This window comes from Schistocerca cancellata, chromosome 5 (assembly GCF_023864275.1).
Source record: "Schistocerca cancellata isolate TAMUIC-IGC-003103 chromosome 5, iqSchCanc2.1, whole genome shotgun sequence".
Classification (NCBI taxonomy): domain Eukaryota; kingdom Metazoa; phylum Arthropoda; class Insecta; order Orthoptera; family Acrididae; genus Schistocerca; species Schistocerca cancellata.
In genome coordinates, this window is record NC_064630.1 from 548,239,512 (window position 1) to 548,383,690 (window position 144,179).

At 40.5% G+C, this 144,179-nt stretch overlaps 1 protein-coding gene and 1 pseudogene across 2 annotated transcripts; one reads left to right on the plus strand and one right to left on the minus strand.

Moving 5' to 3' along the window:
* Window positions 1-37,660: 37,660 nt before the first annotated feature.
* LOC126188290 (ATP-dependent Clp protease proteolytic subunit, mitochondrial) lies at window positions 37,661-79,502 on the minus strand. 2 transcript variants are annotated; one of them, XM_049929874.1, is made up of 6 exons: window positions 79,354-79,502; window positions 78,978-79,151; window positions 68,148-68,239; window positions 48,994-49,186; window positions 45,341-45,446; window positions 37,661-37,876 (listed from the first exon to the last, which is right to left on the minus strand). In XM_049929874.1, the coding sequence occupies exons 1-6, from the start codon at window positions 79,387-79,389 to the stop codon at window positions 37,749-37,751; spliced, it is 729 nt and encodes a 242-aa protein (XP_049785831.1). In that variant the 5' UTR covers window positions 79,390-79,502; the 3' UTR covers window positions 37,661-37,748. The 2 variants fall into 2 exon arrangements, with proteins under 2 accessions (XP_049785831.1, XP_049785833.1); XM_049929876.1 differs by having other exon boundaries at window positions 79,319-79,453.
* A 43,753-nt stretch (window positions 79,503-123,255) lies between these two features.
* On the plus strand, window positions 123,256-123,372 carry LOC126189372 (5S ribosomal RNA; annotated as a pseudogene).
* Window positions 123,373-144,179: the final 20,807 nt, after the last annotated feature.

Genomic DNA, 144,179 nt, shown 5'->3' on the forward strand with positions numbered 1-144,179 from the left:
TTCATATTAAACTGAACAAGCCTGCAGTGGTGTGGGTGTGCAGGGTTTGATTCAAAGGAACAAACGGTTAGTTCTTGTCGGTCTACCGTTTGCAGTTTCAGATCATCAATCAGCGATATTGCTATGAAGCTGGACTGACTACCTGCGTCCAGTAGACATCGCGGTGTGGATGGATATGTGTGTGTGTGTGTGCAAGTGTATACCTGTCCCTTTTTCCCTCTAAGGTAAGTCTTTCCACTCCCGGGATTGGAATGACTCCTTACCCTCTCCCTTAAAACCCACATCCTTTCGTCTTTCCCTCTCCTTTCCTCTTTCCTGATGAAGCAACCTTTGGTTGTGAAAACTTGAATTTTGTGTGTGTGTTTGTGTTTGTTTGTGTGTCTATCAACATACCAATGCTTTCATTTGGTAAGTTACATCATCTTTGTTTTTAGATATAATTTAATAATGAAATTTTTATACACGGCAAATAACACAGGACATTCTTAAATTACTTAATCATAGTTGGAATTATTTAACACCTGAATTACTTAGTGGGCACTTTCCTTAAGCCTGAAGTACTTAAGCATTGAGATAATTAAGGAATGAGATTTTAAATGGGCAAAATTCTTAGGCCTTCATAACATTAATTGTGAAATACGTAAGTAACTAATCCTAGAAAATATAAAATTTTTAAATGGTCAATCATGTTGGACCCATAGGCTAAAATTCTTGACAAATACCAATGCATATTTTAGCAAAGTATCTATACTGTAATAGGGATTTCAATGACAAAGTCCAACCATCAATGCACCCCACAGTAAAAAGAGGATTGCACTGATAACCGTCCAGGGGGTGGATGTAATGCCACTTCCTTTGGATGCAAAGATGAAAATATAAAAACAGTACCCAAAACCTGCTAATTTTTTTTAGCCCACTTATTATTCACTTTTCATACAATAACCTATGTAAGATACATTTAACATGTACATGCATATTTTAAGTCAGTAATTAGAATTTTGCTTAAATTCACTGCTTCAATGGTTATTTTGAATATGCTGTTATTATTAATGTACATGGTGTTTAATAGAACATAGTTTCAGTATTTTTGAAGAAGTATTAATATTATTGTGTCTAAAATAATTAATGTTGATACAATGAAGGTTCACATTGTTAAAGTAAAAATTAGTAACTGACTTAGGTTGAAATATTTCATTTAATGCAATTCTTGTGATATAAATAAATAGGACTAACATACCACCAAGAAATGTTAAAAATAGAATGTATGAGAATCAATAACTTTCCATTATTGGTCCTGTTATTGATCCAACAAGGGAAGTTTGAAGAAGTGTTATTGATATTGGATGTCTTAATTTAATAAAATTAATATTTATAACATTTGATAGTGATATAATTATTATTTTAATCATTTCAGGGGTTAGTTTACTATAATATCAGTTTTGGGGACTGTGATGGAAAGCTTTTCCACCCTTGAAGTTTTAAAAATGGGGGCTAGACTTATTTCCAGTTTACAAGACTGGAATTTTTTAAAACTATTAAAACTAAAGTTCATATTGTCTGTTTTTACTTCTATTTGATTTATTTTGCTGGTGTTTATGTTTTTTCATCTAAACATAAACATTTATTGATGGTTTTGTTGAGATTAGAATATATTTTTTTTTCTTTATATATGTTGATTCTTATTTTTCTTATTGAGTTTGATTGCAATTATTTTTCCCTGTTTTTTAGTTTTTCTGTTTGTGGGGGTGCTTTGGGTCTTTCTGTTTTGGTTGCAATGATTCGATCTCATGGTAACGATTTTTTTAATTCTTTTGTTTTGTCTTTATGTTACAATATTTATTCATGACTGATTTTTTGATCCCTCTTTGTTTATTAAATAATTGTTGGTTGGTTCATTCTTTGATGTTTCTGTCAAGTTTTGGTTTTATGATTTGCGTATATTAATATCCTGATATAATTAGATATTATTTTGGTGTTGCTTATTTTTCTTTCAGTTTAATTTTGTTGATTTTTTGGATTTGTTCATGAATAATTACTGCTATTGGTTCAGTTTATTTAACTTCTTATAATTCTAATTTTTTCATTTAAATATTTTTGATTTTAATAATTATGCTTTACTGTTCATTTGCTAGATTAAGCCTTCTTTCTTTTTATATATTTTTTTCTTTAGGATAGATTGGTTCCTATTTTACTTTTAATTTTGGCTTGGGGATATCAACCTGAGCATCTACAGGCTGAGGTTTATTTGATTTTTTATGCTTTAGTTGCTAGATTGCCTTTGTTGTTAGTTTTGTTTAAGTTTTATGGTTTTGCTAATACTTTATGTTTTCCTTTGTTGTTTGATTTTAGTTCTTATTATTTTATGTTTTACGATTTTGGCCTTTTTGGGTAAGATGCCTATGTTTGTAGTTCATCTATGACATCTCAAGGCTCATGTAGAAGCCCCTATTTCTGGTAGAATGATTCTTGTGATAGTTTTATTAAAGTTGGGTGGTTATGGTATTTTCCGTGTGATAAAGGTTATTTCTTATTTGGATTAAAAGTTTAATTATTTCTGATTATCTTTAGGGTTGTCTGGTGGTGTTACTGTTCGATTTATTTGTTTCTGTCAGGCCAATTTAAAGTCTTTGATTGCTTATTCTTCTGTTGCTCATATGGGGATGGTTATTGGTGGTTTAATAACTATGAATTGATGAAGTTGTATAGGTTCACTTTCTTTAAAGGTTGATCATGTTTTATGTTCTTCTGGTTTATTTTGTTTATCTATTGTTATTTAGAAGCATTTAGGTGGATGAAGATTATTAATTAACAAGGTTATAAATAATTTAATACCTAGAATGGCTTTGTGGTGATACCTTTTGAGATGCTGCTCCTCTTTCATTAAATTTGGTAGGTGAGTTGAGATCATTAAATAGAATTATATCTTGACCTTCTTTTAGATTTTTGGTGCTGATTTTTTTTCTTTTTTAGAGTTGTTTGTACTTTATATTCTCAGCATGGTAATTATTATTCTGGGGTTTAGATTGTTCTCTTGGTTATTTTTGGGAGTATCATCTTTTACTTTTACACTGATTGACTTTAAATAGCCTTTGCGTAAAGGGTGAGTATATCTTTGTTTAAATTGCTTAAGCATTTTAATTAAAAATTTTGGTTTGGGGGATCAATGATATGAAGTTTTTCGTCTTAGGATGTGTATTTATTTTCTATTTGTTTGATGAGTTTAATTTATTTATTTTTCACAAACTATAATTTTTATTGTTGGTATTTATTATTTAATAATTGATTATAGAGTTTTTGTTGAATGATAGGTTTTTAATGTAAGTGGTTCTACGGTTGTGATGACTTTGATTTTTGGATTGACTTGTCTCTTATTTTTATATCTTTTGTAATAGATAGTACTTCTTTGGTAATTTATAATAGAGAGGATTATACATAAGATGAAAAGAATATGAATCATTTTATTATTATTGTTTTGATGTTTATTGTTTCAATAGGGTTTTTAATTATTAGTCCTAATTTGATTAGTGTTTTACTAGGTTGAGATGGTTTGGGATTGGTTACTTATTGTTTAGTTATTTATTATCAAAATGTAAAGTCTTATAGTGCAGCTACTTGTATATTAACTGCTTTATCTAATTGCATTGGTGATGATGGCATTCTAATTTCTATTGCTTGAATATTACATTTTGGTGGTTGGAATTATATTTATAATTATGATTTTATTTCAGGTTCTTTTGAAATGAAGCTTATGACCATATTAATTATTCTGGCTGCTTTAACTAAGAGAGCTATCACATCCTCGCATTTCATGTCCCCCATCTCTGTTCTCTCATTTTCTGTTCCCTATACTGCCCTTCCCTCCTCCACAGCCACTTGACACTGTGCTTGGCAGCCATGTCCTGTCAACATCTAGTCCCTGCATGCTGTGCCAGACAGCACTCTTCTCTCCCTCCATCCATACCCTTCCCCACCCCACTCTGGATAGCTGCATTTGTTCAACATGACAGTTGCATTTGGACAGAGTGGTCAGAGATAGTGGTCATGTGCACTTGCTTATGTGTATATGTGTATGCATATTCCTTTGTGAAGAGGGCCTTGGCCGAAAGCTCATGTGTAACAGTCTTTTCATTGTGCCTGTCTGCAACTCAAGCTGTCATCTTTATGGTGAGTACCAATTACCCTTTCCATAACTGTCGATATTCCAACTTAGACTTTCCATCTTTTGATTTTGCTAGCAAATTTTCTAACATCTCACAACCTTGTGATGTTTTTCTTTTCTCTATTCTCTAAACCATTACTCTTCTAAATGCCTGTTCTGTCTCATCTTTCCTGTGTTTGTCTATTGCCTTCCAAAACACATACACCCTGACTTCCTAGTCACAGTGTATCAGCCACCTTGGCCCCACACAATGTATGGTTATGTGACTACATGGATTGTTGGTGCAGCTTCTCATGTAGTAAATTCTTCCCATTGATAATTTTATTTATTCCTGTTGATCACATTTCCTCCCTCATCTTCATATATTTTTGGATCATTTTCCATACCTACCTGTGCCCCATGAAATTGTGAATCTTGAGCTAAGCAATCCACCCTGCCTCTATTCTCTTATCCCAAGTCCACATTCTGAAATCTCATCCATCATCCATTCCATCCTATTATTCACATTTTTGAACATTTTTGACGTATTTGTTTGTATGTATTTTTGTGTATTTGTACATATCTGTACATATTTTTGTGTGTCTGTACATACTTTTCCATCTTTTACTGTTAACTGGCTCCCCTCACATCCATGTAATACCTTCATTTGCTGATTTCTCATGTCATTTCCCATTACCACAATGCAGTCCTTGTCACAATGGACCCCTGCTTCATCATTCTGCACCTATTCAAAAAAGCATCCCTGTCCCCAGTCAAGATCCAGCCCCACAATCTGTTTATTAAATGCTGCCTAAACTACTGAATCCCCCCCACAATGGCCTAGTCATAAAAACTCCTTTCACAATGACTTTCACCTTCTCAGTTCCTGTCCCTCTCAAACCTGTTACTGCAAAAACACATTTCCATGGCACATACATCCCATAACTACCACTGCTCTCTCCACAAGATACTATTTATGTCACAGTCCCTACTACCCCTACTACATGTATCACATCTCTGAAACTGAATCCCTTACACTCCACCACCTTAAAGCGCAGTCAAGACACCACCTCCATAAGTTATCCAGCCTGCTGACATCCTACTGCTGACTTGGGGCACTACTGCCCAATCAATATCCTACCCACTGTGTTCCTCCTCATCAAAATCTCATAGCACCCTGCCTTGTTGACCTTTTCAACTTGCCACATCTCCCAAAGTTCCTTTCCAGCACTCCACTAAATCCACAGCTGAATCAGTCTCAGAACATGGTTGCTACCCTTTCCACCAAAATTATCAGCTACACAGAGCTTTCAGTCCCATCCAAAGGCCGCACTTTCAGCCCTACATCCCGATTTAATGATGTTGGACTACTCAAAGACCTTCTGTCCTCCTCCCTATTACTGCAGTGGTAACAGTTCTTTGCCACCAATCCCTCCAACCAAAGCCAACCTAATCCCAACAGTGAACCCTGCCTCTCACAGTTCATACCACAATCCAGCCTTGGACCCCCCCCCCCCCCCCCTTCCACCTAACCAACACTTGGTCACCTTTCAGGAATTTCTTACCTCCAACTTGGTCTCACCATCCTTCCCCAGGTCCCTTCCTAAGAACACCATTCACTCAGCAGGCCATACACAGCTCAAGACAGATTCCGATCTAATGATCCCACATACAGAGAAATGTTGCACCACTCTTATCACTAATCACGGTGACTACTTGGAAGAAGATCTCCACCAATTGTCTTGATCCTTCCACCTATAAGCTCTGCCAGAGTGATCCCATCCCAGAAGTCCAAAACAACATGCAATCCCTGCTTAAAGCCTTAGGCCCTTCCCAGAACCTCTTCCCTGAATGCATTTCCCTTCTCATCCCTATCACAACCCACACACCCACCTTCTACATGCTCCCAAAAATCAACCAACTCTACAATCCCAGATGCCCCATTGTAGCTGGTTATTGTGCTCCTATGCAAAGAATCTTGACACTCATTGACCAACTCCAACTTATTGTTAAAATCTGGCCACATCAAAGATACCACCAACTAACTTCTTCACCTCTCCACCATGCCCAGCTCTTTACCTCCTGGATCCCTATTCATCACTGTTCATGCCATTTCCCTATACAACAACATCCCTCATGCTCATGGTCTTGATGTTTTTGAACACCTTCCTCTCCCAACTTCCTTCATAATCCAAACCCACTGCCTCATTCCTCATACACTTTACTAACAATATCCCATCATACAACTACTTCTCCTTTGGATGGAAGGTACAAAAACAAATCCACAGCACAGCCATGGGCACCCGCATTACATCCTGCTATGCCAACTTGTTTATTGGCCATCTAAAGGAAAGCTTCCTAGCTTCCTGAAATGCCATATCGCTGATTTAGTTCAGGTTCATTGACGATACCTTCAAGATCTAAACTTCACAACCTCAAAACCTCTCCCACCCACTTCACTTGGTCCTTCCCAATCCAGTGTGCCACCTTCCTGTACGTTGACATCCTCTGTGAGGGGTCCATCCACACTTCTGTCCACATTAAACCCACCAACCACCAACAGTACCTGAATTTTGACATCTGCCATTCCTTTCGCACCATAATATCTCTCCCACCTGGGGATGGCATTTCTGCAGTGACAAGAACTCCATCGCTCAGTAAGCTGAATTTCTCACAAAGGCCTTCATGGACAGGCACTATCCACCAAACCCAACCCACAAATAGATTTTTCATGCCATATCCCCACACATTACAAATCTTCCCACCACCTTCAGAACCAGCTTAATTACCCAATACCACCTCATTATTTCAGCTAATCATATTACTACCCATATAGTGAAAAATTCCAGATTGTCCATGTGTAAACAGCATGCCTCCAGGATCAAAAGAGAGCTAATAAATCCAAAAGCTATGTCTCCAGATGCTTAAAATTCTCTTCCCCATTAACCCTAACTGAAATAGATGTAGCTTTAACAGAGGTTAAAAGCGGTAAGATTTCAGAGTCTGATAATATATATCCAGAATTTTTATCTTTTTACCTTGGGGGAAAGGTCAAAGAACAGCTGACTCATTTCTTCTCTCTTACTTTGAAGACAGGAACACTTCCCAAGAAACTGAAACATACAAAAATTATGGCAGTCTTGAAACCTAACAAATCAATGGATTCCACCCCCCCCCCTCCCCCCACCCCATTCCCCCCCCCCTCTTCCCCCCCCCCCCTCCCAGGACTTTTCGCCAACTTCCCTGCTTAGCTGCATACATAAGCTCCTGGAGAGACTTATTAACAATAGAATTAGTGGATGTATTTTAGAACACATTTAGCAACATATCTGTGGAACAAGAACTGCCAACACATCGGAAATTACCAAGAACAGGAATTGTTCAAGAAATGAACCTGTGATACAACTGGATGTGGTTGATTCTCTCACTCACAATATAAATGTGGTATTATGGAGTCTCTGAGTTTTGACTGTGGTGTACTGAAATAATCAATCAGACATATAAGAGAAGAGCATCCTACAATGCTGTAATGGCATGCAGAATGACTTTATGAATGCCAGTGCCATGGTTATAGAATGGATTAGAAATCTTTATATTAATATTTAATCAATTTACTTTTGTTTTATTCAGTGACATTCATTACATATTATACATGTACAGCATGTGTGTGCCACACAAATGATGAAGATCACTGCAGACTGGAACTGCTGAACCACATCCTCTGTAAGGGCTTTGATTATCTATCATCATGCACTGATATGAAGGGCATCCTACCCAAGATCCTTCCCATCACTTCTAAAGTAGTGTTCCTTCACCCAACCGACCTCCACAACATCCCAGTCCACCCTTATACCACTCCCAAACCCAGCACCTTGCCACAGGGCTCATATCTGTGTGGAAGACCCATATGCAAGACCATCCCCAATCCACCCACCCACTACTTCCTATTCCAGTCCTGTCACAGGTCTATCCTGCCCCATCAGAAGCTGGGCCATCTGTGAAAGCAGCCGTGTTGTGTGCCAGATCTGCTGCTATTATTGCTCACAAGGGAACCTCCCCATCGCACCCCCCCCCCCCCCCCCCCCTCAGATTTAGTTATAAGTTGGCACAGTGGATAGGCCTTGAAAAACTGAACACACATCAATCGAGAAAATTGGAAGAAGTTGTGTGGAACTATGAAAAAAAACAAGCAAAATATACAAACTGAGTAGTCCATGCGCAAGATAGGCAACATCAAGGACATCGTCAGCTTAGGAGTGCCGTGGTCCCGCGGTTAGCTTGAGAAGCTGAGGTCCTTGGTTCAAGTCTTCCAACGAGTGAAAAGTTTACTTTCTTTATTTTCGCAAAGTCATGATCTCTCCGTTCGTTCATTGACATCTCTGTTCACTGTAATAAGTTTAGTGTCTGTGTTTTGCGACCGCACCGCAAAACCGTGCGATTAGTAGACGAAAGGACGTGCCTCTCCCATGGGAACGGAAAACATTTGATCGCAAGGTCATAGGTCAACTGATTCCTCCACAGAAAAACATGTCTGATATATTCTATACAACAGTGGTGATGGCATGTGCGTCACATGACAGGAATATGTTGTCGACCCACCTAACTTGTACACTTGGCGAATGGGTAAAAAGATTCTTCTACCTTGCCCAATTAAGGTTTTCTTGTGGATGTGATAATCACTCTCAAAAAAGTGATGAAAACATAAGAGTTTGTCACATAAACTGCAACAAATGAATGCAACAGTTTCACAGTAGCACAGTTTTCCCTGTGCTCTGTCAAAACATATGTTTTTAACGTTTTCAAATTTTTCCGTGTGTAGACAGTCAAATCCTACACATGTCCAAGCAAATCTGGACATGTCCCGGAATTCTGGAGAGCAAAGTTGATTATGTGTGAGTGCCTGAACTTTGATAATTGTCTGAAAATAAAAAACTAAAATTTTCGCTCCAGGGCAGACTTGAACCAATGACCTCTTGTTCCGCAGCTGCTCATGCTAACCATGGGACCACAGCGTTCCTGCGCTCACTCTATCCTCGAAGTTGCTTATCATGTGCATGGACTACTCAGTTTGTATATTTTGTTTATTTTTTTCTTATTTCCACATAACTTCTTCCTGTTTTCTCGATTGATCTGTGTACAGTTTTTCAAGGCCTATCCACTGTGCCAAATTATAACTAAATCTGAGGGTGGTGCGTGGGGAGGTTCCCTTGTCAGCTTTTTATATTGGTATGACTACCAACCAGTTATCCAACAGGATGAAAGGGTATTGCCAAAGTGTGGCCAAGAGGAAAATGGCACCCCCTGTTGCACAACATGCAACTGAACATAACATGCTCCAATTCAATGACTGCTTCACAACCCAAGCCATCTGCATCCTCCCTACACTACCAGCTTTCCTGAACTGTGCAGATAGGAGTTACCCTTATAACATATTCTCCACTCCCAGAATCATCCTGGTCTCAACTTACAGTAACCTACTGTTCCCATTCCATCCACCCATCAGTTCCCACCATCCCTACTGTGTCCTATCACCTCCTCCCATTTAATGTCCCATCACTGTCATTGTTCACTGCTCTCTACCAGTGTACCCACCAATCTTTTCCTCTTCTCTGCTCCTTCCTTTCTGCTCCCCTTTTTCCTCCTTCCCACAGCCTCCTGTCATTGCACGAGGTTGCTTTGTTTGCCACCTGTTGTCCCTTCAAGATCTCCAGGCATAACTGTTTTCTCTTCCCCCACTGCTGCTCTGCTGTCTCTCCCCTCACCCCATTCCACTATGGACTGTTGGTCCTGACTGACATGCTTCAGTTTCAGTCTGGCCTGAGCAACCAGAGATAGCAGTCATGTTTGTGTGAGGTATGCATGCTTGTGTGGATGTGTGTGTGTTTTTCTTTTCTGGTGAAAGCTTTGGATGAAAGCTTACTCTGTAATAATCTTTCCATTATGCTTGTCTGTGAATCAAAGTTTCATCTTTATAGTGAGTAGCATTCTATCCTTTCCATGATTTTTGACAGCTTTTTGTACTATTTAACTATCTTAGAAAAAACAAAATTTTAGTTGTAGACAAGCTTGGTATTGATGATGGGCTACAGAAAATTTTAGATCTCTAATGCTTATGGGAAAATTCCTGAATTTAATTCATCCAAATTCTATACTCACACACATGCTGGCCCATATAAATAAGTAAGTGTGCTTCAGTTTGCTAAGTAATCCTATTCAGATTTTAAATGTTACAAGAAGAATCATTCTTTTCAGTTATATAACAAATACTTGAAAATTACAACAATATTATGAAAAGGACAGACTGGTACTCACCATATAGAGTAAATGTTGTGCTGTACACAGACACAAAGAAAGACTGTTATATATGTGAGTTCTCAGCTAAATGGCCTTCTTCTGATATATAAAAGACACACATATTCATGCTAGCACATTTCACACACATATGATCACTGTCTATGGCCACTGAGGCCAGACCACAAGTAAATGCGCCTCTGTGCCTGATGGGAGAAGCAGTCTGGGTGGCTGGGGTAAGGAGGCTTCCAGAGCAGGGACGGAGAGGAATAGCAGAGTGTGGCTGGGGCATGATGCAGTAGTGATGCTTGTGAGAGCATGTAGGGAGAAGGGGGATAGCATAGGGCTGCTGGGTGCCATAAGGTGATTTGAGGGATGTGGGGAAGGCTGCAGAAAAGGAGAGAGGTAGAGGGGAGTGGGAGAGGGAGAGGGAGAGGGAGGGAGAGAGAGGAAGAGGGAGAGACAGTGTGTGTGAGAGAGAGAGAGAGAGAGAGAGAGAGAGAGAGAGAGAGAGAGAGAGAGAGAGAGAGAGAGAGAGGGAGGGAGAGAGAGAGAGGTCCATTGGGGGAATAGAAGTCTGGTTAGAGCTGGAGTGGAAGCAGGGAATGGGATGTGTAGGTGGAGGACACAGACTAGTGAAGGCTGAGGGGCTTATGAGAGTGTATGATATATTGCAGGGAGAGTTCCCTCCTGCACAATTCAGAAAAGCTGGTGTTGGTAGGAAGGATCCAGATGACACAGGCAGTGAAGCAGTCATTGAAGTGAAGCATCTTGTGTTGGGCAGCATGTTCAGCATCTGGGATGACCAGTTGTCACTTGGCCAGAGTTTGTCAGTGGCCATTCATGTGAACAGACAGCTTGTTGATTGACATGCCAACACAAAACGCAGCATGGTGATTGCACCTTAGGTTGTGGATCACATGACTGCTGTCACAGGATAGGTGATACTTGTGATTGGACTGGAGTAGGTGGCAGTGGGAGGATGTAAGTGACAGGTCTTGCATGTAGGTCTGTTGAGGGATGAGTCATGAGGCACAGGGTTGGGAGCAGGAGTGGAGGTGGATTAGGATATTGTGTAGGTTTGGTGGAAGACCAAACACCACTGTGGGAGGGGTGGGAAGGATAGTGGGTAGGATATTCTTAATTTTAGGGCATGAAGAGAGGTAGTCAAACCCCTGGTGGAGAATGTGATTCAATTGCTCCAGTTATGGTGGTACTGAGTTATGAGGGGAGTGCTCCTTTGTGGCCAGATGGTAGCAGTGTGCAAGTTGGTGGTGCCTGGAGAGACAAAGCGTGAGAGATCTGTTTCTGTGCAATATTTTGAGGGTAATTGTGATCTGTGAAGGCCTCAGTAAGAGTCTAGGTTTATTTGGAGAGGGACCGTTCATCACTAGAGGTGTGAGGGCCATGGTTGACTAGGCTGCATGGAAGAGACTTCTTGGTGCGGAATGCCTCGCAGCTGTTGAATTGTAGGCTTTCTGGTGGTTGGTAGGTATGATATGAACAGAGGTACTTATGTAGTCATCTTTATAGTTGAGGTCAACTATGAGGAAGGTAGTTTTATGTGTTGAGGAGAACTTGGTGAAGCAAACGTGGTGGAAAGTGTTGAGGAAGTGTTGAGGTTCTGCAGGAATGTGGATAGGATGTCCTCACCCTCAGTCCAAATCATGAAGATATCGTCAATAAATCTGAACCAGAAGAGGGGTTTGGGATTCTGCGTGGTTAGGAAAGATTTGTCTAGATCGCCCATGAGCACATGATGGTGCCATGTGGGTGCCCATTGCTGTGAATTTTTGGATGGCCTCAAAGATGAAGTAATTATGGGTGATGATATAGTTGGTCATGGTGACAAGGAAGGATGTTGTAGATCTGGAATACTTAAGCATTGGGAAAGATAGTGTTCAATAGTGGCAAGGCCTTGGGTATTACGGATGTTAGTGTAGAGGGAGGTGCCATTAGTAGAAATGAGCAGGGTGCTGCATGGTAAAGGAACAGAAACTGTGGAGAGTCAGTGGAGGAAATGGTTGACATCTTTGATATAGGAGGGTAGGTTATGGGTAACAGGCTGAAGGTGCTGGTCAACGAGAACAGAGATTGTCTCAGTGGGAACACAATAACTGGCCACAATAGGGCATCCTGGGTGTTCAGTTTATCAGCTTGAGAAAGCATGTAGAAGGAAGAGTGTGGGGCATAGTAGGTGTGAGGAGATAGATAGACTGTGGAGACGTTCTGGAATGGGCCTAGGATTTGAAGAAAGACTGGAGATCCTGTTGTATTTCTGGAATGAGGTCACTGTGGCATGGTTTGCAGTTGGATGAATCTGACAGCTGGCAGAGTCCTTCTGCCAGATAATCCCTGCAGTTCAAAATCACAATGGTTGAGCCTTTGTCAGAAAGTAGGATTATAAGTTTGAGATCAGTTCTCTGGTGATGAACAGTAATTCTCTCTGTAGATGTAAGGTTAGCTTTCATGTTGAGGGATTTGCGGGATGATTCTGAGACAAGGTTTGAGGTTAAGAAATTGCAAAATGTTAAATAGGGTGTTCCGAGGGCAGTGGCAGCGGGTCACAGTTGGTTGGAGGAGTGAACTGAATCAGGTAGGGTTCAACACTGGCTTTGGGTTGACTTCATTTGTAGGGTTGGTGGCAAAAAAGGTTTCCTGTGGAAAGACAGGGAAAAGGAGAGAAGGTTTTTATTAAGTCCAGCATTACTGAATTCGGGATTGGGGCAAAAGGGAAGACACATGTAGGAACTTTCCCTGTAATGTATCTTACATTCCTGCAACACCCCTGCTCCCACTTCAGCACCCTTCTATTCCTTCAATGCACCCACTATTCTCTCTCTCTCTCTCTCTCTCTCTCTCTCTCTCTCTCTCTTCCCCACCCCCCATTCTCTAACTCATCTGCTTCTCCCCTTCCCCACCCCCTCAAATCTCCCAACCGTACTTATCAGCCGTATCCTTTCCCCACTATTTCCCTGCATTATTCCACAAGCAGCACTGCACCATCCCCCGTCCCTACTCTGCCACCCCTTCCCCTCCCCAACCTAGCCTCTTCCTTACAACCACTACCCAGATTCCTTCTTCCATCAGGTGCAGTTGCTCGCAATCCAGCCTCAGTGGCCAGGGGCAGTGGTCATGTGTGTGTGCGAGTTATGCTTTTGTGAATGTGTGTGTGTTTTCTATGTTCCAAGGAGGTGAGTCAGCATCCCTTCTACATAGTGAATAGCAATCTATCCTTTCCATAATATTGTTGTTATTCCATCATTTGATATTGAAAATTAATTATGTTTCTTTTTTCTTTTCATTCATTAAGCTACCAAAAATAGTTGTACAATTTCTGTGTTGCTTTTGAAAGTTGCTAGTTTATGAATTATATCAGGTAAGTATATCACTATTCTTGATTATTATTATTATTTCAAAGTTAAAGGACCACACAAACTTTAGTGGTTTCAGTTCTGTTAATGTCTTAATATTTTTTTATATTCATTCATCATCATCTTTTGTTTACAAATAAAACTTAACATATACTATGTGCAACCAGGTTCTACTTTAAGGGACCTGTAACATCTGATATAACACAATCTTCCACTTATTACAACAAAAATTTCTGTTGAGCTTCCAATTACAATACCACAGGGTATTTAAATAATCCATTTTGTTTATATTACTACTTCAAATATTAAGTTCACATGTGCCATCTAGAAAAAAGTTAAATTCCTTTTGGTACAAAACCATATATTAGCTTTTTTATGTGAAACTATAAAAATATATCTCAATCAAAAGCTATTTGTACATTGTTTCAAATTATCCACACTTGTAGCATATTTTAAATTAATTAGGTATGGCAAAAAAGTGCAAGCTTGACTATCCATACTACTGTTAAGCTAACCACCCTTAGAAAATTACACAAAGCCAACCATATTATAGTTCAGAAAATTACACAAAGCCTACCATATTATAGTTCAGAAAATTACAGACAGTACTAATTCCCTTTGTACAAAACCTTTTATATATATCCCTAAGGAAGTACCAATTTTTCTGGTTGGAATTTTCCTCAAATAGGGGAATCCCCCCCCCCCCCACACACACACACGGAGAGAGAGAGAGGGGGGGGGGGGCATCCATAACTAAATTTCCAGTTGCAAAATGCTATAGGAACAAAACCACTGCTCAGAATGACATCAAATTTGGTTCAAATGGCTCTGAGCACTGTGGGACTTAACATCTATGGTCATCAGTCCCCTAGAACTTAGAACTACTTAAACCTAGCTAACCTAAGGACATCACACAACACCCAGTCATCACGAGGCAGAGAAAATCCCTGACCCCGCCGACATCAAATTTGAACAACAACTGATGAAGATGGTAACATCAAAAGTAAATAACAACAACAATAATAATAATAATAATAATTCAATGAACTCCACCAAAGTTGGTCCCAAGGCCAGTTGAGAAAGGAGGAGTAACACCTCGTAACAAGCCTTGGTCCAGCTGGCCCGGCTGGTAGTACGTTGTAGGGGCCACTTACCAGGCTACAGTTGAAAAGGATCAATGGATTTGGTGATGAATGACAATGAAGATCTCACTAGTAGAGAAGGCAGAAAAATTCTCTTCATAAAACCCAAGTGGCATCTGTTGTGGAAACCACCGGCAACTTGGCCAGCGACTGTTCATCCAGTGGGTGCAGCTGTAGCAACTGCTCCAGGATCTAACAAACCCCGGTTCTATACAACCAGCCTAGCTGGACAAAATTTAATAACAAGCACTATGGTTTGTGAGAGCAACAACAACATTACCCCAGGTGGTAACCAGTCCACCCATCTGCAGGTGGCAACCGGGCATTCGAATTCTGGGGGACCCAGGCAACCACAAATTCAGAGAAAGTTGGAGTCCTCTGTCAAACTACCCACTAAAACACCAACATTCATTGGCACACTAAATATCAATACACTAATACAACCTGGAAAGCTACTCTGTCTTACTACAGAACTCGACAGACAGGAAATCCTATTACTAGCACTTCAGGAAACACAATACACTGATGATAATACCACAGTTTATGATAACTACCACATATTCAAGAGCAAACCTGACAGAAAAATTGGCAAAGGTGCCCCCTTGCTGGGAATGGTGATACTTTCACACAAGATCATAAACTATGTCAAGGAAGTCACTCCCATCAACAACAGACTCATGACGGCATGTATACAGTGCACCAACTGAAATTATACACTTGTTAGCGCTTATGCCCCATCCGACATAGACAACAAGAAAAACCCTGTCGAAGTGGAGAATTTCTGGAACCAAATGGAGGAGACTATGGCAAAGATCCCCAAGAAGGACACCACCTTACTCCTTGGTGACGTTAATGCACAACTGGGCAGAGAAAAAGAACACAGGAAGACTATAGGCAGATATCCTGTGCACAAATTAACCAACAGAAAGAGAAGGTGACTAGTTGATCTCTGCCAGCAATTCAACCTGAAGACAATGTCAACATCTTTATGAAAGCACAGCAGAAGGCAAAAAACTTGGCGCTCTCCTGTTTAACATTGACCATATAGCAATGAGAAATTCATGCTGTACAATCTGAAGAGGTGCCAATATTGACTCAGACCACTACCTTACACAATCTCAAAGTAAAATTCACTCCATGAAAATACAATCCCAAGAAATCACACCTGTAGAGATTTGATGTTAACAGTCTCCACAAAACAAACATAAAGGACGATTGGGAGAAAGAAGAAGCAAACACATGGGAAGAGTTCAAAAACAAGATTATACGTAAAGCACAGGAACTACTACCACAGAGAAAAAAGAAAAAACTTGTGTGGTGGAATAACAATTATGAAAACGCCCTTAAAGCAAGCAAGTAGGCCTTCTGTAAATACAGCAGAAAGAAAATGCCATAAACACAACATAAATTCTTCAATGTATGGAAGGAAACAGCCAGAACCATCAGACAAACTAAGAGAAGAAACCTAAACAAACAACTGGAAAAAATGGAGAATGACTTTGGGAATTACAATATAAGAGATTTCTACAGGACATCTGCAAATAGGATACGAGGATACACATCACAAAATCTCTGCTTTAAAAAAAAAAACTGGAAAATTAGCACTTACTAATGAAGAAAACTGCAAAGAACTCACAGTTTACTTTGCCAATTTACTAAATTGTCCAGAACCTGCACACACCTACCAAGACTCAATACCACCCTCAAAACAAGAAATCCTCAAGCACATCCCCTATCTCAAAAACAACAAAGCGGCTGGTGATGACAACATAGTAGCATAACTACTGAAAAATTTAGGCCCTAAGTCACTTGAGGAGCTCACAGAAATTATCAAAGAAATTTGGACAACATAAGAATTACCTGATGATTGGAAGTGTGCAATTATCCACCCCCTGCACGAAAAAGGTGACAGAACAGATGTCAACAACTACCAAGGCATTTCACTACTACCAGTCACCTACAAGATCTTCTCTTCATGCCTATTGCAGAGATCACAGGAACAAATTGAATGCGAGATTGGGGAGTATCAAGCGAGTTTCTGACCCAGATGTTCCTGCCCTCAACAAATTTTTAATCTAAAAATAACATTGAAACACAGAGCTATTAGACATAAGCCCACTATATGTACATTCGTCGACTTCACGAAGGTGTATGACTCAGTCGACCGTAAATCCCTTGCCAACACTCTAATAGAGCTCGGACTTGACCAGAAAACAAGTAAGCTCATTGAACAGACACTCTCCAACACAACCTCTAAAGTAAAATTCATGGGGGAAATCTCAGAAGGTTTTGAGATCAGAACTGGAGTAAGACAAAGAGATGGGCTATCTCCAATTCTGTTCAGTATCATTTTGAACAAGGTCATAAGGGAATGGGAAAGAGAGTTAGAAAATGTGGCCTATGGAAACCAGTGAAGATTGGAAGGAAAACTGAAGTCACCTGCCTAGCCTTTGCCGATGACCTTGCAATTTTGACAGACAATGAACAAAATGCAATACATCAAATACTCAAGGAATGTGCCGAGAAGGTTGGCTTGCAAATTTTTTTTGAGAAAACGGAATTTATGTGTACACTCTTAAACATACAGAATCTCATCAAAAAATATGGACGGCTAAACAGAGTTCCCCATTTTGGAACCCAATGGACTAGAAAAAAATTCTCAAGAAACTCGAGCACAGAAATTAAAGAGAGCTTACGGCCGAACAAACAAACTTTACAACAAAAAGGCACTCCATAACAAGATGCTACTGCAAAATCTACAAAAAGAAGAATGAAAGATCATTAGGAAAATCCTTGGACGATGAAAAACTGAAGCTGGATATAGACGGCAAACCAATAAAACTACAGAGGAACTTTCAAATGTTGCTGCTGACATTAGAAAAAGACGCATTAAATTCAATGGACATATACAAAGACTCCCTGTGTATAGAGTCACACACTAGATACTCACAGCCACTGAAAACAGAAAAGGTATGACATGGGCCAAACAAGTATGAAGAGACCTTACTGATGCTCAACTCACCATTCAGGACACCACAGACCATAACATCTACAGAATAAAAATAGACAAGTGGAAAGTCCAGTCAGAGACAAGAGCCAAGGAGACCGGTAAAAAGTGGATGGATGAAAGAAAGAAAGTAATGAGCGAGAAAATGACGGTCTCATGGAAAAACCACAGGAAGAACTGTAGAAGCTTCATGTGATCCACAAAGGGTCTACTACATGTACATCTGAGATGCCCAATGTGACTGTCTCCATGATGACTGTGCACCACTAGCCCGTTAGAAGTTCCGATTATTCAAGGGTATGAAAAAAAGGTAACGGTCTGATGTCTGCTAAGGGCCTGGAGAAAAGAGTACAAAATTCAAAAAGACAGGTTGTTTTGAAACGCAATATGGCAGAGAGAGGAAAGTAGTTGATCTGAGGTCTGTCAAAGATGTAACCATTGCAGTGCAAGGGGGGTTGAGTGGTGATGGGCAAACATGCAGTGCACGGGGAATTGCCCAAACACTGGACATGCCTGTGAGCATGGTGCACAAAACCCACAATAATTCCTGCACTGCTATCCATAAAACATCACCCATATTCAGAAGTTGCTTCTTGCTGACCTGCCTGCGAGACAAATGTCCACTCCAGAGTTTCTTGCTGACATGGAAGTGGACAATGAGTGGCCACGGAATATTCTGTGGACAGATGAAGCCCATTTACATCTCCAACGATGTGTCAATACACAGAATTGCAGTACATGGGCAACAGAAAATCTGCACGCACATCAGCCGGTACCTCTTCATTCTGCAAAGGCGACTGTGTGGTGTGGGTTGATGGCATCGTTTACTGTAGGACCGAGCTTTTTGAGGAAGTGAGTCCTGGAGATGCTGCTATCTGTACCAACACTGATAAATGCTAAGAGAGTCTTTTGTGCATCTATGTCATTCCAGCCCTTTAACAGCATGGATGTGTGGATAGAACCATTATTATGCACGACAATACTCCTTTACACATTGCATAGCCAGTAAGTGGCTGCTGCAGACGTAATTTGGAAATGCTAAAATTATCGGCCGTCGGTTCCCTACAGTCTGGTCACCCAGATCACCTTATGTTAATTAATGTGACTTCAGGCTGTGTGGTTATCTGAAAGATCTTGTGTTCAGTGCTCCAATTATGAACATTGCTGAACTGAAGGCGTGCACTGCACTACACATTGTGCTTCCTCTTGATTTCAACTTGAGGCAGAAAATGGCAGACCGCATTTTGAACACATCTTGTACCAGCCTCACAATAATTCAAAGCCAGCATTATTTGGCTTTTTATGCAGCTCTTGACCCCAAGACAACTAAAAACTGATTTTTTCCATCCAATATGGCAGAATATTGTCATGCTCCTTCTACAGAAAACAAAGAGTACTAACACCACGGTAATCATTGTCACACTCCCCAAGAGCCTCCACCCCTTCAGACTACTTCAGTATACACCACTATAAGTCCATACCCTTTAAAGGGTAAATGAAAATGTTTCTATAGCAGCAAGCTAGACAGCTGAGAACTGCAATCAGGCTGCAGCCGCAGCCTGCCGGGGTCGGCATCCTTGCCTACATACCAAACTCAGTGGACATCACTGCTTCTGTGCTGTCAATTTACGTGAGCTATCAGTCAAGTCTAGCAGAGTCACTAACTGCCACATGACTAGAGTTGAACCCGTCATCAGTCTCTGTTCCAGATGTTTCCAAGCAACATAGAAACATGGTCTTTTCTATGGAATCAGCCCTTGACAGCAGTATTTAGATCCCCCATGTCCAGGCCATCATCATTATCACAACAAGGGCATACTGTGGCACACAGCCCACATCAGTCATTGCCATACTTATGATGTAGCCACAACTGCCATCTCCAAGCCACAAACCAATGACCACCATCTGATTGCTAGCTGCCACCTCATTTCTGAGCCACACAGTGATTTCCAGCCACCTACACACTATGGGAGACTTCCACTATGCAGCTTTTCTGCTCTTTGCACTATATTTACATACTCAGTTTTCATTCACTAACAATGTTTCACAGTTAATACTGAAAACAAACATGGTTATCTGTGAGAATATCCCCTCAAATCATTACATTGCCAAACCTTTATTCCTCCAAAGTGGCCAGCTATGGTTTGAAGATCATTATGATACTTCAATGCCAATTTTGAAACTGAGTGCACAGTTTCCCTTGTAAACACTTATTAATACATGTGTCACATTCTATAATATTTTTTGTCTGTTTTTCTACATCAAGACATACTTGTGTCACATTCTAAAATATTTTCTGTCTATTTTTCTATCTCGAGATAGTGGACCAATGTAGTCCACAGCCACAAAATTGCAAATATAAAATGTTAGATACATATGAAGTAACTATATTGTCTTCCTGGTATTTGCTACTGGTTCTAAGTATTTTATTTACTATATTAAATATATTCTTAAACTAACTGTTTTCTGATGCACAGCTCACAGTTTTTGTGCCCAAAGTATAAATCATGTAAGTGCATGCTTATCTCATGTCTGTCGCATTCAAATTGAAAGTAATTACTGTTATGTGAATTCTATGTAGTGTATCTTGTATCCTCTTCATTATATATTGAGATTTTAACCTCAGCATCTACAGTTGTAAAGGAAAACAGTAACTTACCAGCAGTAACAGAAGACAGTATCAGCAGCAACACTATAGTAACTTCTCATCTATTAAATCACTTATACATGAATGTGTGGAGTCTGTTATTTTGGACATGTTCAAAAGAACAGATTCCACACACAATCCAGAGCTGTGATACATATTATGTAAGTTGAAAGTGGAAGGGCCAGAAAGGGAAGCAACTACTGGAATTAGCTGCTTACTAGGCACTTGCACTAACCACTGCACCATCCAGACACAGTGTTTATTGCGATTGCACAGATATCTCAGCACACCCCTCAGTTGACCTACATTCCCCCTTAGCGCCGTCTTATAAGTCCTGTCCATGTCCTCCATCCGCACTATTATGAGATTTCCGCAGAAGTCGAATTTAATTGTGCATCCATACTGAATGTGGTGGATTCATTGCCCATTGAGGTAAATCAATTATATAAATGTGTGGTGTTTGTTCTTTTGGACATGCAGATGCACAATTTCGTTTCAAACTCCTACAGGAATCTCAAAGTAGCGGGCATGGAGGACGTGGAGGGAGACTGTGGATCAGTGGCATTAGGTGGGAGTGTGGGTGGGCTGGGAGGCAAGCCGAGATAGTCCGTGCAGTTGTGATGAACACTGTTTTTGTATGGAGCAGCGCTTAATGCAATTGTCGAGTAAGCAGGAGATCCCTGTTTTGAATCCCAGTCCAGCACACATTTTCACTTGTCGCTACTGATTCTGCATAAAGTCCAACACACTAGCATCAATAATTCCTTTCCTTTCCTTCTCCCCATCTGCCTTCAGTTTACATAATATTAAATCTCTATTATGACAACTCCCCCACTGTCAGAGATTTCTATACTAGCTTCTAATTTTCCTGAATGTTGTTCCATTTTATGTGTAATTACTGTAAGCATTTTGACCTTCTTAATTTTAACATGTTCTAAATTACTTCTTCTTCTAATATCTGTTCTTTATTCACAATATTACCCTGTGCTGACTATTGTTATCTAAATATTCAACTTTGTTTTCCAACATTCCTTTGACCAAATCTAAATCATAATTTAAATCTTGCACATGTTTATCATCTATATTTGAATCTCCTGCTTCCCACTAACAAAAGATTTTATGTACTCCATTAAAGTTTTCTAAAGTAAGTTTTCGCTCCTTGAGAGTGATTTTCATCACTCTCATCACAAACAATAATTTTTAAAAAGTCACAAAAGTGGCATTGAGAATAATTAGGTACTAACAGTCATTGCTGTGTGTTTCTTTCATGTAAGTTGTTCATAAACCAATGAAATTCAAAGAATAAGTTCAAAAATGAAATTGAAAATCATCTAACAAGGAAATCACTTATAAAGATACTGTATTAACTGAAATTTAATATCCATGGTACAATACATGGTATTTTAATTAAATACAACCCACTGCATTTTGATAAAATGAGTCCCACTTAAGATTTGTACTGGCCACATCCACTGCTCATGTGTAAAGGCTGTGTACTGCTTGACCTTAGAGGTAGCGTGATGCAGTCGCTTGATAGTCAATGGTAGTCCACAGTGCCAGTTGCTAGCTGCCTCTATTGTGTGGAACTGCTCACTGCTTGCACTGGGTGTTAATTGCCAGTAGACTGGTTAAGCATGCCTACTGAGATCCCTGTTGTTGCTGTCATGAACTGTTCTTCCCAGAGACTGAACCACAAGTGTGTCGCACAACCAATGCTCACACCTTCATGTGTAGCTTGACTTTCTTCATTGTTCAGTACAATTCAGACTCAAATTCAGTCTTCGGAAAATCTCCTCATAATTTAAAATTGAATGCTAAATATCACAAAACAATAGTCATAAATGTTTGTTCTTGTCACTGAATTTCTTGACAATGTCTTGTTTGTTACTGTCACCAAGAAAAATTTACTCTTAGATGTTCTTTGAATGTAATATTAATGAGTGTAAGATTGTTTGAAGTTCAAAATATGAAGCATTTGATAACTTCTTGATGCATTAAAAAGACGTTTGTCTGACTTCTGACTACTGTTGATTCTTCCTCACTGTAAGTGCCACATACACATAATCCACACAACACAATCACAGTACTTCAATATCATTTTGAAATAATGTGTTAATTAATTTTAGAAAGGAAACTTATAGTTCAGTTATTGGTTTTATAACAAACTTGAAGTGATCATGAAGTTTTAATGTTGTACAGTGTTTAGCTTCAATCATTGTACTACCACTCATTACAATGTCTGAATTCAGTAAATTCTTGCTGATTCAACCACCTTCCCAATGGGGCATATGAAATGGCAAAATGTCCTTGAATAGTGTGAAGTGGACTCTAAAATTGATCATTTTATTTTTATGTCAAGTCAACGCATTGCTTATCACTTGGCTACTTCATCATAATAGCATTTTGTACTTGTAAGCTTGTGCATACTCCTGTTTGCTGACAATGTAAGTGACCACTTTGGATGGAGTTCACATTGCTTTTAACTGCAATCGAAAACAGAACTCCCATTATACTGCACGTGTCTTTTTTTCTTTTTGCAAGGTATTTGCTGATTTTAATTTCTCAATATATTGCTTCAAATTTACCAGCAACTTAAACGGAAAACAATATCTTTCAGGCTCATTTGGTACTTTGGTGCATCAGAACACCCTGTTTCTGTTTCAGTGAAGTCAAAGTTTGTCACTGCATATACAGTATCTGTGTTGCAGTCCATAGCTCTGTATCTTCACAAAATTATGTAATGTTAATAAAGTTGATGATTTTCTTCGCCATTTCTTGAGCAATGATTATGGGCCGGTTAGATGTCACCACAGTACACATTTTGTTTATTAAGCTCATTTTTCCAATAGTTCAATACAACAGAACACTGCACTGGTTCTCTTCTCCCTTGCTTCTGGGCACACACTTTCATGCACTTTTAGATCATCATTTATCTATCTTCCAATTGTTTTGCTCTGGAAAACTGATTGTGATGTTCCTGCTACAGACTCACTTTCATCATCATCATCATCATCATCATCATCATCATCATCATTCTCCTGCAGTACTCCACTGGACATCTATTTACCTTAAAAAATTCTAATAGGACACAGACACTTCCATAGTTATATGGAGTGACAAAAGCAACCTAGGATGGTTAGGTTTAATCCTCACCATCTTTAGAACAACTGGACTACAAGCCACATAGTGGGCTGATGACGTGTCTTAGAACTCTTCACCATCGTTTTCTCAGTAACTATTTAGTGTTGACACCACCTATGGTGGATTCTCCTTATGTGATGAATGCTGTTCAGGACTCAAGAAATACTTCATCCACCTGACTGCCCTGATCCATGGCTTTCATGGTATGTGAGGAAATCACAAGCTGGGTTTCACATGTTCAATGTTTTCTGAATCCATGCACAGACGATGTCATTCAGTTCAAAATATCTCGTTATGTTTGAGCTAAGAATAAGTTGTAGGATTCTACAACACATGGACATCAACGAGACTGGGCGGCAGTTTTGTGGATCACTTCTGCTACCCTGCTTGTAGATAGTTTGGCTAGAGCAGAGTCTTTAATTCATTGAATCTAATGTGCATTATGGCTAAAATGGAAGTTAACTCAGATGTAAATGAGTCTGGCTTGGAGCCCATCAGGTCTTGTAGTCTTCTTTAATTTCAGTGGTTTTAACTGTTTCTTGACAGCACTAGTACTATCATACTCAACCTTGCAGAGGTGCAAGAGCTGAAGTGGGCAGTATTTAGGTATGTTCCTTAGTAACAGACTATTTGAAAATGGCATTCAGCATTTCTGCTTTTGCCTTATTATCTTCACTATTAGTTCCTATGTCACCCATGAATGCATGGTTGCTAATTTTTGTGCCACTGACACGTTTGACCAGAATTTCTTCAGTTTCTGTGAAAAATCTTTTGATGAGATGGCAGTCAAACACGTTTCATTCAGAATCTATGACTAAATCTGTATTTTGTTTTATGTCCATTATGTAGGAGTAGTTGTTTCTTTAAAAGTTTCTTTAAGGTGACTGTATGCCGTGGTTGGTTTATTCCGTCATGAACTGTTCTGCTAAATATTTATCTATTCAGTTCATTGTCAACTACTCAAAAGAATAGTTGAGCCACTGCTTTCTACAAGCTCCTGCCCAGATGTAAATATTTTGAGTTCCTTTTTGAGATGTGATGTGACTGCCTCTTTATCTAGCTTACTGAAAATGTAAATCTTCCTACTTGGTTTAGCTACCCTTGGCACTTTAGTAGTAACAGTTGTTACAACTGGCTAATTGTCACTGATACATTTCAGTGTGGACATATTCAAATGGATCAGGTTCATTATTTCCCATCATGAGTGGGGCTCCAGGACTATACGTTATAGGTAGTTTACAGAGAAAGCATTTAGTATGTTTGGCAATATGTCTTATCATATCCATCACTAACAAAACTGTTGTTTTTCCAGTCAAATGTTGTATCATTAGTCTCCTTCAATGATGACAGTATAACTGGAGGCCATACATTTGTTTTTGTTTTCTCTAAAGTTTTTGGTCACGTCTGGGAGTGAGATTGGTGGTCAATAGAAAGAGCCACATATAAGTTTATGCCCACCCTTGATACTGAGTCTTGTCCAAACAATCTTACATGCAGCTTCAATTTCAATCTTAGAGAAGTTGAATTTCTTGCCTAATGAGACAAATACACCATCCTCATTCCTCAATAGATTATCCTTTTGATACACATTTAGATTTACCCAAAAAAATTTCACTAGCATCAATTTAAGGTTTTGGCTAACTTTCTTTCCTAAGTGCTATTTGAGGTCCACTGCTTTTTAAAATTGCTTCAAATTCTGGGACTTTCTTGTGAATACTTCAGCAAGTGATCACTAGGATTTTGTTTTGTCTATGCCTATTATTTCTTAGAGTCTTACATTAATATTTCAGGTTTCCTACAAGTACCATTATTTACATATGATGACAGAGTCATGCTAGTTAAAAGAGCCTCGTGTGCATGCCATACAAAGTAGTCACCTAAGCAACAACTTCTGACATGTAGCGCACCTACTCCATTTTGAGAGACCCTACAAATTTCAACCCTGTGGTCTATGTCCAGGAAGTCACATCCTTGCTTGTCACAGAATCGTCTAAGTATTTGGAGCATGCCTTGTACTTGACTTGATACCGGAGGGCCCTTATTGTTACAGATTGTGAGCTTCGCTAAAACTCCACTAACGAGATTGGTCTTTTCAACACTCCCTGCCACTCACTGTAATGATCCAAATAATATTTCAAACCCCACATGACAGGACCATTTGTTCCAACACATGTAACAATTTCCAGATGATTGTTCCCTGGTTGACAGAACAGTTGGCTAACAGAGCAGCCTCTTCCAACATGTTGAATGAGACCTACAGGCAAGCACACTGAGTGCACAGGGTGACTGTTCCCATCCCTTATTCCTGTTTCCCTAAGGGTACTGTTCTTTACCCTACGTTTTAACAGATGAACACTATTTTGCTCTTGCTTCATTGACACAGGACATTGCAGGTTTCCAATGAGTGAAGTGAGCCTCACTGATACAGTTTCAGCTGCGTGAAGGACTTCAAACTACTTGTTGTTGTTGTTGTTGTTGTTGTTGTTGTTGTACTCCCGAGTTCTCCCCAGTCCCTTTCATTGATAGACCAATCATTAACATGCCACAATCACAGTCAAGTGATGTGCACTGATACATCCTTTACTTCATGCAAAGGAAACAGTGTCCATTGGAGAGAATAGTGCTTGAGGTGCTTTCCGTATCTCCATATCTCTGGTAAAAGGCTCTCAGAATTTTACCCATCACACCCATTCGAAGTAGCTTTGAATCAATTATAATCATCAGAGCAATTTTTAACTGTTTTGAAACAGCAATTAACTACTCCTGTTCCAAAGATTGGCATTCACAATGGTGCTGCATCTCTGAATACTAAACAACTGACTTTAAATTAGCCTCACTGATGTCATATTAATTTCAGTGTCCGTTACACAACAAGGAATGCATGTTTCCCCTAAGGTACGAAACTACAAACCCAAGAAAGTGATTTGCCTAAGTGATGGGAGAATAACCTGGGACAAAATTTACAAATTTCTTCAAAATAACTCTGTGTCTTGAACTTTTGTAGAGGTTACACTTGTTAACAGACTCTTGCAATAACATAAAAAATGGTGTTAATGGTGTCAACAATATGCTCTAATGTTGAAGGAGGAAACTAAGAGGAACACAAATTGACAGTTATAATATGCACAAAAAACAATGTTACAAGGCAAAAGCTGAATTGGTAAGAACTAAGTTTAAAATTTCAAACTCTGTCATAAAAGAAACAGGTCAATGAGCAAACTGGAAATTTTGGACTAATCACAGAAATGCCCACACTGCATTAAGTGAAAACTATTTTCTGAAAAAATATTGCTGCAAAGTTTTCATAATATACAACTGTAGCTAACAATTAACTATGAAATACATTAATCCCAACTACTGTAAGTGTCTGACAGTTCTCAAAAACATACCTTTTTCATGTAAGTACACAATGAAATTAGGGAATGGTTGTTTTTTTAATTAAAATCTGTTTCAAAAATTTTTTTAAGAAACATACATTTATTTTAACTGATGATATGGTACAAACTTTACTCTGCACTCACAAACATTCAAAAATATACAATATATGACAATCACTGAAAGATTACAGGAATATGCCACTAGAAAGTAAAATATTAGAATCTCTAATTTCAAATTAGAACTGGCTCACTTGGCTTCATATAAATGAAAAATCCTGAAGTCAGGTAGTATAAGCATGCAAAATGAATGGATTTATTTACTTAGCTTTTTTGTGCACTTTATATACTAGCATGCCAAATAAGTACACCATAGGCTCAGATTAACACACGCTGTATTTCGGTTTTGATGCCATCTTGATACTCTAGGTTCTGCCAGACTTGTGGCAAAAGGTTTTTTTACAATTGTTGGTTGGTGCCATCTTTAATATATGCCCACTGAATTCTTCCAGTTTTCTTTCTTACACCTTGCACTTGTTTCATTGAAATGTGCTGCTTCAGTGACCTTAATAATTGGGAGAGCATGATTTTAGAGCTCGTCTACATTCTGGTTTCCAGCAAATGTAAGCAGTTACTCTTCAGCTATTTTGACATCTCCCAAAACAATATGAGAATTTGTTTTCATTCTTTATGCTTGGGAAGATTATCTCTTAATAATTATGTCAGTGAGTGTACTCATTATAAAAGGGATTTATTTCTCTTCAAAGCCACAAATGTACGGTTATGAAATCATGTTTCGTACCATATTTCACAATAGTCTGTGACTGTTTTTTGTTAAGGTCTATGTCCACATTGGTGGCAAACATTTCTCTTAAGGTTTTTGAGCTGTCTGCAAAGCCATATCTTGTACAGTAGTCACATCATCTGTTACATTATATCTAGTGATGAGGACAATATATTGACATGTAGTGATTCACTATTAGTAGTTGAAGGTTCAAGCAGATGAAATGGAAGGCATCATCATCATCACCATCATCATCATCATCATCATCATCATCATCGTCAGAGGATGAAAACATTCTGTAGTACAACAGACAGGAATAACTTGCTGTGGGAGCTGAAGATGGAAGACTGAACTTGTTTCTAAACCCTCATTAGGCTGTCACCCATTGATTCTAAAATTCTGGTAACTATTGTAGCAACCTCTCTCTCTCTCTTTTAAGAGACAGTTTTCAGAAAAGCAATACCAGCCAAGGCAATGTTGCCATTACTCACCATTTTCTGGCAACAGGCTGTGCATACTTACTCCTCTTTTCCAAGCAAGCTATATTTGAAATAGTACCCGAGTTCTATGATCACTGGTGTAAGTTCTGAATGATTTTGTAAAGATAACTAAATGAAAAAGAAAAACATCATCAAATATGTATTTTATTGATTTTTTATTCAGTTCCACATAAGAACTGAACGAGCATTGTCAAACAGCACGATTTCCTCCATGGTGTCATCAAACAGAGGAATCAGCACTACTAGGTGATGCCTCTGGCAGCGCGCGCGCACGCCCACACACACACACACACACACACACACACACACACACACACACACACACACACACACACATTTACCTTCTGTGTACTCACCGAGTCGTGTATTCAAGCAGTTTCCTTAGTTTGCATGCATACTTGCCGTAGGCACTGCACTCGTTACAATACCTGCTTTATCCCTTCTGCAAAACTTTCATCAACAATTGGAAATGATACAGTAGCTGCCTTAATTTCCACCCATGCTTTTGCTTTTTGCTATGGAGGTGATGGTGTAGTAAATGGGCCAATGACTTTTTTATCGCCACCGCCGCCACCGCCACCACCACCTCTACCTGTCAAATCTTCCAAAACCCAAAATAAAATTTATTTCTTATATGTGCCAGTGACTGGAAACAACTGGTATGAAACAACATGTGTTTTTGCTCTTTTGCTAGTAGGTGCAACTTTTACAGTTACAACAGGTAATTTAGTACTCTGTTGCTTGATGTTCTCAATGCCTGTTACAACTTTTTGTATGCAGATTTCATGAGGAGATTATTTAATCATAGGGGTGAAGACTTCATTATCATTTATTTATTGTTATCCAAAAGAGCAGTGAAAGAGCTAGGAAGATTTGTTGGACATATTGTTCTAAGAAACACACTACTGGGTACAAATGATCCTAGAATTTCAAGTTATCCTTAATGAATTACTATGCTTGTCAACTGGACTTTCCTCACTACAAGAGTTGAATAAAAGGTTCATAGGAGAACCACTGTTAAAACTTTTTTTCCTTGGCCTCAAATAGAATAGGTACCAACTAGTGAATTACAAGAAAAGTTAGAAAGGAATTTAAACAGACATGCATAATGTCAAGTGCAACAAAATAATTAAAAGTAAGTGTCTGTAATACTACTGTCAACAGCCTTGCTGCACTGGTAACACCAATTCCCATCAGATCACTTAAGCGCTGTCGGACTTGGCTAGCACTTCAGTGTGTCATCGACCGGGTCTGCTGAGTGGTGTTGGCAAGCAGGATACACTCAGTCCTTGAGAGGCCACATAAGGAGCTACTTGATAGAAAAGTAGCAGCACCGGTCACGAAAACTGACAATGGTCGGAAGAGCGGTCTGCTGATCACCTGTCCCTCTGTATCCACATCTGGTGATGCCTAAAGGGCTGAGGATGACACGACAGCCAGTCAGTGCTGCACAGCCTTCAAGGCCCATCCGAATGGTGTTTACTTGTTTGTGTCCCTAATATTAAATGTAACAATGTGGTGCTAATGAAAGAATTTCATCACAGTTCCAATCAAAGAAAAAAAAAGAGCAAGTTTTTCCATTGTTATCAAAGTCCACACACAATTATTGGGATTCCACATTCAAAGGCTGTTTCTTAGTTAGTTCACCCTTCAAGTGCAAAAGAAAAAGGTCTCTATAATACAAATATGACAAAAAGCTTTGTCTTAAGAAACATCCCTTACATCTAACACAGTTTCCACTAGCACATAGCAAAGAATAGAAATTAACGAACTTTAACCATCAAATAAACTGCAGAACCTAGATGAGTTATTTCTTTTTTTGAGTGGAGCTGGATGTTAGTTCTGTCACTTTTGATGGGAGGAATCAAGGAGAGTACACCCTTATATCTAAAAACAAAGATGATGAGACTTACCAAACAAAAGCGCTGGCAAGTCGATAGACACACAAACAAACACAAACATACACACAAAATTCTAGCTTTCGCAACAAACGGTTGCTTCGTCAGGAAAGGGGGAAGGAGAGGGAAAGACGAAAGGAAGTGGGTTTTAAGGGAGAGGGTAAGGAGTCATTCCAATCCCAGGAGCAGAAAGACTTACCTTAGGGGGGAAAAAAGGACAGGTATACACTCGCGCGCACACACACACACACACACACACACACACACACACACACACACACATATCCATCCGCATATACACAGACACAAGCATGCATACATTTGTAAAGGCAAAGAGTTTGGGCAGAGATGTCAGTCGAGGCGGAAGTACAGAGGCAAAGATGTTGTTGAAAGACAGGTGAGGTATGAGCGGCGGCAAATTGAAATTAGCGGAGATTGAGGCCTCGCGGATAGCGAGAAGACAATCAACACAATCTGGAACCACAACACCCCAATTCAGTAGTTAACCTTTCCTCCAAACCTCTCTCCCAATCCGAAACCTCTGTCCTATCCAAAGGCCTCACCTTCAGCCCCACTCCCAGATTCAACCAAACAACCCTCGTCAAAGATTTACTGTCCTACACCTGTACTCTCTGCTGGAAATATCACTTTGCCACGAAGAAAAATGATCCTAATCCTACTCCTAATGATCCAACTCCCCAAGACACTATCCAAATTGAACCTTGCCTGGAACACTTCCGGCCTCCGTCACAGCAGGACCCATCTCCTCTTCCTCAAAATCACCCTCTCCAAACCTTCCAGGAATTTCTGACTTCCAGCCTTGCCTCTCAATCCTTCTTTAAAAATCTTAATCCTACTCCCAACATCACCACTGCTGAAGCCCAGGCTACCCGTGATCTGAAGGCTGACCGATCCATCGTCATTCTTCCGGCGGACAAGGGTTCCACGACTGTGGTACTTGATCGTCGGGAGTATGTGGCTGAGGGACTGCGTCAGCTTTCAGACAACACTACTTACAAAGTTTGCCAAGGTAATCCCATTCCTGATGTCCAGGCGGAGCTTCAAGGAATCCTCAGAACCTTAGGCCCCCTACAAAACCTTTCACCTGACTCCATCAACCTCCTGACCCCACCAACACCTCGCACCCCTACCTTCTACCTTCTTCCTAAAATTCACAAACCCAATCATCCCGGCCATCCCATTGTAGCTGGTTACCAAGCCCCCACAGAACGCATCTCTGCCTACGTAGATCAACACCTTCAACACATTACATGCAGTCTCCCATCCTTCATCAAAGACACCAACCACTTTCTCAAACGCCTGGAATCCTTACCCAGTCTGTTACCCCCGGAAACCATCCTTGTAACCATTGATGCCACTTCCTTATACACAAATATTCCGCACGTCCAGGGCCTCGCTGCGATGGAGCACTTCCTTTCACGCCGATCACCTGCCACCCTACCTAAAACCTCTTTCCTCATTACCTTAGCCAGCTTCATCCTAACACACAACTTCTTCACTTTCGAAGGCCAGACATACCAACAATTAAAGGGAACAGCCATGGGTACCAGGATGGCTCCCTCGTACGCCAACCTATTCATGGGTCACTTATAGGAAGCCTTCTTGGTTACCCAGGCCTGCCAACCCAAAGTTTGGTACAGATTTATTGATGACATTTTCATGATCTGGACTCACAGTGAAGAAGAACTCCAGAATTTCCTCTCCAACCTCAACTCCTTTGGTTCCATCAGATTCACCTGGTCCTATTCTAAATCCCATGCCACTTTCCTTGACGTTGACCTCCACCTGTCCAATGGCCAGCTTCACACGTCCGTCCACATCAAACCCACCAACAAGCAACAGTACCTCCATTATGACAGCTGCCACCCATTCCACATCAAACGGTCCCTTCCCTACAGCCTAGGTCTTCATGGCAAACGAATCTGCTCCAGTCCGGAATCCCTGAACCATTACACCAACAACCTGAAAACAGCTCTCTCATCCCGCAACTACCCTCCCGACCTGGAACAGAAGCAAATAACCAGAGCCACTTCCTCATCTCCTCAAACCCGGAACCTCCCACAGAAGAACCCGAAAAGTGCCCCACTTGTGACAGGATACTTTCCCGGACTGGATCAGACTCTGAATGTGGCTCTCCAGCACGGATACGACTTCCTCAAATCCTGCCCTGAAATGAGATCCATCCTTCATGAAATCCTCCCCACTCCACCAAGAGTGTCTTTCCGCCGTCTACCTAACCTTCGTAACCTCTTAGTTCATCCCTATGAAATCCCCAAACCACCTTCCCTACCATCTGGCTCCTACCCTTGTAACCGTCCTCGGTGTAAAACCTGTCCCATGCACCCTCCCACCACCACTTACTCCAGTACTGTAACCTGGAAGGCGTACACGATCAAAGGCAGAGCCACATATGAAAGCACCCACGTGATTTACCAACTGACCTGCCTACACTGTGAAGCCTTCTATGTGGGAATGACCAGCAACAAACTGTCCATTCGCATGAATGGACACAGGCAGACAGTGTTTGTTCGTAATGAGGATCACACTGTGGCTAAACATGCCTTGGTGCACGGCCAGCACATCTTTGGCACAGTGTTACACCATCCTGGTTATCTGGATACTTCCCACTAACACCAACCTGTCAGAACTCCGGAGATGGGAACTTGCCCTTCAGCATATCCTCTCTTCTCGCTATCCGCCAGGCCTCAATCTTGCCTTTACAAATGTCTGCTTGTGTCTGTGTATATGCGGATGGGTGTGTGTGTGTGTGTGTGTGTGTGTGTGTGTGTGTGTGTGTGTGTGTGTACCTGTCCTTTTTCCCCCTAAGGTAAGTCTTTCCGCTCCCGGGATTGGAATGACTCCTTACCCTCTTCCTTAAAACCCAATTCCTTTCGTCTTTCCCTCTCCTTCCCTCTTTCCTGACGAAGCAACCATTTGTTGCGAAAGCTAGAATTTTGTGTGTATGTTTGTGTTTGTTTGTGTGTCTATCGACCTGCCAGCGCTTTTGTTTGGTAAGTCTCATCTTTGTTTTTAGATATATTTTTCCCACGTGGAATGTTTCCCTCTATTATATTCATATCAGAGTATACCCTAGATATATTCGTTTATAAAAACCAAGTAGGAAGAGACATAAAGTGAACACACAATAGTTATGACTTTAAATCACAAGCTTCAGTAAAATATCTATAGCTAGTGACAAGAGTAATAGTGCTACACAATGATTAATTGGAGGGGGGGGGGGGGGAGGGGGGCAACATGAAAACTGTGAAGAAAAAAGTCTGCACCATGAAAATGTGCTTGATTAATTGGATGGGAGGGGGGGGGGAGGGGGGCAACATGAAAACTGTGAAGAAAAAAGTCTGCACCATGAAAATGTGCTTATGTTTTGTAAGTGAATTTACGAGTGACCTTCAGCATGTGACCAGATGAGAGGAAATGCAATGCTAGACAAAACCTGGAATAACTGTATGTAGTCACTTATTTACATAAAAAATAAGATGTGAAATGTTTTATTATCTACAAAGATTGCAAATCAAAACAAAAATGTATCATTCCAGATCCACTGAAAGTGCCTTAAGGGGACTGGTCTGTGAATACCAGGGGAAACCTTGAAACAATTGTCAGTTTTCTAAACAGTGTAACTCAAAGAATAAGATTTATAAGTCCATATAATGCTTACCATCTTTTGGGAAAATTTTTTTGTACGAACCACAGCTTTAGCTCTCTCACTTTTTTAATTGTATTTTTTGTTACAAGTCAAATAAACCATGCTAATTATTTATGTACATCATAGGTACACATTACTCAAAATACAAACAACACATAAGGTTTATTTTTTCCCCCTGTAAGTTCTTTACACTACAGGGTGTCCAAAATAGAATTATTTATTAGGAAGAAGGGCTTAACACCAACAAATTGCATACTAAATTACTCAGGAAAGATAGAAGTTTATAAAAATCCATCATAAATGTTCAATATGTCCTCCACTGGCTGCACGGACAACATCTAGCTGATAGCCGAATTCATCCCAAACTGAGTGAAGGTGTATTCTGTCACTGAAGCTACAGCAGCTGATATTCTGGTTTGTAGTTCATCAGTGTGTTCTTTGGTGATGGTGGTTTAGCACAAAATCGAATATGAAACGCCCACTGAACTGCGATCACTGATTGAGTGTGACTAAATTCAAAAATGGTTCAAATGGCTCTGAGCACTATAGGACTTAACATCTGAGGTCATCAGCCCCCTAGAACTTAGAACTACTTAAACCTAACTAACCTAAGGACATCACACATATCCATTCTCGAGGCAGGATTCTAACCTGAGACCGTAGCAGACACACGGTTCCGGACTGAAGCACCTAGAGCCACTTGGCAACCACGGCCGGCGACTAAATCAATAACACAATACGCCTTCTGTTGCGCAGATGTCATATGGTGCGAGACTGTCTGCACGCTCCAGCTCATTGCTCGTAGCAACATCTAGAGGATTTTTTCTGAATCTCTAGACCATGCCAATTACATCTAGTGCTGTTTCAGTTACCTAGTGACATTTGTCTCAATATTATTGCAAGTTAAAATCGGGTCTTTTTTTTGGGGCACCCTGTATTATCTTTGAAGCAGACTACTGAAAAGATGCTGATGTCATAAATTGTGGTACAAAAAAAAGTATGATTATCAAAAATTTTGGAAATGAATTCAGGGTTTTTCTTCAAAAAAGCATTTTATTTTCAAAGTTAAGTCACAAGAGTAGTCTACTTTTTTGTTAAGCATCTTTTAAGACAGTTTACAAAATTTCTTCTCTATATCTTTAATATTTTTTAGCCAAAGCATACCAGAACATGAGATAATTTAACTTTCAGGAAATTCAAGTTAAAGTTGAAACTTACTTTTTCTATTAAACTTGCATGGAACCAATGCAACCCAGGTCCATAGTTATCATGTTTCCTGTGTTGTTTTTCCTCCTACTACTACTTATTCTTGCTTCTTTGGTGGCTTCCAACATTGATTTCTCTGTTCAAAGAGTCTTCTGCGGTCAATGGCTATTATACCTCTATGCATATTTAGTCCACCAGGCATTCCCATCAGTTCCGTAACATTAAGCCTTGACACTGCACCATCATTGAAACATAGAACAGCATCTAGCACATCTATTTTCAAAGTATTTAGTCCTACTAGAACCGTTTTTGGCATCCATATACAACTGTTGAAACTTTCATTTGGATTTTGAGTTCTACCATGTAAACATTTCTCTAATAATCTTGTATCACTAAGACCCCTAAATAAAAGTTTTATAACTTTCATTACAGCAAATGGCAAAGAATTTTTATGGTTGTAGGTCTCACCTTGAGCAACAGCCCTCTGGTAGCCACACCATGAATCACTGCCAGGTGGGCAAAGCGCATTACATGGGTTGTCATCTGTGGAGGATTTATGAAAGAAGGTAGGCCATACTGCCTTTTTCATTCCCTCAAGGTCATTTTTATTTTGTCTTTTGGCTTGTCCATAATAATACAGTAACATGTCTATTTCTTCGTCTGTAAGCCAACCACGTCCACTAAAGCACTTACCATCAGATAATTTCTTTCCCTTCAAATTCATCTATTTTGGACATATCCAACACATCCTTTTTTTTCAGTTTTTGTGTCACCATAAGGTTCGGACTCACAAACTTTTTAGTACCCTTTTGAGCCTCTATCTCCTAGGTAAGATGTGTACATCACACCATATTTATCCATTTCTGCAAAATATCTTCACAACACCTTTAGATTGCATCCCTCCACAACACCCACTAAAATTAATCAAAAATTTATGTTTTTCAGTTCCACTAGCAGAAATGACAGTGCTCGGTAACACATTTCACATCAACTACTTTACCATTGTCCAAGGAGGTTGCTGTCACTACACCATTTAGGGAACTATGGCCTTTTCGTTGCCACAATGCATCCAGGGCTGCAGACACACATGTATTGCTTTCATTCATATCTAGACTTTCCTCAACAGAATTTCTCATACTATCATTTGCTGCTTCTAAAGTCTGTAGAATAATTTTATTGTACCTGTCAAACCTTGTAGGGGCCAGTAAGTCCATAAGAGCACAGAAAATTTGTGCACTTCTGTACCCTCTGCCTATACAGCTCATAGCATAAGTGAGTTTAATATTTTCTTATACACTCTCGGTTTATTTATGCCACAAGTATAACAACATTCGCTTAAATCACAAAAATTACAAACAATTCTTAATTTTTATGCACAACCTCTTCTAGCACGTATCTCCTCAACTACCTTTACACCACTATTGCCACATTCCTTACACTGCAAAGCTTTATTTATTACTTCAGATAGAGCACAGAATTCAACAATAACCCAAACTGAATCAATAGCTGGTGTGTGTATATTATCAGCGTTAATACTGTCAAGCCCATTGTCCAAATATTTCAATTTCATCTTCGAATCACTTTGAGTAGTTGAAGCTGATTCAAATGTTGTATCACATTGCAATTCTGTATTAGCAGAGTTAATACATTTGGCGAAACGATTTCCATAAAATTTACATTGTTTAACACTGAACTACTTAATTCTTCCCACTGTTTTCAAGTGGAATATGGAACACACACACATGATAAGAAACTCACGCATACAGTTACTTTGCTGTAAGCAAAATATTTGTGCCAAAACAACAGCAAACAATGACTAGGCTCCCCTTTTTGAAAAAGATAAGCAACTGTACAGTTTTCGTAGGTTAGCCAACTTATAGGACTAAAATGTCATAAAAATGAAACAAATGAGAGCAAAACTTTATTTGTAACAGAGATGACTGTGTGCCATGGGGACATCGTGGTGCGTGCAGCCACTTTTAACTCTAATTTGGGTACTTTCTGTGGCCCATTTTCCTGGAAGTAAACTTTTTCTCATTCAGAAAACCACAGCAAATTTTTTAAAACAAAAATTAAAAAATCAAATTTTTGATAGTTATTCACAATCAAGTCCCCTTAAAATAGAAGGCACACCACACCTGGCACAAATAAAATTCATTGCAGCAAGAAAAAGGTGTTTTTATTTACGTAACAAATATTTCTGTGCCTGCTGCGGATGAAGGCCACATGAACAAATCTGCTGGCACCTCAAAGACTTTGAAGAACTTTTAGATTATGTATGATTCACTGTTCTATGTGATTTCCTTTGTGTCTTGTCATTTTCTCACATTGTACCCATACAAATATGTAGTCATTAATTGTATAGTTAATTAGACTATCAAAAGACAAAGTCAGTTACCAGCCATTAAAAAAATTGTCAATAATTAGAAAGTGGGATATAGAGGTGAGATGGAAGCACTAGAATAATCAATGAAAACAACAAATGTTCATTATATTTACAAAAGAACATGAGAAAATCATTGTATAAATATATAACAACATTAAATTTGTGTGTGCTGTCAGTCTTCTGATTTTTCATTTGTGCTTTGATCCCCTGGTTTTGGTGGATGATCTAAAATTTTGTCAATTATGCCAAATTCTTTGGCATCAGTTGGTGACATAAATTTGTCTCTCTCCATGTTCAACTCTGGAAAAAACCGAATATGTACATTAGTGATTATTATAAAAAGAGTAAATATAACTAAAGTGAACACATAAATGTTAATTCCCTTGTGTAATGCACACAGTATAAAAACCTGAGAACACATTTTATTGGACAATTCTACAATTCTCAGAATGAAAAGGGTGGAAATAAATACCTGGCAAAGCTATAAATAAGGCAAAAATGATTATTTACAGGAAAAGTAGCTATCCACATGTAATGCAGCAACACCATGCCGTGAAAAAGATTAAACACTGGATTGCTGTCTACTTGGTCTCAATTGTAAGACACCAAGTGTAAAACTGACACATATTAAAAGTATACACATTAATTCATTACAACTGAAAGAAATCCAGTTAATAGCCATCACATAAGCCAACAAATGTTTAAAGGAGGTCAGATGTGCTTTTGCCATATAAGAAGTTCTTTACACCCTTTTCAGTAATATTTTTTGGCCTCAGGTCATTCAAATGGCATGTTACTTGATCTGACTTATTATCTACACCCAGATACATACTCTTCATGCCACAATGCAGTGCACAGTGGAGGGTACCTTGTACCACTGCTAGACATTCCCTTTCTTATACCAGTCACAAATGGAGTGGGGAAAGAATGATTGTCTACCGTATTTACTTGAATCTAAGCCGCACCTGAAAAATGAGACTCGAAATCAAGGAAAAAAACTTTTTCCGAATCAAAGCCGCACCTGAAATTTGAGACTCGAAATTCAAGGGGAGAGAAAAGTTTTAGGCCCCACCTCCAAATCGAAACAAAGTTGGTCCATTGTAATATGAGAAACAATTTAGGTAGAATGAATGACGATACAGCTACAGTAGTTTGGCTTGAGTCGTAAGCTTAGCAGTTAAGCTTTACCAGGTAGCCACTGCTATGCGTCAGGCGCTCCGCCCGTATTTATATGGGTACCTTTCCTTTTTCACGTGCTTCGTCTAGTTTGAATTGATTGCTTATTTTTCTTTGATCTGATAAGTGCCTTTCTCTTTGTTATAGGTGTTTACGTCACTATAAGCTGAAAATGCATTAATGTACTGTGTCATGCATTGTTCGTCGCATTCTGATAACGAGTGTTAACAACATGTCGCCGCTCGCGGCACGGCTTGCTTTTGTGCACGCTACCACCACTTACAATTAACAAAAAAAAAAAGAGGAATAGTCTGATTAGCGAAACAATGGCAAGAGACTGCTATTTGTTGTTACTTACACTGCTGCTTTCTTTGATAATGATCAACAAGAACCAAATAATAGACTGCGTATGATGGAAGATGTTCTGAACGAGAGTTTAGTGAAAATTTTTCTCCGTTTGAAAATCTTTGCAGACGCCTCTTTAGTACATCACATTCCGCACAGAAATTAGATTTAAAAATCTAGTCAACTGCCATGCTTCATTTCTGACTGTATCACTATTAGGCATAAGAATAATACGAATATAAACATGACATGATATGTATATTCTTCCATGTTTGCTGTTGTCTCACTCTAGTTTCGTAGTTTATTAGGCAGACAGGATTTAAATGAGATAGCAGTAAACGTGAAAGAATACATGGCAAAATGTTTATATTTGTATTATTCTTACAGTGAAGAGAATACTGCATGTGATTCACAATTCATAAAAGTTCCTGTTAGCAACCATCTCTTCTCACAGGTAGCAAAACATTCAGAGCGTAGAGTTGGCCATATTGACAAACATCCCAAACAGTCTTGCCAGTCGCATTTTCATAGTTCATTGAAATGCTGCTACATTCGAAGATGAACAATACGGAATTTGTATTTACTTAGTTGGATAATGTATGAAAATGCAGTGGTCGAAACTCGGGGTGGAAGTTCGTCTTCCACCTTTTTTTAAAATTTATTTACTGACAGAGGTTTTTGTGCCAGTATTTATCTTCGTGCTGGCAAAGCATGCACGTGTAGCACTACATACATTCGACCGCAGAAGTTAGTTGTGGCAGCACCTACCAACATTTTTCAGAACTTCCTCTTACTTTGCACTCGATTCTAAGCTGCAGGCAGTTTTTTGGATTACAAAAAGCGGAAAAAAAGTGCGGCTTAGATTCAAGTAAATATGGTATATGCTTCTGTATGAGCCCTGTCTTATTTTGTCTTCATGGGCCTCACATGAGACTTATGTGGATGGGAGGAGGATTGTGCTGCAGCCTGTCACAGACGCTAGTTCTCTCAGCTTTCTCAATAGTGTTCCATAAAAAGAATGACTTCTTCCATCCAGGGATTTCAATTTGAGTTCATGGAACATTTTCTTAACAGGGACATGTCGATCAAACCTTTCTGAAAGATTCATGCAGATTTGGCCATTGAAGCATCCATCAAACATCGTTACAAAAATTCTATGGGTGCAGTATATGGCCACAGCAGTAAAACAGTCACTATTTAAAGAAATAAAGTGTTTTTATACTGTTTTCACTACGAAAATATATTCTTGAGTCTGTTGCATAGGAAATATATTCTTGAGTCCTTTACACCAGTTTGCAGATGAATTATTAACTAACAAGCACTACTTGTGTCACCAAAACTGAATTAACTTCTAACAACATTTAATGGCTGCTAGCAACAATACCCTTATCATACAAATTGAGGTTAACTCTGATACCCATATTCTATCATCAAATCTCAAGACAAAAGGGAGTCTCTTCATTACAGAAAAATGGCAAGGAAATTTACTTTCCATGGAGTAGCGCTAGAGTTCTAAAGAGCATCGAGCTGTCAGGCGAGTTCTGTTTATTGGGCTACAATTAGTAACAACTGACTGGCAATAAAAAATTCCAATGAATCTTTATATATGTAGTGGAAATTGCAATTTAAATTTTCAAATAAACAAATGACATGGACACAATAGATTATGTATTACAATGCATACATATTTCATCAACATGACTGCCAAGTTTCAATCAAAATGACCTTAAAGAAAGAGAAACTGGGGTCATAAAATACTAAAAAAGTAAATTACAAATCAGATTAACTTCTATATACTACTATATGCACTTCAACTGTTAAATAATAACTTGTAGTGCTTGTGCAGTTGATGAGTAACTATGCACTATATTCAAGTATAGAAGTTAGTTTGATATGTAGTTTGCAATTAGTATACTATTACTATTCCCTGCAACTTTCTTTTTAAACAGATCATTTGATATGACTTGATAATAAGTCAAAACTTGTAATGATTCCATCTGAGTGCTCTGAAGCTGAAATACATAATAAAAAACTTTTCAAGATGGTCACTGTGTTTCCGTAAGACACCATGCCTTGTCTATGTCAACTTATACAGTTACAGTTTTTATTTCTATCAATGTGCTGCATCAATGTTTCTTCAGAAATTTGCAAGAGGCTATACCAAGCTCGTGTTTCATCATTTTGAGTCTGAATATGTCAGTCTTTGTTCTGCATGAGATGCTGGGGGATACGGGGGGGGGAGGGGGCAGGTAGATAGAAGTGGTTTTAGGCAGGTGCGCAAGCAAACTTTAACAACACAGCCTCTTGAATGAATATAAAACCCTTGCAATGATGCAATGATTAACACTGTTTAGGTATATCATACGACCTACAATTTTTATTGTACAAATATTAAGTGAAACAGGCAGTTTCTCAAAGTTTCACGAAGGATTATTGGCACTGGCAGTTTAATTGGACAGTATAACCTCAATCACATCTCTGATGACTATTACACAGTACCAGGAAGATTATGGTTTAACATCCTTTTGTCAATTATGTCATCATAGTCTCAGACTGGGGAAGGAAATCTGCCATGTCAAAGGCATTATGCTGGCGTTTGTGTTAATTGGTTTATGGACACCATGGAGATCCTAAATCTGAATAGCTGGATGGGGATTTGAACAGAAAGCAGATTTAGTCTAAGGCAGTACTTTATTACAAGAGGAATATGCCTCTAACATTACTGTGTGCCAACATCAAACTTGGATCATTTAATGTTTATTAATAAGCTCTCCAATGCACTTCTTTTACAACAAAAGACTCACAGTGTTGGTAACGTTACTTAACCGAAGAATAACCTACATACTACCAGAAACAACTTCAACTAAGTCTAAAACTTACATGTGGGACAGACTGATACAGAATGAGGAGTAACACTGAATATCAACTGAATAGCAAGTATCCAGATGTGTGTGTTCCAGTCCAGCAGACAGTATGCACTTCTCATGTATTAACATAGCATGTAACCGAAAAATTCCATCTAAAAAAAATTACATGCAACCAGTAACCTACAGATCTGCACAGTACAGAAAAGCTGTTGGTGGAAGGGAGGATCCAGATGCCCCGGGTTGTGAAGCAGCCATTGAAATCCATCATGTAATATTTAGCTGCATGTTGTGACATAGGGTGGTCCAGTTCACTCCACTGAATGGCAGTGGCCATTCATCCTGGCAGACAGCTGGTTGGTTGTCATGCCAATACAAAAAGCCATGCAATGACTGCAGCAGACCTGGTGGATGACATGGCTGTTTTAACAGGAGTCCCAGCCTCTGATTGGGGTAGGATAAGCTTGACAGGACTGGAATAGGACGTACTGGTTAGGTGGACTGAGCAGGTGTGTTACACCTCTGTAAGGGATTGGGATTGGGAGGGGCATAAGGACAGACTAGGATGTTGTCGAGGTTGCGTGTGTGACGGAACACCACTTTACAAGGTATGGGAATGATCTTGGATAGGATGTCCCTTATTTCAGGGCATGAAGACAGACTATTAAGGACCTGATGAAGAATGTCGTTCAGTTGGGGTGATATTGGGTGCCAAAGGGAATGTTCCTTTATAGCTCATTCTTGGAGTGGTGGAAGGATTGAAGGTGTGTGGAGATATGGCACAGGAAATCCATTTGTGGACTGGTTCTGGGGACGTTGCTTGTCTGTGAAGACCATTGAGAGACCTTCAACATACTGGGCAAGGCAGCTCTTCATCCAGGAAGGTAGCACATGTTGGGCTGAGGAGGGCCAGGTGAAGTGGATGGGACAGAAGGTATTGGGGTTGTGAAGGGATCAGGATAGGGTCTCCTGGCCCTAAGTCCAGATCATGAAGACGTCATCAGCGAACCTAATCCAGACCAAGAGTTTGGGTTTTGGAAGGCTACAAAGGTTTCCTCTAGACGGTACCATGGTGCCGATGGGTGTTACACAGATTTGTTGGTATACCTTCCCTTCAAAGGAGAAGTAATTGTGTGTCTGGAAATAGATAGTAAAGTATCCCTCCGATCCCCTGCCCTATTCTGGATTGCTCCATTGGCCTAAGTGGCCAGAGAGAGTGGTCAAGTGTGTACAAGGTGTGCTGGTGTGTGTGTGTGTGTGTGTGTGTGTGTGTGTGTGTGTGTGTGGATTCCGGAAACAGCGATCGTGTGAGACCCAACTCGCTTTATTTGTTCATGAGACCCAGAAAATATTAGATACAGGCTCCCAGGTAGATGCTATTTTTCTTGACTTCCGGAAGGCGTTCGATACAGTTCCGCACTGTCGCCTGATAAACAAAGTAAGAGCCTACGGAATATCAGACCAGCTGTGTGGCTGGATTGAAGAGTTTTTAGCAAACAGAACACAGAATGTTGTTATCAATGGAGAGACGTCTACAGACGTTATAGTAACCTCTGGCGTGCCACAGGGGAGTGTTATGGGACCATTGCTTTTCACAATATATATAAATGACCTAGTAGATAGTGTCGGAAGTTCCATGCGGCTTTTTGCGGATGATGCTGTAGTATACAGAGAAGTTGCAGCATTAGAAAATTGTAGCGAAATGCAGGAAGATCTGCAGCGGATAGGCACTTGTTGCAGGGAGTGGCAACTGACCCTTAACATAGACAAATGTAATGTACTGCGAATACATAGAAAGAAGGATCCTTTTTTGTATGATTAGATGATAGCGGAACAAACACTGGTAGCAGTTACTTCTGTAAAATATCTGGGAGTATGCGTGCGGAACGATTTGAAGTGGAATGATCATATAAAATTAATTGTTGGTAAGGCGGGTACCAGGTTGAGATTCATTGGGAGAGTCCTTAGAAAATGTAGTCCATCAACAAAGGAGGTGGCTTACAAAACACTCGTTCGACCTATACTTGAGTATTGCTCATCAGTCTGGGATCCGTACCAGATCGGGTTGACGGAGGAGATAGAGAAGATCCAAAGAAGAGCGGCGCGTTTCGTCACAGGGTTATTTGGTAACCATGATAGCGTTACGGAGATGTTTCACAAACTCAAGTGGCAGACTCTGCAAGAGAGGCGCTCTACATCGCGGTGTAGCTTACTCGCCAGGTTTCGAGAGGGTGCGTTTCTGGATGAGGTATCGAATATATTGCTTCCCCCTACTTATACCTCCCGAGGAGATCACGAATGTAAAATTAGAGAGATTAGAGCGCGCACGGAGGCTTTCAGAGAGTCGTTCTTACCGCGAACCATACGCGACTGGAACAGGAAAGGGAGGTAATGACAGTGGCACATAAAGTGCCCTCCGCCACACACCGTTGGGTGGCTTGCGGAGTATAAATGTAGATGTAGATGTCTGTGAGTGCCTGCGATTCTCATCATCCATTGCCTCTACGGATCTGGATTCTGATGAGATGCAACAGCCCCCCCCCCCCCCCCCCCCGTATGCACCAGGTATGATGTAACACCCACAGCCTTCTTCAGAACCAGTAGCTAACTTCAAGCCCAAACTACTGTCCCACACCATACCACAGTATGGCTTATTAGGATGGTTCTGCCCTTATGAGCCAATTCCAGGGGGTTGAGTTCTTGCTATCCCACTGGGTGTATCTACAGTTCACTCAATATGATTATGCATATGTCTGGTGAGGTCACTAAAGGCATGGTGAACAAGGGGACAAGGGGACAATTGTACGAGTCAGGTCACGTGGCAAAACACCTGTGGCAGATTCACCTGCAAACTGCCACATCTCACTTGTCATCCACCGATGTTTACAGCAAGTGCTGTGTATTTGCTGATGATGATTCTTTGCTATGTAGTTTCCTCCTGGACTGTGATACAAACTTCCTTTTTATCTACTGATGACGTTTGGCTTGTGCAAGGATATGCCTTTCTGCCTAATGTGGGACTGTATGTTATCATCATCCAACTGACCACAGTATTTTTAGTGACTGAACTGATGGCATATGGGGGCACCAAAGAGTGTGGTTCATAACTAAGTGTTTACCAATAGAACTTACAAACAGTATTCTCCAGCACACAAGTGAGTGTTATTGCAATAACACTTAAAAATTATTACTTTCTGTGAATTAATTATAAAAAAAAAACTTATACTTAATAAAATGTGTTATTGGAGTAGAATTACAACATGGACAAAATCCTGTGTGAATAGCATGAAGTTCAATGCAATGGCAGTTGGCTTATGCTTAGAAGTAGAATGAACTACAATATTAGTCACAGAGAACTGAACGACACTACAATTCTTACCTATTTTCTCAATAGGAAGACCCGTATGCTTCACATAGAGTTTATTGATTTGTTTCTTTATTTTTAAAATTTCTTCTACATGAATAAGCATATCAGTTGCTTGACCCTGCAGGAAAATAATTTTTATATTTGGACACACTTTCTACACAATAAACACAATCAGTTTAAAAATTTGGTATTTTGAAATGTCCAATATTTGTTTAGTAAAAATAATAAATTAAATAAAGTTAATAACACAAACAACTAAAAGTAAATTGAAAAGGGATGTACACTGATGAGCTGAAACATTATGACCAGCTGTTTAATAGCATGTTGTTCCACTTTTCAATAGAGATGCTCCTTGACATGGATTCTACAAGTCCTTGACATGTTTAAAGAAGTATGTGGCACCAGATGTCTACACACAGATCAAACAATTCCCACGAATTATGGGATGGTGGTTTACAGGTGCGCAGCTGGCGTCTGATGTGTGTTCCAATCGGTACAGATCAGGCACACTTGCTGGCCACGATATCAATGCGAGTTCACTGTAATACTCTAACCACTATAGCATAATTCTGACCTTGCAACATGGACAGTTATCCTGCAGGAAGATGTCATCCTCATATGGGGAGACTTCAAGCCTTAAGCGATGCAGATGGTCCACAATAATGTTCAAGTAGTTAACTGCTGTCATGATGCCTTTGATTACCACCAGATTCCACAGTAGCCTAACTCAATGTACCCCATAGCATAATTCTGCCCTCACTGGCCTGCATCTCTGGTGCGGTGCACGTTTTGAGCAGCCATATGCCTGGATGACAGTGTGTAAGGACCCATCCATCAACCTAGTGTAACAATAGATCTGATTCTTTTGACAGGTGACAAGTTTCTATAGATCCACAGTGAAAACTAAGTGATGCTGTGCCCACTGTAACCATAGCTGACACTGTCACTGGGTCAACACAGGGACACTTAGGGTCACGTGATGTGGAGCTCCATGCGCAACAATGGCCTTCGGAAGTGTGTCCAAAACACATGCGCCTGCACCAGCACTGTACTCTGTCGTCAGTCTGCCACATATCGCTGCCTATCCTGGATTACACAGTGGGGGATCATCTGACTTCTATGTTCTGTGATGAAACATGATTTTCTAATACCACACAGCCTACTCATTATTTCACCATCCTTCAACCACTTTCCATAGGTGCTCACAGCAGAAGTATGCCAACAGGTGACCAGCTTCGCCATTTCACAGATTTTCATTTCCAGACGCAGCACCACAACAATGTGACCTTTGTCAAAACCACTTACATCAGTGGATTTCACCATTTGCAGCCCATATCTTCACTATAATGACTGCCCATTCATCTCTGTTTCACTTACATTATTACCTTACTGCGTCATGTGCCCGCAACACCACCAGGAGGCATTCAGCTTTGCAGTAGGCAAAGGTCATAATGTTTTGGCTCATCAGTGTATATAACACACTATTCCAAAACAGTCTAATAACAATGAAAGGTATCTACAAAGTTATTATTAAATTATATTCTAACATACAGTGCACTTCTAAATATGTCTCAATTCCAAAGACTTTTTTGTTTTGTTTTGTATTCTCAGTAGTAAATGATATATTTCAGGTATTCGTAACATATGAAATGATTATGTAGCACCACAACAATGAATGTAAAGATCATAACTAGCAGATTGTGATAAACTCACACTGAACCTCAAACTTTCAGAAAAATTGTGCTGGTTCTTTAAAAATTATTACAAAAAAAATGCACAGATAAGAACAAGTGACTATATGGCTTCTTATAGTATCTCTCTCACTCTAAAATCTTGAAAAATTTGCTTTTCCCTTTGTGACACCCAACCTTCATTATCTCTAACTCCACAGGGAATTGTTTCCTAAAGATAAAAACTGTCATTTTTAATACTATTGTTGATCACGAGACAATATTTAAAGCACACAATAAAAAAAGCTTTAACTGATTTGGTGTCCTGCCCAACTTTCAGTAAACCTATGGTCTAATTTCAGTAATCTTTCAGGTATTTAAAAAAACAACGCACAAGGGTGTAATGGTAAGTTTTTCAAGTTCTCAGTATTTCTTGTTGAGAAATTAAGTGTATTTTACAATCCACAAGCTTTTGCTATGCCACTTTCAAAAAAGAGCTGCATGGAATGTAGACAGGAACATGCTCATTTAGAGGGCTTTGGGGAGCGGGGCAATCTAACATACGCATAAGCTGCAAGTAATGCTGTCAGCAAGGGAAGTGGAACTTGCCATAATAAAGCACTTGGATTCAATGTTCTTCCAATGCTTTTTATAATTATCCATCTGTTTTGTTTTTGGTGATATTGCTGATAAAATACAAATAAAGGAGTTAGCTGATATACTGGAGATGATGAGTCACTGATAGGTACAACAAAAAGACACTCAATTTTTATGTTGTTGTGCCCATCTGCAACTCAGCATCTCGCCTGTATCATGAGTAACAACTTTCCTTTTCATAATATAGTTACATTTCATACTGGATTTTCCACTGTTTGAGTTAAGCTGACACGTGAGGAGTAATTTAGAGTTTATGAACTTTCAGCTATAAGGTAGATTGGTAAGCCTAAGTGCTGATAAATATGTCTATTATTTATTTCCATGTATGCTGTGAGAAGCAAATGTATACATGAAGTTTAACAAAAATTGAAAACGTTATCTGCGCTACCCCATGGTTACAAAATGCAGTACAAAGGACCCAAAACAATACAGAAGAATTTAGTGAAAACATTTAAGATGTTCTAGCAGCATGTATTGAATCACATAGGACATTCAGAAGACAGAAATACTCCGCCATTTCAAGATGTACACATTCACTGTTTAGTATCTGTATTATAACAAAGTATAGGAGGTCCCTGACTGGGACACCAAAAAAAATGTAGTTGTTTTAATGTGTAGTTTTTAAATATGCATGTCACTGCACTTTCCTCCTCCTCTGCTTGTTATTTTAGCGGCATGCAGAGCCACTGATTACATTATAGGTGTCCAGATACTATTCAAGATTTTATATAATTCTTTCATGAAACTACAACAGTTGATACAATTTTCAATATGAAATCTGTTTGTACAGTATGTCAAATGAGATAAGGTTTTTCTCTTAATGAAAATGAAGTTTGAATTTAACTGTTTGTAGCAGAATATAAATGCTGAATGTTAGCAAATATAGATACAACTTTTGAACATTTTCCTGCAGACTTAGAAATTTACTTTTATCCAATAAACAAACATTTTTTATGCATGGTTTTTATTTCATATTGTACATGTGCTTGTGTTTGGCATAAATTTTGAAAGAATTTCTTTAAATAAGAAATATGTTTGATGACGAACAGAACACTGTCAGTAACAATATTTGTTGCTCTTAATACTTGTGAACTGCAAGCTACTAATATTTGTTAATCATGCTTGGCATTTAATAAAATCTATGTATTTTCTTTTAAGTACATTTGTAACTTCACTTCTCAACTACAACAGCAGGGTAAATTTAACTAAATAATTTTCAGCCACAGGAAATAATGCTGTAGGAAAGTGCCTCTCACTTAATGTGTTGAACAACACAATTTAGAAAAACATCAACTCAAAATTTATTAAGTTAACACAAAAAGCATTATTTATTCATACCCGAACTCCACCAGATGGTTGATGAATCATGATTCGTGCATTGGGAAGAGAATGCCTCATTCCACAAGTACCTGCAGCAAGTAGTAGGCTGGCCATACTGCATGCCTGTCCGACACACCATGTTGCAATGGGTGGCAATATGTACTGCATTGTATCATAAATAGCCAAACCAGCTGTCACACTTCCACCAGGACTGTAAAACACACAGAGCTAGATTTTACATAAGCTAACATCATTAGAAAACTAAGAGAGTCAGAAATGAAAATCACCTTTCATTTATTTATTACTTTCAATAGCCAAATCATACTTGCTTCCTTAGCACGTCTCTCACATGTCACTACCTTTCATGCTGCCTCTATTTATTATTAAAATATCAAGTCCACTCATAAGAATGTATCTATTTCCTAATCATACTGGAAACAGACCCGAGGGCATGTCCACGAGGTATGGGGCAACTGCTTATAATTTTCACTTAAGCAACAATATTGAATCAAAATCGAAATAAATCATTGGGTCAGGTTTTTACCATAAGAAACTGTGTAATGATTCATACTATCTGACACCTGTGAGTGACACTTAATGATTAAAGTATATCTTTGTGGAGAAATAACATAGGAATTTGCTGTCTGATCAATTCTTGATAATATCTGGGCAATCTGGAAGCACAATTTTATAGCTGTTGGTTGTAATATACGAAAAATCTGCAGTAATGTGTGCAATATTTTAGTTTCTTTTGCTGTGGCAGCTTCCTGTGGAATTGCAGGTACGGATGGAAAAACTGGGATGTTGTTGAGACACTGTAAGAGGGCAGGATAGAGAGACAAGTTCATTTGAAATGCCTGAAAATACAACCATTTTCCTTTAAAGAAAATTGCTAATAATTAGGAAGTAGTTGTAATGAGTTTCTTACAACAGTTTCCAATGTTCAGATGTAACATGTGGCAATGATGAAGAGATTGGATTCCTGAACTTATTGCTGTGCAAGGTGGCCAATTGAAATCCCCCACAGATTTCTACTTTGGATAACCATAAACTTTAACAGGATACCCAGGACTGCAATCAGCTTATTCAGTTTGCAAGATGACAATAATCTGCACATCCCAGAGGAGCAGGCAGTTTATGATTATCAAAATTACAACTACGCCAAGGATAAGACAGCCAGACACAGGAGAGAGAAAGGAACCATCCCAGCATTTGTCTGCAGCGATTTAGGGAAATCACAGACAACCTAAATCAGGATGGCCAGATGCGGGATTGAACCGTCGTCCACCCGAATCCGAGTCCAGTGTCTAACCACTGTGCCACCTTGCTTGGTGAGAGAGAAGGAATTATGAAAAATTAAAGGGAATATATATCAAAGAAAGGGCCATACTTCCTCCCTGTATATTGTTTCTTCATTTTTATGCACAGAGACAACCCACCCACCAAGAGGCAGATGACAAAAACACATAGAAAGAAGCAAAACTGACGTCTTTTGGGACAAGTTCCCCATCTTCTAGCAAAGGAGAAGAGAGAGTTAGGGGAAAAATACTATTAAGGATTAGTGTTCAGAAGAAGGCACAGAAAGAGATACCCAGTATCTTTTATACTAAAAGACAGACATGAAAGAAAAAGAGAGATTACTGGTAGATTAGACAGCATTTTACAACACTAAAGTGGCAGAAGGGGCGGTAGGCAAGTCAGAACTGTGTGGAAATACACATAATAAAGAACACAAAAAGACCGTGAAACTACTAAGTGCAAGGAATATTGTAGAGAGAGGGTGTAAAATAATCAGATGGCTACTTAAGTGCCTTCAGAGGGTTCATCGAACCACTTTCGTACTATTTCTCTGCCATTCCGCAGTATTTAGAAAAAACAAACACTAGATGATTTCTCTCATTGTAGGTGGGCCAGGGTGTCCACAGGTCATGAAAGTCACGAAAAAATAATGAAAATGAACACGTGGTCATGAAAGTAATGAAAATGTAATGAAACTGAGTGGGTGGTTATGAGTTTTATTTTCTGTGTCAGACAGGTGCAGTTCTAGAAGGAAGTGGCAAGTTAGCGCACCCCCAAAGATGTATTCAGCAGTTCATTAAATAAAACAATTGTGTGTGTTACGAAGATGCACTAGAACTCTTAAAAGTCTTATCTGTAGGGGACTTGTGTGACCATCTGTGCAGGCCATGCCAGCAAACCCTCTGCTACTGCTGTTTGCAACCTTGAGGAGAAGGTACAGATGGAGAAATTTGGAGCTATATGTGGTGTATACACCTAGTGGAAATGAAGTATAAATTGAAGTATAAATTGAAGTATAAATTGAAGTATAAATTATAAACTTACCTTAGGGGAAAAAAGGACAGGTATACACTCGCGCGCACACACACTCATATCCACCCGCCATTACACAGACACAAGCAGACATTTGTAAAGGCAAAGAGTTTCGGCAGAGATGTCAGTCGAGGCGGAAGTACAGAGGCAAAGATGTTGTTGAAAGACAGGTGAGGTATGAGCGGCGGAAAACTGAAATTAGGAATTGAAATTGAAATTAGAAATTATCTACCAGGCCTCAATCTCCGCTAATTTCTAATTCTAATTTCAATTTGCCGCCACTCATACCTCACCTGTCTTTCAACAACATCTTTGCCTCTGTACTTCCGCCTCAACTGTCATCTCTGCCCAAACTCTTTGCCTTTACAAATGTCTGCTTGTGTCTGTGTATGTGCGGGTGGATATGGGTGTGTGTGCGAGTGTATACCTGTCCTTTTTTTCCCCTAAGGTAAGTCTTTCCGCTCCCGGGATTGGAATGACTCCTTACCCTCTCCCTTAAAACCCACATCCTTCCCCTCCTTCCTGACGAAGGAACCGGGGGTTGCAAAAGCTCGAATTTTGTGTGTATGTTTGTGTTTGTTTGTGTGTCTATCGACCTGCCAGCACTTTTGTTTGGTAAGTTACATCATCTTTGTTTTTAGATATATTTTTCCCACGTGGAATGTTTCCCTCTATTTTCTGAATGTCTATATTTACAAAGGCAACAAGTCTCATGTAATGACTCTCACAGCAGAGGATAAAAACTATTCACTCCCCACCCAAGCATGCATCCAACTTCTTACACCAATCAGGAACTTTCCCAAGTGATGGAAAAAATGGGTTGACACTAGTTGCTACATTGAGGAAAATGCCAACAGAATTTCAACACAACAGAAGACTTACAAGTACACTCCAGACAATATGGGTTCACAAAAAACATGACACTACTTTCACATGTTCGAAGGAAAAACAGAGTTATTCCGCTGCTCTCCAGTGTGCACCATGCGTCAGACACAAATGAGGAAAAACATAAGGCAGAAATTATTCAGTTTTAGAATGAAACTAAAGGCATTGTAGACAGCCTTGATGAAAAGTGTTCCATCTACAGTTCAAGAAGGTGAACTCATCAATGGCCCATGGCAATATTTTACAGAAGCATAGACATTAATTGTGTCAATGCATATGTATTGTACAACAGCTACTAAGATAATGAACTTGTAAACAAGCTGAACTTTATGAAGAAACTTGCAGAGCAGCTTATTACTCCTCACATGGAAAGAAGAATTGAAAACATACACCTTTCCTGTGAACTGAGGGCTTGTATTGGGAGAGTTCTGGGAGTTAGTACAGAAACTGTATGAGTGGATGCAGCAGAAGACCATTTTGACAAGAAGAAGAAGACTTATAAGCTTTATGATTTAAAAAAAAAAAAAAAAAAGAAAAAAAAAGAAAAAAAAAAAAACCTCTGTGTTCCTGTGCAAAATGATGTGCGAGATTCCTATTTGTCTCGAGTGCTCCAAAAAAGTGTGTGTAAAATGTGTTTCAGAACTTCAGCTGCGGAACAATTTCTTCAGTAGTAGTAGTTGTTGTCTTCAGTTTGATGCAGCTCTCCATGCTACTCTATCCTGTGCAAGCTTCTTCATCTCCCAGTGCCTACTGCAACCTACATCCTTCTGAATCTGCTTAGTGTATTCATCTCTACGATTTTTACCCTCCACACTGCCCTCCAATACTAAATTGGTGATCCCTTGATGCCTCGGAACATGTCCTACCAACCGATCCCTTCTTCTAGTCAAGTTGCGCCACAAATTTCTCTTCTCCCCAATTCTAGTCAATACCTCCTCATTAGTTACGTGATCTACCCATCTAATCTTCAGCATTCTTCTGTAGCACCACATTTCGAAAGCTTCTATTCTCTTCTTGTTCAAACTATTTATCGTCCATGTTTCACTTCCATACATGACTACATTCCATACAAACACTTTCAGAAATGACTTCCTGACACTTAAATCTATACTCGATGTTAACAAATTTCTCTTCTTCAGAAACGCTTTCCTTGCCATTGCCAGTCTACATTTTATATCCTCTCTATTTCGACCATCATCAGCTATTTTGCTCCCCAAATAGCAAAACTCCTTTACTACTTTAAGTGTCTCATTTCCTAATCTAATACCCTCAGCATCACCTGAATTAATTCGAATACATTCCATTATCCTCGTTTTGCTTTTGTTGATGTTCATCTTATATCCTCCTTTCAAGACACTGTCCATTCAGTTCAGCTGATTTTCCAGGTCCTTCTCCATGTATTTTAATACCTACTCCAAATTTTTCTTTTGTTTCCTTTACTGCTTGCTCAATATATAGATTGAATAACATCGGGGATAGGCTATAACCCTGTCTCACTCCCTTCCCAATCACTGCATCCCTTTCATGCCCCTCGACTCTTATAACTGCCATCTGGTTTCTGTACAAATTGTAAATAGCCTTTCGCTCCCTGTATTTTACCCCTGCAACCTTCAGAATTTGAAAGAGAGTATTCCAGTCAACATTGTCAAAAGCTTTCTCTAAGCTTTCTCTAAGTCTACAAATGCTAAAAACGTAGGTTTGCCTTTCCTCAATCTATTTTCTAAGATAAGTCGTAGGGTCAGTATTGCCTCACGTGTTCCAATATTTTTACGTAATCCAAACTGATCTTCACCAAGGTCAGCTTCTACCAGTTTTTCCATTCGTCTGTAAAGAATTCGCATTAGTATTGTACAGCCGTGACTTATTAGACTGATAGTCTGGTAATTTTCACACCTGTCAACACCTGCTTTCTTTGGGATTTGAATTATTATACCCTTCTTGAAGTCTGAGGGTATTTCGCCTGTCTCATACATATTGCTCACCAGATGGTAGAGTTTTGTCAGGACTGGCTCTCCCAAGGCTGTCAGTAGTTCTATTGGAATGTTGTCTACTCCAGGGGCCTTGTTTTGACTTAGGTCTTTCAGTGCTCTGTTAAACTCTTCACGCAGTATCATATCTTCCATTTCACCTTCATCTACATCCTCTTCCATTTCCATAATATTGTCCTCAAGTACATCGCCCTTGTATAGACCCTCTACATACTCCTTCCACCTTTTGCTTTCCCCTCTTTGCTTAGAACTGGGTTTCCATCTGTGCTCTTGATATTCATACAAGTGGTTCTCTTTTCTCCAAAGGTCTCTCTAATTTTCCTGTAGGCAATATCTACCTTACCCCTAGTGAGATAAGCCTCTACATCCTTACATTTGTCCTCTAGCCATCCCTGCTTAGCCATTTTGCACTTCCTGTCGATCTCAAAAATGAGACGTTTGTATTCCTTTTTGACTGCTTCACTTGCTGCATTTTTGTATTTTCTCGTTTCATCAATTAAATTCACTATCTCTTGTGCTACCCAAGGATTTCTACCAGCCCTCGTCTTTTTACCTACTTGATCCTCTGCTGCCTTCACTATTTCATCCCTCGAAGCTACCTTTTCTTCTTCTACTGTATTTCTTTCCCCCATTCCTGTCAATCGTTCCCTTATGCTCTCCCTGAAACACTGTACAACCTCTGGTTTAGTCAGTTTATCCAGGCCCCATCTCCTTAAATTCCCACCTTTTTGCAGTTTCTTCAGTTTTAATCTACAGTTCATAACCAGTAGATAGTGGTCAGAGTCCATATCTGCCCCTGGAAATGTCTTACAATTTAAAAACTGGTTCCTAAATCTGTCTTAGCATTATATAATCTGATACCTTCTAGTATCTCCAGGGTTCTTCCATGTATACAACCTTCATTTATGATTCTTGAACCAAGTGTTAGCTATGATTAAGTTATGCTCTGTGCAAAATTCTACCAGGCGGCTTCCTCTTTCATTCCTTACTCCCAATCCATATTCACCTACTACGTTTCCTTCTCTTCCTTTTCCTACTGTCAAATTCCAGTCACCAATGACTATCAAATTTTCATCTCCCTTCACTATCTGAATAATTTCTTTTATGTCATCATACATTTCATCAATCTCTTTGTCATTTGCAGAGCTAGTTGGCATTTAAACTTGTACTACAGTAGTAGGTGTAGGCTTGGTGTCTATCTTAGCCACAATAATGCGTTCACTGTGCTGTTTGCAGTAGCTTACCTGCACTCCTATTTTTTTTATTTATTATTAAACCTATTCCAGCATTTTCTCTATTTGATTTTGTATTTATAACCCTGTATTCACCTGACCAAAAGACTTGTTCCTCCCGCCACCAAACTTCACTAATTCCCACTATATCTAACTTTAACCTATCCATTTCCCTTTTTAAATTTTCTAACCTACCTGCCTGATTAATGGATCTGACATGCCACGCTCCGATCCATAGAACACCAGTTTTCTTTCTCCAGATAACGACGTCCTCTTGAGTAGTCCCCACCCGGAGATCCAAATGGGGGACTATTTTACCTCCAGAATTTCTTCAATATACAGCAAAATTTTCAAAATACACATTTCTTCAGTGTTTCAATAACATACTTAAAGTGTTATTTAAGATCAAAAGTATTCCGATTGGTAATGAAGAAAAATGTGTATTCCAGTATTTATATGTCTAATCTGCAGACTTTCTTTTTGTACCTATCGATTGAAATTCTTATGTGCATGTTTAACTCTGATAGTCTTATGTGAAAATTCCCTTGTTATCCAAAGGCCTCACCTTCAGCCCCACTCCCAGATTCAACCAAACAGCCCTTATCAAAGATTTACTGTCCTACACCCGTACTCTCTGCTGGAAATAGCACTTTGCCACGAAGAAAAATGATCCTAATCCTACTCCTAATGATCCAACTTCCCAAGACACTATCCAAATTGAACCCTGCCTGGAACAGTTCCAGCCTCCATCACAGTGGGACCCACCTCCTCTTCCTCAAAGTCACCCTCTCCAAACCTTCCAGGAATTTCTGACTTCCAGCCTTGCCTCTCAATCCTCCTTAAAAAACCTTAATCCTACTCCCAACATCACCACTGCTGAAGCCCAGGCTACCCGTGATCTGAAGGCTGACCGATCCATCGTCATTCTTCCGGCGGACAAGGGTTCCACGACTGTGGTACTTGATCGTCGGGAGTATGTGGCTGAGGGACTGCGTCAGCTTTCAGACAACACTACTTACAAAGTTTGCCAAGGTAATCCCATTCCTGATGTCCAGGCGGAGCTTCAAGGAATCCTCAGAACCTTAGGCCCCCTACAAAACCTTTCACCTGACTCCATCAACCTCCTGACCCCACCAACACCCCGCACCCCCACCTTCTACCTTCTTCCCAAAACTCACAAACCCAATCATCCCGGCCGTCCCATTGTAGCTGGTTACCAAGCCCCCACAGAACGTACCTCTGCCTATGTAGATCAACACCTTCAACCCATTACATGAGGTCTCCCATCCTTCATCAAAGACACCAACCACTTTCTCGAACGCCTGGAATCCTTACCCAGTCTGTTACTCCCGGAAACCATCCTTGTAACCATTGATGCCACTTCTTTACACACAAATATTCCGCACGTCCAGGGCCTCGCTGCGATGGAGCACTTCCTTTCACGCCCATCACCTGCCACCCTATCTAAAACCTCTTTCCTCATTACCTTAGCCAGCTTCATCCTGACCCACAACTTCTTCACTTTCGAAGGCCAGACATACCAACAATTAAAGGGAACAGCCATGGGTACCAGGATAGCCCCCTCGTACGCCAACCTATTCATCGGTCGCTTAGAGGAAGCCTTCTTGGTTATCCAGGCCTGCCAACCCAAAGTTTGGTACAGATTTATTGATGACATTTTCATGATCTGGACTCACAGTGAAGAAGAACTCCAGAATTTCCTCTCCAACCTCAACTCCTTTGGTTCCATCAGATTCACCTGGTCCTACTCCAAATCCCATACCACTTTCCTTGACGTTGACCTCCACCTGTCCAATGGCCAGCTTCACACGTCCGTCCACATCAAACCCACCAACAAGCAACAGTACCTCCATTATGACAGCTGCCACCCATTCCACATTACACGGTCCCTTCCCTACAGCCTAGGTCTTCGTGGCAAACGAATCTGCTCCAGTCCGGAATCCCTGAACCATTACACCAACAACCTGAAAACAGCTTTCTCATCCCGCAACTACCCTCCCGACCTGGTACAGAAGCAAATAACCAGAGCCACTTCCTCATCTCCTCAAACCCGGAACCTCCCACAGAAGAACCCGAAACGTGCCCCACTTATGACAGGATACTTTCCCGGACTGGATCAGACTCTGAATGTGGCTCTCCAGCACGGATACGACTTCCTCAAATCTTGCCCTGAAATGAGATCCATCCTTCATGAAATCCTCCCCACTCCACCAAGAGTGTCTTTCCGCCGTCCACCTAACCTTCGTAACCTCTTAGTTCATCCCTATGAAATCCCCAAACTACCTTCCCTACCCTCTGGCTCCTACCCTTGTAACCGCCCTCGGTGTAAAACCTGTCCCATGCACCCTCCCACCACCACTTACTGCAGTCCTGTAACCCGGAAGGTGTACACGATCAAAGGCAGAACCACGTGTGAAAGCACCCACGTGATTTACCAACTGACCTGCCTACACTGTGACGCATTCTATGTGGTAATGACCAGCAACAAACTGTCCATTCCCATGAATGGACACAGGCAGGCAGTGTTTGTTGGTAATGAGGATCACCCTGTGGCTAAACATGCCTTGGTGCACGGCCAGCACATCTTGGCACAGTGTTACGCCGTCCGGGTTATCTGGATACTTCCCACTAACACCAACCTATCCGAACTCCGGAGATGGGAACTTGCCCTTCAATATATCCTCTCTTCCCGTTATCCACCAGGCCTCAATCTCCGCTAATTTCAAGTTGCCGCCACTCATACCTCACCTGTCATTCAACAACATCTTTGCCTCTGCACTTCCGCCTCGACTGACATCTCTGCCCAAACTCTTTGCCTTTTAATATGTCTGCTTGTGTCTGTATATGTGTGGATGTGTGTGTGTGTGTGTGTGTGTGTGTGTGTGTGTGTGTGTGTGTGTGTGAGAGAGAGAGCGCGCGCGCGAGCGAGCGAGAGTGTATACCTGTCCTTTTTTCCCCCTAAGGTGAGTCTTTCCACTCCCGGGATTGAAATGACTCCTTATCCTCTCCCTTAAAACCCACATCCTTTCGTCTTTCCCTCTCCTTCCCTCTTTCCTGATGAAGCAGCCATTGGTTGTGAAAGCTAGAATTTTGTGTGTATGTTTGTGTGTCTATCGACCTGCCAGCGCTTTTGTTTGGTAAGTCTCATATATATATATATATAGAGGCGCTGGCCGGTCGATAGACACACAAACAAACACACAAAAATCTAGCTTTCGCAACCAACGGTTGCCTCGTCAGGAAAGAGGGAAGGAGAAGGAAAGACAAAAGGATATGGGTTTTAAGGGAGAGGGTAAGGAGTCATTCCAATCCCGGGAGCGGAAAGACTTACCTTAGGGGGAAAAAAGGACAGGTATACACTCGCACACACACACATATCCATCCGCATATACACAGACACAAGCAGACATTTGTAAAGGCAAAGAGTTTGGGCAGCCCAAACTCTTTGCCTTTACAAATGTCTGCTTGTGTCTGTGTATATGCGGATGGATATGTGTGTGTGTGTGTGCGAGTGTATACCTGTCCTTTTTTCCCCCTAAGGTAAGTCTTTCCGCTCCCGGGATTGGAATGACTCCTTACCCTCTCCCTTAAAACCCATATCCTTTTGTCTTTCCTTCTCCTTCCCTCTTTCCTGACGAGGCAACCGTTGGTTGCGAAAGCTAGATTTTTGTGTGTATGTTTGTGTTTGTTTGTGTGTCTATCGACCGGCCAGCGCTTTTGTTTGGTAAGTCTCATCATCTTTCTTTTTAAATATATTTTTCCCACGTGGAATGTTTCCCTCTATTATATATATATGCATTTTAACTCAAATATAACCTGCATGTTGTATCTGATAATAACAAATGGTTTAAACATATGTTGACAGACAGAAATTTTCTCGAGTTTGTCACTTGCCCTAGTAATTATATTCAGCATGATTCAGACTCCTCCATCTTTCAATTCTCCTTGCAAATCTGCGATCTCATGGGGTACTTAGATATAAAAACATTCTTAGAGAAGTTCAGAATGTCAAGTACATATAACCACAGCTGGATTTCTCCCCATTTCTAGCGCATCAAGAATTGTCTAATGTGATGATACTGAATGTTTTCATAAAAAAAAAAAATAAAAAAAAAAAATAAAAAACCATTAAGAAGATTCTTCAGTGAATCCCGAGCATCTGCTTTATACATGTTGGCTAGTTACAAATTATTAAATAGGAATTGCCACCTAAGCTATCTCATTTCCATTTCAATATTTGAGGTTCAATGCAGTTATAAGTTAAATAATTGTAAACAACAATTCTATGTTTGTTGTGCTGGTAATTCAGTTACTGAATTATTATTTTAATCAAGGATGTCTTCCACTTTCAAGCAATGTTTGTGTCATTTTGAAACTTCCTGAAACATTAGAACTGTATGCAGAAGCAACAACTGAAGCTAGAACCTTGTCTTTTGTGGGCAATGCCATTAACAACTGAGCTACTCGAGCATGATTCAAAACCCAGCCTTACAGCTTCACTTCCACCAGCACCTCTATCCTACTTTCCATGCTTCACAGAAACTCTCTTGGATATGTTGCTGAACAAGTACCCGTGTAAGAAAAGAAATTGTAGAGAAATGGCCATGGGATTATTTCCTGAATGAATCTTTCACTCTGCAAAAGATAATGCACAATTATGACACTTACTGCAACATTAAGAGCACTGCCGATGAAAGGCAAGTTAACAGTTTCAAGCCCTGACCAAACACACACAGTTTTAATCTGCTAAGAAGTTTCATCTCACTTTAACAAGTTTATTCATTTGTTAAATTTTATCTTAGTTTATGAATCTGTCCTGTTAATTTAACCACCATCAATAATGCTAAAGAAGATAAATATGTATATTTGCAAATGGTGTTATTTGTTTTGTTTTTTAAGCTGATGCCATTTCTTGTTTGTCAACCTCCACAGTTTATGGTCTTCTCAGTCCCACTCTTGCAGCTTTCTGAAATGCACAGCTTCTTTGACATACAACACCAGTCTTCTACAAAATAGACATCACTTCCTATCCCCCCCCCCCCCACCACCACCCACCACCACGAACAACATCCATACCTTCTTCTAACAATTACAACCATCCATTCATTCTAAATGGCCATATCATAATAAATTCTTCCTTTTAATAGCTTCCATTATGTTCCCTTTCACTTTCTTTTTTTTTTGTGATTTCTTTGTATATGATGTGGTCTAATCTTGAAACTACAACACTTTGTCCCATCAACCCATATCCTTGGCAAGCAGTGGACCTTTTCCCACCTTTCTTATCTCCCAAAATTCTGACCCATTTATACAAATGCTTTCCATTGTTTTCTATAAAATCTTTTTAGTTTTATTTGTGGTCTTATTAATCCAAATCATTGAGTTTAATTATCAAATAACATATTTCCCTTGCTCAATCTTGTTTTTAATATACTCTACATTCTTTCCATTCACATGTATAGTTACACCTTCATATTTAAAAGTACAACATCTAATAGTAAAATTCCCAGCACTCCAAATCAAGCTGTTCTTGACTACCCATTATCATATAATCAGTTTATTTTTAAACACCACGTCATATTCTTCATACAGCTTCCTCAGCATCTTTGGCAATTATTTCCTGGTCATCAACAAATGGGAGAGTACAGTCAATCACTACCAACCAACATCATCACTGGGCTATATTTACTTCCCCTTGTCTTTAATACTTCTTAAAGAAAACTTTTAAAGGGAGGAATCATTGGACAACCCTCTCTAAGCTGTTTGCCAATTTGGAATTCCTCTGCTAACACACTGCCCACTTTCACTGAGCTGGTGAACCTAAAATATAAGGCTCAAACTACATTGCTGCGAGCTCTGGTGGAAGCAGTGTGGTGCAATGGTTAGTGCCGCTGGCTGGCATCCTGTGTGGCACCTGTAAGTCAGATCACCAGCAATTATTTTTATTTTGTATGTATCACTGCTGTAAGGTCCTTGACATATCTTATGTTTTTATATGTAGAATGTTTGATATTTGTATAAATGACTGCGCTCTCCACCCGGGTGTTCAGTTCTTTTCTAGCTGTTCACTGGTGTCAGTAATGAACATGCTTTTCAGTACTAAGCATTGTATTTCACTGATGACCCTTCAGATTTGGACTTGGTTGTGGTTTTGACGTAACATTGTTTGGTGGTGGTGCGAGGTAATTCAAAACACACACATCACCATAGCTCCAACTAGGCAACAGAAAGAAGAATACAAGCAGTACATCATTCCTAAGATCCATATATTGAGGAGACAGACAGATACCTCAATAGCTGTACATCAGCTGCTCATCAGACATCCAATAATGTTTTCCAGAGACTCTGGTCAGGATCCAAAAATTGGCTCAATGGATTTGGCTGAGTCACTAACTACAAGTGGCAGGATGCTAAGATGTATTTGGCACGTGAGTACTTTTATTTGGACAGCACAGCCCAGCAGTGGTTTGAGAACAATGAAGAGGAGCTCAACAGCTGGAACAAATTCCAGGACAAACTGAAGAGAATGCTTTGTGACAACACCAACTTAGAGGAAGGAAAACCATAGAACAGAGCCCAACGTCATGGTGAAAAAATACAGTCATACACACAGAAGGTTTTGGCTCTTGCCACATTGTGAACCCAAATATGACACAAGCTGCCAAAATCTCTCACTTTATGAAAGGAGTAACAGAAGATTTATACCAAGCTCTTCTCGTACAAGATGTCACAATGACAGAAGAATTCATCAAGTGGTACCAGTGAATCAAGGAAATGCAACAGAAAAGAATGAGTTGAAGGCTGTATCACCTGACTGTCGAATGTGGTCCCTACAGCAGTAGTGGATGACCACCATCAGCTCATCTCTCTCATATGCCCATCAGTAACTGGAGAGATATAACAGTGTATGGCAGCCTGAAATCTCGGACCAAGTACACAAGAGATACCAGCCATGAATGTTGATCCCACACATCAGGAATTAATAGAGAAAGTTGAAGAAGAGATGTATGGATTCTTGGCACTAATATCCACCACTAGCCAAATGCACAATGATGAATGAACACTGCCAAATTGGACTCATACAACCATGAAACGGCACCCTAGCACTTGACAAATGCAGGTACAACCAATTCCTCCACTAAGCGATATGAAATGGAACACGTACATAAGGAGAGTAGGAGGAAAAGTAAATGATCGACATTGGCTTATTGGAAGAATTTTAGAAAAGTTTGGTTCATATTCTGTAAAGGAGGCCACATACAGAATACTAGGGTGACCCATTCTTGAGTACTCCTTGAGTGTTTGGGATATCCACCAGGTCAGACTAAAGTAAAACATTGAAGCAATTCAGAGGTGAGCTGCTACATTTGTTACCAGTAAGTTCGATAAAAATGCAATAGGGTTGATCAACATGCAAGTATTACAGAGACCATTTGTGAACTCAAATGGGAATCCCTTGGAGGGAAGATAATATTCTTTTTGTGACTATCAAGACAATTTAGAGAACCAGCACCTGCAGTTGACTCAAGAAGGATTCTCCTGCTGCCAATGAAAATTTCACATACGGATCACAAAGTCAAGAGAAATCATGGGATTGTTTGGAGGTATACACATAGCATTTTTCTCTCTCTATTTGTGAATGGAACAGGAAAGGAAATGCCTAGTAATGACACAAGATATCCTCCGTCTAGTATGATATGATGGCCTGCAGAGTACGTATTTTGAAGTAGATATAAGTGCAATGCTCTGGAGAACAGAGGACAACACATTGGTATGTTTTCACTATGGACACCCTGGACACATTGTACGCTTCTATAGAGAGGCAGAAGGCGAGTGTTCTACGAATATTATGCCACAAGACATCAACTACCATAACAGTCCTATTCATGCCAGGCATCTGAAGATGATTATAGTTGACTTGTACGACGGAATCCATTGCCTCACCCTGCATGAGGTCAGTCCTTAACTTATGCCATAGCCATTACCCATCACTGTACTGAGGTAACAACCACTCACCTACCTGCCAAATTTTTCAGGAAAACTAAATGAGATAATCACTATGGAAGTGAGGCTGCCACAGATTAAACTCCTCCATGGAAGACAGTCATCAAGATGTCAGGAAATCTCACTGATATCAAAGCCCAAATTGTCCGGCCACTAGTCTATTCAGGAGCTTTCTTTTCTGTAATGTTGGATGCTTATCATTTTGAGTTAAGAAGACTATGTTATGATGTGAAAGCAGTTGTGTTGACAGTCAAAAGTTGGAAATACATCTAGACATCCAGATGACAGGGACATCTATTACAACAATAAACATCCATGACTGAACACTGCCCTTTGAATCTGTTGTTTTTAACAGTATGTAGCCATAACGTTATTCTCAGAAGACACTTCTCACTGGCATCACAAGCATGATCTCCAGACCCCAGACCTACCACTAAAATGAGAATGCTGAGACACAACTTCACATTGACACTAGCAGTTATCGAATAAGTGCGGTTCTAGTGCAAATTCAGGAAGGTGCTAAAATGGTGGGGATTTCGCCTTTATAGTTCTCACCAAGCCCAAGATGAACAACTCCACAAGCAAATAGGAATACGTTACAAGTGTATTTACTTCGAAAATCATTCATTGTTGTGACGTATCACCATTCTCTATGCTGGCTGATTAGCCTGAAGGATCCATTGGGCCAACTGGGGAGATAGGCACTGAGGCTTCAGGAGTACAATGTCACGGTGGTATTTAAAAACGGATGCAAACACAATGATGCTGACTGCCTTTTAAGTAATCCTTCTGTGGAAGACAGCAGCATAGACAAAATCTCAGTCATCGTTGATTACATCACATTGCTGATGAGCAGAGGGAAATTGTTGATGACCAGAGGGAAGACCTGGCACTGCTGAAAACCTAAGAAGCCTTGAAGGATAAGTAAACGACCAAAGGAGAATTCCTATTAATAAATGGAGCATTGTATAAGAGGAATTATGATTCAGTGGGGCAGAAATGGTTTTTCGTCATCCTAGCCCATCTACGGCCAGCTATACTGAAATATTTCGATGATGCTCCAACATCTGTTCACCTGGGATTCGTGATGACTCTAGACAGAATGAGACACCAGGTATCACTGGCAAGGTCTCTGCCAATCCATTACATACTATGTGAGCCACTCTAAGGAATGGAAACAATGGAAGTCCATAACCACAATTACTTCCAGTGCATCTGACATCAATCCTGCCCCAGCACCGCCATTTCACTATATTGGAATTGAACTTGGAGGGAAGCTCGGAAGGTTAGCAAATGGAACTGATGAATAATAGTCAGCGTTAACTACCTCAACTGCTAAGCTACAACCAAAGCTGTTCAGATTGCTGAAGCTCTGAAAATTGCAAAATTCCTTAAAGAAGACATCATTCTGAAGCACGGAGCACCCTTTATGATGACGTCAGGAAAATCTTTCCAGTCAAGACTAGTATCAGTAATTTAATTCATAGAATTTAATAATACATTGGCAGACATGTTGTTAATGAATGTTGATTCTCAACAAAGAGATTGAAATACAATGCTGCCCATTGTGACATTTGCATACAACACTGCGAAGCAAGACACTGCAGGCTTCAGACAGTTCTTTCTGCTCCATGGTCATTAGGCCAAAATGACAATGGCTACACTGTTCTGTTTAAGCCATAATATTCAGGATGAATATGTGAAACAAATCATCACAAGGACTGGAGAAGAAAGGCAACTAGCCTGCTACTGGACCCTGGAGGTCCAAGGGACAGAAAGAGAACCTACAATGCCGAGCACCCATCGATGAGATACAGCCCAGGAGCCTCAGTACGGATTTTTACACCTCTGTGGAAAGTGAGAAGTTACTAAAGCACTACTTTATCCTTCAGCACTTATCCAACTTAACATCTGAAGTCAAGGATTCATTAAGACAATAAAAGTGCAGAAACACTGTCCACATCATACGTATGATACCCTACAACTATCAGAGGCACAGATAAATAAATGATGGGAGGTTAAAGAAAACTGAAGACCCAACTGATAACCACAAAACTTCAACAGGAGGGGGCTACCTCTGATGCTCATCATAGTGTTTTTGTCCTGTAATTCTGCTCTATTCTCAGTCAAAAGATTAAGACTTTTTTCTGTTTCTGGACATTAATTAGATTTAGTCCTGCAGTATCCTTATTCCGAGCATTAAGCCTTTTGATAATTTTCCAAGCTTTATTCATTCTTGTATTCTCAATACAACTATTTACTTCCATATGAATATCTTCCTAGCATTTATTATTTGCCTTTTTCACCTCATTGTTGACTTTTCTTCTTCTTTCTTCATATTTTTCTCTGTCTTGAGTTTAGTCTCTCTTCGTTTGTTAGCTGCTTCTATTCAACCTAGCCCTTCAGCCATTTGTTCCACTCGGAACTTTCTTTTCTAGTATGATTGTTTATTTTTCCTACTAAAACCTCTGTAGCTGATTCAGGAATACAGGTTTTCATCTTGTGGTATGCATCTTCCACTGAGCCACTCAGTTCATTTGCCAATTTGGATGCCATGTGAATGATACAAAGAAATTTGGTGGAATTACTCTGAAGATTTTTTAAGTAGTATTTAACCATCTGAGTTTCCTGAATAGGTTCTATTATGGTCAGAGCCAGTTACTTCATTAACTGCATGTTTCATAGGTCACAATTTTGGAATGAGTATGTTCCATAACTATAATATCCTATGTCAGCAAAACACATGACAACATTACGCCCATTTACGCGATTTCTTACAGTACCCCCCTCCACCCCCAAATGCCCTATACCTGCAGTGATTTACACTTCATTATTATATTAACCCCCCCCCCCCACTCTCCCCCCCCTCTCTCTCTCTCTCTCTGTATGAATGTGTGTTTTTGTGTGTGTGTGTGTGTGTGTGTGTGTGTGTGTGTGTGTGTGTGTGTGTGTGTGTGTCATAACCAGACTACTTCACATTAAGAAATTCAGCTATGGAGTAATAGTAGTTGTCAAGCAGATACACAAAACCCCTTTTAATTCTAACATCCAAGATTCTTAGCCATTTGATGTTGGACTATTATACAGTCTTAAACTGACTATGCCACAACTAGATTGGACATGGACCCACATATAAAGTTAAACTATTATTACAACTAATCAAAAGCAGCTTTTCTACAGTTAATTGAATTATAAGTATTTGTTGACTGTATTTTAGGGAAGATTATACATACTATTTAGCAGAAATAATGCACATTAATGCTGCAATATATCATGCTACTAATGTAAAAATCATGGTAATATATTTTGAGTGAAATAATTAACACCAAGCAATTTTTATAATATAAATAAAAACAGTAGTGTTTGTGGGTCCAATGGACACAGCATTCAAATTGCAGGCTCACGGTGTCATTTGCATAATGTGCTAACTCATGTAGAGATGAGCTGATGCTCATAAAATGTGGTGTGATTTCTGGAAAGCAGTTCATCTGCACACTAGTTGCATCTTTTTACACATAGAGATTACATCTTTTAAGATGACACATACAAAAATTGTGGTTTTTGTTCAAAGAACATGCTATGAACTTTCATCATCTTTGTAGTTGGATTATTATGTAGATCAGAATAGTATAAAAGTTACTATAAATGATCATTCATTTTCAGAATTATGTATTTCCCAAAGTGTTACATGTACAAATGTGACTAATGTAAGAATAAAACCATAAACTCAGAAAGTTTGCATTTTGCACTCTATAAATATTCTATGAGTGCCCATTTGGTCACACGGCATTCTCCAAGCCAAACAGTAGTCAAGTTTGTTCTGTACCTTATATAGCAACATAATATCAATGGTCATCTCAGCAGCACTGATGCATTCTCTGAGCAGTTCCAGCACTCTTCACAGTGGGGGTACATAACTAAGGTCCTTAACGTATTCCCAAAGGAAAATTACAATTTGTTAGGTCATGTGACCTGGGAGGCCAAGGGTATGGAGCTACATCATCATCATCATCATCATCATCATCATGATCATCACTATGCCCAATTCAGCAATGCAGAAGTTTGTCATTTAGGTAGCAGTGAACATCAATGCTAAAATGAGAGGTGCCCCATCTTGTTGGAAAATGAAATTCTCAGAATCAACTGTAACTGCAACAAACTGGCGTAAGAGGTACCCACCACAGTCTTCTCACAGAAGAAAAATGGCCTGTGCAACTTTGTCTGTGACACTGCACATAAAACGTTAAGCTCTTGCAAATCTCATTCATGCATCACAATTTCATAAGGATTTGCAGTGCCCCTTTTGTTTTCAAGATTAATGATATCTTTAATTTTTCTCCATTAGATGTGTATTTTTTAAAAAAGAGGGGGGGGGGGGGGGAGGAAGAAAGAAAAAAAAAATTGGTGAACACTGAACTCTGACTAATACACTATTATGGTTAGATTCCTTAACACATCTATTATGATTTTGTTTCATGTTGGGTGGCAACCCTCTTCGCCATGATTATAATTTTAATGAAATTCTCAAATGTAATTAATTAAAAATGTTCACATTCACATGGAACAAACATGACTTTTCAAAATGCAATGGATTATAAGCTATCAGAAACTAAATAATGAGGTGCATATAGCCACAGATAAATCACAGCATTTGAATTTAACTATTTGTACAAATAAAATGTGTCAATCAGAAATATTTTCAAATGCTCACCTATTGATATACATGTGAATTGGCTTTTTACTGCTTTCAGATTGTAAGAAAAGCAACTGTGCAACAACGAGTGAAGAAAGGTCATCCGTTACCTGCGGAAAAAAGATATTTAGTTACTTAGTCCCACGTTGCATAAATTGTCTGCATGATACAAAAAATGGAATATAGATATATTTAAATATAACAATGACAATAAACAACTGTGGCTTTAACTACGTATTTATTTGTTTTCAGTAAAAATTGTGCTACAGACTAGGAGATGACTAAAAGAAAAAATGTGACTTTAGAATTAAAATTTGCTATGGTACCTACATAAAAAATGTTATTGCACAAATAAATAAATATTTTAATAGACACACGTCGCCACCTTCAAAACACCTCAATGACTTAGAGATAAGTAATGAGACTATTCTGATACTGTTGTGGCTGTGAATATCATTCTTTCAAACTGTGATGGATTATTAATGAATTATTCTTGCTGATGGGCCTGCATCATTTTAGTTCATTACGCTGTTCATTATGTGTGTTAGAATGCTAGTGCTTGAAACATGTGACATGCTTTCAAATTACAATGGGAATGTACACCATGCACCACCATCAAAATTAATCAAAATTAAAATTTTCAATGAAGAGAGAGCTGCTACAGGAAAATGACTATATTTACGGATTTTATCATGGCTATAGATCTGTACTTTATGCTTCACTTTAAATGACAATATTGCTAACCTTGATTTTTCCAAACCCTTAATTCTGTTACAAATCTTCCATTTTTAGTGATGTGTGTGCTGTTGGTGAAACTTCCTATCAGATTATAATGATTACAGCTCTGTGCCACACTGAAGTTCTAATGTGAACCTATTCCTTTCACGATATGAGCTGAAAACTTAAAATGTTAAGGGTGGTACAATCAGAATTGTAGCTGTGAGATGTGACTTGATAGTCCATGCCAGTAACACCATTGTCCAAGAAAGGCAAGGATCTGTGTTAAATTCAGAGATCAGCACAACAGTTTTAATCCGTTACGAAATTTCACAATAGTGCACACTCTGGAGGAGAGTGAATGTTTCATAATTGAAACAACTTATAGGCTCTGGCTACATCACTTCATGACAATGAGGGTATGCCTTTTTGGTTTAGTGGGTAAATGCCATACTGCAAATCCAAAGGCTTGAGATTCAGTTCACTAGTGACTTCTTTCAACTCTGGCAACAATGTGTTACTGTGAAAAATACAAAGTTAAACCAGTGTTTGAAGGCCACTTTGAACTGTAGACACCTTTACAACTAATTGGGTAATTTATCTGAAAGGTTGGAGAGTGGTAAATGCATACTGACCCCAATAGGATCATGCCTAGCAAAGTACTGTGGGGTCCAAACCAACAGCTTCACTTTTTACTGTTTCTTCCACAGAGCAACAGTCCAGCTCCAATTGCAGAAGAACTAATGTCAACTACAGAAATTAAGAAATCTACTGCCAGAATTGAAGTTGTAAAGGCAAGCTGTGAGTCAAACCACAGCATAGCAGCCTGTGAGAACAATTGCTGTAGAAGACTATGGCTCAATGGCCATTATCTGTTGTGAAAGTCCCTTACTGTTCTTATGACAAAACCTAACAATACTTTTATTGTTACTTGTAGTCTGTTCTGTTCCAGTTTCTTCCAAGACTTTTCCTCTAACTACAGTAAACACAGCTACTTTGCTTGTGTGATGGTGCAGTCCACCGGCCTACTAAACTACTTCCTGTGAGAATCTGAACTGGTCTGCACATCACCCTCCTCTTAAAGTTAGCATTCAAACACCCCCCCCCCCCCCACCCCCACCCAAACAGCAGAAGCAAGCATAGCCCATATGTAGATCTCAGCCATAACTAATGGCAAGGGACAGTTGTTGAGAAACAGAGTTGTTTCATGTAAAATGTAGTGCAAGTGATGTGCTTTATTCATATTAATTGATAGTTCCTTGATAAACTGAGAAATGGCTGCTCTAGCCGTAATTTCAGATTTTCACTAATGACTAGTTTGTCAGGATGTGTTCATGTATATAGTGGTAAGTGAAAAAAACGTGGTTGCCAGTAGTCACAACATGTGCAGTGTTAATGCCAAGAAATGCTTTTCAAAGATGATTTGTACAAATTAGGTTGATGTGGCTGACTACAATTCAAATGAAGATCCTGAATATGTTCCTTGACATGAATGTGCTTCGAAGTTGTTGCTGAACAGGTAAATGCGAGTAATCATTTAAGTAGGTAAACAATGTTAAGTTGTATCCCTTACCACCGTTTTATATGACAGTGTGATGGCAGAAATGTTAAGTACACTCCTTAACATTGTTTGTATGCTGTAGTAAGGTGACAAATTTAATTTTATACTGTGCCGAGTCATTTATTAATTTCTGAGGTTGTTATATTTTATTACTGTAAAAATTGGTAATGCAAATCTTAGTATCATAAACTGAAACAATTATGACCTTTTAAATTTGTATTTTTGGGAGGTTTCACAGTGATGTTTCATTAACTTACCCACTAAGTAAACACTGGTAAGTCAATGCTAATCTATGCTATGTGCACTCACTTTTCAAGTAAGCAACATATGCAATGTTAAGTATCCATTCATGCATTTTTAAGAATAACATTTTGGATAGAATTTACTATTTTAAAAATATGTTGCTACTCTAGAAATAAACACACACACACACACACACACACACACATACACACACACACACACACACACACACACACACACACAAGCATAAACAATCAAACAGCAACTGGGCTAGGGAATTATCGTCCCATGTGTAGGCTGTCATTAACACCACAACAAAGACTCTGCATTCTTACACAACACTGATGTCTATGTTTAGAGTGGTGCAGTGACTGGGCAGCATGGACTGCTGCTGATGAATCGAATCGCATTGTGTTCAGCAATGAATCGCAGTTTTGCACTACCCACGACCATGGTAGTGATCTGGAGAGAAGGCCCATTCTTCCAATGTTTTGGAGAGCCGTACCAGTGTTACTCCCGGTATTACATTGTGGGGCGGCATCAGGTGTAACTTCTTGTCACAGCTGGTAGTAATTGAGGGAACTCTAATGGCACAATGGTACATCACAGATATTTTGTGTTCTCAGGTGTCACCTCTCATGCGACAGTACCACGATATCATTTCAATAGCACACTGCTCGTCCACATAGCACATGTCTCTAAGAACAGTCTGTGTGATTTTGAGGTTCTTCCATGGTCAGCAAGAGCGCAGGAGAATTTTCTAATACCCTAAGTTGCCCATCTGCTGAAGTGGATATTTTTGGAAAGCCTCCTCAAAAATAGGCAGACTTAAAGAACATAGCATCTACCTGGTTATCCATATACAATTCATCAAGATTGATTTGTCAATGCCCTAGAGAATATATGTATTTTATGTTTCTGCAGTTTCGTAGATTTTACCAATCATGTCTTTAGCTTTATTAGCTGACAGCAATGATGAGAGGGGCCAAGATCTTTTATAACTTTCCTTGCCACTACTGTATCACTTGTTTTAAGACAATGCCAAATTTTATGATATTCTAGTAGCTGCATTTACCATTGTGGCCACACCAAAAGGGGTTTAAAAGTTTTACTAATTTACATTAATTAACTTCTGCATACACAGGGCGACAATTATTGAACTATATGAAATAAAATCATATAACTACTGAATGGTTTGCGTTGGCTCCTTCAAACTGCATGATTGGTGCAGGGCATGATGGGAATTAGTATGCGCATTATGGTTTGGTTTAGCAATGAAGCCCACTTTCATTTGAATGGGTTCACCAATAACCAAAACTAGTGCATTTGTGGGACTGAGAAACTGGATTTCGCAATCGAGAAGCCTCTTCACCCACAACTGGTGACTTTGTGGTGTGCCGTGTCCAGTCACAGATTAATCAGTGTGATATTCCTTGATGACACGGCGACTACCGAACAGTAAGTGATGGTTTTGGACGATGATTTCATTCCCATTATCCAAAGTGACCCTGATTTCAACAAGATATGGTTCTCACAAGATGGATCTCAACCCCATTGAAACAGGACAGTGTTTGCTAACCCGGACTTTGGAGACCGCATTCTGGCTCTGGGGTACAACGAGGCAACTGGCATGGGCCGCGACTGGCTGCCATATTCTCCGGATCTGGACCCATGTGACTACTTTTTGAGGGGCTGTATTAAAGACAAGACATACAGTAATAACCTCAAAACCATTACTGATCAGAAAACAGCCATTAAGGAGGTACTGACAGCATCGATGTTCTGACACTTCATCGCATCAAGCAGAATTTCACTATTCGTCTGCACCACATCATCGCCAATGATGGTTAGGCATATCAAACATGCCATAACCTAAGTCTGAATATCTGTAGTGATGTTTACATGTTGAATAAAGTGTGTGCACATCGTAGTTTGTAACTAATTAACTTTTTCTTCCATATAGTTCAATAATTGCCACCCTGTATTATTATATTCTTACAATCTATCCCACTACTACTTTTCCTATAGCAAATCCCACTCAAGGTCCAATAGATATCTATAGCAAAGGTGGAAACCCCTAAAGTATTAAAAGAATCGTCTCCAAAAATTTGCTGAAAGGCACAGAGGCAAACTAAAAATAGACTGCTAGATATTATTTAGCTATTGGGCTAAGTCATTCATCAGACATAGACAAGACAAAACACACACATATATATTGCATGTGTCTGTATCTGTGCGGGTGGATATGTGTGTGTGTCCGGGGGGCCGCGCGCGCGAGTGTGTACCTGTCCTTTTTGCCCCTAAGGTAAGTCTTTCCGCTCCCGGGATTGGAATGACTCCTTACCCTCTCCCTTAAAACCCACATCCTTTCGTCTTTCCCTATCCTTCCCTCTTTCCTGATGAAGCAACCGTTGGTTGTGAAAGCTTGAATTTTGTGTGTGTGTGTGTGTGTGTGTGTGTGTGTGTGTGTGTGTGTGTGTGTGTGTGTGTGTGTGTGTCAACATGCCAACGCTTTCGTTTGGTACGTTACATTTTATATATTTTTCTTTTTAGATATATTTTTCCCACGTGGAATGTTTCCCTCTATTATATATAGAGGGAAACATTCCACGTGGGAAAAATATATCTAAAAAGAAAGATGATGAGACTTACCAAACAAAAGCGCTGGCAGGTCGATAGACACGCAAACAAACACACAAAATTCAAGCTTTCGCAACCAACGGTTGCCTCATCAGGAAAGAGGGAAGGAGAGGGAAAGACGAAAGGATTTGGGTTTTAAGGGAGAGGGTAAGGAGTCATTCCAATCCCGCCACTGTATATGTCTGCTTGTGCCTGTATATGTGTGGATGGATGTGTGTGTGTGTATGTGTATGTGTGTGTGTGGATATGTGTGTGTGTGTCCGGGGGGCCGCGCGCGAGAGTGTATACCCGTCCTTTTTTCCCCCTAAGGTAAGTCTTTCTGCTCCCGGGATTGGAATGACTCCTTACCCTCTCCCTTAAAACCCAAATCCTTTCGTCTTTCCCTCTCCTTCCCTCTTTCCTGACGAGGCAACTGTTGGTTGCGAAAGCTAGAATTTTGTGTGTATGTTTGTGTTTGTTTGTATGTCTATCAACGTACCAGCGCTTTCATTTGGTAAGTCAAATCATCTTTGTTTTTAGATATATTTTTTTCCACGTGGAATGTTTCCTTCTATATATATATATGAGAGAGAGAGAGACACTCACTCACTGTCAACTCTGGGCAGTTGCTATTCCATTCCAGATTTTTTCCATTGTTTGATTTTATAATATGAATATTCAGAGATATCTTACATTTATTTCAGTATACAAATATGTAACCTCATGATGATGTTTTGAATTCACTACTAGCTTGAGTTCAGTGGCATCATATGTATGTACACTCTTTGACATGGCTGGAGGCAGGTTGCCGCAGAATCTACGTTTGCGCCAATGACAACATGGGATAAATAACATGGCCATGCTGTTAATCCTCTTAAATCTGGCTATTGGCACACACTGGTAACATTGTAGGCTTTGTCAGTTTCTGAAGGAAGTCTTGTCTTCTTTTCAAGGTATTCTATGTCTATGCTCATAGTCAAGTGGTAGACCACATGTCAAGTGAAAGCAACATCTGGCAATCAATATTACATGTTGCTTGAAGTTTTTTTGAAAATCATGATTGTAATGGTAGTGCAGCTACAATGTGTTACAATTTCTGCACACTGGTAATAACAGTTCCATCCAATAACATTTTTTGCAACATGTCTTGGTAGACTCTCTACCTCTGAATGTCACATGCACCACAGCTCTCCACGACCCATTTGCTGGTAGCCAGCAGCAGCTGCTGTGGTCTCTTGTCCTTTATTGAAAGTGCTAGCTACCACTCATTGCTTTGGAGAGTATAAAATGCTTTACTGTCATTGAGTGGTGCTCCACAAAAATGTCTACAATCTGCATTTCACACTTGACAGCAATATCAACAGACAATCTGTTTTAATATGATGAGTGTTGTATTACATTAATAAGCAAGACATGAATACAGCTCAAAATTAACTTTATAGTTTGTGATCTTCTTATATACCTCAGTATATTGTTTAATGTTGTCATTAATGTTTTATATCTCATTTCTTTTCCTTTTAAATGTGATTTTTCACATTTGTTTTGGTCAGAAATTCTTATGTTTTCATTAAGCCATGGAGACTAACTGTGGTGTAATGTGTTTTACTGTTGTTGCTTGATTCCTTACGGTAAATGTGTGCAATAAAATGTATTAATATCTTGCCGCACATGCTCTATAGCAATGCAGCCATACTGCACAATTTGAGGTCCACATACAGATTCTTGGAGAACTTAATGCTGATTGAAAGAGGTAGTAAGAGTTTGAATTAGATGTAATCTGACAAAACTGCCCATATTTGAAGCTAACTTGAGTGAAAGGAACTTGATAACTCCGGTGTTATCAGATGTCTAAAGGGATGCCCAATTGCTTTCACATAGAGTTTGCACAGATGAACTATATTAATCAATTTTTTTCACTTCATAACTTTTCCCCTGACCTACAGTTGCTATGTGATGAACAAAAACTAAAAATTTATATCATTTACAGTCAATTCAAAGAGATTCAGCAGTTTTGTATAGTGAAGCAGCTTGTTACATACAAAGCAGATATCTGTGACTATTAACACAGCTTACTAGGTCGAATTTATGAGAATACGTATTGAGTAAAGGTCTCTTTTTTTCAGATTTAGTTAAAGAATTTCTTCTAGCAATTTGAAGCTATCTTGAATAAAACTAAAACTATGAGCCTTTAGTGCACTGGTCAGCATAGTGACTGGATGTGAAAACACACAGCCCTTAAATCACAACAGCAGAACCTCTGAGCTAACGAGCTCTCTCATTGCAATATTGGTCGCTGAGCCTCATAACGAAATATCATAAATATAAGAACAATTGTTACTTATGTGAAGTACAGCATTCCTGGAGTCTTAAAATCAAATTTTCTTTCTCAGGGTCTCATCTTACATGAGAAGTATGTAGCATAATTAATCGAAGTGAAAACCAAATGCCATCAGAATTTAGCAGAATAATTCAGGACCACACGAACAAGTAAATGGACAACCACAAAGTTGCCAAATAACTGCAATGATGTTGCCAATTCTAAGTCAATGGAAGTGTCTGGTTCAACCTGTCTGCTTTGACCTGTGGCTTAATGGTGGTGCAGTGTGTGATGTCCCTATGGCACAGTGTTTTTGAGTTGGTTGTGTTTGTAGATGTCATGTTGTATTTCATGGTGCCCTCTGGTGGTGGATGTGGACATGCTGAGTTTAACACGTGGTACTGGTTTAATTTGAGTTTTGGTTGTCATCATGCTAATGTTTGTGTGTGTGTGTGGGGGGGGGGGGGGGGGGGCGGGGGGTTGAGCTATATAAGTCAAGGGAAATGTCCGATTCCTGTGGTTTTGCTGGTGTAGTGGACTCTTGTAATTTAAATTTTTTTATATTATTTGTTCTAGAATGGTGTGATCTTTTTTCTATTGTGGTACATTTAACTTTTCCCTACTCTAAACCCCCCTTTTTTTCAGTGAGACATTATTGTGTCATTTTTATTTTTGTTTGTGTTTCTTGGTGTATGTATGTAGTGATGCCATTGTCGTCATATTATATACACCGGGACTAGCCGTTTCCGTCATATTGATGATGTCATGGGTCAAAGCAGATGGGTGGAGTCGGATGCTTCTGTAATGTCCCACTTCCTAGATGTGCTAGAGGTAGCTAGAAAATGAAATGCTTATCATGCTCAATTTATACGGGCATTCAGAGGGAAGACATATGCACATTTTGTTTTTAAGCAGCATTATCTCTAGATACTTTTAGGCTATCTACTTTTATGGCATTGAATTAAATTTAATATAGAATTTCTCATTCTTTAAAGTTTTCCAGTGTGGTTGGGGGCTATTAATGCCAGTGTTATATAATTTCAATGTAAGAGTTCAAAGCTAGTGATGTCAGTTTCCACTCTTGAAACATATGACAATGAAATATTAAAGTATATAATTTCACACTGTGATTATAATTTCCCCAAAATACAAATGAACAAGGAAGCTTATTTCAAAGGAATAAAAAATAAGTGCTAATCAACCTCACTCCACACGTCACAAAACAGTAAGATATCAAGCACTTTGCACTTCAAAATCACCTGTGTCTACATGCAGTCTTATGCCACACAGAAATACAATTTCATGACAGCTGTGAGGATGCAGAAGTATGTTGGTGGGGTTGGGAGCAAGAAGAAACTCAGTTAACCGATTATTCCTTGCTACGTAGTAATCAATTCATTGGCAGATTCACAAGAGAAGAAATTGAAAATTATGCTCATTAACACAGAAAGTGAACTGTAGATATGTGTAATATGCAGTTCTGCACCTTCAAACATTTTTCACCTTGAGATATGTAAATATAATGAATACTAATGAGCCTTTCATTGCTTTCGTAAGGTTTCCCTCTTGTTTGGTCTATAAATGTTGAAACGGCTCCAAATCCCTGTTACTGATGGTTCTCTTGAATCTTTCCAGTGACTTTTTTGTGTGTTGCTGCTTTGTTTTCATGAAGCAGGGCACTATTCCTGTTCACACAAGGTACTGGATCAAGGTTGCCACAAAGTTTACAAACTGTATTTGACATCGACTGTCACGAGTGGAACACACCCTTAACTATCCAGAATTTCCATACGAGTGTAAATAAAAGCTAGATGAAACCCTAATTTATCCACTGAGATAAGTCATTTGAACAGGAGTTGAGCAAAGCCATCAAACATAGCTTTCCATTTGCAATTGTAACACTATAATCAACATCAGAGGTAATGGTACACCACTGTCACAGTAACAAATTCGTATCTATCTGTATCTGTGGCAAAGTCCACACTACACATTCTTCTCACTGTCATCTGATTAGAATTTTCTTATTGCCCTGAACACAAAACACCGAGGTAAATGTGTGTATTCTGCATGGCAAAACATCCAACATTGCATTCTCACAGGTTCACTGGTTAAGTGCATCAGTACCAAACAGAGATAGGAAAGCTCTAACCAACGAATGAATAAAAATAATAATAATAATGATGGCAAAAACAAACTAATAATGAATAAAGTTTACTGCTTTACAGAAGAGCCTTGATGATTAAAAATAAAAATCGGCTGATTGTTCAATGCAAAGGTTTTCTTAGCATCTTTGCAGAGAAATCAGAAAAACTGAAGCAATACACTCTGGTCGTCAAACAAGATGTGCACCAGCAGGTAACCTTGCCTTATATCCCCAGAGGAGCATTCACCACAGAGCTAAGTTGACATTGCTCTGGTGGTAATTAATGCAGATAGTTCACAACATGAAATACAAAACCAGTTGAAATTTAAGTGTGGAATGAGCTTTCTGCGTCACAATCATCATATTAAATGCATTTCTATGAAATGTTGTGATCATTCCTGTTTCTGTCAAAATAATTTCAGAAACCATCCAAACCACATATGTAAGTTATGGACAACTGCCAAGGAAATATCTTTAACTTGGCCCACAATAATCTCTTGTTCTAAATTGCCGTACCATATTTACCAGCGTACTGTAATACTGTACCTATTGCCACCAAACACTATGATGCCGATAGCAGCCACGAAACACAAAGGGCAACCACATTCAACTGATTTGTGTGTATAGCTAATGTTTGGCTCTGCAGACTGAGTAACAAATGTTAGTCACTGAGAAATATCAATATTTGCTTCACATCTTGTGTAATGGAGTGTTTGGTACCACAATTTCTGTAACTTAGTGTTTGTGAGGCTATTAAGATAGTGTAGGCTGCTTTCACTCTTGATAATCTTAGATGAAGATTTGAACAAACAAATTTCCTGTGTACCAATGCTTGTCCTTAAATACACTGCAAAACTAAAAGAATTTTACAGCTGATGAACTTATTGCACAAGGTTGAAGTTTCTTAGATGTCTGCAGGTGCAGCGTATTGTACAGTGCTTCCATGTACAACTGATACCACATTTAAGAAAAATCAGTACAACATTCAGTGGGGGCATTGACAGCGAAGCTTTAATTTCCAAATAACTTGTTTTCCAAGCAACTCGCATTTAGTAAAAACAAAAGTAGTGGTAAATGTAAATGAATCATGCTTTATGTATACATAAACCAAATATAATATTTTATAGGGCAGTAACAAATCATGACTGAGTTGACACCTCATGAAAATCGTGTACAAAGAAGGCAATTTTGTGTGCCATATAGTGGCCGTTATAGTTGACATATTACGCAAAGCAACGATTTACTTACTGGCCCCATCACACAAATTATTCTTTCCTTCAAGAGTCTTGAGTATATATCGTACGCTCTTTCTCCTCGGCCAGTTTGTTCGATTACTATAGGAACCATCGGCAATGCTTGTTTAAGACTGGTGTGAAGTTTGTGGTCAAGTAGCAAAGTCCTCCAAAGTGGCTGCCTGGGAACCTGGAAAATGTTAATATCATCTGATGCGAAGAGCACGTTATGAACACCCTGGCAGCGTCACATTTATATTTTAACCACTATAACAGAAGCAAGTTACCAAGTATACTACTGACAAATCAGTACGACATGTGAAGACTGTTGTATATGTATGACTAAAAAAACTCAACTGTGACTCGAAACGTTCGTTATGGCTTTTAATTACCAGAATTCGAGCAAGACATTTCCCGGCTGTCAGCATTGTTTACAACCACATAAATCGGCATGAAGACACATTGAAGCAAAGATGTTCGGCTTCTCGAAAGAAGCAGTGATCCAGAGATTACGAAACGCATTCTTTGTTTACAATAAATATTCTTCTGTATCAGTTGCCCATCCGTTTGGTTCGTACGCCATTACAATGTTGACACGTTATACAAGCATATTTTTCGATTTACATTACCATTGCCAAATACTTACTGCCGATATTTATGGATTTATTTGCTCTACATACGAAACGTTTTATCGTTGCTTGTACTCCGAAAACGCAGTGATCTCAATCAATGCTTTATTCCACCAGACGAGATTTCTCTACAAAGCATAAATTATAGCTATGATTAGAACAACATGCCTACGTTTTTACTGAGAATCGCACGAATCTAGAAAAATAGCTCCGTAAAGAAACCGTCCGTTGTCACATGATTTCAAAATAAATTCACCTGCATTGCAAATTTACTGATTAACTCGCTCATCAAACTAGATGTTTAATGTGCATTTTGTCTTCTATACACACACCGAATTTGGTCTGTGTACCTTGTATTGACTGCAGACAAAACCAAGTGGGTTGTAGACAAAAATTATTAAACAGAATACTGTCGGTTTAACTACGCACCTCCCCATCCCCCCTTTCCAGGTTCCTTTTCCCTCCCGCTCTTATGTAGGCCCTGGTTGCATCCTGCCATTATTTTTATTGGTTTTTTATTTGTGTTACCAGTCCCTGGTTGCATCCTGCCAGTATTTTTAATGGCTTTTTACTTGTGCTGCCAATGTTCAAAGATTAAATGAAGAACTGTTACTGGTGCTCTTCTTGGTTAAGCGCAAAGGCGGTAGGCATACTTCTTCTTCTTGCGTTACGGCCTCTGTAGGACCACAGATAGGCTCTTCGTGGACTGCATTTTCCTCTTCTTCACCCAAAACCTCTTCATTCTTTCTCTTCTTCTCTCCTGCTCTTCTTCCAAGATCTTCAGTGACCTTTTCTTATGTCGACTCCACAGGTGGCACTCTAACCTTTTCCTGTATTCTTCTCTGTCGTTGATCTCCGGCATATTGGTCGGTGGATATTTGTTCCTTCAATTTTCCTTTCCTTCGACCTTGATCCCCAATTCCAAACAGTCCTTCCAAAGTTCAACAACCCACTTGGTTCCTGTCTTTCCCTTTGTCCTCCCTGTTGTCTCCCACACTCTTTTCGTCATTCTGTCCATACTCATCCTAATTACATGTCGAGAAAACCGTGCCCTTTTGAGTCTGATTTCCCCAGATATTGTTCTCATGTTCTGGTAGAGTTCTTCCCTAGGTCTTCGCATCCATCCCTCTCCACCTCTTTTGGGACCTATTATTTTTATCTCTTCTTTCTCTAGTTGTTCTGCCCCATTTCTTCTTAGTCTCAGCAGCATATAATAATGCATTCCTCACTGTTGCCTTGTAATGGCTTCGGTTCTAGGTACTACAGTCTGGAACCGAGCGACCGCTACGGTCGCAGGTTTGAATCCTGCCTTGGGCATGGATGTGTGTGATGTCCTTAGGTTAGTTAGGTTTAATTAGTTCTAAGTTCAAGGCGACTGATGACCTCGGAAGTTAAGTCGCATAGTGCTCAGAGCCATTTTGTAATGGCTTATCTTTGCCTCTGTGGATATGTTCTTTTTATTGTATCTCTCTCTCGTCATATAGAAGGCTGACCTCATCTTCTTTATCCTTTCTGTTATGCCTTCCTTGCTCCTGTTCCTTCCTGTTATAAATTCTCACAGGTGTTTAAATTTGGACCGCGCGGTGCAGCCGCATGGTCTAGGCGTCTTGTCACGGTCCGCGCGCCTCCCCCGTCGGCGGTTCGAGTCCTCTCTCGATCATGGGTGTGTGTGTTGTCCTTAGCGTAAGGTAGTTTAAGTTAGATTAAGTAGTGCGTAAGCCTAGGGACCGATGACCTCAGCAGTTTGGTCCCATAAGACTTGACCACAAATTTCCAAATTTAAATTTGTCCACCATTTGCACAGTGCCTTCCGGTGTTTTCCAGTCTGCGGTGGTATTTAATGTCTTTGTCTTGTTATAGGCGATCCTCAGTCCCACCTTTGTGGTTACCTTACTTAAGTTGTCGACTTGTGTCTTTGCGTCTTCTTCCGTCTCACTTACTATTGCTATGTCATCTGCAAAGGCTAGGCAGTCTTCTTGAGCCATGTTGCCCTTTTCCTCCCCAAAATGGGTCTCTGGCATTCCCATTTCCTCGTTTATTGCTCTCCACTGCTTGATCACTTCGTCCAGTGCTAAACTGAACAACAATGGTCACAATCCATCTCCCTGTTTAACACCAGTCTTGATCTGAAATTCTTCTGGCAGTGCTCCTCTGAATCTCACCCTTGCTTTTGTGTCTGTCAGAATTTCTTTTATGAGTTCTTGAGTAGTTCCATCTAGTCCTAACAAGAGTCTGCCTATCAGTGGAGTCATATGCATTTGTGAAGTCCCCGAAGTTTATTACTGTCTTTTTGCTTTTTAAGGCCCTATGTTCTATCAGTTGCTTCAGGATAAGTATCTGTTCTATACATCCTCTTCCCTTCCCGATTCTCGCTTGGTAATCGCCAACTGTACTTTCTACCTGTTCTTCTACTCTCTTGAGCAAGCGTTTTGACAGCACCTTGTATCCGACCTCTAGTAGCGATATTCCTCTGTAGGCACACGCAAATACATATTGAAGTTCTGTTCTTCACCACGAGATGTTCCCCGTTCTGTAAACTGTTGCTCACTTTTGGGAAATCTTTCAGTGTCAAATGCGCCTAGTCGCAAGTCGAATGAAACCAGTGAAACAGATCCTGACCTGCACATCAACTCCATGGCATTTCAATGTCGCCACAACAGACGGGTACTGCACATTATGTTTTATCCTCCTGGTCCACATAAGATCATCTGAGTGCCTCGTTACTCTAACTGATCAAAAGTATGCGGACACCTATAAGTGGACATTTATATGGGGTGCATTCACCCTTCCCCTTTATGGGCCGATAAATTTGAACTCCGTTGAGGACACTTTCAATGAGATACCTGAATGTCTGTGAAGGAACAGCAGCCTGTTCTTCCTTCAGAGTGGAAAACAGGGAAGGGACTGATTTTGGACGCTGGGCCTGGAGCGAAATCGACGTTCTAACTCATCCCAAAGGTGTTCCATCGAGTTCAAGTCTGTACTCTGGATATGCTAGTTCGTTTCAGGATTGTTGTTGTCCGCAGACCATTGCCTTATAGATGCTGCTTTGCGACAAATTGCATTGTCATGCTAATACAGTCATCGTCTCCCAACTCTTCTTCAACTGCACGCTGCAAACAATGCTGTAAAATGTGTTGATAACCTTCTGCATTTAGCGTTTTATAAGCGCAATAAGGTTGGTTGGTTGGTTGGTTTGTGGAAAGGAGACCAGACAGCGTGGTCATCGGTCTCATCGGATTAGGGAAGGATTGGGAAGGAAGTCGGCCGTGCCCTTTCAGAGGAACCATCCCGGCATTTGCCTGGAGTGATTTAGGGAAATCACGGAAAACCTAAATCAGGATGGCCGGACGCGGGATTGAACCGTCGTCCTCCCGAATGCGAGTCCAGTATCTAACCACTGCGCCACCCCGCTCGGTGCGCAATAAGGGAACCTAGCCATAAGCACCAGTATCAGCCCTGTGCCATAACTCCACCTCCCCCGTACTTCACTGCTGGCATTACACGTGGTGGGAGGTAAAGTTCTCTGGGGATTCGCCGGATTTAAACCCTAACATACAGAGTGGCGCACGAAATGTGTTACCATTTTGTTTTTGAGTATAAACTTTATTGTCAATACACTCTGAATGGAACATATACTACAATGAAGAGCCGTCCATGGAGATTTGTTCTAACTCAGCACATGCTGAATATGTCCACCACTTCGTTTCCTAACTTCCTTCAAGCGAACACTGAAGTTAGTGATTACCCTACAGCACGTCTTCCGTAATTGCACTGCAAGCTTGAAGAATAATCTTCTGAGCTACATTAAATCACGTGGACGTTTCGGGAAAATTTTTTGCTTTAGGTACCCCCAAAGAAAAAAGTCACATGGATTGTGGTCTGGACTATTGGGGGGGGGGGGGGGATTTTGTCCGTCATTGAAGCGACCTGGAAACCTGAGTGAAATGATCCGCATGTCGAAATGCTCGTGTAAAAACTCTAACACAGTGTTTGCAGTATGTGGCCTTGCTCCATCTTGCATGAACCACTGCGTGTTGAAGGGCAAGGCAGTAGCAAGAAGCTGGGGATTGAAGCTATTGCGAAGCATGCTCAAATAACGCTCGCTGTTCACAGTTTCTTCAAAGAAAAAGGGTCCAATAAGTCCATGACTGGAAATTGCTGCCCACGCTGTAATCCTCGGAGCATAATGTTGTAGTTCATGAAGCACTTGTTGGTTTTCAGTGCCCCAAAAGCGTACATTTTCTTTGTTAACCACACTGTCTAAATGAAAATGCGCCTCGTCTAGAAACCAAACGTTGTTGAGAGTTTCTTCCCTATCCTCCGCCCACTGAGCAAACAGTAGTCTCTGCTGCTTGTGTTCTTCAGTGCGCTTTTGTGCACAGGTCATCTTGTTTAGGTACATATGGAGGTAACTTTTGAGAATGCGTTGAACGGAGCGTCTGGATATTTCCAGTTGCACTGCTGCCTTTCTACACGATTTCCCAGGACTTCTCTGTACAGCAACTCGTACCGCTTCAGTATTCTCCGGCGAACAAACAGGCTTAGGCCGAGGTCGCTTCGCTTCCAATACTGTTCCTTCCTGTACAAATTTATCGTACAAACTGTGGATGGTGTTCTTGCAAGGGACCCATCGTGTGTTAAACTGTTATCGAAAACGCCTCTGAGTCACAACAAGGCTTTTCGTTTCATGAAAAAGTAACACAATTGCCGATCGTTGCTGTGTCGTCAGTCTTCCATTGTCAGCCATTGCTGCTTACTAGTCTCCTAGCGGCAGTATCGTGAATTACACGTCATTTCGTAACTCACTTGTTTTTCCAAGCTCTGCTGGTACTGCTGTAGAGATCCCAGCGGGATATCTAATGTGCGTCGTAAATTGTGAAAGAAACAATTGGTGACACATTTCGTGCGCCACCCAGGACGATTTACACATGGTGCTACGTAATTCGTCACTCCAGATCTGTCGTTTGCAGTCATCGCGTGTCCAGTGGCATCGCCCTTTGCACCACTTCAAGTGTCGCTTAGCACTGAGTACAGAAATGTGTGGTTTTTGAGGAGCTTCTCCACCATTATACTCAACACAAAAGTTTTGTCTCAAGTACAGATAGTGTTGAGGATCAGTGGACAAAGTTCAAAACCGTCGTACATAATGCGTTAGATGAGTATGTGCCAAGCAAGATCGTAAGAGATGGAAAAGAGCCACCGTGGTACAACAACCGAGTTAGAAAACTGCTGCGGAAGCAAAGGGAACTTCACAGCAAACATAAACATAGCCAAAGCCTTGCAGGCAAACAAAAATTACGCGAAGCGAAATGTAGTGTGAGGAGGGCTATGCGAGAGGCGTTCAGTGAATTCGAAAGTAAAGTTCTATGTACTGACTTGGCAGAAAATCCTAAGAAATTTTGGTCTTACGTCAAAGCGGTAGGTGGATCAAAACAAAATGTCCAGACACTCTGTGACCAAAATGGTACTGAAACAGAGGATGACAGACTAAAGGCCGAAATACTAAATGTCTTTTTCCAAAGTTGTTTCACAGAGGAAGATTGCACTGTAGTTCCTTCTCTAGATTGTCGCACAGATGACAAAATGGTAGATATCGAAATAGACGACAGAGGGATAGAGAAACAATTAAAATCGCTCAAAAGAGGAAAGGCCTCTGGACCTGATGGGATACCAGTTCAATTTTACACAGAGTACGCGAAGGAACTTGCCCCCCTTCTTGCAGTGGTGTACCGTAGGTCTCTAGAAGAGCGTAGCGTTCCAAAGGATTGGAAAAGGGCACAGGTCATCCCCGTTTTCAAGAAGGGACGTCGAACAGATGTGCAGAACTATAGACCTATATCTCTAACGTCGATCAGTTGTAGAATTTTGGAACACGTATTGTGTTCGAGTATAATGACTTTTCTGGAGACTAGAAATCTACTCTGTAGGAATCAGCATGGGTTTCGAAAAAGACGGTCATGTGAAACCCAGCTCGCGCTATTCGTCCACGAGACTCAGAGGGCCATAGACACGGGTTCACAGGTAGATGCCGTGTTTCTTGACTTCCGCAAGGCGTTCGATACAGTTCCCCACAGTCGTTTAATGAACAAAGTAAGAGCATATGGACTATCAGACCAATTGTGTGATTGGATTGAGGAGTTCCTAGATAACAGGACGCAGCATGTCATTCTCAATGGAGAGAAGTCTTCCGAAGTAAGAGTGATATCAGGTGTGCCGCAGGGGAGTGTCATAGGACCGTTGCTATTCACAATATACATAAATGGCCTGGTGGATGACATCGGAAGTTCACTGAGGCTTTTTGCAGATGATGCTGTGGTGTATCGAGAGGTTGTAACAATGGAAAATTGTACTGAAATGCAGGAGGATCTGCAGCAAATTGACGCATGGTGCAGGGAATGGCAATTGAATCTCAATGTAGACAAGTGTAATGTGCTGCGAATACACAGAAAGATAGATCCTTTATCATTTAGCTACAAAATAGCAGCTCAGCAACTGGAAGCAGTTAATACCATAAATTATCTGGGAGTACGCATTAGGAGTGATTTAAAATGGAATGATCATATAATGTTGATCGTCGGTAAAGCAGATGCCAGACTGAGATTCATTGGAAGAATCCTAAGGAAATGCAATCCGAAAACAAAGGAAGTAGGTTACAGTACGCTTGATCGCCCACTGCTTGAATACTGCTCAGCAGTGTGGGATCCGTACCAGATAGGGTTGATAGAAGATATAGAGAAGATCCAACGGAGAGCAGCGCGCTTCGTTACAGGATCATTTAGTAATCGCGAAAGCGTTACGGAGATGATAGATAAACTCCAGTGGAAGACTCTGCAGGAGAGACGCTCAGTAGCTCGGTACGGGCTTTTGTCAAAGTTTCGAGAACATACCTTCACCGAAGAGTCGAGCAGTATATTGCTCCCTCCTACGTATATCTCGCGAAGAGACCATGAGGATAAAATCAGAGAGATTAGAGCCCACACAGAGGCATACCGACAATCCTTCTTTCCACGAACAATACGAGACTGGAATAGAAGGGAGAACCGATAGAGGTACTCAAGGTACCCTCCGCCACACACCGTCAGGTGGTTTGCGGAGTATGGATGTAGATGTAGATGTAGAACTTGTCTTAACAACTGTCATTGTGTTAGCTGGACTGCTCGTAGCACTTTGGAATCCATGAGAGGTTCTTTCCACTGATTTCATGCGACGTTTCCAACGACGCTACGCGAAACTCGACAGTCCCTTACCATCAGTAGAGTCATGAGGTCTGCCTGGTCTTGGTTCAGCTGTCGTTGCTCCTCTGCGTTTCCACTTCATAATCGTATCACCAACAGTCGACCTGGACAGCTTTAGAAATGTTGAAATGTACCTGATCGATTTGTTACTTATGTGACTACATAGTTCACATTCGAAGTCACTGAGCTCTCCTCACGACCCAGTCTACAGTTACTGCTTCACTACTTACATCACAATGCTTCCCACCTCCTTTTACAGCACGATATTGCAGTGCCTATGTTATTCCGAAGCGCGATGCAAAGTTGCTTGGGCGCGTGCGTTTCCAAAGGAACTTTTTTTGCTTCGTATTCAAAATAACACAGGCACCGCAATATCTTATTTATCTGCCGACATCGGGTAAGCGACTTTTCAAGTAAAAAGTCTCTCCTGTATGGGAATATGCACAATGGATGTACGAGTGCAGATTGTAGACACATGGTTGACGACTTATGAAAGATTGGATGTGGCCGTGAGCCGTGCTCGGATAGCCAAATGCAACTGGTTATGGTACTAGACTGTTGCATGGGGGGTCGTGAGTTCAAAAGCTCACCTGAACTGTAAAATTTTAGAAGAGAGCAGGAATAAGTGACAACCGTCTTAGACATCTAGACCTCCTGCAACGGACGCGATATGCTAACGTCTATTTGGCGTCACGCTTCCCCAATTTTGCACAGATATTCCGATACCACCTACTCTGGCTCATCTCATGTTGGCGGTTTTGAGATCCTTTGTTAGTACGGGCATGTTATTTAAGATTCGTTGCGAGTCCCTAACCCTCCTGAGGGGCAGAGGGGGTTTAGGCCTTTGTTATGTTCCGAACAGAGCGAAGGCCCTGTTCGTCAGCTCACCTGCAACTGTGGCGACGAAGCCTGACGTGCCTCACAAGTCTATTACTGGAGGCCTTACGACCAAACTCACTCGCACCCACGGTGATGATATCGGACATCCCAGCACCTTTCTTCTACATTAGCCAATTCTTCCTTGAATTAAGCTACAGCCACACCGCACTGCTACCCATACGCTTGATGATGACGAGGGCGATGTATGCTGCTATGCAATTGAACAGGAGGCCGAATGTGATTGAAAGCAAACACCCCACTACAAATTGGCATGCAATCTGCATGGTACATCACTGTTAATGGGAGACAGTTGTGCCAGTCCCGCCTACATCACATCCACCTCGCCGACTCACCCTTGTGTGCCACATGCCAGGTGATTGACACGAATGAACATCGTTTCGGATGCGGGTCGGCAAAGGACGTTTGGTATTTGGTGCGTCAGATATTGGCTTTCCTCACACGCAAGACTCCCAACAGGATAACTAACCGATCACTTCTTTTCCACGATCAGATGTATTTCCCATGAGCAAAACCGAACTCTGTGATGTGATGGCGAAAAGAGAGTACCCGATTTTTGGTATTACCTCAACCAACGATATTGTGCGATCGTCAAGAACCCTAAATACAGGCAATATTTTTCTAATTTTCTTTGGAGCGCATCCCATAATCCGCCTCGCAGATAATGACATGAGAAGATAACCATCGCACCTCTTTCCAGTTTCTTTTTTTATGTGATTGGACAAACAATGGAGACAACACAGCAACGAGACGACAGTCGAAAAATTCGCAGCGGGCTATAGTACGGAGCATCCTTATGTCGTAACGGGACGACTTTCTATTATTCTGGTTATGTAGCCGAAGAGGAACGGCTTTCCTTTATCCATCTGTATCCAAAAAAATAAATAAATAAATAAACAAAAAAAGTAAAGCCGACCGCTCGCGATAAGTGGGAAATCCGGGTTCGAGTCCCGGCCTGGCACAAATTTTCTTTGTCGTCGATCCATCATACAGCTGATTGTTGTTCATATTCGCATCTGCGAATCCATTTCTTGTATATCCTTTTATAGTGGTCTGCCTTCGTGGCATCCAGTGGTCAATTTCGCATGACATAGGGGCGTCCGGATTCTTTGATCAGATGTGGATGTGCTATAACTGATCACTCCATATATTAAATTCTTCTTTCACTGCTTCCTAGGCTAATTATGGAGTTGTTTGCATCATTGTGACGCCACGAATTGCTAGTGTTCGACACCTTCATCCGTCCTCTGCAAACCACTGTGAAGTACAAGACAGAGGGTACTTCCCATAGTACCAGTCTTTAGAGCTTCTTCCCGTTCCATTCACTTATGGAACGTGGGAAGAATGATTAGAATTAATCTAATCTTGTCCTCACGATCCACACGGGAGCGATATGTTGAAGGTTGTAGAATATTCCTAGATTCACCATACTTTATAAGTAGGCTTTCTCAGGATAGTTTGTGTTTATCTTGAAGTGACCGTCAGTTTAGTTTCTTCAGAATTTCTGTGACACTTTCCCATGGGTCAAACAAACCTGTGACTGTTGTTGCTGCCCTTCTGTGTGTTTAACATCCGCTGTTAGTCCTATTTGGTGTGCGTCCTACACGCTTTAGAAATATTTTAGGATGGGTAGCATCTTTTGCTTTGGTGATAAATTATACAAAAGGCATGTGTAACAGCAAGTGATTGCAACAGTAACACAAATTAGTGCTATCACGTTGTAAACAAGGTGTAACAGAAAAAGAAATAAGTGCTACCACGTTTTAAACAAGGGAAGCCAGGCCATTAAAAAAACCATAAGTAACACACTAAATAACGCGGTATATAGCAGTTCTCAGTCTGAAATGGACGAAGAACTAAAGAACCAGAAAACGTTTTGTTGTTTTGCAAATGAAAAGCTGTAGAATGTATGGCAGACGAAAACTGCCAGCATACATAAATAGTAGCACTATGGAAATATATGAAGGAGCATATAACCGTATTACTTCCAAAATTAATATTCTAGTACTAATTTTTCAGCAAAGCGTATAGTGTCTCAGTTTGGTGAGACACGTCTGTAACTGTGTACTGCATGTAAACCATTTAAAATATTTGACGCCGAATTATCACTCATTTGTGCATGTAAATACATTTTAAGCAATAAATTCACATAATCTATACAAGAGGTTGACAACATATACGGTTTCACACTTTTTCAGAAAAAAATAAACAAAAAATCCCTCTGAAGATAGGACATAAAGTGCTGAAAAATATTTGGGTGATAATAAAACTATAAAACAGTGTCTTACATAAGGAGGAATTCCTCTACAGTTTTGTATTGGCTTCATTACTAATCGATTCTTTCTAATAGATACTTCTTCATTTCGTGTTTCATCTGTCCACTTGATTTTTCCATTTCGTTTGTAGCTGCCAGTGCTGTTAGTTTCTCCTTCTACGGCCTTCCATAGCTGTAAGTTTGAGCTCCAATTCTGTTCTCTGGAAATACATTTTCAGGAAATTCTTCGTAAATACCACTTCAACATTTGATACCAAGAGAGCGCTTTTTGCAGAAGAAAGCAGCCTTCACAGGTGTCAGTCAGATTCTGATATCTTCTTTGCTGCATCCCCCCTGTGTATCCACATTTCCTGCACAGAAAAGTTCTTGCCTTTAATTAATGAAAACAACTTATAGTATTACAAGACGAGCGAGTGCAATGCTCATTGCTGTCTCAAGATAACACGTAAAACCAAATTGTACCGACGTAATACGAGCGAGTGCAATGTCCGTCGCTTTCACAAAATAATAAGCAAATTATTATTGTAGTTGGCCTCTGTGCAAAGTACAGCACCGACACTGTGAGGTAAACCAACTGGATACATAACAGGCTATATTTATTTTTTATGGGTAGTCCAAAGAAGACAAGTTGCAGGACAAGTTAACGGATATTGAAATCTAAGTAATGACTGAAATTAACAGTTATTTATTTGCTCTAATGACTGACATAAATCACAAGAAAATTTACACAGATCGAAGTTCTATACAACTCAAATCAAATTACAAAATGGCAGTAACACGATGGGATCATACTAAAAAGTATAGAACAGCAACAAGATACGCTTATTTGGACAGCTCACAAACTCAAAGTTAATGTTCCAACAAGAAGCTATAAATTATAGCCAAACGAAGAGACACGGGTTTTATGGCAAAGTAAACAAGTAACGAGCTGCACAGAATATGGATACTGCTATCGTAATAGCGTCACTTACAGTCCCCTAAGCAGCTATCGCGTGCCGAGCAGCACCAGACGATGGCCGGAGATGACCCTCTCTGCGACGGCCCAGAGAAGAAATAATCTAAGTTCACAACAGTCATCTCTCTCCTTTAAAAAAAAACTCTACATGGAGGTGACGACTTCATGCTGTTGTCAGTGTGATGGGTCAGAACTGTCGCTAAATTCATGAAAGACTGGGGTAGCTCCCTTTCTGTTGAGCACAAGACATACACTTTTAAACACGAAGCTGGTACTGAGTCGATGTAGTGTCTTCATGATTGGTCAAGCTTACGTGTTGAGAATGCTGTCAAAAGCGACGCAATTCTTTTTCCAGAACCAAATTTTTAGACTTTCAGCTGAGAGAGCACAGCAATCAGTCGTCCTTTTCTTTCATGTTTTATTGGGCAAATCCAGATTTCGGTTAGTGCCTAGTACGGCAAGAAAGGGAGAATGAATTGATTGTTGGTGTTATTAACGATCATCCTACTTTACCTCCTCTGCATTACTGCAGATGACGTGTCACTGAGCACATTTGTTCTGTGCATGCAGAACACGTGAGGCGCCTAGTTGTTTCAAATGGCTCTGAGCACTATGGGACTCAACTGCTGTGGTCATAAGTCCCCTAGAACTTAGAACTACTTAAACCTAACTAACCTAAGGACATCACACACATCCATGCCCGAGGCAGGATTCGAACCTGCGACCGTAGCGGTCGTGCGGTTCCAGACTGTAGCGCCTTTAACCGCTCGGCCACTCCGGCCGGCCTAGTTGTTTCCACTGCACTGTTTGGAATACGAAGGTTCTGTTATAGTTCACCAACCTGCTGTCTTCAAGTTGATGTCCCCAGCGCAGAAAACAGCACGCAGGTCGTAGGTTCTGTATCTTGAGGCTGAAACTGACTTTCAGCGAGGTTCTGTTATGAAATAATGTATCGCTTCTTTGGGATGCCATTCGCGTATTTTAATATAACCACACGAGAAGACAACATGATCTTAATACAACACCTTCTGATACAGCAAAGTACATGAACAAACACAATGTTTACGAAAATGTATCTTTACACTATTTGTAGCATGTGCCTGTGCCTCATGACTGCCGGAGTGAATCTTTTAATACTGAATACTGCAAACACATCCTGCCACAGACAACATGTCTGTTCGTCTCGGCTGCCTAATCCAGAGTGACGAACAGCCCGAAACACTTCGCGCGCCATACCATAAAAGGCATGACCCGAACGCTTCCGAAGTGCTTCGTCTGCAATTTCGTCAGTCTTTGTTTTTTGATTTAAATTGTTTTTAATAATTCTAAAATGACTGATTGATAGTCAGCTGTTGAGAGATATTTACATTAAAAAGTGAAGTCGTTACAATGAGTAGTTTAACTAATAATAATAACTATACTTTAATGTTTTGGCGCCCTTGCTCCGAACACAGCAGCCAATCGCAGAGCTGTAGCATTATGCAGGCGGTCTTTCTCAAGAGAAAGGTACCGAATCTAACATCTATCACAGGTACCTCACACCACATTTCGTCATCTATATACTTCTTGCACATCCACTGCTCTGGGAACAGCTTCTTGGAGCCTAATATGATGGCTGACTAAGCCAGAAATATTACTCTAGCCATTATCAGTGCACTGTTTCATAGTATCAATGCATGTCCTAGAACGTCAGTTCCCTATTCTGTCACAGTTCGTTCAAGAGTCTTGAAAGAACTGTGACAGAAGCCCGAACAACAGGGACTGACGTGCTAGGACATGCACTGATACTATGAAATAGTGCATTGATAATGGCAAGTCACTAGCCGAAATCTAGATTTGCGTAATGAAACACGAAATAAAAGGACGACTGATCGCTGTGCTCTATCATCTGAAAGTCATATCATAGTCGTTGAGTGCACCCACATTCCTAATGGAAGGTAACTTGATATATTTTTAGACCCATTGCAACTGACTCTTCCATGCTGGTCAGTGCCGCAGCATCTAGCTCTTTGGACTACATGAAGAAAAGCAAAAATTTTGTGCTCAACTATTCTCTGGGGGCTGTGGGATAGCCACAACGTCTACTCACCACTGGGGGTGCAGCTGGTCTAGAGTGGATTGCTTCCCGACTTCAGTGAAACTGCCCAAATCCCCAAAGGTGGTCCTCTTGACCTAATGAGATACATAGACTGCCTTCCGCCGATAACAAGGCCATATAGGAGCTTCCAGCGTTACATCACCCAGTGTGGCATGTGAAGACCGCCATTCGAAACACAACACTCCAGTATCATTATTGAAATAATCGCGAAACAGTGGCAGCAAATGGGTTAATTTCGCATAGCGATATGTGACAATTACGCAACAAATTCTTCCATTTCTACTACTAAATCTTACCCATTTTCATGATAAGCAAGTCGGTAGTCTCATCACTAATTCATTGCTTGATAACTTTTGTATTAACGTTGTTTATCTACTGTGCATTCCATTCCAGTCAGTAGTTCTAAATCTTGATTACTTTTGGCCACAAAACATGTCTCTAATGTGAACCTAAGCTGATTTGAATTTTTCTCTCTTTCTGTTGGTCGCTTTTTTAATATATGCTCTGCAGCCATCAAAATAGCAACACTGTGGAACAGCATGCAACAAACATCAAATTGGCACTGAGTGTACTTCGTGGCTTGAATATGAAAATAATTAGCATTTCTGTGCAAATATATTAGGTTGATTTATAAGTACGTGGCGTTTTTGTTTTGTATGTTGGTATCCTGGTTGCTATAGGTTTATTTATTGACTGCCATTTCTTAGTTGTAGTTATCTAAGACTTGGAAGAGCAATTGAACGGAATGGACAGTATCTTGAAAGGAGGATATAAGATGAACATCAACAAAACAAAACAAGGATAATGGAATGTAGTCGAATTAAGTCGGGTGACGCTGAGGGAATTAGATTAGGAAATGAGACACTTACAGTAGGAAATAAGTTTTGCTATTTGGCGGGCAAATTAACTGATGATGGTCGAAGTAGAGAGGATATAAAATGTAGACTGGCAATGGCAAGGAAAGCGTTTCTGAAGAAGAGAAATTTGTTAACATCGAGTATAGATTTAAGTGTCAGGAAGTCGTTTCTGAAAGTGTTTGTATGGAATGTAGTCATGTACGGAAGTGAAACATGGACTATAAATAGTTTGAACAAGAAGAGAATAGAAGCTTTCGAAATGTGGTGCTACAGAAGAATGCTGAAGGTTAGATGGGTAGATCACGTAACTAATGAGGAGGTATTGACTAGAATTGGGAGAAGAGAAATTTGTGGCACAACTTGACTAGAAGAAGGGATCGGTTGGTAGGACATGTTCTGAGGCATCAAGGGATCACCAATTTAGTATTGGAGGGCATCGTGGAGGGTAAAAATCGTAGAGGGAGACCAAGAGATGAATACACTAAGCAGATTCAGAAGGATGTAGGCTGCAGTAGGTACTGGGAGATGAAGAAGCTTGCACAGGATAGAGTAGCATGGAGAGCTGCATCAAACCAGTCTCAGGACTGAAGAGCGTAGAGCTGTGGACGCTAGAAAAGGAGTGCCAAGTGGAGAGATCGGAACATTTCCGACGTATTTTTCTGCCTGAGTTCAGTCGATGAGTGACACCAGCGGAGGCAGCCAGAAACATTTGCGGCGTACGTGGGTTTAATGCAACTGGGCAGAACACGACAAGAAAATGGCCTTATCGTTTTAACGAGCGTCATTTTTTCTCCACGTTCAGGAAGATTTCCGGGGTTGGATGAAGATTGTTTAAACGCGTTAATCCAGTGTACTTGAGACCTGGCAAATGTGATGAACTGTGATCGTTCCACCATCGTGCGACATTTGAATGCAATGTGGAAGGTTAAAAATTCTGTCGTATGGGCACCGCGTGCTCTAAGCCAAAATCACAAAAATAGCGGGTGGCGATATGTGCACCTCTGCTTGCTAGTCTTCAATTAGTTTATGAACAACAGCGAGCATTCCTATCCTGTATTGTTACTGGTGACGAGAAATCATGTCTTTGTGCTAACATAAGGAAAAGAAAGGAATGGTTGAGCCCAAACAAAGCAGCAACTCCCCGTATTGTTCCTTTGTATGGGACCTTTACCAGTTGGGTCTGATTCAAGAGATTGAGAAGGTCCAAAGAAGAGCGGCAAGATTCGTGACTGGTACATTTAGCCATCGCGAAAGCTTTACAAATCTCATAGAAAGTTTGAAGTGGGACACACTTGCAGATAGATGGCGCGCTAAACAGAAGGGGCTGCTCACTAAATTCCGAAATTCGATCTTCAGCGAGGATGTAGAGCATATATTATTACCACCAACTTTCAAATCGCGCAATGATCACCATTCAAAGATAAGGGAAATAAGAGCTCGTACTGAGGCGTTCAGACAGTCGTTTTCCCCTCGCGCGATCCGCGAGTGGAACATAGGGGGGGAGGAAATATGGCTTTGGCGCGAATTGTGCCCTCCTCCACACACCGCTTGGTGGATAGCGGAGTTTATATGTAGATGTAGATGTACAAAGACCTGCGCACATACACAAAATATAATGTTATCCATCTGATGGAACAGCGACGATGTCGCGTACTACAAATTGCTTCTCCGAGGTGTAACCATCGGTGCTGGCATTTATTGTCAACAATTGAGACGTCTTGCAGACGCAATCCAAAAGCAACGACCAGGAAGACTGCGTGAAGTCATGCTGCCCCACGATAACGTCAGCCTGCATTCTGGTAGACTGACAAGAAACGCTATGCAGGAGTTGGGTTGGAAAGTCATTCCGTACCCGCCTTATTCACCTATGTTGCGTCTTCAGATTTTCAGCTTTTCCGCTCTCTGTCCCTTAAAGGAATTTCTTTCTCGGATCGAAATGCGCTCCGAACATGACTCGATGAACTGTTCGCCCCAAAACCATCTGCTTCCTACAGTCACGGAATCGAAAAGTTACCACAGCGTTGGTAGACTGTTGTAAATAGTGAAGGAGTACATGTTATTGGTGACCAATGTCTCTGTTAAGTGTATCTGTTGTGTTCATTAAGCTTATGGAAAAACGCTACGAACTTATGCACCAACCTAATATAACGCACATAGGAATGACGCCATCAACATTCTATATATAAGGCATAATTAGGCAGCAGGTTTATTGATTGTTTGAGCGAAAGACTGTCTTAAGCTTCGTGTAAGAAGAAGAAACGTCGACTAGCATGTGTTGAATTCGACAATGGCAGGACCATGGTCCACCAAGACTGTATTTTTTCGTCCCACGACATTGCTGCTCGCGTTGGTCAGGAAACCATGACTGTCACGCAAATATAGAATCAGTGGGTTCGGAAGGGTCATATTCAATGCCATAGAGGAGCTCAGCAACCCAGAGCGACTGGTGACTGTGGTGACAGACGTATTGTTCACTTAGCTATGTAGGATTGTACAGCCATCTCACATACCTTAATTCAGGAACTTGTATCGACATGGACAGTGTGATGACATCTGGAGCCACAGGGACTGTCAGTATGGCGATCGTTTTCGCGGCTGCCAGTGGTGTGACAGCAGAGAGAGGCAGGCTGCGAGTCGCACACACTACGACAACACTCAACACTGGAGTGGCGCCTCACCATCTTATCATATGAACCCTGGTTCTGAGCACAGTATTACGATGGACGTATCCGTGTTCTGAGGCTCCTAGGAGAACGAACATTATCAGACTGAATTCGTCTTTATCGTAGGGTCCCACCATCTGACGTGATGGTGTGGATGCTGCTGGGTACACAACATGAACACTTATGATTCACACAGGCGCCAATTTGGACAGCAGCCATTACATTTCTGACGTGTTTAGGCTGGTGACTTTGCCTTATCTCTGATGTCCCCTTGACATCATCTTGGAACAAAATAACACAAGACTGCATGTTGCCCTTGCAGTCCTGACCTACATCAGTACAGAGGGTGCTCGACAGTTATCCTAGCCAGCACGTTCTCCAGGTCTCTCAACTACTGAAAACATCTGGTCTATAGTCTGATAAGATGGTCATGTGGTGACAACTGTAATATATACGAGTACTAGTGACCATTCTAGGCATCAGGGATCACTGCAGCTCTAATTGTTTACATACCCACAGATGATATATGTATCTGTGGTTAGTTCCCATACTAGTCTTTGATATGTAAATCCACACCACTTAAGTTCACGCTCCAGTCACAGGAATGTTCAACAAGTCGTAACGGGAGATGCTGCAAGAAAGGCAATATGTAGTGTGTAGACTCACAAAATTTCAATAAAAAGTGTAGCTGTGGAGCTGTTATTTCCATGTAAACAATACAAGGGCCTACATTGTAATACCAGTCAAGAAATACATGCATAAGAAATTTCTGAGAATATCCCGACATAAATTAAAAATAAAAAACTTACCTTACACCTTACTCTCCACCGTTACCTTCAAAGCAGTCTCTTCACATTTAAAGCGTCGCTTCCAACGATTTTCATATTTTTGGAAGCAGTGCTGGAAATCTGTTGACTGAATCTTGATTCTGCTTCAATCTTTCCCATGGAGTTAAAACTCCACCCTGTCAACTTTAATTTCACTTTTGGGAAGAAAAAGAAATCGCAAGGGGCTAGATCAGGGGAGTAGCGTGGTTGGCGGACAGTTGTCATCTGTTAATTTTTTTCCCAGGAATTCGCTCACAATGACCGAGGTGTTTTGTCGTTATGCAGGAACCAGACTTAGTTCTCCCATCTCTCAGGGCGTTCATGTCTAATATCTTCCCTCAGTCTCCTCGGAACATCAAGTAGAACTGCTATGTGACTGTCTGACCATGTAGAAAAAATCCCTTCTGGACACTTCCATAAATGTTAATAAAATGGTTGGTAGCATGGACTTGATATTGCTGTGAACTTGGCATGCTTTTTCAGGCCATGGAGAGGGTGGTGTTTTCCACTGTAAATATTGTTATTTTATATCAGGTTCATAGCTTAACACCCATGATTCATTGACAGTTATGACCCAAAGCAAGAAATTTGGATCATTTCGAATTGTTGTTCACAGTTCAGTAATCAGCTGAGCCTGATGGCCTCATTGATTGGCGTTGAGAAGACGAGGAACGAACTTCATTTGAATTCGTATCATGTTCAGTTCATCAGCTAGACATGATACATATGAACTAATTTGTTAAAATTTCGTTTGATTCCTATCTGTAACAATGGTAATGTATGGGACAATATGTTACAATTTCATACCAACTGTCAAGTTACTGGCAGCTGCTGGTCTTACAATACAGTTTTAAGATCCAGTAACCGACACCCACTGTCAAGTTATGGCACACAATCACCATGTCAGCTCACCATCGTTGTTCCAACAGTATGCACCATGTGTTCAGGGTAATTATAGCTACCATGATCAAGGAAATGGCAGTCGTCATATCATTTGACTATCCTTACCTCCAATAGAATCCACCACACATTAAAGGCAATGGTAGTCACCACGACTGAGGAGTAATGGCAGTCGCCATGTCAGCTGACCATAATTATCCCCAATAGATATTCACCATACATTCAGAATAATGTGTAGTCATCAAGAAGTAATCGCAGTAACCACGTCAGCTGACCATCATTACTGCCTACTACCCACCACGGATTTGGAATAATGGTAGATACCATGACTGAGGGGTAGTGGCCTTCACCATGTTCGTTGATCATCATTACCCAAAATAGTAACCACCATGTATTTGGGGTAATGATAGTTATCACGATAATGGTAATGGTAGTCACCATCTACTGGTCATTATGTTATTTCATTGAAGTGTCATGTAGTCTCCACTCTATGGCAGAACAAGTTAGCATTGTCAGTATAAGATGCCAAATGTTTTGTACTGCAAGATGAGATTTTTTACTCTAGCATAGCTCACTATAATGTTCGGCCGACTTTGAAAAGTAGTTGTAAGGATAGCAATTCTCATTTCCTATTTATATAAATACGTATTACTACTGTTCAGCATGTTATTTCATCAAAGTGTGTCATGTAGTTTAGACTGTGTGACAGTGTTAGTCAGTCCTTGCCAAATGTACCTGTTTAGTATAGTTACAGAACAATAATACAGGCAATTAAGATGTGAAAATATTTAACATTTGGGGTGCATTGTAAGTGCAGTTTACCCTGTAGGTCAGATCAGCTGTAGTCTCACATGCATTTTTATAATTAATACAGACGTTTTAGATGTGGAGATTCTATAAGCTTCATCAGTATTGGCAATATCATTACGTGTGTTTGATGAAAAACATATAGCATTTGGTTGCTTTTGAATATGACGCCAATTCACGTAAAATTCAAATAGTCACATACTTTTGAAATGGACAAGATGGGGGCTTTGGGGCTACATCGTGATTGCCTGGTTTGTTTTACTTGCCAATAAAATACTTGGCAGTGATCGGAGGGTAGGGGAGGGGAGGAGAGGGGGAAGGTAGTATGATTACCTAACGAATTCAACATCACTGATGACGGTATGTGGTCAAGATCAAACGTCACTGATGACGTCATGCATTTGCCCCTGCCGCTGACCCAAAGGCCAAAAGCCACTCCGTAGCCAGAAAGTATTTGCTTCCTTACTGAAGACCATTCGCTTCGTCTTGTCAACAGTACCATTCCTAAGCTTCCGCCAGTGAATTTACCGACTTACTCTCGAAAAATGTGCACGCAATTTTTTGTTGTGTTTTTTAAACAACTTTACCTGTGGAACGAAATATTACTTCCTTCCACATGTCTTTCGGTGCAACCAAATGCTGCACAAGATCTAACTATTCTATTAAAGGAACAGTTACTGAAAATACTACAACTAAGATAAAATGAACAGTATTCCAGAATCTCCAACAAATGGTTGCCGTCACTAGCCATCTCTCGTGGTCAACGATAAATACAGGCGCTCAACACGTCTGTGTGACATCAGCGATGTAGTGTTACTGCCGGCCAACTCAAACACATGAAGCTGGGGCCCTGCTACATTGTAGAAGATCTTTGTCGAAGATTTCGTCAAATTTATTTGACTAAACTACTTCACTGGAGCTATTACGCGATCTTGAAATTTTTCGTCGTAATTGTTCGGGAATGGAAGCCGAACAGCTAATCCCTGTGCAACAGCATTTGTTGGTGATGAGCACATTGCTTGGAAAGAAAGAGAAATGAAAACGATTGTGGCTGAAATCATGAATGGCGAGAAGAGAAGCTCAACTTGCTTCATGAGCTACACGAGAGGACATAAACAACGAAAATTATTTGAGAATGGGCGAAAAAGGATTTCAATTTACCCTCATGAAAGTGGCCCCGAATATTTCACACATGATACTCATTTAAGAAATGCTATTGTTTATTTTCATTCATTTTCACCGACGTATTTGGAAAGCTTGTAATTGATTCAAATAATGAAATTCGTCACTAGTTACGCATTTTATCGTGGTTGATATGACGCGTTTCGGTAATTTATTCTCATTATCAAGTGGAAATATTTTTCGTAGGCATTTTGTGTAGGGCTTGTACGTGTGTTGTTCTGCCACTCTTTTCCTGCAATTGTCTTTTTATGGTTTACTGAAGTCGGACAAAGATCTTTTGTCCGATTTTCCGAAACATCACATAAAATACCTATGTAAATATTTGTACATGGGCACGAAAATAAGTTCTCGCAAAGCATACGTAACTAATGATGCGCTTCACTATTTAAACCATGAGGGCTGTTTCTGCTGAAAATCGTCTCAGGGTTAGTTTAAGATTTTTAGCGATAGGCGAAAGCTATTTCAGATTGCAATATAGTAATCGCATCGCACAGTGTACCATTTTTCGTATTATTTCAGAAACGTGTGAAACAATATATAAGTCACATAAGGAGGAATTTATGGAAGTCAGTTAGATTATTTAGACTGCAAATAATAAATATAGTACACTTATGTACATTTTGAGCACACCTGGGTTATCACATCTCCTGCCACATCCTTTCTTTTTGTATGTTTGCTTAACATATGTTGTATGTTCTAAAGCAGCTGATTGCTGCAGCTATTTCTTTGTAAGATCCCAAATCCTTATTACCGATTTTGTAGTCAGCGTGCTTTGTAACTTGAATAATTTCATATTTTTCATACTTTGCAATGATCACTGTGGTGGTAGCCATACATCAAATATACTTCGTCATTTTATGGCTTAAATGCTCTAAAGGAAGCGAAACCATATGTAGACAATGGCGAACTTTGATCAGAATCAAAGTGCTTTGCTAAAGCTTTTCTACTAAATCGTCAAAAATTTGAACAAAGGGCTTTGATAAGTCTTCATCGTTGGCCACGAACACTGCATTGCTGACGTGCACTCAGGCCTGAAATTATCGTTGGCCATGGTTTCTCTATAATGACGTCATTTGCGGTCTTTATCATCTACTCTCGATGGCTGAAAGACTACTAGTGGTGCTTAACAGCCGAAGTTTGTACTGCTGACTGTTTGGGTGCAATACTCAATTCTCAGAAAATTTGGTTAGAATTTCGTGTCATTCTCTCCAACTTATATTTTGAGTAATAACCAGGAGGCCAAGTTTCGACATTCTTTGTTTCCGCTAATGAAACTGGAGGGAGAGGGCGCATGATACTGGTAAATCATAATGCTCACCGTCGCACACCGTACGGATGTTGATATAGCAGTAAGAGTCCGTATATCTCCCAACCAACCAAATTCGCTAACGCTGTCACCGAAATACGCATACAGCATTCAAAGAAAGAAACTTGATACTATGAATAATAGCAGATGTCAATATAAAGACTGTAAACTAGGACCGCAACATGCACCCAAACGACGCCGTCACTTCTACTATGTCTGAAATCTAAAACTGTTATGAGTCTTATGCTTCAGGATAGATTTTTAAAATTAGCTGGAAACTTACGAATATCGAGAGGTTGTGAGTTCGCCAAGATTGTGTTGTGGGGAGAGTTCGAAGCTTTTCTTTACAATCGAAACTTGTGAAGAAGTAGAGTAAAGGGCATCTTGCCAATCTGGACGTGAGCACGGGCATCCCTTTCACAAAGCTGGGCGCTGATGGTGAGCTATGACTCACGCTACATTGTGGCACACAAATACTGTACTTCTTGATGGACGACTGCGTCTCAGTTCGTCTGTTACCTGTGTGTTAAACGCATTTATCATGAGTGTCATTAATTCACCATCGTTTGTGCAGAATTCACTATAATGAAACGACTGTCTCACTACATTACATGTAAATCAACATCTTATTGTTAGTCATAGGCGTACCACACTAACGCAATTGAAGGAAAATTTTTGTACTGTTAATTGAGCATCCAGCATATAGAAGAGAGATTATCCTATGAAGAATTTGATTCGCAAGTTTGAGAGAACGGGTAGTGTTCATGATGACAGTGTTGACAATGTCGGTCGTCCAAAAAGGATGAAAACGCATGAAAAAAATCGACGACGCACGCACTGTGTTTCAAACCAGCCCCAGGAAATCAATCAGGAGAGCTGCGTAACCGGTGGGAATCAACCGGAGACATTGCGACAAATTGTTGTTGAAGACCAGCATCTCTCCCTATACAAAATTCAAACCCATCAGCCATTAAACCCCAAGGCCATGGAACAGCGACTGTGTCTCGCCGACACTATTGTTCACAGAATTTACCAACAGCACCTTGTTATGAGTATGATATGGTTTAGCGACGAAGCCTACTTTCATTTGGCTGGGTTCGTCAATAAGCAAAATTGGTGCATTCGGGGGACTGAGAACCCGCTTTTCGCGATTGACAAGTCTCTTCACCTTCAACAGGTGACTATGTTGTGCGCAATGTCCAGTCATGGAATAATCGGTGCGATATTCCTTGATGGCACGGTGACTACTGGACGGTACATGAAGGTTTCAAAAGATAATTTGAACCCCATTATCCGAAGTGACCCTGATTTCGACAAGATGTGATTCATGCAAGACGGAGCTCGACCCCATCGAGGAACCAGAATGTTTGATGTCCCGGAGGAGAACTCTGGGGACCGCATTCTGGCTCTGGGGTATTCAGAAGCCACTGGCATGGGCCCCGATTAGCCGCCATATTCTCCGGATCTGGACAAATGCGACTCCTTTTTGTGAGGCTATATTAAAGACAAGGTGTACAGCAATAATCCCAATACCATTACTGAGCTGATAACAGCCATTCAGGAGGTCATCGACAGCATCTGTGTCCCGACACTTCAGCGGGTAATGCAGAATTTCGCTATTCGCTTGCGCCACATCATCGCCGATAACGGCAGGTATATCGAACATGTCATAAACTAAATCTGAATATCGGCAGTGACGTTTACATGTTGAATAAAGTGTGTGCACGCCATAGTTCGTAACTAGTTGACGTTTATGGCCCCATATAGTGTAATAATTGCACCTTGTAGTTCATGTGTACGTTGCGTCGCGGGGAGTCCAAGGAAGCATATTTCGTCGAACAAAAAGTGTAATGTTTATCATTGTTTGGCTTGCTGCTTTTGGAGACAGTATTCCGCTGGCTTCTCCAGTACAGAAATAAAACTATCTGCTTACCCAATTGTAGCGGACTCACAGTTTAAACATGATATGCCTCAAAGGCATAAAACATTGTCAGGGCTGAAAAATATGTTGAGCGCCAGAAAAACTTCTGAACCGACGTGGAGATCGAATCACGACTATTCGAACTTCTGTTTAAGTAGCCTAATTTGACTTAACTAGATACAAAGAAACGAAGGAGGAAGGTGCAGCCTCCCGTTGATATCGACATTGTAATAAACGGAATATTATCTCGGACTGAACAGTCACGAAGGCAGGAAATCGTCCCAGACCTTATATGGGGAAATGTCCCAGCATTCGACTAAATCAGTTTACTGGAACCAAAGAAAACTTCAAGATGACGGTATGAGGTTTAAATATAGTTCCTGCCGAATACAAGTCCAACTAATGCGCCACCTAACACAAGGTACGTTCATAAATGAAACCGCTATAATGGGGCGCGTTAACTTTCGTAGCGTCACTTTAACTCGACAGTCGTCTGAATTTCGATCTAATTATGTAACGATTCTCGTCGTCATTATCACCACATCATCATCTACATGTTCAGATCCTAGATTTAGGCTTTTGGTGGATTCTCTCAATTATTTAAGGCGAATGCGGTAGGACTCCTTTGAAAAGATCAAGCCGATTTTTTGTTTCATATAATCTGAGCTTGTGATTCGCCTTGTATTGATTCAGATAACGACGGGACGTTACGTTTTATTATTGCTTCCTTTTCGCGATGAAGTATGTGATTTTTTTTTTATATAGAGGCAGCGTATTGTACTATCAAAACACTAGTAACCTTGTCTTTGGTAAAGGTGAAGACAAACGAGTACCGTTATACAGGAGGTGAACAAATTGTGTCACGGCGACTTCCTTGACTGCATTCTCAGTGCAGAGGAATGTTGACTGTTTCTTTCTCTGTCTGCTAATTAACTCGTTGAGAGTCACAAGCGTAAATGGGATTCCTCTCCCTCCAACCATTTCGCAAACGCTTTTTAGTGCTCGGTAGATCAAAACGGTGCCGGAGTGAATCAGCTGCCTTACATTTCTGCGTACACCAGGGAGGAGGAAAACCTAGGGAGTTGTCAGGTACGCGCTTCTGACTGTCCATCGGAAGTGAACGGGGCGAGTCAAGTATGCAAGAGGTCAATGGATCTTCTCGTTATCTGCCGTGAGTCAGAGATCGCCGCTGAGTCACCCGACTGTCCGCATTTCTCGCCAAGGTACGTCATTCACACGGGGCTAAGAGGCCGAACAGCAAGTACAATGGTGGTGAGTTATACCGGTAAACTACGCCATAAACGAAAGTACGTAAGTACTAATTAAATGGAGAAATATAACCTACATGGGGTACATGTGTCCAGAAAGTGTGCAAACACTGGAGAATATAGGGAAAACAGAACATCCCTTCTTCCATTGTTTTTCAAAATACACTGTAAAGAGACCTTCGCTGTACCTTAAAACTTGAAGTTGTACGTTTTTGTCTACAATATGATGTCCAAACTATGTCTGACATCCATTAAATAACTAATCATAGCAGAAACCGTATATGTTTATCATCTTGTAATGAAACAATGACAGACGTGATGTTAATTTATTGTCTCGTCTTGAAATTTTCTAATGTTAGGTTTACAACCTTGCTTCCGCCGTTTTGCAATAGATGGAGTAGCGGCAAGTGGTGGTTCAGGTGGTAGGTCGTAAGTGTCATACTTAGGCGTTTGTAAACATAACACCATAAAAATATTAGTCACTTTGTAATTGTACCATGAAGTTATTCTATATTTAATAAGTCAACTTACGAGCCCAGTTCTCGTCATTAGCGGGAAATTTAAATTTTCTGCTTTAACCTGAATAAATGTGCGGCCGAAGCTCATAAAATGCTGGGGAAGACCTATGGTGAGGCACCTGTTAGTGAAAGAACGTTCAGAGAATGGTTTCAACGCTTCAAGAACGGCGATTCTGACGTCGAAAATCGGCATGACGTGGGAGAGAGGTTTTCGAAGTACTGAAACCGACGGAAGCAATCCGGGAGATCGTTATCAAAAGTAGTTGATGCGTTTCAGCCGAGCATTGAAAGACAAACGGCCGCAATATAGCGATAGAGAAGACAAGCGAATTTTGCAGCCTAACAGTGTTCGATCCCATGCCAGAAAACCCGTCAAAACATAATTGGAAACGTTGAAATAGTAAGTCCTAACCCACCCGTCGTATTCTCCAGACATTGCTCCTTCTGACTATCACCTTCTTCGATCAATGGCACACAGCCTGGCTGACAAGCACATCCGGTCACATGAACAAGAGCAAAATTGGATCGATACATGGATCTCCTCAAAAGACGCCCAGTTCTTTCACCACTTGATTCGTTTGCTGCGCGAATGATGGGAGAAAGTAGTGACCACCGATGACCAATACTCTGAATAGTATTTTTTTTATAAGTTTTTCACAGCAAAGCCTCGAACTTCGAGAAAAAACCGCCGAAGCAAGTTGTAGACCTAGCACATCGTCTACGATCTGCGTTTATAGAACTTTGTTTCACAGTTAAATCAACGAAAAGATGCTGTTTGTCTTTAAATAATGAATTACATAATTGTAAACACAAAGAGGAACACGTATCAACATGTGTGAAATGTCTTTGGAAGCAGTGGGCAAGTATTGTAGCTGTTTCGAATTTCCCTTGTTTGCCGCCGTGAGCACGGCAGTAGTAACAGCCTCAGTTTAATAACCTCGAGACTAAGGCCAGTTTCACACTGGGACACTGGTGACGGTCACCAGCGATCGTCACCGACAGAGATACATTCGCTTGAACTGGAGCATTCACACCGGGACACCACACCGCCTCACCGAGCCACTGTGACACAGCAGTGACTCACCCTCACCACATGTGACGGACAGGGTCACTGTGTTCACAGCAGTCACCGCCGGACATGCATTAGTCTGAATTGGAGTGTTCGCACTGGGACACAGACCACAGACGCAGCGCTGCAGATTTGCCAACAGACAGGCAGTCATTTCTGAGACAGTGCCGCGAAACATTCATCATATATTATACTGTACACATTGTAGCCATGTGTTTAGATTTATCAGTGAAGTCGTCCCGTTATTTGGGACGTCAAAAGCGATGACTATAGCAACAAAGTGGTGGCTAGGAGGGTAATAACCTTCAAGAACATTTGCATCCCTCGCCCCCTTTTCACCTGCGTCTTAAGGCGTTCCGCCATACGGTAAAAAAAAAGAGTTAAAATATTATTTTTAATTTCAATTATTTACCCATATGCGGCTACTACAATAATGAATTTTATTCATTTATTATAATATTATTGAGGTACTAGTTCCTGACACACTATAATTTTAATTGTAAGTTCCAATCAGTTCAGTGAATCCGATAATGTGACTTCTTACAGTTAACGTAGTGATAATTGCACAATGCACATCACAAATACAATGCCAGATGAACAATGAGGCCTAATCATATTAACGTTCACGTAACATTTCTAGCAATTACATTTTTTGCTGCTGCCAAGCCACTTCACCTTCAGAGCTAAAGAAGTAGTTTGCAAAGTCGTCTCTGATACTGTTCACAATATTTCCTCCATGGACTAAACGAGGTGACATGTCCTGCAATCCCTGAATAGTTAACGTATCCTCAAACGACATAAAGAGTATAAACTAATCCTTTCTCCAGCCAATCAGGTAGCAGTGGATGTACGTGTAATAAACGTTTTGTCTTCATTCTCCTCCTCCTCCTCCTCCTTAGAAGTACCAACAAAAGTTCCTCCTCGCACGAGTCTATTTCACTAACTAATCAGTGGGCAATACTTGCGGTGTCGGGCACTGGTGATCCAGGAGTATTCACCACAATTAGCGGTGACCGTCACTGGCGACCGTCACTAGTGTTCCAGTGTGAAAGGGGCCTAACGCAGAGAACTATTCGAAATCTCGCATTTGCGTGTGGCTCTTCAATATACAAGGAGAAAAGATGAGCAGAAATTTACTGAAATACGTTTTCTGCCACGAGTGCACGATATGATCTATCATGTCGACTGTGTTGTATAGATGCCCGCTGTCGTAATAGAAGGAACTGCAAAAAATGAGTTGCACAATCGCCCCACACCAACACCGTTGCGCAGCAGGAGCAGCGCATTGTCAGAAGAGAGTACACGTCCTGCGTTCCCTGTAGACACAGTTCTACTGCGGTACAGATAACATGTGCGTCACGCTGCGCGAGTCAAATGGTGAGGCAACTGCAGACGTACTCCATAGCTGAAGTACGCTTGCAATTACTATGCTTGTGGGCAAAACGCCTAAATTGCACGTAGTTTCACCGTGAAATTCTGCCGGTGTGTGGACCAAGTGCAATGCACTCGTAATAAAGAGGTGGAGCCCCTCCACGCCCACACTGGCATGATGGCCAACTCAAAAGGTCTACTGCCATCTCTGCATAAGGGTTAGTTTTCACTAGAGTGAGGTGTCGCAGGATGTGGGTACTGAGATGCTTGCGTACGCCTGGTTAAGGTTAACCATTAATACGCGCTCATCTGTAGACAGATTGGGTCGAAGTCGAACGAAGAGTAGCAGTTTGAAGGGCAGGGGAAAAAAAGTGCCAGGGCAAGAGCCAAGGGAAAAAAATCATCTGCGATGGTTAGGTCGGGTGGTAAGAGCAGTAGCGGATGTCTTGCTGCCTGCGATAGATCGTGCAAGGGTAGGCTTTGTTAGTAGTGGGTATCATGCATGTCGATAACTTTGACGTTGTGCGGTGCTGTTGCTCGGCGGCTGCCACTGGGTGTCGGTGTTGAACACTCGATCAGCGTCAGCAACTTGCAACAGTTAGGTTTATCATCGTTTTTGTGTCTGATAGGTCATATATCGGATGCACAGTGTAGGGTGATGTTGGCGATTTGTTTGTGCGTCAGTGGGCGAGCTCGTCGGCTTCCCTGCTGTAGCCCGTTGGTCGGCTCTAACAGCAGCTGGTAATTTCCAGTCAACGTTGCTGATATGCAGGGGCTTGCCGCCGTTTGTCGCTTGTTGGTGTATGTTAGCTTGCCATAGGTGGTTAGCCCTAGCTAGTAGTGTCTTTGGCCGCTTATGCTTCCACCTATGGTTGTGATCGTCGTTTCCCAGAGTAATGATGAAAGGATTGTTCGAGTGTCTCGAGTTCATGTATAGTCGTGTGGCGTGTTTTTTGAATACTTCCTTGAGGGTTTCAAGGCGGTATTCTTTGTGAAGATCCACGGTGTGTGTGTAGCGCGGAGCATTGCTAATGATTCGTGGCACTTTGTTCTGTATGATCTGCAGGCGGCGCAGTCGTGTAGGAGCTGCATATCCCCAGACGGGAGCTGCGTACGTCATCAGAGGTCTAATCAGTGTCACGTATATGGACCTCGATACCCTCCTATTCAGTGTATTTTCCCTGTTGAGCATTGGGTAGAGTTGTTTGAGCCTCGCGTGTGCTCTATTGGCAACGTATTCGATGTGGCCCCCAATGTAAGTTTCCGGTCCAGCCAGACACCAAGATATCTGACTCTCTCTCGGAAACTTCTTGGGCGTGTGTGTAGTGTTATCTGTCTACTGTGATGATGTTTACGCAGTACTTTCGATCTGCGTGTAAACAGAACTGCTTCGCACTTGTCGACGTTTACTTTAATACGCCATCGTTCCAACCGAGGCTCGGCAGTTCTGAGTGCCGTCTGTATTCGTGAATTAATGTTCGACGGTTTCCAATCTTGTGCAAAGATGCCTGTGTCATCCGCGTAGATGGCTAACGTCGTGTTTTGAGTTGTTGGGAAGTCGTTAATGTACAGGTTGAACAATGTAATGTAGTGTCCAGCCGTCGTTATATGGTACCAAAAATTTTACTCAGGCCGCACAGACGTCCGTCAAGGTGTTCGGGAAGGAAGACCATCGATATCGACCACAGACGACAATGTCCAGGCAATCGAGGAACTGATTCGCCCAATGGCAGAGTTTACGCCTATGAAGACGTTCACACAGCGATTATCAAATGGCTCCGTGACTAAGTAGCATGTTTCCGTGTGAAGGAACTGAACGATAGATACAACGTTCAGACCTTTATTTACAGAGATTTGGTGACTTTGTTGAAAAATAGTTCCGTGTATCTGTCTGTGTCACTTTGAAGTGGAGTGCAGCATTCAATAATCGTTCCTTGGCCTGCCATAATAATGTGTTACTTTTTGAAGATGCCTCCTTCGTGATCGAGTAACTACTAATTTTTCTGCTGGCTCATGCCACTTCCCCGTGGCAGCTCCGGCACTATTTCTTCTGGGTAAATCCACGGCTTTATTCAGTTGTCACAAACAAAACGTAGCCGTACTGTAAATTCGATACACTCAGATAGAACAGAGGGGAATTAAAACATACAGAGGGAAACGTAAAACTTGTACCGCAAATACTGCGGAAATCGAAAGTGCTCTTGATGTGCGGTTTTCACAGAACGAACTGGTAGTCAGGGGCTCGTACTTCGAGCAATCGACAGATTATAGTAATACTTCGAAAGTGTACTTGTTCTGGAAATATACACTTTTTTAATGGAAGAATTCCTATTGACATTAACAAACTAAAAGTAGGGTAAATTAGAATGCCAGTGGTGATTGTTACAGGATTGTAGTGCGAGTCGTTTACGAGATATCGTATTTTGAAAACTTTCCTTACCGACACTTGTTTGTGCCATTCAACCCGCCTAGTTGTTGGGTATAGTGCTATTTCAGAAGTTCCCGCATCGACGCTTTTTTGTGCCATTCAACCGGTGTAGTTGCTAGATATGGTGTGTTATATTTGCTTACAATGTGCTTCTGAGTCCCTTCAGAATACTGATACTTGCTAGTCGGTTAGTGACTGACTGTCCAAGCAGGTCGTCAGCGAACGATGGGCTTTACCAATGCAGAAAAACCCGACATGCTCATGGTGTATGGAGACTGAAGCAACAATGAGGTTCATCCTTGCACGGTGTATGCAGCAAGATATCGCAATAGTCAACCTCCTCGGCAATTATCTACCAATCTCTTCATCAGCTACGTGAAAGTGATAGTGTAACACCTAGGGAATGTACCAGAAAGAAACAATTGACGTTATAAGAGGGGTAAATTAATGTTCTTGCTGTTGTTGCAGTTGATCCGCCCTTTGGTTTCCGCGCAATTGCACGAAGAGGTGGCATGAGGCAGGCAAGTATTCTACGCTTTCTCCATTGACAGAGGTTCCATCGCTATCACATCTCTTTCCATCAAGAGCTGCATGAGGATTATGTTAACTTCGGTACATAGGCATTAAGACAAGATACTCCAGATGTATCACGTGTCTTGTTTAGTGATGAAGACACTTCAGTCTGGAACCGCGTGACCGCTACGGTCGCAGGTTCGAATCCTGCTTTGGGCATGGATGTGTGTGATGTCCTTAGGTTAGTTAGGTTTAAGTAGTTCTAAGTTCTAGGGGACTGATGACCACCGATGTTAAGTCCCATAGTGCTCAGAGCCATTTGAACCATTTGAGCCACATTTACCAATCATGGTCATGTAAACAGCCGAAACTTGCACTATTCGTTTGCTGACAATCCCCATTTGCTTCCTCAGGTGGAACGCCAGCGTACGTCAGCGTAAACGTATCGTGTGTTATAGTGGAACATCAGCCCGCAGACCCGTTTTTCATAGACAAAAAACCGAACGCGCAAATATCGCAGCCTCCTAACAGACCATCTTCCACGGATACTAGGAGATCCTCTGTAGACTAGAAGGAACCTGTGGTACTACATGATGACTATCCAGCCCACAGTGCACGAAGTACAACAACATGTTCTCACAAATTGTTTCCAAATCTTGGGGTTGGACGTAGAGGACCTGTACCTCGGCCTGCCGGTCCACTGGATTTGACGCCTGTAGGAAAAGCTGAAAGACGCTGTCTACAATGATATACCAACTACACCCGATGAGGTCTACGACGGATTGTTGCAGCCTGCTCGGACATCTCCGCTGAAATGCTAGCACGTATGCAGCATTCGTTCCATAACAGACTGGAAGCGCGTATTGCCGCTGCCGGTGATCATTTCAAACACAACCTGTGATGGTCATTTGTCTCGTTACTGGTCAGAAATCTCATAACTAGTGTATACACTTATATCGTTCCTTAGTGTGTGATACCTCAGGTATTGTACAAGTGGAGGTGTTGGAACTTTTCAAAATACGGTATCTCGTAAACGACTCGCACTACAACCCTGCCACAAACACCACTGACATTGTAATTTGTCCTACTTTTAATTTGTTAGTGTCAATAGGCATTGTTTCGTTTAAAAAGTGTATGTTTGCACAAAAAATACACTTTATAATTATTATTACAAGCTGTTGATTGGCTAACTATATGAGCCCCTGAGTACGAATCCATTCTTTGAAAACCGCACATCAATAGCGCTTGCCATTTCCGCAATATTTACGGTGCAGGTTTTAGTTGATTCGTCCTATATATCAAATTACAGTTTTAAAGTGTTTATGTTACTATTTTTTTCCAAACGTAGAGAGGAGGGGATGATATAGTGTACCGCACATGTCGTCAATATCACGCTGGGTTTGTTGCATAAGTTTCGCATATTTAGTAACGCTTTTGGTTTATATTTTGAGCTAAGACTTTAAATTTAATATTACACTTATCTGTACTGTTTTACCCGTTTATTTAAACAGCTATGGTGACTAATTTTTCCTGCTGTAGACGAAAACAGAAAAACGTTAGAGAAGGAAAAGTTACTTTTCATAGATACATACCACGAAGCTCGAATTTCGGCTTTACGTAGCCAAGTGCTACATAATATCGGTGTGGCAGAGCGCTGCCAGTCAATCTGTTGAATATCAGTACATTGCGAGCAATGTTCAACGCACAGAAGACTCACTTATGATTGTCTAATTCATTTCCTGTAAATTACACAGATCTCCAAGGTACATTAGGAAATTGTACTGTTAGTATGTGCGACGTAAAGAATGTTTATGTATAATCTAAATTTTAGTTTCCCTCCAGATGAACGAAGATTGAAAAGATTTTATCAGAATATAAAAACAGAAGAAGCTCGACCCCAGAAATTTTGTCGAAGTGTGATAAGTCGTTAATCTGTTGCATGTCATAGCTTCAAATTCGAAACTGTCCAGAGACTTTTGGGTTAGTGTACCGCCACAGCACAATTTATTGAAATAGAGGCACGGCAATGCCTTAGAGAACTGAACAAAATCTAAAGAATATCGTTGGATGGCTTTGTTTTCCCATAGCAAAAAAAGCAATATCTGGGCTCTGAAACGTCGTAAACAAGCAAAAATCACCTAGTGTTTATGACTTGAACACTGTTCCTGTTCCTTGCTTCAAACAATGGATTCAGTCTTGCAGTTCAGTTAGTTAATCATTCTAGTTAGCATGATTTAAAAAATTTTTTTGAACTTTGAAATTCATACAAGATCTGTTACATTAGAGGCTGACATCACAATTTTGTCAATTATGGTTTGTGAATACATTCTCGTTTGCTTCGCAACTTAACTTGAATGAAGTAATATCAATAACTAAATTAAACAGGGGTCAAGGAGGTGGTCTGTGGCCACGTGGTTGCTTTTCCTGTTGGTGGAAATGTATTAATAAAAGACAAGGAATGTCTTGTATTCCTACTAAATACTCTTCACGTACGATCATGCGATTAGTGCTAGGTAGGCAACAGAACACTTTGTGTCCATGGCAAAGCCGTGCAAGGACGGAAAAGCGAGTTCCTGACGCTTTAAAATGGGATACCACCAGCTAAGGGAGCCATATTTGTGTGTGTGTGTGTGTGTGTGTGTGTGTGCGCGCGCGCGCGCGCGCGCGCGCGCGCGCCTGCCATGTGTGTGTATCTGTGTGTGTGTGTGTGTGGGTGTGTGTGACTGAAGTCTAAGCGTAGTAAGCGGTCTCTCATTCTAGGGTGAAAGGTAAAAGGAAATTTTCTCTTTATTTCAGTGGCTGGGCACTTAATGGATCCTTTCCACCTCTGGATTCGTAAATGTAAAATATCAGGTCATTAACATTAAAAGGTAACCATAACTTAAAAGAGGAAGGTTAGTGGTATTTCGGCCAAACGGCCTATTTAACGCCTGACGAAGACTTTCAACGAGGGTCAGTATAGTCACAAATTTTTGTTGTAGCATGATCAATAGATTATTAATATCGGTAAGAGCAGGTGTAATAGGTCTAATGAAAGAGGAAAAACCTGGTGATGTTCAGGAGTCGCTGCTTGTGCATATGTCTGCCGTCGATTTGATACGTAAATCGTGATAGCTGCTAATGGTGTTGAAGTTATGTTTATTGTTGCGAAGGGAGCTGTGTTGGTTTTAGTGACTATGAATGGACATCGGAGAACTGGCAGACGTCCTGAGATAGAGGCCTAGTGACAGCTGTGCGCCGAGGAGCCCGTGACCTGGCAACAGCACTTCGCTGATATGCGTTGTATAGGGACATCATCTAGCATTTACCTTTCTTCAACAGTGGTGGTCAATACCAATAATAGTTTTCGAATTTTGGACAGGTTAGTATTATCTCAGCTGTTTTTCTGAAAAATTTCGTATAATTTCGTACACAATGCGTTATATTTCGAGCTAAAATTTATGAAAAGGAGGTACTTTATTTTCGTCGTTACAATCGATATGTACGAGCTCTGAATGTACAGTTAAAATTTTTTAGAAGCATTTTAAATTACAAAATATTTAGCACACTTAAAATTTCTATTATTAATTACACAATCTAGTACTGTTTATTATGTTTATTTGTGGATTCATTTATAAAATAATGATCTAAACTAATAGAAATTCATTTGTCAAGAAAAATTGTAAGCCCTTTGGAATATTGTTATTCCCGCAGAGTGAAGTAGTAGTAAGCTTGCCTCTGATGTGATCGGACATATTTTTGTATTTTGAACGAACAATGTAATTTCGGCTTTGTTAGTGTGAAAATTCAAAAGACAGTCTGATATAGAAAATTTGAGACAATAAATTATCGCAAAACCAAAAATTCTGCAACGACATTCTTCAAAATTATTTAGATCAATTGAACCATGAGAACCTAAAATGTGAGAAGTTCAGCTTCAAGAGTCGGACCCCAAGAAATGAAGAACTGGAGCCAACATTGCGGGAAAAGAGAGGTAAAAAGTTTATTGTAAATCTTACTTCACTCGAATCTTCTGAAAAGACTTTACCATAGTCGACAGTAGCAGCAACAAAGAAGGCAGGGGTAGATTACAGTGTGAGGCAAGTCTTGGTATGCCGGGTACCCCCTGTATGAGGCACGATGATCTTGTCCACAATTGTGACATTCTACTTCCTCTGTCTTTGGCAGTGTGCAGTCCCGAGAATGACGGTATCCTGCACACTCACACACAGTGGTGGGAGGTGGCAGTAATTTGCCTACACTCAAAAAGCTGGCAGCTTTTACCCAGAGGGGGGCACTTCACTATGCAGGGTTAATTCTGACTTTGGCACAGAAAGGGGTAAATTATGCTGCCACAAAAGTCTTTGGTCACCTACCAAACAGCATCAAAAGCCTGACAGATAGCCAACTAACATTTAAAAATAAATTAAAAGAATTTCTAGATGACAACTCCTTCTACTCATTGGCTGAAGTTTTAGATATAAATTAAGGGGGAAAAAACTTAAACATTAGTGTCATGCAATATTTTGTGTAATGCAATATCTTGTACAGACATCTTTTATTAACCTGACACGTTCCACATCATTACGAAGTGTCGTATTCATGATCTGTGGAACAAGTATTAATATAGTCTAATCTAATCTCTAATCTAATCGGGATATAATCTTCGACTCGCACCATAGCGTCAAATACATATAGAAGATTGTGTATTCGGTCGTTGGTCTCATCTGTCGGCAAGATAATAACGTAAATGGGGAGATCAAATGGAAGTATACGATACAGAGACCTTTTGAAGTCGCAAACATCTATGATACATATGCACAGGCTGAAACGACGAATGAAAATTTGTACCGAGGTCAGGATTCGAACCCAAGTCTCCTGTTCAGTAGGCACATGGCGCTAAACGCTACGCCACAATAGCACGGTGACTCTGCACACTCTCCCAGTATGCTGTTATATTATTTCATTTGTTGTGGTGTTTTATGTTGTGTTGGAATATTATTTGGACGAGATTTCGGTTTACACTGTTAGCTTTCAAGTGACGTACTGTTAACTAAACTCGTCGTTTGCGGAATACGTTGAGTGACGAAATTTTGGTAAAGCGCTATAAACGCTATTCAACTGCGACTTCTCGAGTCTGTAAAGAATCGCCGGTTAATTGCAGGTTCGTTCGGCACGTCCCCAGCGTCTCTCCAAATGCGCGTCAGCTTAAATATCTGGAACTCTCTAGATATTTATGAGAATATAATTGTAGAAGAATAATAAATTTCGAGCCTCACCTGTTAATAAGTTGAGATGAGCTCTTTAATTTCTTCTGATTCAATGCAATATACAGAGTGACAGTTATTGGACTGTATGAAAAAAACGTAAATTAATTAGAAACTACGACGTGCACACACTTTATTCAACATGTGAACGTCACTACAGATGTTCTGATTTATGTTATGACATGTTCGATATGTCTGCCATCATTGGCGATGATGTGGCGCAGTCGAACGGCGAAATTCTGCATGACCCACTGAAGTGTCGGGACATTGATGCTGCCGATGACCTCCTGAACGGCTGTATCCAGCTCAGTCTCAAGCGTCCAGATCCGGAGAATATGGTGGCGAATCGAGGCCAGTAGCCTCTGGGTACCCCAGAGCCAGAATGCGGTTCCCAAAATGCTCCTCCAGGACATCAAACACTCTCCTACTTTGATGGGGTTGAGCTCCGTCTCGTATGACCTACATCTATTCGAAATCAGGGTCACTTTGGATAATGGGGATGAAATCATCATCATCATCCTGCCATCAAGGAATATCGCACCGATTATTCCGTGACTGGACATTCCAGACCACACCGTCACCTGTTGTGAGTTAATAGACTTCTCGTTCGCGAACTGCGGATTCTCAGTCCCCCAAATGCGCCAATTTTGCTTATTGACGGACCCATTCAAATAAAAGTGGGCTTCGACGCTAAACCAAACCATAATGTGAATACTAATTCCCATCATACCCCACGGCCAATTGTGCAGTTTGAACGTTCTAATGCAAACCGTTCTGAAGTTATGATTATTTTATTTCATATAGTTCAATAATTGTACCCTGTGGCTACTGAGCTGTAATAGTTTCAGGATAATCTTAACGAGAACAAGAAGCAGAAGAACAATCGTCAGAATAATTAAGATCCCAGATAATAACAAAAATTATACATAAATTAGATATAATAGTATTATTCATATCTCTCTGCAAGATTACAGCTTCTTTGATTCCTGTATACATCGTAGTGTGTCAGTCATTTCACTAATGAAATTGTTCATATTAAAATGTGACAGTCCAACGGCCTACCCAGGAGTGAGCCACAAAAAGATGATGAACTCCTGCACAAAGCTTTCATAGTTCTCAATTTTAATAACACACGGTTAAGTTCTTTCAACCTTTTCGATCACACGTCACTGGCATTAAGTTTTTGTCCAGTTGAGCATTTGTTTGACATGACAGTAATTATACTTTTATCTACAACTATATTTACATGTGATGATGTAGGTTTAGTGTTGCGTAATGTTCAATACGTTTCATTACAGTTCTCAACCCTGGAAATGACTACCCTGGATTCTAACTCCTCATTCGAGCGTCGAAAAACCGCATCAACGCCTTCAATATTAAGAACTGCAATGAATGTGTCGCTGTATATCAACAATACATGAGTGAATCTATATGTCTCTATATATAAATCGTGTGTGATGACTAGATTTCACTAAACTTTTCCATGTCTCTCGATCGTTTGTTAGACACGTCTCATATAGGACAGAATTTACAATCGTCTACATACATACAATCTTGGTCTTCTTGTGTCGTCCTTGTGTGTAGGTGGTAGGCGACGATGAAGTTGACGGGAAAGTAGAGCAGAATCAGGACTGCAGAAAAGAAATGGATGAGTTCTTATAGGTAGTCCATTCTTACATGAGGAATCTGTGGTCCTTAGAAATTCAGATTCAAGGTTTATATCAGAGAATTTGATAACTGACAAAACAGTCACTGTATATTATCTGGTCCACATAAATCAGCGAAAACTTGAGATCACCTAGTTGTTTCGAGTATTTTTTAACTACACTGAATGTCTTCATCACAGTTTTAAGTAATAATTATAGCACATCACTTCTACCGCTTTTACAAAAGTACACATTAACAAGTCATGTAGAAACACCAGTTTCAAAAAAATTTGACGTTAATCGCTGCCTAAGGTTCGTACACATAATTATGTATCTCTGAAAGTCAATGCACAGTTATCCACAGAGTTGTTCTCTGACAATACTGTGTCCTATATATTGCAACATGGCTGTTCATATGAGTTCGTAAAAATTGATTTAGTCAAAGTCCACGACACTAATTCAGTGTGTATGCCAGATCACATTACATTACATGACAGCACAGTTTTCACAAAAGTACGTATTGAAAAGGCATGTAGAAACACCAGTTTCAATAAAATTTGACGTTAATCGCTGCCCAAGATTCGTACACAGAATTATGTCTCTCTGAAAGCCATTGCACAGTTGTTCACAGAATTGTTCTCTGAAAATACTGTGTCTATATATATATGGCTGGTATGGATACTTGCATGAGATACAGTTGTACCTTAGTATGTACACTTTCATATCCATCTCTACTGACTCGTCTCATGGGGATAGGTTTTTTAACATGAAAATGTCAAAAGAACAAACAAATTCGCCCAAAGAAGCAGAATAGACACCTCACGAATCTGTATAAATTAGCAATTGATAGACACCACTAATACTGAAGTCTATCATCCTCAAGGAAGTCTGTATGTCTGTGTATGCACTATGTAGGAATAAACCACTAACATCATTTTCATAGAAAGTGAGAAGTGATCACTAATCACATAATACTAAAAGAAATAACAAAATAACTTTCTGCCAGGTTCTCAGTAGAGCTTCTGTAAAGTTTGGAGGGTAGGAGACGAGATACTGGCACGCAGTATCCTTTCTTTCAGGAGTGCTAGTTCTCCAGGTTCGTAGAAGAGCTTCTGTAAAGTTTGGAAGGTAGGAGACGAGATACTGGCAGAAGTAAAGCTGTGAGGACCCGGCGTGAGTCGTGCTTCGGTAGCTCAGATGGTAGAGCACTTGCCCGCGAAAGGCAAAGGTCCCGAGTTCGAGTCTCGGTCGGGCGCACAGTTTTTATCTGCCATGAAGTTTCATATCAGCGCACACTCCGCTGCAGAGTGAAAATCTCATTCGGGAAAATAACATGCTATCATTGTTGTAATACTGGTAGAAACAATTAAAATTAATAAACATAGAGTTCAAACAACATAATATCTATACCTATATGTAAAAATTCATCTCAGCTAGTTAGTGCAATTGTGACTAAACACTGGCACAAAACTTATGTTTAAATCTTTACTAAAATTATTAGTCACTGGTTACGTCAGTCCTTTGTATGGTAAGGTTTCAGATCGTGATGAGGGAACATTCCCTTCACTTTGTTATTATTTGTGTGATCTAATACATAAGTTCCAGGATTACGTACAGAAATGATCCTATAAGATCCTGAGTACACACGTGACCTTTTCTTGTTTTTCATTTTAAGCAATGATGCTTTCGGATGGGTCTTTAGTATTACTCTTGTGCCCACTAGGTATGTCTGGGTTTTCTTCAATTGTTGCTCATAATAATTTTTCCTTTGCTGAGCATTTCTCTTCATTGTGGCTAATGGTCAACGAATCTAGGCCCACCGAGATTCTTCTGAAACATGTACCTTGGGTAAACAATTAACCCACTCATTCTTCCCTCTTTTATTCATCGTTAGTTCAGTTGGTGTAGACTCAATTGATGAATGCGTTAAATTATTATAAATTTCTTGAAGTTGGTGGAGATGATCCATCCAAAATGTCTGTTTCTGGTGGCAACATGATCTAATAAATCTATTTATTTCACGAAACAACCTCTCTATTGGGTTAGCTTCCGGTTGAAACTTGGAAATTAAAATTTGTATAATCCCTTTGTCTCGTATATATCTTCTCTGTCTGTGTCCCGTAAAATTGGCTGCATTGTCAGACAACAAAATGCGTGGCTTTCTAATATGCATAATATAATCGGTCGTGAGTCTGTGATGATGGACTACACAGTACATGCTTTGATTGGATATAATTTTACATATTTAATGAATAATTATAGACTCCAACAACGTATTTGACATTTCCTCTGGCACGAGACAGGAGTCCCATTACATCCAAGCTCACAACACGCAGTGATTCTTCAATACTAATTGGATGTAATATTCCTCTGACGCCATGGTTTAAAGGTTTTGCTTTCTGACATATTTGACACTTGTTGGTGGCGCTTTGCACAATTCTCCTTAGATTGGGAATGTGGCAGTATCTTCCAATCTTTTCTGAGCATCTATATACTTCACAATTTCCCGAAAGTACGTGCATATGCCATATTAATTTCTGAACACAGTTTTGTGGAATGCAAAGCCAACAATTGTTTGATTGAGGATATCTCCTGTAAATAAGACAATATCGTGCAATTTTGGATTAATTCCTCTATATTAGGAGTTTGTGTTCTTACTGGAAGAATAATTTTATCTATTTCTCTGGCATCCAGAACCAACATGTAATGGACTGCAACAATGTGCCAACTAATCATTCGGTTCATTTGTCGGTCGATAGCAGATCTTACTGCCCAAGGAATGGAGTAATACCTGTGACAGTATGTTTTATGAGGACTGACGTTTAAATGACAGACATATCCTCTTATAATGCCTAGTTTCTCTTTGAACACCATAGCATAATCCTGTAATAATTATTTTAATTCATGCTTTTTGCTGAGGCATTAAGGCATTAGATTCAGTTACTTTCGTGTTAAGCCACTCAAAAGCGCTTAGGCTAGAATCACTAGTCATTACGTTGCCGACCTTCCTGCCATTATCCCAAGTAATGAATTTTATCGCAATCCTTTGACAATAGGACGCATGTAGTTCCTGCTTCTGTCAGAGATACTCCATCTATAGTTAACATGAGCTTACCGGAGGCGAAGTCTATTATTGCATTCACCTCTCTCAGTAATTCATGTCCCATAATTAAGTTCACAGCAAGATTGGGTACCACTAGGCACATGCAATCAATAGCTCCATTACCGAACTCCATTTTGATTCTTGTTTGAAGTTTAATTGAACGATAGCGTCCTCCTACAGCACCAAGTATTTTGCAGTTCGCCACAATTAATGTGGGCAAATTTATTTTTTATTTACTCGTTCCTGTAATCTCTTCTTAAGAGCTGTGGAGATAGCATTTTCACTTGCACCCGTGTTGATTGCTATGACACTGAATGCTGCAATGTTCACATTAACAGCTGCTTGTTGCATGCTTTTCGGTTTAAAGTTACAGGGTTTGTCCCTATGCTATAATTCGTCTCTAATGTCAGCACCATGGCTGTACCTTATCATCTCAATATTACCGTTACTATTCCATTCATTAACTCCAAACAGCCTATTTGGGCTAAAGTTGGTCACGTCTAGTTTTCCTGCTGTCTATGGTTCAGTGATGCTTGTTAATCTGTAATGTCAGTAATAAATGATAACTGATTCCGCCAATCATTACTGGTTTCATTTTGATTTGATGAAATATTACTAATCTGATTCCAGTGTGATGTTAATGGATTCTGTTGATAACCGGGATTAAATCACCTATCAAGATTTCAGGATGTGAGGTCTGCCAGTTATGCAAAACACCGTTGTGTGGTTTGCATAACTGGCGGATCTCACATCCTACAATTTTAACTGCAAACATGGTCAACACAAGGAGCGGCAAATCCAAATGATAAATATCGCCTGTTTCTTGTTCTTGAATTTGCTGTTTCCATTTCTTTGATTATTGTCAGTGTTAAATGCTGTGTTGAGAGAACATGTTTGTTGGTTTGCATCAGCATTCGCATGTTGCTGATAGTTATTCGTATTTCTGTTTCCGTAATTCTTTCTATTTGAGCCACTGTGTCCATTGCCATTGTTTCCTCTAGCTCTGGTGTCTTCTGTTAACATATACACGGCACCTACTGCAGTCGAAAACTCATCAAAATTGGTTTCAGTGACATGCAATAATTTAGTTTGTATGTCTAGTGGCAATTTTGCTTTCAATATTCTAATGATGTATTTGGCATATAAGGATTCTCTCAAATACTTCGTCTCAAAGTATCTGCGTATGCGTCTAAACGTGAATTGTAAGGTTTATGGCTGTATATCTGCTTACAAAACCTCTCTTGCATCTCAGAAGGTCAGTTTTCTGCAATAAATGCATGTTCAAACTCAGCATACGTGTTACAGATGTCTGCTGCTTCAACTGCCCATAGGACTCCATCTCATAAAATATGTCCACTCACATCAATAATCTTCTGGTTTTCGTCCGTATTCTCGGTAAAACTCCTTTAAACGATCTAATAAAAACAATTAGATGTACAGTCTTCTTTTCCGGAGTGTAAGATGGAAACTGTCTGTAGTTCATTAATTTCTCCGCCATATGTAACGCCAATAAGTGGATAGATATTAAATTCACAGATTTACTGTCTGTGACAACTGAATAATTATCCTGGCAAGCATGACGAAAATCATTTACTTGCTTGCTCACATCTTCGGCCTGCTTGCAAACTTCTAGCAAATTCCTGATTGGCTAAATCTCTGTCTGATGCGACATTCTTTACCAAAGACTGAATGTTTTGTTTAACACTACTAGTCAGCTGAGTGTCTTGCTTACCTAACCACAGCTGGAAAAGTTCTGTAAACTGTTCCATTTGTTGCGTAAGTTGCGCTTTTACAATGTCATGCTGACTCCGAGTTATATTATCTACTGCTTGTGACAGTATTCGACAGCTCATCTTGGCCTAATTTCATATTTTCGAATTCCAATTTTAAAGTATTATGTGCGTCTGGAAAATGCTTATGCTGATCTCGGAATTGTCCAAATTCAGTGTCTAAACTTGTTTGCGCATTAGACATCTGTTGAACTGCATTGTTGAGTACTGTTTGCGAGTGTACTATTTGATTCTGCCATGCAGTTTTAGTTGCCTGCAAACTGGTTTTTAATTCAGTCTGTCAGTTTTGAAACTGTGTTTGAAATTCAGTTTTTAATGCTGTATGACCGTTATGCAATTCAGATCTTAGAGTTGTTTGGCTGTACTGCAATTCTGTTTATAGCGCTGTTTGATTGTTCTGCAGTTCTCTTCTTAATTCCGATTTTAGCTCTTGATGTTTGTTCAATACGGGCTAACAGTAACGTAATCGCATCAGCAACCTCTTGTACATTCGCCTGTGGAACACGTTATTCGTTCTGTTCTGTTAGCTTGCTGTCTTGTTCTGACAATAAAATTATTAATATCTTACACAGATTGTGTGCCACAGTTTATATTTATTATATTAATTGCAATTGGGTCCTCAACAGTATTATGATGCAAAAACGCGTTTGCCTGTTACGCAACAGCACGCCAGAAACAATCGAATATCGCTTACGTAGCGATAACATCTCACAGATAGTTAACACAAATAAGCTTTTGTACTAACTACGTCTAATCTACAAAAATAAGTGTCAATCTACCCCTAATTGGCAACGGCCTTGCCGCAGTGGATACACCGGTTCCCGTGAGATCACCGAAGTTAAGCCCTGTTGGGCGTGGCCGGCACTTGGATGGGTGACCATCCAGCCGCCATGCGCTGTTGCCATTTTTCGGGGTGCACTCAGCCTCGTGATGCCAATTGAGGAGCTACTCGACCGAATAGTAGCGGCTTCGGTCAAGAATACCATCGTAACGACCGGGAGAGCAGCGTGCTGACCCTATGCCTCTCCTATCCGCATCCTCCTTGAGGATGACACGGCGGTCGGATGGTCCTGGTACGCCACTCGTGGCTTGAAGACGGAGAGCTTTTTTTTTTTTTTTTTTTTTTTTAATCCATCCCTAATTCTTCCCTACAACGCCCAACGCCTATAGAAAAATCAGCAGAGATAGAGATGCAAATGTTCAACTACTTTTCGTAGACTGCTGCGTAGTGGACTGCTGTTACAGTTCTTTGCTCTCCAGCTTTCTATTACATACACCTCTCTGTAAATAGTACTCGAGCAATCATATGTGAAAAAGAAATACAATGTTAGTTCCTTATGAGAGTAGTACATACAATATTTGTAAAATACGATACGTTATAATGTTAGTGTTTCCGAGTAGACGCGTCATGTCCTGTGACGGTCGCCAATTGTTATATTATTTTATTTGTTGTGGTGTTTTATGTTGTGTGGAATATTATTTGGACGAGATTTTGGTTTGTTGTCCTGGTTTTCAAGTGATGTAATGTTAACTAAACTCGTCATTTGCATAATATGTTGAGTGGCGATACCTTGGCAAAGCGCTGCTAACACTATTTAATTGCGAGTCCCTGAAACTGTAAAGAATCGCTGTGTGTTTGCAGGTCCGTTCGCCACGTCTCCAGCGCCTTTCCAAATGCATGCCAACGTAGATATCTGGAACTCTCCGGATATTTATGAGAATGTAATTGTAGAAGAATAATAAATTTCGAGTCTCACTTATTAATCAGTTGAGATGAGAACTTTAATTTCTTCTGATATAATTTACAGAGCTGTAGTAGTTTCAAGATAACCTTACAAGAACAATAGTCAGAAGAACAATTGTCAGAATAATTAACATTCCAGATGACAACAAAAATTACATATAAATCAGAGATAAGAGAATTGTTCTTATCTCTCTGCAAGATTATAGCGTCTTTGAAATGGTTCAAATGGCTCTGAGCACTATGGGACTTAACTGCTACGGTCATCAGTCCCCTAGATCTTAGAACTACTTAAACCTAACTAACCTAAGGACAGCACACAACACCCAGCCATCACGAGGCAGAGAAAATCCCTGACCCCGCCGGGAATCGAACCCGGGAACCCGGGCGTGGGAAGCGATAGCGTCTTTGATTCCTACATGCATCGCACAGTGTCAAAGAGTCATTTCACTAATAAAATTGATAAAATTGTTCATATTACAGTAAATTGTGGCATTACAATGCCTTCCTCGTCAATTCGAATTCCTATTCACGCCTATCCTGAGGCGTGGGTGGGAGGCGGGGGGGGGGGGGGGGTAGGGGTTGCACGCTAGGGTAGGTCCGTGCAGTGGTGCAAAGTCAGTGTGTCAAGGCGGCGTAGTCTTAGCGCATCTGCCTATTGAGCAGGAGACATGGGTTCGAATGTTGGACCTCATACAAATTTTCATTCGTCGCTTCAGCTGCATATGTGCACCACAAGAGGTCGTGATTTCTTGCATAGGTATTTCTTGCATAGGTCCTCTCATTTTTTTTGTATTGGTAAACAGTAGCTGCAAGAAAACTTTTTTCTCGGACTTCTCTCACCAAGACATCTTCCATGACTTATGCTGGAAGACTCTTCAATACAAATTTTAACCGCTTTTCTTCAGGAAGTTGGTGCCTGGAAAGGTCAAGGTGATGATGTTGCCTTGATATGCAGCCTTGAGCGGGCCCTTCAACGCTGCATTTAATTGAAGGTACTTTGGCGTAGAATAAACGGTAATAGGTGGTACTTTCTTCGGCTGATGTGGAGCAGCCGTCGCCGCAGGTTCCTGTAGCATCGAGAAGGTTTTCTGTTGACACCTGCGAATCGTCATCGTGAGCCCGCAATTGCGTAAAGGGTTGGAAACGACTGGACATTTCTATCGTCTCCACCTCCCGTTTGCGAGGGTTGGAGTGTCGTGGTTCCGAGACAGGTTTATGGTGACGTTTAGATTGCACTGTAACAAAACCGTCATCGTCGGCGGGCACCTGTGGTGGCTTGCCAGTCATGAGATCTAGATCTTCTTGTTCCACTTAATCAATCCACGTTTCTTGTAGTCGTCATGAACGGCATCGGCGTCAAGGAGGCTGACCTCTTCAAGGTGAGAGATTGCGTCTCGTGACGTCGTAGGTTGCGCATCACGAAATACTCGGTCGACTGTTGTGGTGAGTTGTTCTCTTTCTTCAGGTCGAAAATACGGTACCGACTAGCTGGCGGCAGCTTCTTGAGTAGGTCGTCGTGGGCTGACAAATGCAGCAAATTTCATAGCGATCAGTTGTATGCTCTGTTTGTGTTTCCGTCTGGGACGGGGGGAGGGGGTACAGACGGATTATCACAATCTTTAGCCGTTGAACGTCCCGTTTTTGGTCGAAGTATGTGACTTCATCCTGGTTGTCCTGACCTGATGCGGGAAACGGGGTCTAGCCACCTTTGGATAAGGCCCCGGCTCCCCTCCGGGCCTTAAGCTAGCCCAGATTACCTCGCCTATACCGATGGCGATGGTAAAACGGAGACACAGCAGGTGGTGAAGAACAAGACGAGTAGATAATTCCGCTGCACGGCATGCAGAAGGATGCGATGACAAAACCAGTTCGTAGCGGGAAGCAAGTTACCGTAAACACGCTCGCGTGCTACGCCCGACTAGGTCATATCTCGCCGGATTCTGATTTGGATGTGCCGAAGTTAGTCAACCCGAACCCATATTTTATATTCATTATACTTTTCATTCCATTCAAGAAGTTATGTAATTGTTCTTCACTTTCACTGAGGACAACAAGGTCAACAGCGAATATTCTCATTGGTATTAGACAGATCAAAAACTGTTTTGCATCAACTCGGTTCCGAGAGTTCCGGAACCAACACAGAAAATTGGAATAGAGATCAACATAAACATCATTTCTACCCTTTGTATTGCTCTTGAAAACCACGTATTGCATTTTGTACCACCACAGAGCGAGACCTTCAGAGGTGGTGGTCCAGACCACCGGTACCTCTAATACCCAGTAGCACGTCCTCTTGCATTGAGGCATACCTGTATTCGTCGTGGCATGCTATCCACAAGTTCATCAAGGCACTGTTGGTCCAGATTGTTGCAGTACTCAACGGCGATTCGGCTTATATCCCTCAGAGTGGTTCGGGGTCACGCCGTCCATAAACAGCTCTTTTCAATCTATCCCAGGGGTGTTCGATAGGGTTCATACCTGGAGAACATGCTGGCCACTTTAGTCGAGCGATGTCGTTATCCTGAAGGAAGTCATTCACAAGATGTACACGATGGCGGCGCGAATTGTCGTCCATGAAGACGAATGCCTCGCCAATACGCTGCTGATATGGTTGCACTCTCGGTCGGAGGATGGCATTCACGTATCGTACAGCCCTTACGGCGCCTTCCATGCCTACCAGCGGCTTTCGTTGGCCCCACATTATGCCACCTCAAAACAGCAGGGAACCTCCACCTTGCTGCACTCGCTGGACAGTGTGTCTAAGGAGTTCAGCTTGACCCAGTTGTCTCCAAACATGTCTCCGACGATTGTCTGGTTGAAGGCATATGCGACACTCATTTGTGAAGAGAACATGATGCCAATCCTGAGCGGTCCATTCGGCATGTTATTGGGCCCATCTGTACCGCGCCGAATGGTGTCGTGGTTGCAAAGATGGACCGCGCCATGGACGTCGGGAGCGAAGCTGCGCATCATGCAGCCTATCGCGCACAGTTTGAGTCGTAACACGACGTCCTGTGGCTGCACGAAAAGCATTATTCAACATAGTGGCGCTGCTGTTAGCGTCCCTTCGAGCCATAATCCGTAGGTAGCAGTCATCCAATGTAGTAGTAGTCCTTGGGTGGCCTGAGCGAGGCATGTCATCGACAGATCCTGTCTCTCTCTATCCCGTTGAGAGCCCTTCCTGGCACATAGTAACAAGGCGGACGTGATCGAACTGCGATAATGACTGTCTAGGCATGGGTGAACTACAGACAACATGATCCCTGTACCTCCTTCCTGGTGGAATAACTGGAATTGATCGGCTGTCGGACCCGTCCGTCTAATAGTCGCTGCTTGTGAATGGTTGTTTACATCTTTGGGCGAGTTTAGTGACATCTCTGAACAGTCAAAGGGAATGTGTCTGCGATACATTACCCACAGTCAACGTTTAGCTTCAGGAGTTCTGGGAACTGGGGTGATGCAAAACTTTTTTTGTTGTATGTTCCGGATTCCACGTTCTCCTGCCGAAGTGTCAATCCTAAAGTAACTATCGACAGACTATAGTGGTGGAGCAGGTTAGCCGGCCGGAGTGGCCGAGCGGTTCTAGGCGATACAGTTGCATGGGGGCTTAATTAAAATATAAAATGCAAATATTTTTAGTAGCTGTAAGTCCGATTACGCAAGTCTCGTAAACGGCTGGCCCTGACTAGTTTTAGTACGCAATCTGACTGCATAGAATAACAACAAACAATGAAAGAAAATTTTCGTTAACACAGTTAATTAATTAAGTCCCCAGCAACTATAAAACCTACGAAACCAAAGCACAAGTGTAATTGTTCTGTGTGTGGGAGTGTGGCTCAACGTACACATCTGGCACGGTTCTTCTTCAATAAGATAAGAAATTTTAAATACCAATTATAGTGCAGTAACTAAAAAATAGAAATCCTATAATTGCGTAAGGAAAGCAGAATTACACTCTAATACAAGAACACAAGCCAGATGCTTTGTTGACTGAACCTGTGATGATGCATTATTTGAGACACAAAAATAATAAAAGAACATAGTGTTTTGTTACCTTCATATATATTGACGAAATGCACTCTGATCATTACAATATCTTCATTAGAATAACATCTGCTATCTCTCCCATCAAATAACTGCATAAAACATGCAACAAACACTCACTACTACGACATCACAACCACTCTCCACTACATCTGAACAAGAAGCGCCTACCACGACTTCTCAAGAATCACTGCCAGTGGAGGCGGCAGAACAATACTCTCTGGCGCGATCTCTGGCGCTGTGGCTCAGTGTAGCCACCTTTCACAGTCTGGAGCCGCACGACCGCTACGGTCGCAGGTTCGAATCCTGCTTCGGGCATGGATGTGTGTGATGTCCTTAGGTTAGTTAGGTTTAAGTAGTTCTAAGTTCTAGGGGACTGATGACCTCAGCAGTTAAGTCCCATAGTGCTCAGAGCCATTTGAACCATTTTTTTTTTTTTTTTTTTTTTTTTTTTTTTTTTTTTTTTTTTTTGGGAGCGGGTTACCTGTTATTGTGGTTACTGAGTGTGATGTTGGGTGCTGGGGCTGCATTTTGCCATTAATCTATAGATGTCATGGTGCTTTAGGAAGAGAAGAAGGTATGGAAAGAGGATGATACAGTATAGGATGCGAGTTGTGGAAAGTAAATGAATAGGAAGGTAAAGATTTCAAAGGACTTGTGGGGGCATGTCATACTGGCGTAGGTGAGGATGAGGTAGATGAAGAATTTATGGGTGAGGATAATGGTAGAATCATGTAGGCCCAGGCCTATTAGTAGTTATAGTCGGTTTCGGGCTTTGTGTTGGATGGTAAAGAGGCGTACATTCCCATGTTGGTTTTCTGTTACTCTCAAATACTTTACTGTGTTAGAGGGATAGATTGGTTGTAGATGGAGACACGGAAGTCTGGACGGAAGTAATGACGAGTAGTGCGAGCATTGGTGGTGGCTTGGATTTTCTGTGGATTTACTGAAAGTCTCCACGTATTACACCGATCGACCTGGAAATTCAAGTGCGTTGGAGGGTAGCATGAGAGAGCTGGAGCTTGTGGTGAGAGGCTAGTCAACATATTGCAGGAGGTTGGTTCGGTATGGGGGGTGCGGGGTAGGATTATATACGTGTACACGATGTAAACAAGCGAGGATGGCTTTTTCTCGGTGTGTAGGGATCCTTATCCCGCTCAGGAGGTCTTGGGATCGTGCCATGTGACGTGACGTGACGGAGGAGGGCGTGTCTCTGGCCTGTTGTAGTGTGTTCACCGCCTGATGAACGTCTGTGGTGCTGCTGGTAGTGGAGTCGAGTAAACAGTGTCCATATCCGACTCACCGGATACGGCACTATTAAATAGAAATGCACGTATCGCCACAAGTTATTAATGTTTATTAACCTCTCACTGGGGAGTGGGGTGGTCATAGAAATGTTTCGCTCTTGAGTATAATGCTTCCTATTCTCAGTTTTTTTTGTTCAAATGGTTCAAATGGCTCTGAGCACTATGGGACTCAACATCTTAGATCATAAGTCCCCTAGAACTTAGAACTACTTAAACCTAACTAACCTAAGGACATCACACACACCCATGCCCGAGGCAGGATTCGAACCTGCGACCGTAGGATCCGTCAAAGGATCTCTGCAAAAGTGCGGCTGGTGATTTGTTTGACAAATTCATGAGGCTATTCCCCACAGGCTATGATAGTTTCAGGCGAAAACGATGCTGATGAAGTGATAACAGTTACTGAGTACTCCACACCCTTCAGATTTACACTTTCACCCAACAGACCATTGACTCTGGGAACTTACCAAAGGACTTTTACTGCAAACATCAGCAATGGAAAACAAGTCCCGAAGTGGATACGATAATTATTCCACTTACAGACCGGAAGAAACTTCATGAAAATGAGAACGCTCTTAAAAGTTATGGATATTATTTACATATAACAAATTATGGAGATACGTTCTCACTTAAATACTCATCATGCGTTTTCTTTACTATGAATATGTGATAGAACGAGCCAAAGTCCCTCTGACCGCTTATAATCTCTATTGAAGCCGTCGGAAATTATCGTTGGCAAGGTTAACTCGCCTTCATATAACTCTAAAAAAATATAGAAAATATTACTCTGGGCATTACAGAGTGCTGTCACCAAGTGAAAAACAGCGACAATCTAAAGTACAATTTAAAGCATTTAACGATATGAAATATTGACAAGTAGTTGAACAATATGCTTGCTATTCCTGAAACTGTATCCCAGGAGCACAGCATTCTGCAGAATTAATATGAAAGTTGTTTCTGCAGAAGGATATTAAAAATTAAGTGGATCGAAAAGTTGTGAAACGATATGATACTGGAAAGAATAGACGAATTAAAACTAGTAATGCACTCAGAGAAGAAGTGATTGTAGTGGGAGATTTAGGAAATCCGGGAACAGCACTGTAAGAGCAATGATTTTGAAGTCCCATATTCCATAACAGAGCGTAGGAGACGATGCGGAAGACCCGCACCGCCGTACTAGGCAAGGTCCTAGTGGAGGTGGTTTGCCCTTGCCTTCCTCCGACAGTAATGGGGATGAGTAAGAGCAATAAAGAGAAAAAAAAGAGTTAGACATATATTAGATCTACGATGCATGTCCAAAGGAACATTGCATCGTAACTGGGAATAACATAGATTCTGCAATATCGTATTTATCGGCCGACACCGGGCAAGCCACTTTTAAGCAAAAAGTCTCGCCTTGTCAAGAGTATACGTAAAGGATGTGCCAGTACAGGTCGTAGACGCATGGTTGACGACATATGGAAGGTTGGGTCTGGTCGTGAGTCGCGCTCGGATAGCCAGATTGAAAGGCGACCGCTCGTGATAAGCGGGAAATCTGGATTTGAGTCCTGGTCCAGCACAAATCTTCATTGTCGCCACTACATTATACAGCTGATGGTTGCCTTTATTCGTAACTGCGAATGCATTTCATGTATACTGTATTAAGTTTTGTGAAGTAGACGATTGTGTACGTTGTGCGTAGGAAGCGTACAGAAGTGGAAAGACTGGCACACCACAGAAAGAGACGGATGATGGTGACAAACCAGCTCAAGAATGATGACCGACAAAATAAAAGGAAGAAGTAGGATTGGCAGCACCAAAATCTGCAAGTAGTAATAACAGTGTGGACAACACAATCAATGACAGTTTGAGAGCCAACAAATCTCAAGGCGAGCTTAACGCAAAGAAATTGTAGAGGCTGACTATAAAATCTGTCATCGGAATAAGATTCTACGTCCATTTCGCGGGAAGCAGCGAATGATGCAAAACAGGTATGGAGGTGGACGGACCTCATGCGGCGAGGCCTTGAGTGGGTATCCATTAAGCCGGACAGTGAAATATTAACCGGCGGCCGACACTGGGTCCGCTCCACTGATCGTGAACTGCTTCTGCGCCTACTGAGAAGCTTTTATTTATTTGTTGGTTTATTTACCCCGATCGACTTAGAGGTTTTAGCATTCTCTTATTTCGGAGCGGGAAATAACCGAATTAAACTTTAAAGAAATATAGTTTCTCAATCTTCTAGGAACTCGCACATCCTCGAGAATCAATTCGATGTACTTTAAGAGACAATAGTAATGATTTAAAAATACGTAACAATAATGTTAATAAAATAAAATGAATTAGCAAATTTAAATATCTTGGAGGAGCCGTAGAGAGAACGGACCAGAAAAATTTAAGAGTTAGTAAATTGGAACGAACATGTAATCTAAATAAAAATATCTACAATGAGAAATGCATGTCTAGAAATAAAGAACTAAAACATCTTACCAGAGTGGTAAGGCCAGAATATTCACATACACACGAATGCCTTACGATCGATTATAATCTGGACTGAACACTTATACTCGAAAGACGAATTATTATAAAAAATAACAGGTACACTAGAAACTATTAATGGCTGTAAAATCAGATGTAACGAGGAGATCTACCAAACTATTCATAAAATATCAGAATTAATGGCAAAGCCAAAATTATCTTCTTTGGATGCTTCTTACTAAAGGAAGAGACTTGGCTAACGAAACAAGTATTCCTGTATTTCTAGAAAGAGAAGTTAATAGTCGAGTGGATTATTGAAATACGAAAAGAAATGGAAATACTATTAAAGAATCGGAAATAACATAAAGAAACTTTTACATCAGAAAATGCTGGCTTTGGAAGGCTTTCAAGGCAGAAAAAACGAAATTAATAACAATGTGGACAAAAGCGAAGAAAAGACAACCTGAGGATCTTCTTGTTTTTTGCCTTTATCCCGGTTATTAACAGATTTGGCATTGTTATTTTTAGAGGCTGCCAGATGATCTTCCAGTCGTCCCTGCGGTGGAGTCCACTCACTTTATTGTAGTCATAGATTTTACTTCAAGCTGATGCCTTGATTCTGACAGCAGAGTTTCGAGTTGTAGTAACGAATTTTGTAAGTAGTGAAGTCTGACAGATAATCGTACCATCACCTCGCTCACATTATATCCGACATCAAAAGAGTAAAATGCTGAAACCATGACGTCATTCGTTGCGTTAGAATCTTAATAAATCAACTGGAAGTTTGGAAAGTATAATAAAGTGCTTAGCTGGTTTGTATTCGCCATTTGAAGCCGTAAGTGTTAACACATTATACGCCGTCTAGACTTAAAAATAGCTTTATTATAAAAATATTTTTATTGACTGTGTCCTACAGCTTTAAAAAAAGTTAGAATTGACATTATACAGGTCAACAGCATTTAAAAGTTAGTGGTGTTTTACGATAACGGTTGTTCACAATTCTTCGCAATTCTACTTTCCGTGTTCCTTGGCTATATGTGTATGTTTGACGTTCCATCTATGATTATACATCGCTGATAAACAAAATGTTTTTGATATTGTGTTCTTTGTTAACCTAGGGGATACTTTCTTTTGTGCCTGGTGGTTTGTGTGTCTAGGAACACATGACGTTCCTTGGCCAATGTTTCAATCTAGTGACTGATTTTAGAACCACATGAAGGATTGTGTACTAGAAAGCGCCATAACTAGTTCATTTACTACTCTTTTTGTTGTTGGGAGAGGTGAGGTTGTGTGTTGTGCAGCGTTGTAAATATTGTTATACATATTTAAATGGTGTATATTATATTAAAGCTGTCCGGAGGATACTGTTAATTCTTCAGATACAGAGTTTTGTGGTGAATAAAAGTAGGCAGTATATTTTTAAAAGAAGTTACATAACGTGTGGATAGGTAAGCTATACTTCATCGGCCTTACACCGTCTTGTACCTTGAAACGAAAGGTCTTCTACCACGAGACTCGTGATATTTGCAAATAAACTGAATTTATTTAATATCCTAGCTGTTTTCCCTGTATGGAAACTGGAAATCTGTGTTGCCAATAGCTTTTTTTAAAACTTGTAACTAGTTTTTGATAATATGTCTTGTTAATTTGATGTGACTTGTAGATTATTGGTTTGTATTTGAATAATAATGTAACATGTTGTTGTGGTCTTCAGTCCAGAGACTGGTTTGATGCAGCTCTCCATGCTACTCTATCCTGTGCAAGCTTCTTCATCGCCCAGTTCCTACTGCAACCTACATCCTTCTGAATCTGTTTAGTGTATTCATTTCTTGGTCTCCCTCTACGATTTTTACCCTCCACGCTGTCCTCCAATACTAAATTGGTGATCCCTTGATACCTCAGAATATGCCAAACCAACCGATCCCTTCTTCTAGTCAAGTTGTGCCGCAATTTTCTCTTATCTCCAATTTTATTCAATACCTCCTCATTAGTTATGTGATCTACCCATCTGATCTTCAGCATTCTTCTGTAGCACCACATTTCGAAAGGTTCTATTCTCTTCTTGTCTAAACTATTTATCGTCCACATTTCACTTCCATACATGGCTACACTCCATACAAATACTTTCACAAACGACTTCCTGACACTTAAATCTATACTCGATGTTAACAAATTTCTCTTCTTCAGAAACGCTCTCCTTGCCATTGACAGTCTATATTTTATATCCTCTCTACTTCGACCATCATCAGCTAATTTGCTCCCCAAATAGCAAAACTCATTTAATACTTTAAGTGTCTCATTTCCTTATCTAATTCCCTCAGCTTCGCCCGATTTTATTCGACCACATTCCATTATTTTCGTTTTGCTTGTGTTGATGTTCATCTTATATCCTCCTTTCAAGACACTGTCCATTCCGTTCAGCTGCTCTTCCAGGTCATTTGCTGTCTCTGACAGAATTACAATGTCATCGGCAAAACTCAAAGTTTATATTTCTTCTCCATGGATTTTAATTCCTACTCCGAATTTTTCTTTTGTTTCCTTTACTGCTTGCTCAATATACAGATTGAATAACATCGGAGATAGGCTACAACCGTGTCTCCCTCCCTTCCCAAGCACTGCTTCCCTTTCATGCCCCTCGACTCTTATAACCGTCATCTGGTCTCTGTACAAATTGTAAATAGCCTTTCGCTCCCTGTATTTTACCCTTGACACCTTCAGAATTTGAAAGAGAGTATTCCAGTCAACATTGTCAAAAGCTTTCTCTAAGTCTACAAATGCTAGAAACGTAGGTCTGCCTTTCCACACTCAATTTTCGAAGATAAGTCGTAGGGTCAGTATTGCCTCACATGTTCCAACATTACTACGGAATCCCGATTGATCTTCCCCGAGGTTGGCTTCTACCAGTTTTTCCATTCGTCTGTAAGGAATTAGTGTTAGTATTTTGCAGCCGTGGCTTATTAAACTGATAGTTTGGTAATTTTCACATCTCTCAACACCTGCTTTCTTTGGGATTTGAATTATTATATTCTTCTTGAAGTCTGAGGGTATTTCGCCTGTCTCATACATATTGCTCACCAGTTGGTAGAGTTTTGTCAGGACTGGCTCTACCAAGGCTGTCAGTAGTTCTATTGGAATGTTGTCTACTCCAGGGGCCTTGTTTCGACTTAGGTCTTTCAGTGCTCTGTTAAACTCTTCACACTGTATCATATCTTTCATTTCATCTTCATCTACATTCTTTTCCATTTCTATAATGTTGTCCTCAAGAACATCGCCGTTGTACAGACTCTCTATATACTCCTTCCACCTTTCTCCTTTCCCTTCGTTGCTTAGAACTGGGTTTCCATTTGAGCTCTTGATATACATGCAAGTGGTTCTCTTTTCTCCAAAGGTCTCTTTAATTTTCCTGTAAGCAGTATCTATCTTACCCCTAGTGATATGCGCCTCTACATCCTTACATTTGTCCTCTAGCCATCCCTGCTTAGCCATTTTGCACTTCCTGTCGATCTCAGTTTTGAGACGTTTCTATTCCTTATTGCCTACTTCATTTACTGCATTTTTATATTTTCTCCTTTCATCAATTAAATTCAATATCTCTTCTGTCATCCAAGGATTTCTATTAGCCCTCGCCTTTTTACGTATTTGATCCTCTGCTGCCTTCACTACTTCATCCCTCAAAGCTACCCATTCTTCTTCTACTGTATTTCTTTCCCCCATTCATGTCAATCGTTCCCGTTGCTCTCCTTGAAGCTCTCTATAACCTCTGGTTCTTTCAGTTTATCCAGGTCCCATCTCCACAAATTCCCACCTTTTTGCAGTTTCTTCAGTTTTAATCTATAGTTCATAACTAATAAATTGTGGTCAGAGTCCACATCTGCTCCTGGAAATGTCTTACAATTTAAAACCTGGTTCCTAAATCTCTGTCTTATAATTATATAACGTATTTGAAATGTTCCAGCGTTTCCAGGCGTCTTCCACGTATACAACCTTCTTTTATGATTCTTGAACCAAGTGTTAGCTATGATTAAGTTATGCTCTTTGCAAAATTCTACCAGGCGGCTTCCGCTTTCATTCCTTACTCCCATTCCATATTCACCTACTACGTTTCCTTCTCTTCATTTTCCTACTATCGAGTTCCAGTCACCCATGTCTATTAAATTTTCGTCTCCCTTCAGTAGCTGAATAATTTCTTTTATCTCATCATACATTTCATCAATATCTTCGTTATCTGCGGAGCTAGTTGCCATATAAACTTGTACTACTGTAGTAGGCGTGGGCTTCGTGTCTATCTTGGCCACAATGATGCGTTCACTTTGCTGTTTGTAGTAGCTTACCCGCACTCCTATTTTCCTATTCATTATTAAACCTACTCCTGAATTACACCTATTTGATTTTTTATTTGTAACCCTGTATTCACCTGACCAAAAGTCTTGTTCCTCCTGCCACCGAACTTCACTAATTCCCACTGTATCTAACTTTAACCTATCCATTTCCCTTTTTAAATTTTCTAACCTACCTGCACGATTAAGGGATCTGACATTCCACGCCCCGATCCGTAGAACGCCAGTTTTCTTTCTCCTGATAACGACGTCCTCTTGAGTAGTCCCCGCCCAGAGATCCGAATGGGGGACTATTTTACCTCAGGAATATTTCACCCAAGAGGACGCCATCATCATTTAATCATACAGTAAGGCTGCATGCCCTCGGGAAAAATAACGGCCGTTCGCAGTACCAGCACAGCAAGGCCGTTTTGATTAGTGTTACAAGGCCAGATCAGTCAATCATCCAGACTGTTGCCCCTGCAACTACTGAAAAGGCTGCTGCCCCTCTTCAGGAACTACACGTTTGTCTGCCCTCTCAACAGATACCCCTCCGTTGTGGTTGCACCTACGGTATGGCTATCTTTATCGCTGAGGCACGCAAGCTTCCCCACCAGCGGCAAGGTCCATGGTTCATGGCAGGGGGTGGAGGGGGTGGGGGAATTGTAACATACAGACTATTAAATGTGCTATTGACAAGGTTCTGTCTGTTGCAACACTTTTCGGTTGCAACTCTTTTAAATTTGAACAGAAATTTATTCCTAGGTACACGACCATTTTGCACCTTCGAATAGTTTTACAGATCTGCAAAACTCTTATTTTTCCGGAGTAATTTTTGTTGTTCCAGAAAAATGAATTTCTGTTACACGACTGCGTAAAGGCGAAAGGAACTCTCCTCTACACATCGTATGCAACTCTTGTTGCTAAATCAAACAGTAAATGTTGCTTATATTTTTAGTACAATTTTGGAACGTTGTATTCATTTGAAATTTTGTATATCCGTGACGTTTGAATAACAGGTGGTGGATTCTGGTCTTTTACCGAAATCGGTAATACATTAAAGAATAAATTAAGAAGCAGTTTACGGTGTTACATAATGTCTTTTCTAAAGATTTGTTATCATATGTTCATAAGTTATTTTCCTATCAGGACCAATTATTTGACATTCACTGCTGAGTGTCGTCTATTTACGATTTCTCAATGCATTACACTTATCAGCTGAATAAATCCATGGCATTTCAACATGTTTTCTAATGTCAGCAAGGCATTTTCCACTTTGTCGTCGACTAGGTGTTTTGCTATGTCTTGGAATCTGCCTTTGTCCATCCACAATATTTTCGTCTGGCTATATGTCCCGCCCACCTATATTTTATTTTCATTTACTAATAATTACACTTATCGCTTCAGCATGTTCCCTGGCTCATTTGTTTGTTTTCGTGTCTCCCTTATCAATGTCCAGCATGAATATTTCCATTGTTGTCTGTGTAAACACTCAGTTTTTGAATGACTTGGGCAGTAAGTAACTCCATTAATCAAAACTGTTTTTACACGTTTATCGAGAATTTTCCGTTATGAGTTTAGAGCTCTACTTACTTTGCAAAACGCAGTCCAGGCCATGTTCACTCTTCAGTTTGTTTCTTTTGCTGTTCATTCAGTTATTGTCTTCAACTGGTTTTATGGCTTCACTGCTTATTTGTTCTATCTTATTTTCGATGTATTGCTTGTACACTATGTTAGTAGTATTATAATCGATTTTCAGGGCTTTTTACTACCTTGCCCAGTTAAGTTTCTTTCATTCGTTGTTGAAGTTTATCTTTACCAGAGATAAATAGTACAGTGCAATCCGAGAAACGCAAGTGGTTCAAATATATCCCAAGAACAGATATTTTTCCTTCCTTTTGCTATTCCAAAGGTCTTATAACTTCGTCTTGGACTGTTGAGAATAGTTAAGTGGTATATAATCCACCTGACTGCTTTCTACGAAGGTATCTCAAATTCTGATGAGGGCTAATGGACGCTGTAGCAGTGACATATATGTGCTTCAGTATGCTGAAATATCTGAGTGACCACCATCAAACGTTCATTTCTGAGGAAGAGGATGTGGAACAAAAATGGAAAAAATTCAGAAACATCGTCCAGTACGCCTTAGATAAGTTCGTACCGACTAAGGTCCAAAGCGAGGGGAAAGATCCACCGTGGTATAACAATCATGTACGAAAGGTACTACGGAAACAAAGAAAGCTTCATCATAGGTTTAAGAGTAGTCGAATCATAGCTGATAAGGAAAAGCTGAACGAAGCGAAAATGAGCGTAAAGAGAGCAATGAGAGAAGCATTCAACGAATTCGAACATAAAACATTGGCAAACAATCTAAACAAGAACCCTAAAAAGTTTTGGTCATATGTAAAATCGGTAAGCGGATCTAAATCCCATATTCAGTCACTCGTTGACCACGATGGCACCGAAACAGAGGACGACCGAAGAAAGGCAGAAATACTGAATTCAGTGTTCCGAAACTGTTTCACTGCGGAAAATCGTAACACGGTCCCTGACTTCAGCCGTCGCACGGACGCCAAAATGGAAAATATTGAAATAAACGATATCGGAATTGAAAAACAACTGCTATCACTTAGTAGCGGAAAAGCATCCGGACCAGAAGAGATACCCTTAAGATTCTACAGTGATTATGCTAAAGAACTTGCCCCCTTTCTATCAGCAATTTATCGTAGATCGCTGGAAGAACGTAAAGTACCTAGCGACTGGAAGAAAGCGCAGGTCGTTCCCATTTTCAAGAAGGGTCATAAATCAGATGCGAATAATTATAGGCCTATTTCGCTTACGTCAATCTGTTGTAGAATAATGGAACATGTTTTGTGTTCTCGTATTATGACGTTCTTAGATAATACAAATCTCCTTCATCATAACCAACATGGATTCCGCAAACAGAGATCATGTGAAACTCAGCTCGCCCTATTTGCCCAAGAAATTCACAGTGCCGTAGACACTGGCGAGCAGATTGATGCCGTATTCCTGGACTTCAGGAAGGCATTTGATACGGTTCCGCACTTACGTTTAGTAAAAAAAATACGAGCTTACGGAATATCGGACCAGGTTTGTGATTGGATTCAGGATTTCCTAGAAGAAAGAACACAACATGTCATTCTTAACGGTTCAAAATCTGCAGATGTAGAGGTAATTTCGGGAGTACCGCAAGGAAGCGTGATAGGACCTTTATTGTTTACAATATACATAAATGACTTAGTTGACAACATCGGTAGCTCCGTGAGGCTATTTGCAGATGACACGGTTGTCTACAAGAAAGTAGCAACATCAGAAGACTCGTACGTACTCCAGGAAGACCTGCAGAGGATTAATGCATGGTGCGACAGCTGGCAGCTTTCCCTAAACGTAGATAAATGTAATATAATGCGCATACATAGGGGCAGAAATCCATTCCAGTACGATTATGCCATAGGTGGTAAATCATTGGAAGCGGTAACGACCGTAAAATACTTAGGAGTTACTATCCGGAGCGATCTGAAGTGGAATGATCACATAAAACAAATAGTGGGAAAAGCTGGCGCCAGGTTGAGATTCATAGGAAAAATTCTAAGAAAATGTGACTCATCGACGAAAGAAGTAGCTTACAAAACGCTTGTTCGTCCGATTCTTGAGTATTGCTCATCAGTATGGGACCCTTACCAGGTTGGATTAATAGAAGAGATAGACATGATCCAGCGAAAAGCAGCGCGATTCGTCATGGGGACATTTAGTCAGCGCGAGAGCGTTACGGAGATGCTGAACAAGCTCCAGTGGCGGACACTTCAAGAAAGGCGTTACGCAATACGGAGAGGTTTATTATCGAAATTACGAGAGAGCACATTCCGGGAAGAGATGGGCAACATATTACTACCGCCCACATATATCTCGCGTAATGATCACAACGAAAAGATCCGAGAAATTAGAGCAAATACGGAGACTTACAAGCAGTCGTTCTTCCCACGCACAATTCGTGAATGGAACAGGGAAGGGGGGATCAGATAGTGGTACAATAAGTACCCTCCGCCACACACCGTAAGGTGGCTCGCGGAGTATAGATGTAGATGTAGATGTAGATTAATGCCTTGCTTCTCAAGCACTGTTAGTTTACATTTTATTGAAACTGATTCAAACGCTGTCTCAAATTCTATGAATCACAGACAACGTGGTAATACGTAAGATGTAAATAAACAACGTATACAAAATTTTAGTGTTTGGAGGAGATAAAAATAAACACTTATTTTTTGAGCCAAAAATGTCACAGATGCACCATTTCCTCGGCAGGGAATCATGAAGGTTGTGACGCTATCAGTGTTCAGAGATAGTGTTCAAAGTAATGTGTGTTGAACACTGTTTTAGAGATGTTGTTAACCTCCTATGTATTTATTTTTGTGGGGCTGATGAAGCATTTCGTGTATGAGACACAGATAGACCCTCTAGAAGAGCTGGTTGCCATTTGGTTGAAGCTACACCAATTATTCTGGGTACACCTAATTGTTCGAGTGTGTTAGACAATGTCAGCACGCCACGCACATGCAAGTTCTGCATTAATGTAAATGGATGATATTTCGAGGAACATCTCTATTAACACAAGATTAATTACACGGCAATTTGGCCACCATCTCTGAACATTAATAGCGTAAAAACTGTCATGGAACTCTAGCAAGGAAACGGTGTAGTATCTGTGACGTTTTGATCACATAAAAAGGTGTTTCTTTTTATCTCCTTTAAATAGTTGAAAATTTTTTGTACATAGTTTTTTTATACCCTGTGTGGAGTATTTCGCCAGGAGTGATGAACATTTTAGGAAGTGTCAGTATGGACTAATTCAAATATATATTTCAATATGTTCAAGTTTTATAGGTTATGGAGACGCAGCTAGTTACAGAGACAAGTCTTCATTTCATGTGTTGATACTTCAGCATCATTTTGAAATTCAGATTGCAAAGTTTTACTATAGTTTGCGAATGTTCAACTATGATTGTGTTTGTGTTTGTGATTTGTTGACCAATTCTATTGCACAGTTTAAACATGTCGCAAGTATTTACAAATTCTGAGTATATCGGTACAGGATTTATAATGGAAACACTGCTGCCGCTTGTACAAAATATGACAGATGATTTCAAACGCAGGGTGCCAGATTCCACAAAGAGAAATGTGGCGGACGTTACTCATGTATACCCTCTACCCCTATCATTTACAGTGGATTCAGCATCTTTGAGAGTGGAATGAAGGTAGACGACAGGAATTTTGACTTTGCCTATTTTCATATCACCGAGTAATCGCATTAATACTGTGCTCTGATGGAGCCACTTTCACTGGTGACAGTATCAGTGACACTCGTAACTCATATCGATAGTATACATCTACATGATTACTCTGCTATTCACAATAAAGTGCCTGGCAGAGGGTTCAATGAACCACCTTCAAGCTGTTTCTCTACCGTTCCACTCGGGAAAAACGAGCACTTACATTTTTCTGTGCGAGCCCTAATTTCTCTTATTTTATCATGATGATCGTTTCTCCCTATGTAGGTGGGTACCAACAGAATGTTTTCGCGATCGGAGGAGAAAACTGGTGATTGAAATTTCATGAGAAGATCACGTCGCAACCAAAAACGCCTTTGTTTTAATGATTGCCACTCCAATTCACGTATCATGTCTGTGACACATCTCCCCTATTTTACGATAATACAAAACGAGCCACTCTTCGTTGTACTTTTTCGATGTCATCCGTCAGTCCAACCTGATGCGGATCTCACACCGCGCAACAATACTCCAGAATAGGGCGGACAAGGGGGGTGTAAGCAGTCTCTGTAGTAGACCTTTTGCACCTTCTAAGTGTTCTGCCAATGAATCGCAGCCTTTGGTTTGCTCTACCCACAACATTATCTATGTGATCGTTCCAATTTAGGTTATTTGTAAATGTAATCGCTGAGTATTTAGTTGAATTTACAGCCTTCAGATTTGTGTGATTTATCGCGTAATCGAAATTTAGCGTATTTCTTTTAGTACTCATGTGAATAACTTCACACTTTTCTTTATTCATGGTCAATTTCCACTTTTTGCCCCATACAGATATCTTATCTAAATCATTTTGCAATTCGTTTTAGTCATCTGATGACTTTACAAGACGGTAAATAACAGCATCATCTGCAGACAATCTAAGAGTGGGGTACCTATTTGAAATGAGACTCATGTTTTCTTTGAACTGTTCAGCAACTATATCTTCTGAGTTGGAGGGTCGGTGAAACGATGCAATTAATAGTTTAGTCCGATTGTCAAGTATAACCTCTACCCATACTATTTCACAGGAAGTATCTACTTCAATTTCACTACAAGGAAAACTACTTCTGACAGCAATAAATACTGCACCACCAACCGTATTTAATCTATACTTTCTGAACACTGTTAGATCGTTTGAAAAAAATTTCGGCTGAACTTATTTCCGGCTTTAGACAGCTTTCCGTACCTATAACTATTTGAGGTTTAATGCTTCCTGTTAGGGCTTGGAGCTCTGGTTCTTTTCCAACACAGCTACGACAATTTACAACTACAATATCGATGGTTTCTAAAACTAACTTACTGTGTTTTACCTGTCCCCTTTTAGACAGACGCCCTTTCTGTGGTTCCATGGGACCCTCTAACCTAAAAAAAAAAAAAAACGCGCAGTCCTTTCCACACGGATCCCGCTACCCGTGTAGCCGCTTCCTGTGCGTAGTGGACTCCTGGCCTATTAAGAGGAACCCGGCGCAAGTCAAGGTATCTGGAGCCTACATGGTCACAGTGTAAGTAGGCTGTTTATGTTTTCTTTATGTAAGTAGGCTGTTTATGTTTTCTCTATGTAAGTAGGCTGTTTATATTTTCTTATTGGCAACGTTACGTAGCGCTCTGTATGAAAATCACTGGCTGTGCTGTGTGCAGGCTGTGGCTAGTTTGCATTGTTGTCTGCCATTGTAGTGTTGGGCAGCGGCAGCTGGATGTGAACAGCGCGTAGCGTTGCGCAGTTACAGGTGAGCCGCCAGCAGTGGTGGATGTGAGGGGAGAGATGGCGGAGTTTTGAAATTACATATATTATGACTTGTGATGATATTAAGGTAAATACATTATTTGTTCTCTATTAAAATCTTTCATTTGCTAACTATCCCTATCAGTAGTTAGTGACTTCCATAGTTTGAATCTTTTATTTAGCTGGCAGTAGTGGCGCTCGCTGTATTGCAGTAGTTCGAGTAACGGAGATTTTTGGTGAGATAAGTGATTTGTGAAAGGTATAGGTTAATGTTACTCAGGGCCATTCTTTTGCAGGGTTCTTTGATAGTCAGATTGCGTTGCGCTAAAAATATTGTGTGTCACTTTAGTGAATGTTTGAGTACGTTCAGTTTTGCTCAGCTCTTTGAAAAGCAAATAGTGTAAGAGGTTTATCAGCACAGTCGTGTATAATTGTTCTAAGGGGACGTTTCAACAGAACCGCCCGAGCCTCTGATACAGACCCTCTACTCGGCTCTGCACCAAAGGACCACAGTCGGTTCTATCGACGATGCTGCAGATGGTGAGCTTCGCCTTAATCTACACTCCTGGAAATGGAAAAAAGAACACATTGACACCGGTGTGTCAGACCCACCATACTTGCTCCGGACACTGCGAGAGGGCTGTACAAGCAATGATCACACGCACGGCACAGCGGACACACCAGGAACCGCGGTGTTGGCCGTCGAATGGCGCTAGCTGCGCAGCATTTGTGCACCGCCGCCGTCAGTGTCAGCCAGTTTGCCGTGGCATACGGAGCTCCATCGCAGTCTTTTTAA

Excerpts from the sequence above, each read along its gene's own strand:
- LOC126188290 (XM_049929874.1), bottom strand. The coding sequence starts at position 79,389 with ATGCTGACAGCCGGGAAATGTCTTGCTCGAATTCTG. Across the intron at positions 79,152-79,353 it reads AATGTCTTGCTCGAATTCTG|GTTCCCAGGCAGCCACTTTG; the intron begins GTAATTAAAAGC and ends AACATTTTCCAG. Across the intron at positions 49,187-68,147 it reads ATTCACATGTATATCAATAG|TCCTGGTGGAAGTGTGACAG; the intron begins GTGAGCATTTGA and ends TGTGTTTTACAG.